The 123,602-nt window shown below is 46.3% G+C and overlaps 2 protein-coding genes and 1 long non-coding RNA gene across 7 annotated transcripts in view; 1 reads left to right on the forward strand and 2 right to left on the reverse strand.

Moving 5' to 3' along the window:
• The window catches only part of bcar3 (BCAR3 adaptor protein, NSP family member), a 50,629-nt gene extending 45,661 nt beyond the window's left edge, over positions 1-4,968 (reverse strand). The window contains exon 1 of the mRNA XM_056277687.1: positions 4,714-4,968. The gene's annotated coding sequence lies outside the window, so the exon portion shown is untranslated. The remainder of the gene's footprint in view (positions 1-4,713) is intronic.
• A 60,384-nt stretch (positions 4,969-65,352) lies between these two features.
• On the forward strand, positions 65,353-90,707 carry hps3 (HPS3 biogenesis of lysosomal organelles complex 2 subunit 1). 5 transcript variants are annotated; one of them, XM_056276175.1, is made up of 25 exons: positions 65,353-65,694; positions 65,832-66,065; positions 66,175-66,246; positions 66,703-66,796; positions 67,637-67,710; positions 68,101-68,313; positions 72,022-72,082; positions 72,667-72,755; positions 73,411-73,528; positions 73,864-74,017; positions 74,398-74,480; positions 74,875-75,049; positions 75,283-75,364; positions 77,599-77,756; positions 78,061-78,162; positions 82,052-82,160; positions 83,040-83,275; positions 83,606-83,783; positions 83,874-84,107; positions 84,369-84,566; positions 84,800-85,003; positions 85,874-85,978; positions 86,315-86,521; positions 86,894-86,981; positions 88,084-90,707. In XM_056276175.1, exons 2-25 carry the CDS (start codon positions 66,015-66,017, stop codon positions 88,209-88,211), a joined length of 3,213 nt encoding a protein of 1,070 aa, XP_056132150.1. In that variant the 5' UTR covers positions 65,353-65,694; positions 65,832-66,014; the 3' UTR covers positions 88,212-90,707. The 5 variants fall into 5 exon arrangements, with proteins under 5 accessions (XP_056132150.1, XP_056132154.1, XP_056132151.1 ...); XM_056276176.1 differs by having other exon boundaries at positions 65,355-65,459; XM_056276178.1 differs by having other exon boundaries at positions 65,360-65,463.
• A 28,130-nt stretch (positions 90,708-118,837) lies between these two features.
• On the reverse strand, positions 118,838-121,238 carry LOC130109515 (uncharacterized). Its single transcript, XR_008810006.1, has 3 exons — positions 121,099-121,238; positions 120,717-120,802; positions 118,838-120,418 (listed from the first exon to the last, which is right to left on the reverse strand). It is a non-coding gene; the product is annotated as an uncharacterized LOC130109515 (long non-coding RNA).
• Positions 121,239-123,602: the final 2,364 nt, after the last annotated feature.

Raw genomic sequence — 123,602 nt, forward strand, 5'->3', positions numbered from 1 at the left:
CTCCTCCCCTTCCACTGCCGCGGTCGGCCCGTATTTTCTCTCCGTCTCTCTTCCGATCGCTCTCTCGCTTTCTTAAAACCCCTGCGCGAGTTCACCCTCTCACCCTGCTGTCTTCCCTCTTACTCCCTAGTGCCCCTTCTCTCCCTCGCTCACCCCCTCCCCACCCTGTTGGTAGCCTGAGAAGTTGCTGTGAAAGAGACAAACTAACCAACCAGGAGCCAGCAACATAAGGTAAAGTGTCAAAGGTCATTACAAAGCCCAATCAGGGAAAGGTGGGATCTTATTGGCAAGGGTTTGTATACTGATATTTACATTTTTATGATGAACTTTTATGTTTTAATTTTTTTTCTTACCAGATTATAAACTAGAGAAGATATGGGTTGGCTTCTCTCCTGAACAAAAAATAAATAGATAGATAGATAGACAGACAGACAGACAGACAGACAGACAGACAGACAGACAGACAGACAGACAGACAGACAGACAGACAGACAGACAGACAGACAGACAGACAGACAGACAGACAGACAGACAGACAGACAGACAGACAGACAGACAGACAGACAGACAGACAGACAGACAGACAGACAGACAGACAGACAGACAGATAGATAGATAGATAGATAGATAGATAGATAGATAGATAGATAGATAGATAGATAGATAGATAGATTCTAGCATTGTTTGGCCACCTCACAGAAGTCCAGGGGTACTAGCTAGAGAGCAAACCATTCTCCTGTGCTTATGTCTGACTAGCACATGGTGTACATCCTGATTTCTGCAATTTAGAGGTGTTTTCATATCAACGTTTAATACGTTGACCGTGGAAGAGAAAAAGATTCCAGCTTCTCTCGCAGTGTCGGGAAGAACAATTTACTGTTTAAAAAAAAAAAAAAGCCAAAGTGTTGAAATCCATTGTGTAAGAGCAGCAGGAATATTTTCCCAGCTCGGTTGATTATCATTTCCGTGCACCTTGCAAGTGGCTGAAGTAGTGCCAGAACAACTAGTATGGTTTCCTCCCGCGCTACAAGTCGCTGTTTCTTTACTCGTCTGGCTGGTCGTCTGGCTTATAGTTCAAGGCGATGAAATGTAATTTTGTTGCACCCCCTGAACAGGATAAGCGGTTTGGATAACGGATGGATGGATTGGAAATACAAATGGGACATTCCAACTACGGCCACTAGAGGGCACTGTTCAATGTTGTGACCCAACTGAAAATACCCAGAATTGAATGAGAGCAGAATGGATATTGAACTGTTCACCGTGGTCATTGTTGTTAGTTGTTCTGGTGCCAACGCACGTCAGTGGGGCCGTGTTCATACTCTCGGGCAGGCAACATCGCTGCAGACCCATCACACCCTGGTCACACCTGTCTAGCTCCTCGCCCTCCGGTAGGCGCTACAGAGCACTGTACGCCGAAACAACCGGATATAAAAACAGTTTCTTTCCACGCGCTGTCAGTCAAATGAACGCTTGACACTGTTAAATAAATCCAGCCGTACGGTACTGTCCACTGTACGTATACTGGTACACGCTGTCATGGCCGTCTACCATTTATTTATGTATTCATTTCAGCATCTCTGATATATTCTCTGCACCACTGCACTTTTATCGCCTCTTATTATTTCACCTGTAGACAGTCGAGCCTTGTGTTTAGCTGAAGATTGTTGTGTTGTCGTGTTGTCCCATGTTAAGTCCACCGCCAGCCACGAAACCAGAGTCAAATTCCATGTATACGCAAACCTACATGGCCAATAAACTTGATTCTGATATTACTTCGCTGCTCGTTTGGTCTTTACTGCAAAACCTCACTTCAGCGGGTCTGCGACTGGAAGAACCAAATTAAAAAATAGAGCCCGCGACTGCCGCAACTGGGTTTATACGGAAGTCAGCCCGCTACAGCAGTCACGGTTCTTTGCAATGGCAGCGGTTCAAATAAAAATGGCTGCCGCTCTGCCCATCCTACTAGTATGTTGATTTGAATGGGAATGTCTGTTCTACTCATTCAGTTTCTGTGGTACCACCATGTAAATGCGACTTATACACCGAGGCGACTTATATGCCCCCAAAACAACACGTTTTTTGCTGAGTGCGACTTATACTCCAGTGCGACTCTCAGCCTGGGAAATACGGTATTCGTGTGTTGACCTTGAGCTAACCCTGACCTTGACCCTACTTCTATTTCAAACGTGAATCATACGGAGAAAACGATATGACCATCCTGGGTCATTACGTCCAATGTTGATCTGAGAACAACTCTCACTTGCAGACACGAGGGGAGCAGGACGCTGCCCGTAGCGCTGCAGGAAAGGTGTAATTGTCGCATACCAGCCACTGCAGCTGCATTACATAGGTTACCCTAGTGCACCGTCTGAATTTGACATGGCACAAATGCCCTTTTTTATGTGAGCCTTATAAAGAATGCATCCGGCGTAGTAAGAGTGAGAAAACGGAGAGGGCGAGAGACAGCGAGAGAGAGAGGGCGAGAGAGACATAGAGAGAGAGGGGGAGAGAGGGCGAGAAAGCGCTAGATGGAGAGCGAGAGAGCGCGAGAGAGAGCGAGAGGGAGACATAGAGAGAGAGAGACAGAGAGAGAGGGAGAGAGAAGAGACAGAGAGAGAGGGAGAGAGGGAGCAAGCGAGAGATAGAGGGAGAGAGACAGAGAAAGAGGGAGAGCGAGAGAGAGGGCGGAAGATAGGGAGAGAGGGAGAGAGAGAGACAGGGAGAGAGAGAGACAGGGAGAGAGAGCGAGAAAGAGCTAGATGGAGAGCGAGAGAGACAGAGAGAGAGCGAGAGAGAGAGACAGCGAGAGAGGGAGAGAGAGAGCAAGCGAGAGAGAGATAGAGGGAGAGAGAGACAGAGAGAGAGAGGGAGAGCGAGAGAGAGGGCGCAAGATAGGGAGAGAGGGAGAGAGAGAGAGACAGAGAGAGAGAGAGACGGAGAGAGGACGAGAAAGCGCTAGATGGAGAGCGAAGAGAGAGAGAGGGAGAGAGAGAGAGCAAGCAAGAAAGAGATAGAGGGAGAGAGACAGGGAGAGAGAGAGACAGGGAGAGAGGGCGAGAAAGAGCTAGATGGAGAGCGAGAGAGACAGAGAGAGAGCAAGAGAGAGAGACAGCGAGAGAGGGAGAGAGACAGAGAGAGAGGGAGAGCAAGAGAGAGGGCGCAAGATAGGGAGAGAGAGACATAGAGAGAGACAGGGAGAGAGAGAGAGGGTGAGAGTAGACAAAGAGCTCACAGTAATCTGTAATCTGTCCTGCCACACCCTGACCTACAAAGGTAACCCGACTGCTGGGGGCTACACACACACACACACACACACAAAGGAGGCTACATCAGATACAGTCTGTTGTAACTCTACACTAGAGTTTGAGAGATGCGGGACATGATGAGGGATAAGGCGTGTGTGTGTGTGTGTGTGTGTGTGTGTGTGTGTGTGTGTGTGTGTGTGTGTGTTCCCTCTGAAGTTGAGCTAACAGAGATGCTGCCCCGGGCCTCCCTCCAGAGCCCCTGCTATCTCCACCAATTTTTTCTATTATGCCTTCGATCTCTCTCGCCCTCTCTCTCTCTCTCTCTCTCGCCCCCTCTCTCTCTCTCTGTCCTTTCGTATCTCTCACTCTCTTGCCCTCCCTCTCTTGCCCTCCCTCTCTCTCTCTCTCGCCCTCTCTCTCTCGCCCTCTCTCTGTTCTTTCGTATCTCTCACTCTCTTGCCCTCCCTCTCTCTCTCTCTCTCTCTCTCTCTCTCTCTCTCTCTCTCTCTCTCTCTCTCTCTCTCTCTCTCGCGCCCTCTCTCTCTCTCTCTCTCTCTCTCTCTCTCTCTCTCTCTCTCGCCCTCTCTCGCCCTCTCTCTGTCCTTTCGTATCTCTCACTCTCTTGCCCTCCCTGTTTGGAAGTTACACCAGTTACTATGTTCTACAGAAGTTGCGTTTTTGTTTTTTTGCTCGAGTGCCAAAACGCCCAGCATAACACAACAGCAGCCTTGCTGTGTGTGAAACCGGGAGCTCCCTGGCCGTGTGAAGCTGACTGCTCAGGGAGACAAACACAGTCGACTGCCTGGACTGTACAACGTGTGACGCTGTCTGCCCGCAGACTCGGATATGATGAGTTATTAAAGCAGAGAAGCGGGATCGCTAAAGGTGTGGCTGAGTCTATTAAGGAGGTCTGGGTACGTCTACTGTTTGGGCCAGCGTCTTCAGTTTAAGTCTAAAATTCAAGCCTAGCGGTCTATTCCGTTGCCTACCAACACAGGGATCGCCGGTTCGAATCCCTGCGTTACCCCCCGCTTGGTCGGGCGTCCCTACAGACACAATTGGCCGTGTCTGCGGGTGGGAGGCCGGATGTGGGTATGTGTCCTGGTCACTGCGCTACCGCCCCCTCTGGTCGGTCGGGGTACCTGTCGCCTGTTAGGGGGGGCGGGGACTGGGGGGAATAGCATGATCCTCCCACGTGCTACATCCCCCTGGCGAAACTCCTCACTGTCAGGGGAAAAAACGCGGCTGGCGACTCCACATGTATGGGAGGAGGCATGTGGTAGTCTGCAGCCCTCCTGGATCGGCAGAGGGGGTGGGAGCAGCGGACGGGACAGCGCGGAAGAGTGGGGTAATTGGCCAAGTACAATTGGGGGGAGTAATTTGTAATTTGGTAAGTCTGCATCAATCTATCGACTCATCGTTTCCTGTCTCATGCATGTTTGTGTGCTTCTGTGTATGAGCTTACCTCGTATAAGTGTGGAAGTCGTCCATGACATTTTGGACCAGTGGGGATGGCATGGGTTGACGGACTTTTCCGGGTCCCTGTAAAACGTGCCCGTGTCCCGTTGGCTGCGAGTGATTGGCTCTTGGGTCCCAGGTGTAATGTCCGGGGGAGGGGTTAGCACTGTTCCCTCCCCTCCTGCGTCTGGGCAGGGTACCGTGAATGGAGACTGGGTGGTAGCAGAAGCAGGAGGCAACTCTGACAGGTTGGCACCCTGCCTTGTGGAGAATACTGGGAGGAAGAAAGGAAAAAGATGGCAAAGGAAAAAAAAATCGATGTGAGCGATGAGGTCAGAGTCCCTCGTCATCATCAGTTTGCACGGTCTGCTTTGCACAGCGATATGCGGAGATACAGCAACATTTTTATAGCCAAAACAAACAAGCAAGCAAAGTAGTCGAACACCACCGCGTTCTCCAAGGATGAAATAATGCTGAACAACCAGGCAGCAAGGAACAGCAGGTCACATTTAGGTTAATTTGTCCTGTATCGGAAGAAAAAGTCTGCACTCTTGAGTGAATGCTCCCAAAACAATTTTTTTTAAATCAACTCTTGGGCTGCAGAGGCCCTGAGTTAAGATCCACAAATTTAGATGAGAATATGTCTATTATTCTAGATGTATTCTATATGTATATCTATAATGTTTGAGGATATCTCACATGAAACCTGGTGTCTATGAATGATTTTTTTCATCATGTTTCTAGAGGCATATACAGGAGCACCCAGACACCCGCTCCTCTCGATTTGAGTATCTTGACAAAGGCCCGCAAGCCATCCGGTCCTTGTTTAGCCAAAGTGAGAGCTGTGTCCGCATTCTCGGCACAAGGTCAAACATGTTTTTGGTGGGTGTCGGACTCCGCCAAGGTTGTCCCTTGTCTCCCATTGTGTTTGTGATATTCATGGACAGGATCTCAAGGCGCAGCCAAGATTGAGGAGTTTGTCTGTTTTGGGAACCTCAGAATCGCATCTCTGCTCTTCGCAGATGATGTGGTTTTGTTGGCTTCATCAGAACGTGACCTCCAGCGTGCACTGAATGGCCGGGATGAGAGTCAGCCCTCCAAGTCTGAGGCCATGGTTCTCTACTGGAAAATGGTTGGATTGCTCCCTCCGGGTTGGAGATGAGTTGTTGCCTCAAGTGAAGGAGTTCAAGTATCTCGGGGTCTTGTTCACGAGTGAGGGTAGGGTGGAGCGGGAGGATTGACAGGTGGATTGGTGCAGCATCAGCAGTAATGCGGCTGTTCTACCGGACCGTTGTGGTGAAGAGGGAGCTGAGCTGGAAGGCAAAGCTCTCAATTTACCAGTCAATCTTCGTTCAAACCCTCACCGATGGTCATGAGCTTTGGATAGTGACTGAAATGGTGAGATCCCGGATACAAGCGGCTGAAATGAGCTTCCTCCATAGGGTGTCTGGGCTCAGCCTTAGAGACAGAGTGAGGAGCTCGGGACATCCGCGGGGAGCTCGGAGTAGAGCCGCTGCTCCTTCATGTTGAAAGGAGCCAGTTGAGGTGGTTTGGGCATCTGATTAGGATGCCTCCTGGGCACCTTCCTTTGGAGGTTTTCTGGGCAGGTCCAACTGGGAGGAGACCCCGGGGTAGACCCAGAACTCGCTAGAGGGACTTCATGTCCAATCTGGCCTGGGAACATCTTGGGATCCCCAGGAGGAGCCAGATGGCGTTGCTGGGGAGAGGGACGTCTGAGGTGCCCTACTTAGCTTGCTGCCACCGCGACCCGACCCCGGAGAAGCAGCTGATGATGAAACGAGATGAGACAAAGGCCCTCTGAGGCCGAAGCATCTGTTCAATAAATGTATACTTTTAGAAGCATGTACACAAGTCTGGGGGCGTCATTTTCTTTTTCTCGTCTCCCTCCTCGGTCCAGCACCTTGTGGCCATCTAAGCGTTGGGATGTGTGCGATGTAGCACTTTTTACTAGTTGTAATGTACTGTAAGTGACACAAAGATTTCAAACTTTGAATTTTTGCTCATGTAGACAAGAGTAATTCGACCTTGGTTTCAGTATTTGTAGAAATGTCCCAGTGGGGTCTTATAGTTTGTCTATTGGTAAAGGGAGGTAAGGTTAATTTGATGCTTCCTGTCAAACACAACAAACAAACAACGGTAATTTGTTGTGTCTCTTGCTCTGAACATTAACCAGATGGAGCAAGCCAGCTGACTATTCCAGCTAGCAATCTGTTGAAGCCCACGAGTAGATGAATATATTCTGCTAAAGCACACCTGAATCAGTTTTTCTCAACTTGACACTTGAAACTCTTGATTTCTCTGTATTAAGGCAACACAACAGAGCCAAGTGTGTGGGGAAAATTGGCTTTACGTGATCTGTATTGATTTTTGTGGGCAATTGTGATGGCTAGACTAATGAAATTAAGCCCATTGTTCAGTTCCTTTTTTTTTATATACAAATTTATTTCTGATTTTTCCCTTTTTTTCTCACAATTTAGTGGCCAATCGATCCCTATTTTAATTCAAACACCCACCCTCGTACTGCATGCGTTCGCCAACTGCATCTCTCCGGCCGCAGTCTCGAAGGAGACGCCTCCCCACTTTCGTGACAAGGCGACTCCAGGCCGAACCACTGTTTTTTCCGACACACACAGAGACGCATTCACGTGACGAACACAAGCCGACTCCGCCCCCCTCCCGAAGACAGCGTTGCCAATGATCGCTGCTCCATCGAGTCCGGCCATAGTCGGATCTGACGAGACCGGGGCGCGAACCCCGGTCCCCAGTGGGCAACTGCATCGACACAAAGCTGATGCTTAGACCGCTACACCACCGCGGACCCCTTCAGTTTCTAAACTCATGTTCAACTCAGCCTGTCTTTTGGTACAGTGTAAGGACTTGGAAAAAAAAGTTTGAGCAGTAACGCAAAGTTGGCCCAGACATTGACACAGAAATAGTCGCCGTGTTTGTTTTTCAATCTTCATCTCTTGTCATTTCTGGACTTGAAAAGCGCTCACCCAGTGTTGGTGCTAAGGAGGTCCATGGAGGAGGTGAGGGAGGGCTGGAGCCTCCGAGGGGAGCACGGGCCGTGGCTGGGGCACTGGGAGAGGTGCTGGGCATACTGGGGTGGGCACCGCCAACACCCAGGGTATGGTGAGCATGAAGAGACCTGGGTAGACTGGCAAAACGCCCCTCGGCCATCATTCTCAACTCTGGAGGGAGAAATGGACAGAAACAGAGACAGAGAGACATCTTATCACATCGATTCTGAGGCTTCGGGTTTTAGATTTCAGCATCCATTAAAGGAGAAAAGAATAAATGTTGAAACAGTTTTAAAAATCAAATTATTTCTCGCCAATCTCTCGCACCGGGTAATAAATTGGCAAAGGTGTTTACTGCAGAATTGGGTTGTGTCTTTGCAACTTGGCTGCACAATCCATTTGGCCGTGGAACAGAGATGACAGAGCAGGTGGTTTTCAGCAGATTAGTCTGTCGATCACTTAGTGAGTCAGTCAGTCAAACTGATCAGTCAGTCACTTATTCAGAGCAGAAATGAGCTCTGTGATACCAGTGCAAGCTTTATATAATTAAAGTCAATATAAATTCTCACATTTTCCAGTTAAAACTCAATTATCTATAATCACAGTCAGGATGTTGTTGTTTGTCCAGACCAACTAAATTTTAATCTTTTTTCAGGTGAGTGTCTGGCTCTATGAGTTATGTACACGTTACAGCACTCCTACTACGACGTCCGGGTAGTGTAGCGGTCTATTCCGTTACCTACCAAACACGGGGATCTTCGGTTCGAATCCCCGTGTTGCCTCCGGCTTGGCCGGGGCGTCTCTACAGACACAATTGGCCGTGTCTGCAGGAGGGAAGCTGGATGTGGGTATGTGTCCTGTCGCTGCACTAGCGCCTCCTCTGGTCGGTCAGGGTGCCTGTCCGGGGGTTGGGAACTGGGGGGAATAGCGTGATCCTCCCACGCGCTACATCCCCCTGGTGAAACTCCTCACTGTCAGGTGAAAAGAAGCGGCTGGCGACTCCACATGTATCGGAGAAGCCATGTGGTAGTCTGCAGCCCTCCCCGGGTCAGCAGAGGGGGTGGAGCAGAGACCGGCATGGCTCGAAAGAGTGGGGTAATTGGCCAAGTACAGCTGGGCAGAAAAGGGGGGGGGACAGCACTCCTACTGTCTCAGCATGCAATTAAACCATTTTTTTTCTTCTAATTTTTTCTCCCCAATTGTATCCAGCCAATTACCCCACTCTTCCGAGCCATCCCGGGTGCTGCCCCGACCGACCAGAGGAGGCACGACCAGGACACGTACCTACATTTGGCTTCCCGCCCGCAGACAGCCAATTCTGTCTGTAGGGATGCCTGACCAAGCCAGAGGTAACACGGGGATTTGAACAGGTGATCCTCGTGTTGGTAGGCGACGGAATAGACCGCCATGCCACCGCATGCCCATTACACCATTTTTTGACATGCCCTACAGCAGATGTTTTCAGATCCATTTGTAAAGAGTTGCAGTGACGGTGGACAAGATTTTTATTTGATCTTCTCCGCTTATCCTTACTCAGGATAAGCGGTTTGGATAATGGATGGATGGATGTGTAGAAACTTCTTTGAAGCTTGCATCTATAATGCCCTATAAGCATCTATAACGCCCTATAAGCATCTATAACGCCCTATAAGCATCTATTGCATCTACGACCATACTTTCCTATAATGTGTATTACAATGCCTAACGGCTATGGCTGAAGACTGTGAAATAGCACTGAAGTCTCATAATGCAACTCTACAAAACTTCGGCAAAACAAGTTGGCTATGATGCATTATGACATTTGACAGATAAACAGGCTAATGGTGACACATTTATAATGCATAAATCCGTTTTAATTGACATAATGTATCATAAAGGTGGTTATGGAGCGATGTGAGGGCTGATACATGGTTATAATGAATCTTACAGTGACTTATAGCTACACTTATAGGGCGTTATAGATGCTTATAGGGCGTTATAGATGCTTATGGGGCATTATGGATTCAAGCTTCATAGAAAGTGTTACTGGAAACTTCATATTCTCACAATGCGGAAAATTATTACTACATGCTCCCTATCAATATCAAGATTGAGAAAAGGCTTAAAATCAGTGAAGGTCAAATTACTTCACATCATTTTTACATTCACATGACACAGCCGACAATACGTAAGCAAAGTAACACAAGACTGGTGCGACGTCCTCATGTCGTGGCAACTGCCTTTAGTGAGACATGTGATCTGAAACGAATACACACACGTATGAACTCAAACCGGGCAGTCACACCCAATACACACACACACACACACACACACAACCTTTCACATCATCAAGCACAAGTACACAGGCACTGCCTAAAGCAGTGTGATTGTTGTAATTACGCAACCTTACATGTAACAGTTAGCTTCAGTTTAACAACTCGGTTTGTCAAAACCTGTTTTGTCATGCTGGTAGTATTTGTGTTCAGCATGTGTTGCAGTCGAAAGGAGCCAGCTGAGGTGGTTCGGGCATCTGATTAGGACGCCCCCTGGGTGCCGTCCTTTGGAGGTTTACCGGGCACGGCCAACTGGGAGGAGACCCCGGGGTAGACCCAGAACTCGCTGGAGGGACTGCATGTCCAGTCTGGCCTGGGAACGCCTTGGATCCCCCCAGGAGGAGCTGGAGGGCGTTGCTGGGGGAGAGGGACGTCTGGAGTGCCCTACTTAGCTTGCTGCCGCCGCCACCCGACCCCCGGAGAAGCGGCTGAATGAATGAATGAATTGCAGCAATATAACTACTTGTATTTATGTGGCGCCTAGCACACATGAAGACACTTTTTCCACGTTTTTTGACTTTTTTTTCTCCCTTTCTACTCCCCCACCTCCCCTCTTTCTCCCAGTTGTATCCCGCCGATTACCCCACTCTTCCGAGCCATCCCGGTTGCTGCTCCACCCCCTCTGCCGATCCGGGGAGGGCTGCAGACTACCGCACGCCTCCTCCCATACATGTGGACAGTGAGGAGTTTCGCCAGGGGGACGTAGCGCGTGGGAGGATCATGCCACCCCCCCCCAAACAAGCACCCCGGCTGACCAAAAGAGGCGCTAGTGCAGCGACCAGGACACACACCCACACCCGGCTTCCCACCCGCAGACACGGCCAGTTGTGTCTGTAGGGATGCGTGACCAAGCCGGCGGTAAGACCGGGATTCAAACCGGCGATCCCTGTGTTTGGTAGGCTGCCCAGACTTCTGACAACTGGTAATCATCACACAAACGTTAAAATAAGTTTGCTTTGTCGCGCTTACCTGGCTATGCTTAACCCGAGGCTGCATCATCATCATCATCATCATCATCATCGTACCGGTAGTCACCGAGACAAACGTTCTACCACGGCACAACGACACCGCTACTGGACGCCACACAAGACCAGCTCACCATCCGAATAAGGGTTAGGCCGGTTACTGGAGGTCCCGCTAGTTAGTTCTGGGAGTCGGGTGAGAGCGGCTGTGAACGATCCCAAAGCCACAAATCCCGGTTTGTTTGAATACGGAAAGGTGACGCTTGTCTTCCAAACAAACTGTCGGCGAGGCTTTGGCGTCACGGTACAGGGCGCAGGAACGCCACGCCGCCACCCTGGGGAGCCAGGGAGCACATTCGCCACCTTATTCATGAGGGCTTGAAAGACATTCCAAGGAAGCAGTATAAGAAACACTTAAATACTTAATGAACTTTTAAGGGAGGTGTGTGTGTGTGTGTGTGTGTGTGTGTTGTGGATCCAGGTGAAACATGCAGGCAGGCAGACAGAGGCCGCGCCTGCAGACGGAGACAGATAGAGGCAGTCAGACAGGCAGATATAAGGTCTTGCAGGCCGAGTAGTCAACACACGACACCATTGGAGAACAGACCGGACCGTCTCGGCAGCAGCACCGCGGGGGGTGGGGGTGCGAGGTGGTGGTCCTGTGACGATGACTGGACGGCTCCGACATGCTTTTATCCACTCTGATTCACTCGCCATGCAAGTGTTAGTCATACTGCACATACTGAAATACCACCACGCCGGCCGGCCGGCCGGCCGGCCGGGGAGGGAGGGAGGGAGCATCCGCGAGCTGCCTTGCCTCTAATCTCACCCAACCCAGGAATCTGCCCCGCTATGCAGGTCCTTGTTATTGTGTCTCTATTTCAGCTGATTGGGATCAGAGAATGCAGGCTGCCGACCGAACTGCCGGGCCCGTCCTAACTTTTCCAGATGCGAGCCGACCCGACGCAGAAAGCGTCGGCGCGCCGGGGGGGGGGGGGGGGCGGCTTTCACCAGCCCTGAAGCGGCTTTGAAAAAACGGGAGAGAGAGAGAGATTTAAATTTAAGGAGGAAAAATAACGTACTTCTGTTTCTCCATGTGACCGATGACGTCATCGTCATCATCATCATCATCATCATCATCTATCAGCCCCTAACGCGTGGTGCCAAATAAGGCAAAGGCACATTCCAGCGGCGATCAGTTCCAGGAGGTGGAGGAGGTGGAAGGTGGCGGTTACCAATATGTGAAGAAAATGCTCTTATCGTCACCGGCAGACACGCACACACACACAGAAACAGACACAGACACACACACACACACACGCACACACTCTAGAAGTGTTTCTAGTCGACGCAAGGTTCTGCTGTGGCATGCTGGGCCAAAGAGGGGATTCCTCTGGTGGGCAGAGAAAATGTGTAAGTAGCTATTATAAGACCCCCACACATGGTCAGCAGAGTGTGTGTGTGTGTGTGTGTGTGTGTGTCTGTGTGTGTGTGTGGCACGACCATCTGCCAGACTCCCCCTGTGGAGAAGAGATTGACTCTCACTGAGTGAAAACACACACTCTCTCTCTCTCTCTCTCTCTCTCTCTCTCTCTCTCTCTCTCTCTCTCTCTCTCTCTCTCTCTCTCTCTCTCTCTCTCTCTCTCTCTCTCTCTCTCTCTCTCTCTCTCTCTCTCTCACACACACACACACACACACACACACACACACACACACACACACACACAGACACACACACTATGCACATGAATACTTTACCCATTAATCTTATGAATATATTCATGCAAAGAGCGAGGAAGCAATTTAGTCCTTCTCGTCTGGGTGGAGGTGCGAAAAACTTTCCTGACTCTCTTATTTATTTATTTATTTATTTATTTTACCTCTCTATCTTTTCTCCCAACTCTGCCCTCCCCGCCTTACTTCTGCCCCCTCCCCCCCCACCACCCTCATTTCACTTTCTTTTGTCTTTTGGTACTCATCAATCTTTTCCTCTCTCGCTTTAACCTCCCCCCCTTTATCTGTCTATCATGATGTCACCACGTCTTTTGTCCCTCCACCTCTCAACAAGAATAGTCCCCCCCACACACACACACACACACTCTTATCCTGTTCTCCCTACAGCTGCCCCAACAATCACCCACTGCATCACTCATGCACAGACGGACACACACACACACACACACACACACACACACACACACACACACACACACACAACACACACACACAGCAGGCCCTGGGTGGGGACTAAGTGCAGATTAACAGGAAGAGGAAGTGAAAGCGTAAACACTGCAATAGTAAGCAGCTCATTATGGATAAATGTCTCCCCCTTTTCTCCCTTTCCCATCCCTTTCCCAGTTTGTTTATGTTGATTAGCTTGTCTGTTTGTCCTGTCTGCTGGCCGGTCTGTCCGTCTTTCTGCCCCTTGTCTAATTCAGCATCGCTGACAAAACAATAGACCCCCGAGAGCCAGGGATACCACTTAGGTGTGTGTGTGTGTGTGTGTGTGTGTGTGTGTGTGTGTGTGTGTGTGTGTGTGTGTGTGTGTGTGTGGTCCTGTGAGGGCTAAACCTCACGCTTTTGTACCACCCGCTCACACCAACCCTCAGTCAGGGGCGGGGAGTTTTACCGTTGGTCTGAGAACTACGACCCGCAGAGCGTCCGACTCGGTTTCCCGTCTCGTGAAGCCGCCACCTGGGCAGAAGGAGCTGCAGCGCCTCTCTGACACCAGCACCTCTCTGATACCAACCAGCGCCTCTCTGATACCAACAGCGCCTCTCTGATACCAGCACCTCTCTGATACCAGCACCTCTCTGATACCAACCAGCACCTCTCTGACACCACCCAGAACCTCTTTGAAACCAGCACCTCTCTGATACCAGCACCTCTCTGATACCAGCACCTCTCTGATACCAACCAGCACCTCTTCTGATACCAACCAGCACCTCTCTGACACCAACCAGCACCTCTCTGATACCAGCACCTCTCTGATACCAACCAGCACCTCTCTGATACCAACCAGCACCTCTCTGACACAACCAGCGCCTCTCTGACACCAACCAGCGCCTCTCTGACACCAACCAGCACCTCTCTGACACCAGCACCTCTCTGATACCAACCAGCACCTCTCTGATACCAACCAGCACCTCTCTGACACCAGCACCTCTCTGATACCAACCAGCACCTCTCCTGATACCAACCAGCACCTCTCTGACACCAACCAGCACCTCTCTGATACCAGCACCTCTCTGATACCAACCAGCACCTCTCTGATACCAACCAGCACCTCTCTGATACCAACCAGCACCTCTCTGATACCAACCAGCACCTCTCTGACACCAACCAGCACACTCTCTGATACCAGCACCTCTCTGATACCACCAGCACCTCTCTGATACCAACCAGCACCTCTCTGACACCAGCACCTCTCTGATACCAACCAGCACCTCTCTGACACCAACCAGCACCTCTCTGACACCAGCACCTCTCTGATACCAACCAGCACCTCTCTGATACCAACCAGCACCTCTCTGATACCAACCAGCACCTCTCTGACACCAACCAGCACCTCTCTGACACCAACCAGCACCTCTCTGACCACCAACCAGCACCTCTCTGATACCAACCAGCACCTCTCTGATACCAACCAGCACCTCTCTGATACCAACCAGCACCTCTCTGACACCAGCACCTCTCTGATACCAACCAGCACCTCTCTGATACCAAACCAGCACCTCTCTGACACCAACCAGCACCTCTCTGACACCAACCAGCACCTCTCTGACACCAACCAGCACCTCTCTGACACCAACCAGCACCTCTCTGAAACCAGCACCTCTCTGACACCAACCAGCGCCTCTCTGAGACCAACCAGCACCTCTCTGAAACCAGCACCTCTCTGACACCAACCCAGCACCTCTCTGATACCAGCACCTCTCTGAAACCAGCGCCTCTCTGACACCAGCACCTCTCTGACACCAACCAGCACCTCTCTGATACCAGCACCTCTCTGATACCAGCACCTGACACCCAGCGCCTCTCTGACACCAGCGCCTCTCTGATACCATCACCTCTCTGATACCATCACCTCTCTGATACCAGCGCCTCTCTGAAACCAGCACCTCTCTGAAACCAGCACCTCTCTGACACCAGCGCCTCTCTGATACCATCACCTCTCTGATACCAGCACCTGACACCAGCGCCCTCTCTGACACCCAGCATCTCTCTGACATCAACCAGCACCTCTCTGAAACCATCACCTCTCTGAAACCATCACCTCTCTGAAACCATCACCTCTCTGAAACCATCACCTCTCTGAAACCAGCACCTCTCTTGAAAACCATCACCTCTCTGAAACCATCACCTCTCTGAAACCAGCACCTCTCTGAAACCAGCACCTCTCTGAAACCATCACCCTCTCTGAAACCAGCGCCTCTCTGACACCAGCGCCTCTCTGACACCATCACCTCTCTGATACCAGCACCTCTCTGATACCAGCACCTGACACCAGCGCCTCTCTGAAACCAACCAGCGCCTCTCTGACACCATCACCTCGCTGATACCAGCACCTGACACCAGCGCCTCTCTGACACCAGCATCTCTCTGACACCAACCAGCACCTCTCTGATACCAGCACCTCTCTGATACCAGCACCTGACACCAGCGCCTCTCTGACACCAGCGCCTCTCTGACACCATCACCTCTCTGATACCAGCACCTCTCTGATACCAGCACCTGACACCAGCGCCTCTCTGAAACCAACCAGAGCCCTCTCTGACACCATCACCTCTCTGATACCAGCACCTGACACCAGCACCTCTCTGAAACCAGCACCTCTCTGACACCAGCGCCCTCTCTGAAACCAGCGCCTCTCTGAAACCAGCGCCTCTCTGACACCAGCACCTCTCTGACACCATCGCCTCTCTGATACCAGCGCCTCTCTGAAACCAGCGCCTCTCTGATACCAGCGCCTTCTGACACCAGCGCCTCTCTGACACCAGTACCTCTCTGACACCATCGCCTCTCTGACACCAGTACCTCTCTGACACCATCGCCTCTCTGATACCAGCGCCTCTCTGACACCAGCGCCTCTCTGAAACCAGCGCCTCTCTGACACCAGCGCCTCTCTGACACCATCGCCTCTCTGATACCAGCGCCTCTCTGACACCAGTACCTCTCTGATACCAGCGCCTCTCTGACACCAGCGCCTCTCTGAAACCAGCGCCTCTCTGATACCAGCGCCTCTCTGACACCATCGCCTCTCTGATACCAGCGCCTCTCTGACACCAGTACCTCTCTGACACCAGTACCTCTCTGACACCAGCATCTCTCTGACACCAGTACCTCTCTGACACCAGCACCTCTCTGACACCAGCGCCTCTCTGACACCAGCACCTCTCTGACACCAGTACCTCTCTGACACCAGCACCTCTCTGACACCAGCATCTCTCTGACACCAGTACCTCTCTGACACCAGCACCTCTCTGACACCAGCGCCTCTCTGACACCAGCACCTCTCTGATACCAGTGCCTCTCTGACACCAGCACCTCTCTGACACCAGCACCTCTCTGATACCAGCGCCTCTCTGACACCAGCACCTCTCGGACACCAGCACCTCTCTGATACCAGCGCCTCTCTGACACCAGCGCCTCTCTGATACCAGCGCCTCTCTGATACCAGCACCTCTCTGACACCAGCGCCTCTCTGACACCAGCGCCTCTCTGATACCAGCACCTCTCTGACACCAGCACCTCTCTGATACCAACCAGCACCTCTCTGACACCAGCGCCTCTCTGATACCAGCGCCTCTCTGATACCAGCACCTCTCTGACACCAGCGCCTCTCTGACACCAGCGCCTCTCTGATACCAGCGCCTCTCTGACACCAGCACCTCTCTGACACCAGCGCCTCTCTGACACCAGCACCTCTCTGACACCAGCACCTCTCTGACACCAGCACCTCTCTGATACCAGTACCTCTCTGACACCAGCGCCTCTCTGACACCAGCGCCTCTCTGACACCAGCGCCTCAATGGAAGAAGGAAACGGCTTGCATACATATACCACTTACACATGAAACGGCATGCAAGGACTGTGAAATGTTACACGTGCTTGAACAACAAACAAGCGTCGGTGCACCGTCACATGTAACTGCACTGGCCTCGTTACACACACACACACACACACACACACACACACACACACGCACACACAATCATGTTAGAGGAGACTTGCACAAACAGCATCATGCCAGGGAATGAGGGGTTTCCTCTTGCTGTCTAAAACTGCCTTTCCTGCTATCATTGCACGCACACACACACACACACACGCACGCACACACACACACACATGCGCGCACGCACAACAGTGCATTAGTAAAACCACCCCTGGCCAGAAGTGAACAATGGGGCCAACTGTCACATGACCACTGTTTAAAACCAGCCTTTGTTAGAGTTGGGGGGGGGGGAAGAGAGGTGGTGGGGGGACTGAGAAAGAGAGGGAGAGACAACAGAGAGGTGCCCTACTGCGTTGCTCTGTGCGTAGGTCATCCAGTGTGTGTGTGTGTGTGTGTGTGTGTGTGTGTGTGTGTGTGTGTGTGTGATGTATTCATGGAACATATTAATGTGGTCGTCATTAAATCCCACAGCAGTAGCTGCCACTCTATTCCTACGTATCTCTCTCTCTCTCTCTCTCTCTCTCTCTCTCTCTCTCTCTCTCTCTCTCTCTCTCTCTCTCTCTCTCTCTCTCTCTCTCTCTCTCTCTCTCTCTCTCTCTCTCTCTCATCTCTCTCACACACACACGTCTGTTAGTTCAGTCTGTCCTTCACTCTGGGAGGAGTGTGTGGTGTCTGGAAAAACCCGTCATCCAGCACGGATTCCCATCTAGTCAACCGGCCTGGCCGTCAGTGAGTCTGGCTGGTCAGTTACCTAACCGGTCGGTCAGTCAGACACAGGAAGCGGCGGCCGGGAAGAAGGCAACCCGTCCCAGACCCCGTAATGCGGTCAGTTGCCCCCGCAGCCGGGGGGCCACCTGTTGCCCCGCCTCCTGGGGGCAACAGGTCATAGCACACAGGGCCCGCCGCGTCTCGGGCGGGCGGGCAAAACCGAACGACCCCGCGAGCCGTAACAACCCTCCACATCCCGCCGAGACCAATAACACAACGCCGTACACCGTCACACCGGGGAGCACGGGGCGGCGGGGGGGAGGAGGGGGGGTAGAAACCAGCCGAGGTCCACTCTACAGTACCTACACAAGAAACGTCTTTGTGCGTTGCGTGCATGATAGTCCAGGTAAGGGGAACCAGTTCATCTGGACACACCGTAAGGTCCGGGGAGGGGGGGGGGGGTCGGGGTTAGGGTTGGGGGGGGGGGGGGTACCTGCAGCAGCCCAGACTGAGGAAGTCACTTGGATGAGCGATGACACATTTCTCCCACTAAACGTTGTGCGCAGATGATTCACCTTTCCCTGATCCACGTGAGAAAGTACAGACTTGAACCGAACGCCGGTTCAAACTCCGCCGCGTGCATGCGGCACATGCATGCGGCACATGCATGCGGCACATGCATGCGGCACATGCATGCGCCGCATGCATGTGCCGCATGCATGTGCTGGGTGCATGTGCTGCATAGACTGCATGACTTCATCCCCGAGGACGACGACGATACACACGATCCCTTCCATAACACTCGCACCAGGGGTGAAGATTGTCGTTTTCATGTCAGTTCGTGACACCCGGCTGTCATGTTGCTGCTCGGCCACCACACGTTCCAGAGACACTGTCGAGATGAGCGCCCCCGCCGCCCAGTGTTGTAGCACTCGAGTCCAGGACTCGGACCCGAGTCCGACTCAAGTCCTGATTTCCAGGACTCGTGACTCGACTTGGGACTCGAGCACCGATGACTCGGACCCAGACTCGAGCATCGACGGCATGCGGACCCAGAAGTGTGAGGCGAGGACTTGGACTTGTTAATATCGGTCTTCATCTGTGCCGTTTCTGCTCGTGTTTTGTTCGGCTGTCGTGTCACAAAGTCAATAAACTCCCTCTGACGTGGGCACGGCTGTGTCGTTTTGTTTCATGTGGACCTTTTGTATTTGTATCCCGGCTTTTTTTGTGGCGCCCGAGTGGAGACCCGGAGCCCATCTTGGAACTCGACTCAGACCTCGGTGACTCGGACTCGGGTGACCGGGACTCTTCTTTGGGGACTCGAGACTCGACCTCCAGGTTCAGTGACTCGACTACAACACCGCCAAACAAAAAATAAAAATGGTCGACCGCACGTTTGTGCTCATCTGTGCAGGTCTTTTAGACGCCTTACTATCAAACGAGCGGCCGCAAAAGCGTTCAAAATCTGGACACTTGCGGGAAGAAAAAAAAAAGACATTTGTTTCCATGTAAATCTTCAGGATTGTCGCTTTAATCGGTCATTTATCAGATACGTCAAGTTGCCGCCAGAACCACAAATACTTCACGTGCATAGAAAGATGAAGACACCGAGTCGTACTGGACGACACGAGGGACAAAAGTATCAGGGAAGTACTGGAAGGAAATGGCTTAACGGTCCATCTTTTTTTCTTTTCTCCCCCCCCCCCCTTAAATTATTTACTTTCTGCGGAGACCTTCGAGATCTGGCTGCGGCTTACAGAACTAAGGAAGCCCTCCTCCCAACCACAGCTACACCCTGCACCATGGGACGGCGACTTGTGGCTCAAACAGCCCTAAGAAAAACCTGACATGATTACAAGCCGTAAACAAGCTAACCGAAGGGAGGCATGCAAGGACACAGCAAGCCTGTGTGTGTGTGTGTGTGTGTGTGTGTGTAACATGGGGGGGGGGGTGTGGTGTGGAGGGGAGTCCTATGATGCTTCCTCTACTAGCTAGCCCACAGAAAGCGACGTGGAGCGACGGGAAAATAAAACAGACAAACAATTACATGAGGAGACGCCTGCGAAGATCTCCGTCTCACCTGTCCCAGCTCTGCATCTAGATACCACTCGCCCACATTCCTGTACACACACATACACACACACACACACACACACACACACACACACACACACACACACTCTCGTGGTTTCATTCCTACCTGTCTTTATGAAGAGATGTTGAGAGTGAGACGGGCCGCTTTCCCCTGTCGCTCTCCGTGTACCCCTCTCTCTCTCTCTCGCTGTCTCTCTCTCGCTGTCTCTCTCTCAAAGTGGATGGACACTCCACTTATTCCTCTCCATGGTCTGTTTGAGTGGCTGATCTGAGTGACTGGCAGACTGACTGACCGGCTGGAAGACTCACTCCGCAACAGGCAGGCAACAACAAGTAGCTCTGCACAGTCACAAGCCCTCCCCTTCCCTCTCTCTTACCCCTTCTCTCACTCCCTCTCTCTCCCCTTCCCTCTCTCTCTCTCTCTCTCTCTCTGGGGAGTGATTTGCAAGTACCCAGCCCCGCCTCCAGTCTACTGTGTTGAGAGGATTTTTTTCTCCTTTCAACTGAGTTGCCTCCTGCCCCCCCCCCCCCCCGCCCGCCCCGCCCGCCCCGCCACCGCCGCCCTCCAGCGCTGAAAACCGTCCCTCTGCCCTCCTTCATCCCCCGCTCCTCTCATCTCTTCTCCTCTGTCTTGTGGGCAGCCTCATATTTCATGATCTGAGTCTTTTTTGTTCGTGACCCCTTCTGTCATCTACCCACCCCCCTCCCCCCCCGCGTTGCCAAACCTCCACGCCGCTCCGTGGTCGGAGGGAAAACAGTTCAGGGTTTGTTGGCGTCGGCGTTCGCGGAGCTTCACCTGGAGAAGTGCACGAATGGGAACAACGGAACAGTTTGAGATTCGCTTCTGAGCTCGGCTGAGATGAGCGCTGGGTGGGTCAGCGAAGAAATCGGGATAACTTAAATCTGTGTTGTGTTGTGTTGCTATGTTGTGTTGTGACTGTTGTCGTATCGTCATGAAAAAAACCAGCCATATCCAACCATATGACGCATAAGCAAGTACACAAAATCTGTGCAGGAACTTGTGCCACTGGATCCAGTATGAGGTCATGTTCAACTTTTCTTGTGTGTGTGTGTGTGTGTGTGTGTGTGTGTGTGTGTGTGTTTTGGCTGGCCTTCGGGACACACACTCTCCCCTGTCTTTGTCCTCCTGTTCCTCTGCATTGTCTAGAGATAACACCCAGACACGTGTGTGTATGTGTGTGTGCGCATGCATGCATTTGTGTGTGAGTGTGTGTGTGTGTGTGTGTGTGTGTGTGTGTGTGTGTGTGTGTGTGTGTGTGTGTGTGTGTGTGTGACACAGAGTTTCCTTCCAGACAATACACTTGGACCATCCTGCCACTATGAAAGCAAATGCTATCAAATAACCCACATGGGCGCACACAGGCCCAATGTATGTCAGTGTATGTCTGTGCGCACACACACACACACACACACACACACACTCCCTACATACATAATTATCCTGTGATCTTGGCCATTTGTGAACACAAAAGCGTCCTCAAAAGCTAAAAACCAAAGAGGGGCCTCTTTTCTTCTCAATGCCTTACAGTTTTTCAAATCACTTTGTAGCATTTAGCGTGTTGGCACTCAGCGTGTTAGCGCTCATAGCATGTTGGCACTCAGCTTGTTAGCGCTCATAGCATGTTGGCACTCAGCGTGTTAGCTCTCATAGCATATTGGCACTCAGCATGTTAGCGCTCATAGCATGTTGGCACTCAGCGTGTTAGCTCTCATAGCATGTTGGCACTCAACATGTTAGCGCTCATAGCATGTTGGCACTCAGCGTGTTAGCGCTCATAGCATGTTGGCACTCAGCGTGTTAGCTCTCATAGCATGTTGGCACTCAGCATGTTAGCGCTCATAGCATGATGGCACTCAGCATGTTAGCTCTCATAGCATGTTGGCACTCAGCATGTTAGCGCTCATAGCATGTTGGCACTCAGCATGTTAGCGCTCATAGCATGTTGGCACTCAGCGTGTTAGCGCTCATAGCATGTTGGCACTCAGCGTGTTAGCGCTCATAGCATGTTGGCACTCAGCGTGTTAACGCTCATAGCGTGTTGGCACTCAGCGTGTTAGCGCTCATAGCGTGTTGGCACTCAGCGTGTTAGCGCTCATAGCGTGTTGGCACTCAGCGTGTTAGCTCTCATAGCATGTTGGCACTCAGCGTGTTAGCGCTCATAGCATGTTGGCACTCAGCGTGTTAGCGCTCATAGCGTGTTGGCACTCAGCATGTTAGCGCTCATAGCGTGTTGGCACTCAGCGTGTTAGCGCTCACAGCTCTGCAGCAGTTCAAGAACTGTCTGCAAAACTGGTCTCACACCAGCCATCGGTGATTTCAAATCACAACTCTGCATCCCGTGTGCAGGGTTGAACACTGGATTAAGTCATGTGGTCTATTTTTAAACAGTTGATACGGCGGGCCGAGGACACCGGCTCCCACGCTCGACTCCTTGCGGGGTTAAACAGACACAGACCCACTGTCAGGCTGAAAACGGACTGATGAAATGCCACCCCCCCCCCCTTCTTGGTAAATCTGAAAAATCTGCCCTGTTTCTTTTCACACAGGCGTGTTGACATTCTCGGCAGGAAAGAGCGCGCCTGAGTGATACAGAGTGTGTATTTGTGTGTGTGTGTGCGCGTGCACGCACAACTCTAAGGGTGGTATTTCCAGGAAGCCGTGCGGTGAGTCAGGAGTACAAATCTATTATCAGCCCCCTGAATCACCTGCGGAGGCAAGGCTAGAGAAGTGGACGGAGAAAGATAGAGAGATCAGCAGACGGAGTTGCAGCGGAGAGACGGAGAGGTGGACTGATAAAGAGTTATAGTCCTCTAAGGGGAGAAAGTGTGTGCTAGTCTGTGCCCAGCCCCATCGCCACTGCACCGCCCTGCACATGTGCAGATCGCAGAGCACCTGCACACGGGTATTTCTGGGTTTGAATTCCCCTTTGTCTAAATTCGCCCGAAAACTCCTGAGTCATCTCGCCTCTTATTCAGCGCTGAGCGATTAGTGATTTTTTTTTTTTTTTTTTTGGAGTTTGGTTGAGTTTTGGAAATAAATGTGGATTTCAATTTCAGGTTTTTTTTTGTTTCTTTTAAGTAGATTTCGGGTTTGACCAGGAAAACAGCTAAAAACAACCAACAACTCACCATGCAACATAAAATGACCTCATAAATTCTGAAAATAGGCGTCCGGGTAGCGTAGCGGTCTATTCCGTTGCCTACCAACACAGGGATCGCTGGTTCGAATCCCCGTGTTACCTCGCCGGCTTGGTCGGGCGCCCCATCCATCCATTATCCGAACCGCTTATCCTGCTCTCAGGGTCGCGGGGATGCTGGCGCCTATCCCAGCAGTCATTGGGTGGCAGGCGGGGAGACACCCTGGACAGGCTGCCAGGCCATCACACAGAGCCGACACACACACACACACACACACACACACACACACACACACACACACACACACACACACACACACACCAAGGGACAATTGAGTACAGCCGATTCACCTGACCTACATGTCTTTGGACAGTGGGAGGAAACCGGAGGCCCCGGAGGAAACCCACGCAGACACGGGGAGAACATGCAAACTCGAGGATGACCTAGGATGACCCCCAAGGTTGGACTACCCCAGGGCTCGAACCCAGGACCGGCTTGGTTGGGCGTCCCTGCAGACACAATTGGCCGTGTCTGCAGGTGGGAAGCTGGATGTGGGTATGTGTCCTGGTCACCGCACTAGCGCCTCCTTTGGTCGGTTGGGGTGCCTGTTCAGGGGGGAGGGGGAACTGGAGGGAATAGCGTGATCCTCCCATGCGCTATGTCCCCCTGGTGAAATTCCTCACTGTCAGGTGAAAAGAAGCAGCTGGCGACTCCACATGTATGGGAGGAGGCGTGTGGTAGTCTTCAGCCCTGCCCGGATCAGCAGAGGGGGTGGAGCAGCGACCGGGATGGCTCGGAAGAGTGGGGTAATTGGCCAAGTACAACTGGGGAGTAAAGGGGGGGGTTCTGAAAATACCATCAAGTTTAGTCAATATGAATACATTACGAATGTGAATCAGACTTTCGGTGATCACCTCTCTGTCACCCTTAGCCACAACACGTCATGTCACACCACTGTTATGCCGACGATACTCAGATCTATTTCTCTGCCAAACCCAACAACCTCAATCAACTGTCCTCCCTCCATGACTGCTTAGCTGCCACCAAAGACTGGATGTTACATTGCATTACATTACAGTCATTTAGCCGACGCTTTTATCCAAAGCGACTTCCAATAAGTGCACCATTTAACGTAAGAAATCAGGAGAACTACTAGTCATCAGAGGTCATATGTGCATCTAAACAAGCATCTAAGAGCAAAACCAGTGCTAAAGTAAAAGCGCAAGAAAGAGATTTTTTTTGTTTTTTTTAAATGAGCGAATACAATAAGTGCTAAGAACAAGTAACAGGGTAGTAGTTCTTGAAGAGGTGAGTTTTCAACCTGCGCTGAAAGATGGGCAGCGACTCCGCTGTCCTGACATCAGTGGGGAGTTCATTCCACCACTGTGGGGCCAGGACAGAAAAGAGCCGTGACCGGGTCGATCGGCAGCAGGGGCCTCTGAGTGACGAGGCAACCAGGCGTCCCAAGTGGTCGGGCGGGGGTGTAGGGCTTGACCACGGCCTGGAGATAGGAAGGAGCTGTTCCTTTCACTGTCCTGTAGGCTAGCACCAGAGTCTTAAACCGGATGCGAGCAGCTACTGGGAGCCAGTGTAGGGACATGAGAAGGGGAGTTGTGTGGGAGAACTTAGGGCGGTTGAACACCAGACGAGCTGCAGCTTTCTGAACAAGCTCAAGAGGTCTGATGGCCGACGCCGGGGCACCAGCAAGGAGGGAGTTGCCGTAGTCCAGCCGGGAGATGACCAGAGCCTGGATGAGCACCTGTCGGTGAGGAATGGGCGAATCCTCCTGATGTTATAGAGGAGAAATCTGCAGGAGCGAGCAACCGATGCAACGTTTGCAGCAAACGACAGTTGGTCGTCCAGGATCACACCCAGATTCCTCGCAGTCCGAGTTGGCGTCACCACGGTGTTATCGTTGGTGATGGCTGGGTCTCGGTGAGGGCAACCTTTCCCCAGGAGGAACATCAGCTCTGTCTTGTCCATATTGAGCTTCAGGTGGTGTGTCGCCATCCACTCCGAGATGTCTGTCAAGCACGCAGCAATGCCTGTCTCTACTTGTGTGTCAGAGGGAGGGAAGGACAAGATCGGCTGGGTGTCATCGGCATAACAATGGTAATGGATGTCCCTTAACTTCCTCCATCTAAACCCCGACGAAAAAACTGAAGTTCTCTTAACTGGTCCTGAGAACTTCGCCACTGCAGTTGAGCAGTTTATTGGTCCCCTCCATTCAAACATCAAACCCACCGCTAAAAATCTTGGTATCATCTCTGACCAGAATATGTCTTTTGATCACCGTGTTACTAAGCTTGTCCAATCCTGTTTTCCTCAGCTAAGAAATATTGCAAAAATCAGAAATATTTTGTCTTTTAAGGATATCAAAATATTAATTCACTTCTATCTTCTCCCATCTAGATTACTGTAAGTCCCTCTACTCTGGCCTCAATCAAGCCGCTTTAAATCGCCTACAGGTGGTTCACAATGCAGCTGCTAGACTACTAACTAGAACTAGCCGTCGGTCCCATATTACCGCTATTCTTGCATCCCTCCATTGGTTACCTGTCAAATTCAGAATAATCTATAAGATCTTATTGATTGCATTTAAAGCACTGCATGATGTTGTCCCCAGTTATATTTCTGATCTTCTCATTCCACTTCCCGACCACCCCGGTCCTCAAACCTCGGTCTTTTATCCATCCCCCGCTCCACCTGCAAAACAAAAGGTGACTGCGCCTTTGCAGTTTCAGCCCCAAGCCTCTGGAATAATCTCCCCCAATCCAGTAGATTCGCTGAATCTTTGCCCTGTTTTAAGCGGCTTCTCAAAACACATCTTCTCAGCCAAGCCTTTTTACAGACCCCCACCCCTGCCTTCTGTTGTGTTTCGTTTTACGCTCGGTCTGTTACTCCCTATGCCACGTCTTATAGTCATTCAATTTATTTTGTGTATTGAGTGTAAAGCACTGTTTTTAAAAGTGGTATATAAATAAAACTTTGCTTGCTTGCTACCTCCTGCAGTAACGCTGGGAAATGGATTATGGTCGTTATTAATGCGACCCTAACTGTATTGAATACCTCCATTTTGAAATGACCAAATTTCCGTCAGGCTACGCGCTCCAAGATGCATCACCCTGCTCCTGATCACCGAGCTCAGAGTGTTTCTAATGATCGAACCGGTCACGACGAGTTAGTTTTACCAAAACTGACCGATCCCTCAGCACCAACCACGTCCCTAAACCCCACATAAAAGACTGCTCGGCAACCGAATGGCTGATCTCACTTTATGTGTCATGCTGCCTAGAGCAGAATACACAAACACACCACGGCACTTCAGAGGTGTCCAAGAGACCCACTCACCGATGACACACGGACAGTGAACGGTTCTCCATCAGTCAGCGTTTCAGTCTGCGCATACAAGATCACCTCCATCCACAGTATCATGCTGCAAATTTTTTTTCCCTCTCTATAGCGGTTTCGTGTAAGTCCATAAAGCAACAGGGATCTCCTGCTGGGTCTCGTGCCAAGTCCCGTCCCAGCATACCGGCACTCCGGAGACCGGCACAACGCCTCGCTGACTGAGTCGCTCCTTGACACTGACCACCCATATACCTCAAGGCACGAGAGTTTCCCCAAAACGTTAAATCAATGCCCCGCCCGTCAGCGGGTCACCGTGAGCGCCACCTAAAGGGCGCTGCCTTCGTGAAGTTCACGAGTACTGATTTTATTCGAAGTACTTGAGGGCCGGCGTGTCTATTGGCCGACCGAAGGATCTGCTGAAAAATCTCAGCAGCCTACCGAAGGCAAGCACACAAACACATCCAAACCTATCTGAGCACATTTGATATCGTCAGTCGCTGTTTATACACCAACTCGAAGCTACGTAGGGTTTTTTATTCTTGCTATTTGGGGTTTTAAATGATGGATTTTGAGGGCAGTTTTACGTTGGGGGCCATCCTTAAACCAAATTTAATGAATGACACAACTGATCCCTTGAAAAAAAACAACAACAACAGAATTTTCCTTTAACCTTAATTCTTCAAATAAGTGAACCGTTTTTACCAGTATACTCCTCCTCCTCCTCCCCCTCCTCTCTATTCTGCCCCTTCTCTCGTCCCCTATCTGTATATCCCTGTCAACACGAAATCCTCTGTAGAAACGAAGGCAAGCACCATGCAGACCCTGTTCTCCTCTCCTCCTCTGTTGCTCCTCATACTGTCTGCGCCTCTTCTCCCTTTCCCCTCCCGTTTTCATCCCCTGCTCCTTCCTTCCCCCCATCTCTCAAACGTCCATCACTCTTCCATGTGTGCATGTATATATGTGTGTGTGTGTGATCACCGAGGAGTGACATGTAAACAGCTCGGGGATTGGGGCCACACCTCATTCCCCCGGCCTAGGCCTCCGGGCCCTCGAGCGAGCGGGGAAGCGGATCGTTGGCACAAATCTGCCCGTTCGGATGGCATGGAAAGTCAACCACCAACCTCTGACTCACTCCCTCCATATCGGGCCTGCGGAGCTTCAGGGTTCAAAATGCCCTATCGGTGATTTCACCAGGAGCTATTTCAAGTATTTTAATTAACATCTCTGCTGAACTTGACAGTCTCTGACTCATGCCAGGGCAGCTTCCTTGGATCACGTCGGAGCCCCAGAACTGTAAACAGTTTTCAGTCAAGTAAACACTTTATCGCTTTTAAACAGCAGATACTGTACGTGTCCAGGACCCCTCGGGACAATAAAAGTCTATCTTTCCTCATCTTATCTTATGTTCAAGTATATAAAGAGTTCGGGGCAGTTTTTGGGGGTTTTTGTTTTTTTTTAGGTGGCCTATCTTGAACCGGTCCGATGCCAGGAACCGGATCCTCCCTGCGGTGAGATAACAGCAGAATGTTGACAGTGTGGTTCGTGTTAGCGTGGATGCGAGACGCAGAGGGCGATGTTTACGGTACATTCAGTATTACCTTCGGGTCACACAGATTAGTACCACACGACTGGAAGGCCGAATATCCTGGACAGCCTGTACTTCTCACTAGATAGCAACACAGACCCACACTCACACGCGAGGTTGGTGGACTTACACTTACACACCCAAAAAACACGTCTGACCTCTGTTAGCCTGCAACCCTCAAGCTTTTGAGATATTCTCAGTAAACCATACTGGACTGGTATTTCACTGTGAATGTGACTAAAGATTTTTGAACCCCCCCTCCCCTTTTCTCCTCAATTGCATCCGGCCAATCACCCCCATCTTCCGAGCCGTCCCGGCCCGCTGCTCCACCCCCCTCTGCAGACTACCACTACCTCTGATACACGTGGAGTCGCCGGCCGCTTCTTTTCACCTGACAGTGAGGAGTTTCACCAGGGGGCACATAGCACGTGGGAGGATCATGCTCCAGTTCCCCCCCGAACAGGCGCCCCCAGCCCGACCAGAAGAGGCGCTAGCGCGGCGACCAGGACGCATACCCGCATCCAGCTTCCCACCCGTTACAAAAGCTCTGGGTGCAGATCTGGGTTTTTTTTTTTTTTTAAGGTTTTCTTTTCTCAAAAGTTATTTATTTATTTATTTATTCATTCATTACTGCAAAAGCCCGTCTCAGAATGCTGCCCATCATCCTGCAGGGAACGCGTCCCAGGTCGGCCTCACAGATCGTTAACACGACAGACGCGCAACGGTTGGCAGGTAACACGGCGTCGGGCGAATATGGGCCCCAAGTAATGCGAGCATGGCGATGAAGAGTCTCAGCCCAGCGACCCAGCAGGACGCCACAGACGGGAACCATTTAGCGACGCGCCTTTAAAACGTAACCTTGGCAACAGTTTACAGCCACTAAGCGAACAGAATAAAACACAGAGTAGAAAACTAAGTGTGGGGTTGGAAGGGAAGTCAATTGAAATTGCATTAAGTGAAAAGAAGCCACTCAGATCACAGCCACACACACACACACTCCCTAATTTTAGTCCACTGTCCCAACTGACCACTTTTCTGTCACCATGGTAACACTGATGTCCAAAAGGGAGACAAACAAGCAAACAAAACAACTTGCGTGAGCCGGCCCGACACCTGCTCAGCTCTTTCAAACACACACACGCTGCCGCACAGGGAACGTGTGTGTAGAGGTGATGTCAGACTGTGTGTGTGGGTGTGCGTCCTTGCACATGACACATTGCAGTAGTGCGTTAACGCACCATTTCAGTCGGCTCATATTTGTCCCTCTGGGCAATAGTCAATGCCAGCAGCTCAGTGTTAGAGGTCTGAGCCGACATCTGATCTGAGGTCTGATTCTCTGCTATGGACAAACACAAGGCAACCTCCGCCCTTCCTCCATCCACGGGCCATTTATTAGAGGATCTGGTAAAGTTTAAACGCCTCCCACAGCTTTAGGATACTGTACCACCACCCCAAAGGCGTGCAGTGACAAAAACCTTGTCCACTCTGCCGTAGTTGGCTATAACTACTGTCATAGGGCAGCGGTGTCCATGATGGACGCCGGCGGTGGGCACACGTAAGTAATTCTGTTTAGACAAGTTGGATCATCATTGAAATTCCGGGTGTGTGCGCTGTACTTTACTATACTGATCATCTGATCCGTCCTGTCTCACCGTCCTATTAGAGAAGCTTGTCTTTTCTGTTGTATCATAATCACAACTGAACACAGAGAGAGAGGGACAGAGACAGAGAGAGACAGCGACAGAGAGACAGCGACAGAGAGACAGCGACAGAGACAGAGTGAAAGACAGAGAAAGATAGAGACAGAGACAGAGAGAGAGACAGAGTGAAAGACAGAGAAAGATAGAGACAGAGACAGAGAGAGAGACAGAGCGCGAGAGAGACAGAGAGAGACAGAGACAGGGCGTTCTGGGGCATGCTGAATAGCTTAGAAACCATAAAGCCACAACAATTAACAATACAAGATGGAGACATTTGGAGAAAACATTTTAATAACCTCTATAGTAGATATATAAGTATCCCACCAGAAGAACTGAACATAAATCAAACTGAAATTATAACCAAGTTAGACAACCTTGAATCAGCCATCAAGAATAATCAAAATCCATTAGACTACCCAATTACACAAAAAGAGTTAACAGACAAACTGAAAACTCTTCATTCAAAAAAAAAAGCTTGTGGCACGGATGGCATCAAAAATGAAATGCTGAAGAACAATACCCCTGAGTTACACACTGCCATCGTTAAGCTGTTCAACATGATACTGACTACCGGCTGCTTTCCCGATGTCTGGAACCAGGGGCTGATCACCCCAATCTATAAAAATGGAAGCAAATTAGACCCTAATAACTATAGAGGGATCTGTGTCAGCAGCAACCTCGGGAAAATATTTTGTAGTATCCTGAATTCCAGGATACTAGCATTTATTCAAGAAAAGAAAACATAGTAAATGTCAAATTGGCTTTCTCCCAAATTACAGAACCTCTGATCACCTTACACACTTTAATTAATAAACTGTTTAATAAATTGTTTCATAGATTTTAAAAAAGCCTTCGATTCCATCTGGCATGAAGGACTTTTCTACAAAATCCTTGAAAGTGGACTAGGGGGTAAGGTTTATGATCTCATAACATGTATGTACAGACACAACCAGTGTGCTGTGAAAATGGGAGAGCAAAGAACAGAATATTTTACCCGACAACGCGGTGTGAAGCAAGGATGCTGTTTAAGTCCAACGTTATTCAACCTGTACATAAATGAACTTGCAGACCAGCTGGACCGTTCAGCAGCTCCAGGCTCCACACTCTATGATACAGAGATTAAACGCCTGCTTTATGCAGATGACCTTATTCTGTTGTCCCCAGCCAGTGATGGTCTTCAACATAACCTGTCCACCCTAGGAAAATACTGCCAAAACTGGGCATGGGATGTAAACTTTAAGAAAACCAAAATCATGATCTTTCAGAAAAAAAAACCCAGATGCCTTGAAAACAAATACCACTTGACTTTGAGTAACATCCTAATTGAACACACAAAAAACTATATGTACCTTGGTCTGTCCATATCTGCATCAGGAAGTTTCAGTATGGCAATACACGCACTCAAAGAAAAAACATGCAGGGCAATGTATGCATTAAAAACCAAATTATTAAACATTAAGATTCCAGTTAGAGTCTGGACAAAAATATTTGATGATGTTATTTTACCCATAGCTTTGTATGGAAGTGAGGCCTGGGGCCGCTGAGTGGATTGGAGCATGGCTCATGGGACAAACACCCAATAGAGGCCCTCCACACTGAATTCTGCAGAAAAATGTTAAATGTTCAAAGGAAGACACCAAATAACGCCTGCCGAGCAGAACTGGGGCGTTTCCCACTACTGTTAAACATCCAAAAACGGGCCATGACATTTTGGATGCATCTAAATTAAAGCCCAAAAGACACCCTTCCATTCAAGGCATTAAAAACCCAAGAGCTGAACCCTGAAAACAGTCCCCTCAGTCAGCTGACGGTGAAGCTAACCAGCCAGGCTCCCGTCAGCACCGCCTCAAAACACAGCAGAATAAAACAAATTGAATCAGTCAAAAGATCTATATTTGGAACATTGGAGAAATGAAACTAAAACCCAGAGTACACCAAACTGTTATTTGACCCTAAACAGAGAATACAGACTGGCCGAGTGTCTCCACTCTGTCAGAGATACGAAGCAGAAACGGTTCCTCACCAAATACAGGCTCAGTGACCACCAGCTGGCTATAGAAACAGGAAGACACAGACCAACATGGCTGCCCAGAGAGGAGCCTATATGTGGTCACTGCTCGACAGGGGAGGTAGAAACAGAGATTCACTTCCTCCTCCACTGTGAGGAGTGCTTTTCAGTAAGAGACTTCCACTTCGGGGAAATAGCCAAGAAAACACCAAACGTCCTACTGTTAAGCCCAGAGGAGAACCTGGCAGTTCTCCTGGTGAAGGAACAGCAGCTCCTCTGGCAGCACAATACGTACCTGCTGCCCCAGCCTGCGGAATTCACAACCACTGTGAGACCCCCAAGATATATGCTGCTGAGTCACTGCATTCAACTGTGTGGCATTTGTTGCACTGTACTGTATGGCAGTGAGGAAAAAAGGGGTTGACTGCTTAGGTGGGCAAAGATATGGAGCATGCTTATGTGATGACACCTATGTATTAATGTGTGATGTAATGTGAACTTGATGTGTGTTTAATATGTGATGTGATGTTTCAGTCTTTTGCAAACTGCTTTGGCAATGGCATATTTTCTGTTCATGCCAATAAAGCTATTTGAGAGAGTGAGAGAGAAAAGAGACAGAGTGAGAGACAGAAAGAGAGACGAGACAAAAAGAGAGAGAGAGAAAGGCAAAAATATGGAACATGCTTATGTGACGACACCTATGTATTAATATGTGATGTAATGTGAATTTGTGTATTTAATATGTGACGCAATGTGAATTTAATGTGTATTTAATATGCGATGTAATGTTTTAATATTCTGCAAACTGCTTTAGCGATAACATATTTTTTGTTCATGCCAATAAAGCTATTTGAATTTGAATTTGAGACAGACGGAAAGACAGATGGACAGACAGAGAGAGACACAGAGACAGAGAGACACACACACACACACACACACATACACACACACACACACAGAGACAGAGAGAGACAGACAGACAGACAGACAGACAGACTGAGTGAGGGAGAGAGAGAGAGGGAGAGAGAGTGAGAGTGAGAGATTTTGCATGCGTGTTACACTAAAAGGTTCTTTGTCATGAAGTTGCTCTTACCTGGGCTAAATGTTGAGTTTGCATTTTTGGAGCATGCACTGTATGTGTGTGTGTGTATATATATGTATGTGTGTGTGTGTGTGTGTGTGTGTGGGGCCATGTGTTGGATGTGTGGGGCCATGTGTTGGATGTGTCAAGGAAACCATTAGCTAACAAATCTGGCCGCTGTAGTAATGACAGGGTTGGCAGGCTGCCAGACAGACAGATAACAATTCAGGTAGGTGGTGACTGAGTGGCTGAGTGACTTCAGACAGACAGATAATGCTGCAGGTAGGTGGTGACTGAGTGACTGAGTGACAGTGATTTCAGACAGACAGGTAACGCTGCAGGTAGGTGGTGACTGAGTGACAGTGATTTCAGACAGACAGGTAACGCTGCAGGTAGGTGGTGACTGAGTGACTGAGGGACTTCAGACAGACAGATAATGCTGCAGGTAGGTGGTGACTGAGTGATTTCAGACAGACAGATAATGCTGCAGGTAGGTGGTGACTGAGTGACTGAGGGACTTCAGACAGACAGATAATGCTGCAGGTAGGTGGTGACTGAGTGATTTCAGACAGACAGATAACGCTGCAGGTAGGTGGTGACTGAGGGATTTCAGACAGACAGGTAACGCTGCAGGTAGGTGGTGACTGATTGATTTCAGACAGACAGATAATGCTGCAGGTAGGTGGTGACTGAGTGATTTCAGACAGACAGATAACGCTGCAGGTAGGTGGTGACTGGGTGATTTCAGACAGACAGAAAACGCTGCAGGTAGGTGGTGACTGAGTGACTGAGTGATTTTAGACAGACAGGTAATGCTGCAGGTAGGTGGTGACTGAGTGACTGAGGGATTTCAGACAGACAGGTAATGCTGCAGGTAGGTGGTGACTGAGTGACTTCAGACAGACAGGTAACACTGCAGGTAGGTGGTGACTGAGTGATTGAGTGATTTTAGACAGGCAGGTAATGCTGCAGGTAGGTGGTGACTGAGTGACTTCAGACAGACAGGTAACGCTGCAGGTAGGTGGTGACTGAATGACTGAGTGATTTTAGACAGACAGGTAACACTGCAGGTAGGTGGTGACTGAGTGACTGAGTGATTTCAGACAGACAGGTAATGCTGCAGGTAGGTGGTGACTGAGTGACTGAGTGACAGTGATTTCAGACAGACAGGTAACGCTGCAGGTAGGTGGTGACTGAGTGACTGAGTGACAGTGATTTCAGACAGACAGGTAACGCTGCAGGTAGGTGGTGACTGAGTGACTGAGTGATTTCAGACAGACAGATAATGCTGCAGGTAGGTGGTGACTGAGTGACTGAGTGACAGTGATTTCAGACAGACAGGTAACGCTGCAGGTAGGTGGTGACTGAATGACTGAGTGATTTTAGACAGACAGGTAACACTGCAGGTAGGTGGTGACTGAGTGAGTTCAACTACAGGGTGTTACGTTTAGAGAGACAGCATTCCTGCAGTCACAGGAACATCGGAGGAATTATCTGGAAAACATGTTTGTTGTCTGGTTTTTTACAACTGCTTAAACCAATGTGCTGTGGTGACACTGATCCTCCCCGCAAGTCTGAACACAACACACATGTACCCACATCTCTTCAGCACAACCTTCAACTTCTGAGACAAACTCAAACACCTGACTTAAACGGTGTTTGCGTTGTACATACCTTCTCTCTTCACAGATTCTATTCTGTTTTCGACCAACACGGGGATCGCCTGTTCGAATCCCCATGTTACCTCCGGCTCGGTCAGGTATCCCTACAGACACAACTGGCCGTGTCTGCAGGCGGGAAGCCGGATGTGGGCCCTGGTCACTGTACTAGCACCTCCTCTGGTCGGTCGGGGCACCTGTTCGGGGCGGGGGGACTTGGGGGAATAGCATGATCCTCCCACGCGCTACGTCCCCCTGGCGAAACTCCTCACCATCAGGTGAAAAGAAGTGGCCGGCGACTCCACATGTATCGGAGGAGGCATGCGGTAGTCTGCAGCCCTCCCCAGATCAGCAGAGGGGGTGGAGCAGCGACCGGGACGGCTCAGAAGAGTGGGGGTAATTGGCCAAGTACAACTGGGGAGAAAAAAAGGGGGGGAAATCCCCCAGAAAACGGTATTCTGAAAAATTTGCATCTGAAGTGGCTTGTGTGAAGGAAAAATATTGAAACAAAAGACATTTGATTTGCTTGAGAACAAGTAAATTAAGCTCGTCGGTTCGTGGCGATGGTTTGGGTTCTTGTCTTTTTGGTCGCAACTCTTGAAATCCGTTTCTCACATTGAAGGTCAGTAACACTGATGAATCTCGACAACCGGTCAAAGATGTATTTCTGTCAGCGATCACGAACATTTGCGGCTTAAGGGGTGACCACACTGAATGGGCGAGGGAAATACGGACCCATCACAGGGCCTGCTTCTGGTACGCTCTCCTGGTACTGCTTCTGGTACACTCTCCTAGTACTGCTTCTGGTACGCTCTCCTGGTACTGCTTCTGGTACGCTCTCCTAGTACTGCTTCTGGTACGCTCTCCTGGTACTGCTTCTGGTACTCTCTCCTAGTACTGCTTCTGGTACACTCTCCTAGTACTGCTTCTGGTACGCTCTCCTGGTACTGCTTCTGGTACACTCTCCTAGTACTGCTTCTGGTACGCTCTCCTAGTACGGCTTCTGGTACACTCTCCTAGTATTGCTTCTGGTACGCTCTCCTGGTACTGCTTCTGGTACACTCTCCTAGTACTGCTTCTGGTACGGTCTCCTGGTACTGCTTCTGGTACGCTCTCCTAGTACTGCTTCTGGTATACTCTCCTAGTACTGCTTCTGGTACGCTCTCCTGATACTGCTTCTGGTACGCTCTCCTACTACTGCTTCTGGTACACTCTCCTGATACTGCTTCTGGTACACTCTCCTAGTACTGCTTCTGGTACACTCTCCTAGTACTGCTTCTGGTACACTCTCCTAGTACTGCTTCTGGTACACTCTCCTAGTACTGCTTCTGGTACGCTCTCCTAGTACTGCTTCTGGTACGCTCTCCTAGTACTGCTTCTGGTACGCTCTCCTGATACTGCTTCTGGTACGCTCTCCTAGTACTGCTTCTGGTACACTCTCCTGATACTGCTTCTGGTACACTCTCCTAGTACTGCTTCTGGTACACTCTCCTAGTACTGCTTCTGGTACACTCTCCTAGTACTGCTTCTGGTACGCTCTCGTAGTACTGCATCTGGTACGCTCTCTGAGTTTCTCATCCAGGAACGCCAACACGACTTTTACTTGAAAGAAAGGCCGAAGGCGTGTCCTCTAGTTCATGATATCATTTTGCACAAAGAAATTGCGTATTGCTCCAAACCATGCAGCTGAAGCGAAGCCTGAGCCAGATGACGAAGAATTAGATGAAAGGGATCTGGTAGCATTTGTCGGTTGACTTTACAGAGGGCCCGGGGGGGGGGATGTATTTCCTGTCTGAATACTCCAAGGAAAGCACAATAATAAACACCACGAAACTAAAAACCGACACTGTAAACACAAGGAAGACAAACAGTTCTGAGGTTGAAAAGCAGTTCAGAGCTAAAAATAGACAAAAACAAGGTCAGTATAAAGCTCGTAGGGTTACTGCATATAAAACAGCAACAAAATATGTGCAATGTGACACGGCAGTCCGACCCCCCCTGAGCCATCCTAACCATCGCTGGTGCACTGAACATGCGGACGAGACGAGTTAAGTATGATAATGATTATACCAATTAGAACAATGACATCATACATGTCGGTTGAGGACAGCTGCAACATCACCAAACTGACGCAGAGGAGGGCGACGACAGTAAAGAGCACAAAATGTCTAAAATATGGACGCACAGCAGGGCACAGAGTAATACAGTATAATCAAGGCTCAGCGTTTTCGGTTTTTATTTTTCAAAGCCACCCAGCATGCCGAATTTCGCCACAAGGGGGCACTGTTAAATAACCTCACACGAACAGGAACAACTTTTTGATCCGTGGAAACATAAAATCTGGGTGAAAATGAGTTTAAACCGATCAGCTCCTTTTAAAAAATCTGTGTATTTTTCGGTGAAAATCGGTAAAAATCAAAAACGCTGAGCCTTGAGTATAATGTAGCTATAAAAGGGAATTTAGTGTAGAATAATATAATAAGTCATTTATTACATGATACTTAGTGGAACAAATTATATATAAATATATTCCATTCCATTATCCAAACCACTTATCCTGCTCTCAGGGTCACGGGGATGCTGGAGTCTATCCCAGCAGTCATTGGGAGGCAGTTGGGGAGACACCCTGGACAGGCCACCAGGCCATCACAGGGCTGACCCCCCCCCTACCCCGGGGCTCGAACCCAGGACCTTCTTGCTGCGAGGCGACCGCACTAACCACTGCGCCCCCGTGCTGCCCCGTGTGTAATGTATTTAAGTTCATTAACAATGGGCTTAAATGCTGGCGCTCCTTTAAAACACCGTGTTGTTCCACGGTGTTTTTCATTTCGCGCCTTTAATCCACACATAAAAGTAGGTCTACAGTCCAGCATGCGGCAAAACAACACACCTGTAAAGCGTTTCAGGTGAGCAAACGACGCCGAGGATCAGACTGACGTGCAAAGCGATCACTCGTGTATCTCGAGAACAACCGTTTTGAGACACTGCAAGAAGAGATAAAAACGAGCGCTGCGGAGCAAGTCAGAAGGTTTTCTCCCACAATGACTACAAGCTACAACCAGTAGAGGATGAATGCAAGCAAAAGAGCAGTTTGTGATTTAGCGGAGAAATGGCGGCGGCGGTGGGGGGGGGGGGGGCAGTATTTTCACACCGGTCTGAACTGTCTACCAGGAACACGTCACGGTTGCCATAGTTTCTGATCCGATTACTGAAACCTCTTCACAAGCAATCTCTCATGAAACACACACGAATAGGACAAGAGTGGTACCACGAAGCCCGTTGTGTTGCCCGACGTCAAGTTCAAATCTGTAATCCATCAACAAACACGGGTCAATTAAACATCGCCGTTAACGCGACGGAACTCATTTGTGGAGCCGTAACCTAGGCAACAGGTGGAATCACAACACAATGCATGGGAGACTGACTCAATCCGTCACTCACGGACACACATAGAGACACACAGAGAGACACACGAGCACAAATGCACTGCTAGGGGTGATTAAACCCAGCAGGATCATGGGGCTGAGGCCTTTACTACCCCCTTAATGACAGCCGTGTGTGTGTGTGTGTGTGTGTGTGTATTTTTGTGTATGTGCAATTTGTTTTGGACACAGTATTGTCCTGCAACCTAATATTCACACAGATAAACACACACACACACACATAACAGCAACAGCGAGACGCTGAGACAATGCTGGACGCGTAGCAACAGAGAACATGGACGGCGTTGTGTCTCCCGCGAGCCTCGCGGCGCTGGGTCTCCCGCGAGCCTCGCAGGGTGGTGAACGTAAGGGGATCGCCGCTGAATGCTGTGCATGTATTACTAGCAACCACGCTGAAATATCTGAATTGAAACGTGACGCTGAAGAAAGGGTAAAAAGATTTACACACTGTACACGGGTGCGATCCCTTGTCAGAAGCGTCCGGCCCCTTGGCGTCCATGGCCGCGTCATTCATTTGTACACTGACTATGGGTAGTCTCCCGTTTTTCCTCATCGTTCTCGTCAATGTGAAGGGATTTGGGTGTCGAGAAAAGCGCTATATAAATGTAAGGATTATTATCATTAATATCATGATTACTCGTGCTACATAACCACTGTGAATACCACAGTCACAGCTACTACTACAACTACCACTAGTACTACTAATAATCTACTCATATATTTCGTAATGTGTGTGTGTGTGTGTGGTGTTAGTGTGTGTGTGTGTGTGTGTTAGTGTAGATAGCGGGACCGAAAACTAAAGCACTTATGACCCTAATTCTTTTTGGAGGTGGTAGGTATTGTCTCAGAGAGTAAGGGGAAAATCCCAGAAAATTAAAATGATGCATAATTATGCATAAATATGCAAAATATGCATTTTTCTAAAAATGGCTAAAAACCACTTTTCTCGGCATTTCAGATGATTCTGAGCATTTGGGGGGAGGGAGTTGGAGTGGGGGGGGGGTTTAGGGGCAGGGGGAAGGCGGTTAGCTGGCAGGATGAAGAGGAGGGAGATTTAGACGGGTGGAGAACCAAACCGCTACATTGTAGCGGGGTTCTTCTAGTAGTAATATAAAGCTAAGTACATTAAGAATTTGAATGTACAATTATTGGACACAAAAGCCCACATCCATACCATTTGATTGGGAAAGGAAGGAGAGAGAGGGAGAGAGAGAGAGAGAGAGAGAGAGAGAGAGAGAGAGAGAGAGAGAGAGAGAGAGAGAGAGAGAGAGAGAGAGAGAGAGAGAGAGAGAGTGCAACACAGAGGGGAGGGCAACCCAAACTAACCGACTGAGACCAAAATCACAAGCTGAGGCCACGGACAACCAAGACAATGTTTGGTCAACTGTGTGTGTGTACCTCTCCTCCTCTCACGCTCCTGCAGGAGGTGTAAGGAGGTGAGCAGGTGAAGCCGATGAAGGTGGTTGCGAATTCCAAGCTCCAACAGGTCAACCTCTGACAGATGGATCAGATCCTGAAGGGAGAGAGAGAGAGAGAGAGAGAGAGAGAGAGAGAGAGAGAGAGAGAGAGAGAGGTGGAGTAGCAGAGAATTTAGGCATGTTTTTTAACAATACACTGACCATCATATTATCCATCCATCCATCCATCCATCCATCCATCCATCCATCCATCCATTATCCGAACCGCTTATCCTACTCTCAGGGTCACGGGGGATACTAGAGCCTATCCCAGCAGTCACTGGGCGGCAGGCGGGGAGACACCCTGGACAGGCCGACAGACTATCACACAGGACCGACACACACACACACATACACACACACACACACACACACCTAGGGACAATGTAGTACTGCCGATTCACCTGACCTACATGTCTTTGGACTGTGGGAGGAAACCGGAGCCCCCGGAGGAACCCACGCAGACACGGGGAGAACATGCAAACTCCACACAGAGGACGACCCGGGACGACCCCCAAGGTTGGACTACCCCGGGGCTCGAACCCAGGACCTTCTTGCTGTGAGGTGACTGCACTAACCACTGCGCCACTGTGCCTCCCCATCATATTATATTATGTTATGTTATATTGTATTGTATTGCATTTTAATCTATTGTACTCTGGTCTTGTTGATTCTATCCCATTCAGTTGTCATCAGAACCAGGCTTACAGCAACACAGCGTTGGAGTGACAAAGGCTCCGTTGACACTTTGCCACCAGAGGGGGCTGCCTCTATTACGCTGTCCTTGCATCAGCTAAAGAAACAGTTTAAACGTGAGGGTCACATGCATCACTGACAGAGACAGACAGTCGAGAGACAGACCAAAACAGTAGACCATCCATCTCCATCATGTTGACCCCACCGGCCTCCTCCTTCAAGTGTGCCGTCTCCTCCCTTAATTTTCTTTGCCTGTCATTACAGCAATGTCACACACACACACACACACACACACACACACACACACCATCCTACAATCTCCCCTTACTCTAACTTTAACCTGGACCTTGGCTAGCACAATTTCAAAGTAAGGCAGAGGAAGAAAGTCTTCCAACAAAAACTAAGTGGTACAACAATAAAACTACGCAAAGGCATGCACACTCACACACACACACACAAAATACAGAAACACACATGCACACACGTGAAAAGATATACCAAACACCCATACACACACGCATACACACATCAATGAGGTGCATGGTGTCATCACAGGACTCCTTTTGAAAGGGCATCTGAACCAAAGGGCTGTTGTTTTGGTTTCTTGACAATGCAGCCATTCTCTCAGTCACTCACAAACACTGCTCTATTTAGCCTACATACATGAGCACACACACACACACACACACACACACACACACACACACACACACGCATACCAAAATACCCACTAGCATACAATACATGCACTTGCACACACCGTCACAACACCAAAGTCATGCACACGCACACACACCCACACACCCACACACACACACACACACACACGCACACAGACACACAGACACACACCATATAGCCAGTCATTGTTGTCAGCGTGCCCAGACAGCTCAGTAATAACATGTTGGTTGGTTAGAGAGGAGACAACACATCAGTTCTGCTGATGTTAACATATCATTTGTGTGTGTGTGTGTGTGTGTGTGTGTGCGCGTGGGTGCGTGTGTGTATATACATATGTGCATGCATGAATGTCAGTGAGGGTGTGTGTGTGTGTGTGTGTGTGTGTGTGTGTGTGCGAGCGGGGTGAGTGTGTGAAGGATCGGTGCATGCATATATGTGTGCGTGTGAATTTGACGTTACAACATGAGCTTTATCTCTTCTCAGTGTGTGAAATGAGAATTGACATGTTGTTTCTACCCTGACCATCCAGATGTGAACAACAGCATGTTTTCTCGTTCGAGCCCCGAGGTCAGTTGTTACAGCCCTTGTGAATGTTTTTTTTAGCGCGCGGCCTCATAAGCCAAAAGAGTTGGTTTTAGCCAACGTGAATGTTGCGAGCATGGAAGAGTGGAAAAGGCTGTAGCGAGCGGAGTTTTACAGAAGAGCTGCACCACAACGTTTTGGGAGCTCTGACTCCTACATGTAAAGTCAGAGAGTTGCCTTCCCATCCTTTCACGAAGCACCTTACAGCTTGTCACCATATATATATATATATATATATATATATATATATATATATCATGATAGGCTTTGAGTAAAAATATGCTTTTTAATCTCAGGTATCATAAGCAATATACTTTTCAATCTCATTGCTTATGATATTTACTGTGCGACTGCTTCATAATTGTTGAGATAAGGGGATTATCGTAAGGCTGCACTGGCCTTATCATCACTCTTCTCACTACTACTTCTTTGTTGGGTGAAGTTCATTCTCTAGATCCCCTTTGAAAGTGGAAGAGAAACTGTTGGTAACATCAGCGAAACGCCATAAATGTTAATTTAATTGGTGCACTGATTCTTTACTTGGCCCACATAGCCATTTTGCTATGTATCCTGGCATGTTACCAAAGTGGGTTTTTTCAGTGAGAGTGTTTTGTTAGCAAGCAGCCTGGATAGCTAGCGAGGCGATAGCTAGCGAGGCGATAGCTAGCGAGGTGATAGCTAGCGAGGCGTTGAGCTGGATAATAAAAGTTGTAATAAGAAAACACAGTAGTGTACAGTAAATGTGTTGAGGATATGCTCCTTCGTTCTTTTGCTCACTTCCCATTTGCCCAGCAGACCTTCCCGGCGTAATTCCGTGCAGAAGGTTTTCTCTTTTATTTTTATCGGCACTTGAAATGTCCCCAAAATCTACACATCACTGATGAAATAAACCTGCTGTGTGTATTTTTTTTGTTTGTGTTGAGTTTTATAGTTCCACAGTTCTGGTCATCAGTTGCTGATCTGGTTGATCTGGATCTGGTTGTCTCCCTCTCTATCTTCTCCCATCATTCCTCTTCACTCTCTGAAGTCCTATTCCCTCATTCCCATTGTCTCCGTTTCTCTCTGTCATCCAAGGAAGACACCTACATAAGGCTCTTGTTTCACGCTGACTGACCTCAGTGTATCATCCAAACTGTCGGTGCTGGCTTCATAGTTCATAGTACAGTATACTGTTTACTAGGCTGGGCGGTTTTAATCTAGGAAACATCACAACATACTGTCATCACACCAACAGCTCACATACTTTAATGTTAGGGTCACATTTCTTTAAGACCACTTGTCAGCCATATATATCATACAAAATATGATTTGTACTGAGGGAGTATGGGGTACCAGGGCAGTTGCTACAAGCCATCCGGTCCTTGTTTAACCAAAGTGAGAGCTGTGTCCGTATTCTCGGCACAAAGTCAAACACGTTATCAGTGGGTGTTGGACTCCGGCAAGGTTGTCCCTTGTCTCCAATTCTGTTTGTGATATTCATGGACAGGATCTCAAGGCGCAGCCAAGGTGAGGAGTGTGTCCATTTTGGCAACCTCAGAATCGCATCTCTGCTCTTCGCAGATGATGTGGTTTTGTTGGCTTCATCAGAACGTGACTTCCAGCGCGCGCTGGGGCAGTTTGCAGCTGAGTGTTAAATGGCCGGGATGAGAGTCAGCACCTCCAAGTCTGAGGGCATGGTTCTCTACCGGAAAATGGTGGCTTGCTCCCTCTGGGTTGGGGATGAGTTGCTGCCTGAAGGAGTTCAAGTATCATGGGGTGTTGTTCATGAGTGAGGGTGGGATGGAGCTGAGCTGAAAGGTAAAGCTCTCAATTTACCAGTCAATCTTCGTTCCAACCCTCACCTATGGTCATGAGCTTTGGGTAGTGACCAAAAGAATGAGTTTGCAGATACAAGTGGCTGAAATGAGTTTCCACCATAGGCTGTCTGGGCTCAGCCTTAAGAGATAGGGTGAGGAGCTCGGACATCTGGAGGGAGCTCGGAGTAGGGCCGCTGCTCCTTCGCATCGAAAAGAGCCAGTTGAGGTGGCTCGGGCATCTGATTAGCATGCCTCCTGGGCGCCTTCCTTTGGAGGTTTTCCAGACACGTCCAACTGGAAGGAGACCCCGGGGTAGACCCAGAACTCGCTGGAAGGACTACATGTCCAATCTGGCCTGGGAAGATCTTGGGATCTCCCATGAGCTGGAGGGCGTTGCTGGGGAATGCCCTACTTAGCCTGCTGCCACCGCGACCCGAACCCGGAGAAGCAGCTGATGATGAGAGGAGATGAAAATATGATTTATCTACTTTAATACATTCCCAAAATCTGTCTGCAAAGTGAGAGACTGAGAAAGACAGGCAGGCAAATGAGGTAGGCAGATGGACGGTTGGAAAGCAGAGAGACAAGCTAATAAACAGGTATGTTAGATGTCCTCATTACTCACGCTGTCGAGAGGTGAATCTGATAACATAAAACTAGTGACCATCAAAAGCCAGGACAAATCATCTTTTTGTGCCTTTTCGAAAACTGGAGAGATTTTTATTGCAAAGCAGCTGGGTGATATTTATGGAAAATCCTTAATTATGCACAATTAATGCATAACTGAACTCGCTTTCAATGTTATTTATGGAGCTCTCTCTCTCTCTCTCAAACTCCCTCTCTAGCTATCTTGCTATCTATCATTCCACTGTATGTATGCATACATCTTGCTCTCTTACTCACTTCAACCCCCCCACTCCTTTCCTCAAACCTATTTTTCCACGAGCTCTGTCCATTAGGAATTTCCTAATAACAATACATTCTGGCTAAACATTAGCAGGCGGTAATGGCTAGCACAACCATCTTAATCAATCTTTTCTCCTGCCCAGGGCCGTGTTAAGATCGTAATGACTTCGGTTAATGTTAGGATGTATAAAAAATGCCCTCTTTTGCCAAATGGGACCATAATGAAGTTTTATTAGCCTGCTGTAGGAAACATAAAGTAACAATTATTCGTCACGACTGTGTGTACTGCTAATGCGTTTGCTCATTTAGGGCTATACAAAAAAAGGTGAGTTGACCTAAGTTGACTTGACTCGACTTGATTTGACTTGACTTGTTGGGTCAGGCAGTGTAAAAACAGTCTAGAAAGAGTTGTTTCTACAACTTCTTTTATATCCGTATCGCGCCAGTCAAGGTGATGATGAAAATACTTATCTGAAAGAGTTATTGCAGAGAGACGGAGGGGTGCACACTTGACACCAATAGCTTTCCAGTACAGCTATTGAAATATATTACTAGCCTCTGGGTGGGGGTGGAACCATGTTTAGGGTAATACCCAATATAAAGTAGGGGATGATTGAAAAGGTTTATAGCTTAATTTGCCAATTCTGACAATCACAGAGGAAATTCTGTGGACCGACAGTTCTGGTAGTTTGAGGGATTTGTGGGCTCCCATGAGTATTTTCACAATTGTTACCACTTTTATCTACAATTAATTTAAATCTATTTAACACCACATTTGAAAAATTCACAAAAAAATATGTAAACATATTTTTGAGTTTACAAGGATAATTTTCTTTACCTGAAAAGTTGAAAAAAACATTTTTTTTTAAATTACACCCTCTTGCACTTGTAACCATACTCTAACAAAAACTAATGAATAGGCGCAGGATTGTGAGAAGACGAGTGATCTTCTAACACCAAATTGAAAGTAGCTGATAGCATATCGAAGTCCACATTAATCTAAAAAAGTCTGGCCATTATTGGCTGTCAAATCAAACTCCCGCCCCTGACAAAATCCCACCTGACAGTTCTGTTAAATTCAGATTAATGTCAAATTGCAGAAGTTTGTGGTGCTCTAAATTCCGTTTCATGGGACTTTTAACCACCCTGTTTGACTCACTGACTGATCTGGGCTTAATCCTGTTTGGGGACCATTTCTGGTTGGGGCAAGGGGTGAGAGCATCTGTGTGTGTGTGTGTGTGTGTGTGTGTGTGTGTGTGTGTGTGTGTGTGTATAGCTGTTACCTCTACACCATCATATTCCTGCTCAAACGCCGTGCAGTACTGTGGCAATCCCAGCTGGCTCAGCCAGCGAGAAATGGACTGGTGTTTCATCTTCAGGAACACATACACACACTAGGATGCACACACTAACACACACACATGCACGCACACACACTGTCTCTGATTCACTCACTCACACACCTCCTCTTCTTCCTCTCCTCCTGGAACCTGAAACATTGATAGAATTGCAGATCCCATTAATTCTGATGATGAAATGTTTGACAAAACTTGAAAAGACAAGCAACAACAGCCAAAAAATAAATCTAAATCTGACACAAAACTGGAAATTGGTAACAAATAGGGTTTGTCATCTTTGGAAGTTGTGTTACGCTGAAAGACTTTGAGCACATGTGACTGTCTCTGTATTTTTTTTCTGTGTGCATAGTTAATTTTCCCAGCATGTGTGTGCTTGAGCCTGTTTGAGAGCTACCACTACTGCCTGTGTGTGTGTGTGTGTGTGTGTGTGTGTGTGTGTGTGTGTGTGTGTGTGTGTGTGTGTGTAGGCTGTGTCTGCGTATGTGCTCCGTAGCTGATTTATTGTTTGAAGTGAAGCAGTGCTTGTAGCCAAGTCATATTTAATTAGACTTTTGCTCATTCATCATATTCTATGATTCAGCAGAGGTCTAATGGGCAGTTAGTAGCACCTGTACAGGCATTACATCCTGGATGTGTTCTCTGACAGTAGAAACTGTACAGGCATTACATCCTGGACACGTTCTCTGACAGTAGAAACTGTACAGGCATTACATCCTGGATGTGTGCTCTGACAGTGGAAACTGTACAGGCATTACATCCTGGACACGTTCTCTGACAGTAGAAACTGTTCAGGCATTACATCCTGGAGACGTTCTCTGACAGTAGAAACTGTTCAGGCATTATATCCTGGACACGTTCTCTGACAGTAGAAACTGCACAGGCATTATATCCTGGACACGTTCTCTGACAGTAGAAGCTGTATAGGCATTACATCCTGGATGTGTGCTCTGACAGTAGAAACTGTTCAGGCATTACATCCTGGACACATTCTCTGACAGTAGAAACTGTATAGGCATTACATCCTGGACACATTCTCTGACAGTAGAAACTGTACAGGCATTACATCCTGGACACGTTCTCTGACAGTAGAAACTATAGGCATTACATCCTGGACACATTCTCTGACAGTAGAAACTGTATAGGCATTACATCCTGGACACGTTCTCTGACAGTAGAAACTGTATAGGCATTACATCCTGGATGTGTTCTCTGACTGTAGAAACTGTACAGGCATTACATCCTGGACATGTTCTCTGACAGTAGAAACTGTACAGGCATTACATCCTGGACACGTTCTCTGACAGTAGAAACTGTACAGCATTACATCCTGGACACGTTCTCTGACAGTAGAAACTGTATAGGCATTACATCCTGGACACGTTCTCTGACAGTAGAAACTGTACAGCATTACATCCTGGACACGTTCTCTGACAGTAGAAACTGTATAGGCATTACATCCTGGATGTGTTCTCTGACAGTAGAAACTGTATAGGCATTACATCCTGGATGTGTTCTCTGACAGTAGAAACTGTATAGGCATTACATCCTGGATGTGTTCTCTGACAGTAGAAACTGTACAGGCATTACATCCTGGATGTGTTCTCTGACAGTAGAAACTGTTCAGGCATTACATCCTGGACGTGTTCTCTGACAGTAGAAACTGTTCAGGCATTACATCCTGGACATGTTCTCTGACAGTAGAAACTGTACAGGCATTACATCCTGGACACGTTCTCTGACAGTAGAAACTGTATAGGCATTACATCCTGGAGACATTCTCTGACAGTAGAAACTGTATAGGCATTACATCCTGGACACGTTCTCTGACAGTAGAAACTGTACAGCATTACATCATGGACACATTCTCTGACAGTAGAAACTGTACAGCATTACATCCTGGACACGTTCTCTGACAGTAGAAACTGTATAGGCATTACATCCTGGATGTGTTCTCTGACTGTAGAAACTGTACAGGCATTACATCCTGGACACGTTCTCTGACAGTAGAAACTGTACAGGCATTACATCCTGGACACGTTCTCTGACAGTAGAAACTGTACAGCATTACATCCTGGACACGTTCTCTGACAGTAGAAACTGTATAGGCATTACATCCTGGACACGTTCTCTGACAGTAGAAACTGTACAGCATTACATCCTGGACACGTTCTCTGACAGTAGAAACTGTACAGGCATTACATCCTGGAGGTGTTCTCTGACAGTAGAAACTGTATAGGCATTACATCCTGGATGTGTTCTCTGACAGTAGAAACTGTACAGGCATTACATCCTGAATGTGTTCTCTGACAGTAGAAACTGTACAGGCATTACATCCTGGACACATTCTCTGACAGTAGAAACTGTACAGGCATTACATCCTGGATGTGTTCTCTGACAGTAGAAACTGTATAGGCATTACATCCTGGAGACGTTCTCTGACAGTAGAAACTGTATAGGCATTACATCCTGGATGTGTTCTCTGACAGTAGAAACTGTACAGGCATTACATCCTGGACACATTCTCTGACAGTAGAAACTGTACAGGCATTACATCCTGGATGTGTTCTCTGACAGTAGAAACTGTATAGGCATTACATCCTGGACACGTTCTCTGACAGTAGAAACTGTACAGGCATTACATCCTGGGTGTGTTCTGTGACAGTAGAAACTGTACAGGCATTACATCCTGGATGTTTTCTGTGACAGTAGAAACTGTACAGGCATTACATCCTGGATGTGTTCTCTGACAGTAGAAACTGTATAGGCATTACATCCTGGATGTGTTCTCTGACAGTAGAAACTGTACAGGCATTGCATCCTGGATGTGTTCTCTGACAGTAGAAACTGTACAGGCATTGCATCCTGGATGTGTTCTCTGACAGTAGAAACTGTATAGGCATTACATCCTGGATGTGTTCTCTGACAGTAGAAACTGTATAGGCATTACATCCTGGATGTGTTCTTTGACAGTAGAAACTGTACAGGCATTACATCCTGGATGTGTTCTCTGACAGTAGAAACTGTACAGGCATTGCATCCTGGATGTGTTCTGTGACAGTAGAAACTGTATAGGCATTACATCCTGGATGTGTTCTCTGAAAGTAGAAACTGTACAGGCATTACACCCTGGACACATTCTCTGACAATTTCTCAAAATCATAAAGTGACTGCGAGTCGGATTGGGCATCATTAAATACATGCACAGAAAGTGGAATCGGGTTCATCACACCTGTTTATTGTTTATTTGTGTGACTTTGTCTTTAATAGTTCCCTTTGTCTGTTTGGAAAAATCTGGAAAAATATCCTAGTCGCCATTAAAGCTATTAGAAATGTTCATTGGGTCGTTGTTTATTACCTTGACACACTGAGCAATGGAACTGAATACTGAATATAAGTGGATGGGGGGGGTTTGGTCATACTTCTCCCACCTCCATCCATCACCATGAGGCATTTTAATGAGAGACATTCACACACAGTGATGTGATATAAGGTGTGTGAAAAAACCTGATTAATCAATGTGGAGGCTTGGTAAGGACACAGGTGGGTAAAAACTGCTGAGTCAAAATCTGGCATCTCGTTGAAAAATCCTGTTTCTTTAGTTGGCAAAGATAATGTCTAAGAGAGGAGAGGAGAGGAGAGGAAAGGAAAGGAAAGGAGATGAAAGGAGAGGAAAGGATGGGAGAGGAAGAGATGAAAGGCTATTAGAGATATTAATGCAGAGTAAGCCTGGGGCAGCGCCAGATACAGCCAGCTTTACAAGACCGGCAGTATGAGGAACGTGGAAGAGAGCTTCCTGGTGTAGGACCAGGCTTTAAAATCAACATGGCAGAGTCAGACGTTAAAGCAACGGTTTAGAATTTTTGAAGTCCGTTCATATTTTATACTCACTGCTCATGGAGTACAAATGTAGGTTTCATTTTCGCAGTCGGTCATCCTTTTGTTCATACTGGACATGCAGCTCCAGTTTGCCAGCTGCAGCTTGATGCAATTAATCAGGGACAAATCCACAATCTTTGTTCAATATATATAAAAAAAAAATTTTTTTAATTCCATTGTTCAGCCAAAGCTAACTTAATGCTACAGCAGTCTAGCAAGTTTCGGCAGTCATTTACAAAATTTATATATATATATATATTTTTTTTATGGTTGGTTACAGCTGTCTTCCAATCATATTATTTTCCGCATTATAGCCTACAAATGATTGTCAGCAGGAGCAATAAAAATAACTAGCAATTAGTAATTGGCATTAAAAGTTATTGTTAATTTTTAAAATAACGGGCATCCGGATTGCATGGTGGTCTTTTCCGTTGCCTACCCACACAGGGCTCCCGGGTCCAAATCCCCGTGTTACCGCCGGCTTGGTCGGGTGCCTCTACAGACACAATTGTACTGGCTGTGTCTGCGAGTGGGAAGCCGAATGTGAGTATGTGTCCTGATCGCTGCGCTAGCGCCTCCTCTGGTCAGTCGGGACACCTGTTCAGGGAGAGGGGGAACTGGGGAGAATAGCGTGAGCCTCCCACGTGCTACGTCCCGCTGGTGAAATTCCTCACTGCCAGGTGAGAAGAAGTGGCTGGTGACTCCACATGTCTCGGAGGAGGCACGTGGTAGTCTGCAGCCCTTTCCGGATCGGCAGACGGAGTGGAGCAGCAACTGGGACAGCTTGGAAGAGGGGGATAATTGGCCGGATACAATTTGGGAGAAAATGGAGGAATTTTTTTTTTTTTAAAAAACAACAACTCAAATTCGCTATAACAGACTCCTGCAGTATCATGTTAGCTTTGGCTAACCATGGATAATCATGACCTGGATGAATGAGAACATTCACAGACATGCCTTTGGCTAAACCATGGACTCCTTTTTTGCACTGAATGAGGGAAGTGGATTAATCCCCTATATATTACATTGCGATACACACTAGAGCTGCATGTCAAGTATGGAAAAAGGATGGATGGCTATAAAAACGAAACCTACCTATGTACCATGAGCGTTGAGTGTAAAATGTGGACAGACTTTAAAAGTTCTGAAATATTTCTTTAAAAAATAAAAATAAAAAATAAATTCACATGCTGTCAAGGTATCTCTGCTCTACTGCACTACTTGGTCCAACATGACTTTCTCTCTCAGTTGTAGTCCAGCAAGCTTCAAACAAACCAATGAGCTGGTCTCAAACTGAGCCATGTGAGAGGTTGAGCCTTCACGCTGGTCGCAAATCAGCACTGCTGATCTGACACCACCCCCCAACCCCCAACCCCCAGGAAGTGCGTTTCCACCTCATTCATCAGGGACATGAAAGTCGGTGTCACCTCTGCAAAGGGGGAGCAGGCTATAACACTTCACAGAAGAGATATGAATGTCAATGTGACCTTTAGACTGTAGTCTCCTCTATCTCCCATCCCTGCACCAGGCAAAGGTTTCTGTGGCATTAAGCCACTGTGGTGATGGTGATGGTGATGTCGGATATGTGTCTGGGGAAAAAAAGCAATATTTTTGTCTTGTAATGCTGCCCTTACTTTTCTGCACCACATCGTGCTTTTGTTCCATGCTGAACTATTTTAATAGCATGCAAATTCAGGTTGTTAGCTGAATCAATCTGCACTCGGTGTTTGCTTATGGGAGGGTTGTCTGAGATATTAATCACACGACGCTATCAAACTAAAGCTATGCAATTCTGGGCAAGAATACAGAATAGGTTTTTTTTACTGCCCTCCAAAACACTGCCTGTCTCAAAACGGACCGGTTGAAAAAACAGCAAATAAACTGATTTGGAAAAATGTAAAAAAAAATGCACTGGCATATATTATAGACTATTGGTGTTCTCTGGAGCACTACCTGAGTGAGAATCGACAACACACAGAGATGGTAAGTAGATTTATATGGAAATAATGCTGTTCTTTTAAAAAAAAAAGATCAATAAAAAAAAATCTATTAATCTAATGACTATTGACCCTTGTCACTGTACATGATCAAGTATTTGTGTGTTGTTCCATTGTAATACTGTGTGTTTGTTAGAGCCATTGTGTGAGTGTGTGTATATGTTGTGTGAGCAGGGATACATGTGTATTGTTATTTACGGTCATACATGTAAATGTGTCTGTCACGTTGTGTCATGTTTCCGTGCATGAGCATGGACATGAATATGTATCTGGTCTGTTCCGTGTGTATGTGTGTGTGTGTGTGTGTATGCTGCATCACTTACAGCATGCCATTGGACAGGACAGTGACCACCTCATCGGACCGAGGGGGTGCTGACTGTGCAAAAGCAATTTCTCCCCTTCCTCTACACAATCATGTTAAGCGATGTCACACCGAAGTACGTGATGTCATTGACTTTGACCGGCAGACATTTCACTCCTCTACTGCGGACTACTCGCTTCAGGGTCAATCTATCAGGTCTGACACACACACACACACACACACACACACACACACACACACACACACCCCAGCCCCCCTTTTCAACGTCCTCTATCACTCTTTTCTCAGGGAGCATGTCATCATGACAGATCAGAGGAGAGCGAGGGGTCTCCCATACTGTATATGAACTCATGAAGGTTCATCACTGTGACCCGCTACAGCAGAACAGCAGTCATCCTAACCTCTGAGCAATAATAGGACTATAGCTATTTAATAAGCGCCCCAGAGTCGCCATCTTTGTACTTTCACTGTCAGTGGTGACAATTTTAGTCTGTTCATGATGAGTGTCTAATTTCTATTGTTTTTACAACTCTTTTTGGCCAGCCGTACAAATGCAAATGTCTCTGACTGACTGACTGACTGAGTGGTCACTTTGACACGACTGGGCTGCTGGATCAGGTGACCAACAGCGTCACTGAAGTTACACGATTGGTCGGCCGAGCACCGAGAGGTATGAGGGAGAGCGCACGGTTAAAGCACCATTTATGCTTTGCCACATGGATAATTGCAGATGCAAAAAAAAGGGAAGGGAACAACAACAAAACAAAACAAAACAAGGGAAAATTGCACTTGGCCACAAAACTTTATGGGTGCGTTTGCGCCGTAATAGCATTCACACAATATCTTTTCTGAATCGGACCTTGAGGTGGGGCAAGATAGTGTCTGCAAGTGATGCGCAATTCATGACGCTATCAGCGGCTGCAATCCATTCTTTGTGAATTCACTCGTCAATAGAGTGAGTCTTAGAAAAACAATAGGCATCCGCATATAGACAAAGATGAAAGAGGAGGGGGAGTTAAAAGATAATTGGAACAGGTATACTTGCAATTAAATTAACTATATTAAAATGAAATCAAGTTCAAGTTCAACTTTATTGTCATGTGTATTTAGAATACAATGAAATTCTTGTGCTCTAGCTTTCTCTGCGTTAACACAAGTACACACCAACCCCCCCCCCAAAAAAAACAAACAAACTATGTGCACAGTGAATTTATACATTATATACACAATATACAGTACACGATAGCACAACAATGTAAGGTGCATATGGGTAAGTCAACTGTTCAGCAACCTGACTCTCTCTGGACAGAAACTATTACTGGGACGGGTGGTGTGCGATTTGATGCTCCGGTAGCGTTTTTTAGACGGAAAGAGCAAGAACAGAACATGAGCGGGGTGGCTGGTGTTGTTAATGCTTTGGGCTTTCCTTTTGCAGCGAGTGGTGTAAATATTATTACGTTGTGGTAATTCCATGCCAATGATTTTCGCTGCCGTCTTTACAGTTCTTTGAAGCAGTCTGCAGTCCTGAGCTGTCAGGCTGCCAAACCACACTGTGATAAAGCCTGTCAAGACACTCTCGATGGTACTGCGATAAAAGTTAATAAGAGTTTTGCTACTCATACCAAAACTCCTGAGACGCCTCAGAAAATACAGTCTCTGCTGTGCCTTCTTGAGGATGCAACTGGTCTTCAGAGACCATGCGAGGGCGTCTGTGATGTGTAAACCGAGAAATCTAAAACTGTCTATGATGTCAGTATCAAAATCAGAATCAAGTTTATTGGCCACATAGGTTTGCAAACACATGGAATTGGACTCCGGTTTCGTGGCTCTCACAGTGACTCAACAGACGAACCATTGATGTAAATAGGAATATGAGTTCCTCTGATCTTTCTAAAGTCAACAATGATTTCTTTTGTCTTACTGACATTTAGAGAGAGGTTGTTATCATGGAACCATATGGTTAAATCTTCCACTTACCACCTATAGGTCCTCTCATCACTGTCACTTATTAGTCCAATCACTGTGATGTTATCTACAAATTTAATGATGCTGTTGTTGTCATATTTGGCAACACAGTCATGTGTAAAAAGACTGTACAATAGGGGCCCGAGACAGCAGCCCTGAGGCATGCCGGTCCTAAGAACTAATGTGGATGAGTAGGGTTTATCTATTCTAAGTCTGGGGCTTGCCTGTCAGGAAATTAAATAGCTAACTAACTATAGATAGAGTTGCCCAGTCAAGACCTCTGAGTTTCAACACCAGTTTGGATGGTACAATTGTAGTAAAAGCAGAGTTGTAATCAATAAACAACATCCTTACATAAGTATTTTTCTTTTCATGGTGTACTAAAGCAGTATGTAGCGCGACTGAGATAGTGTCATCTACCGATCTATTGGAACAGTAAGCAAACTAATGGGTCAAGGGTAGCAGGAATGTTACATTTTATATATGATATAACCAATCTGTACCAGGAAATTCATGATAACAGTGGTCAAAGCAACAGATCGGTAGTCATAAAGGCAAGAGACAGGAGTTTTCTTAGGTACAGGCACAATGGTGGTTTTCTTAAAACACAGTGGAACCACGCCAGTAACAGGGACAGGCTAAAAATGTCAGTAAAAACCTGAGATAGCTGAATCTAACATGCCTTGAGGACATGGGAAGGGATGTTGTCTGGGCCAGCAGCTTTACGAGCCTTAACCCTTTTAAAAGTTTCACTCATATCAGCCTCTGTCACCTATAAATCGACTTCATCGGGTGGACACTGTGCTGCTTTCACTGGGTCCAAGTTGTCAGCGTCAAAGCAGGCATAGAAGTTGTTAAGCTCATCCAGGAGAGAGTCAGAGGTGTTGATAGCCACACTGGGTTTAGATTTACCTGCAACCCCTTTAAATAGGCTGCAAGTCAGCCATTGTAGTCATTTTCCAGTTTGTCCCTATATTGTCGTTTAGCGGCTTTGATAGCACTCCTTAAGTCATACCTGGATTTTTTTGTAGCATTCCTTGTCCCCAATTTAAAAGCAATGGTGTGCTCCTTCAACCTTCGGCAAAGGTCGCTGTTAATACCAGGGCTTCTGGATGGGGTAGGAGCAAATAGACCGCACTGGCATACAGTTATCCACACAGAATCTAACATAGCCAGTGACCAATTCAGCATACTCATCCAAACTCACAGCTAAATCCTTAAAGATTGACCAATCTGTCGATTTATAACATTCCTGAAGTTTGGATTCATGTTCTGTAGTCCAGCGCTGTACTCGCCTCACAGTGGGCTGCATGCGCTTCACTTTCTGCTTGTGGGCAGGAAACAAGAGCACTGACAGGTGGGTCTGATTTCCCAAAATTAGGTCATGGGATAGACCCGTAAGCTGCATTGACCATGGAGTAACAGTGGTCAAGAGTCTTGCTGCCTCTGGTTGGGCAGGTGACATGTTGGTAAAAATTTGGTAACACAGATTTCCGGTTACAGTGGTTAAAGTCCCCCGCCATAATTGAAATTGCCTCAGGATGCAAGTTCTCCTGCCTGCTAATGGCTCCGTACAATTCGTCCCGCGCCGCTGCGGCAGTAGCTTGCAGTGGTATGTAGACAGCAGTTAACAACACGGAGGGGAATTCCCTTGGTCGACAGAATGGTCTGCTCCTTATTGTTAGTTGTTCTAACACTTGCAAACAGGACATAGACTATTTCCACATAAGTGTACCATGAACTGTTAGCAAAGAAGCATACACCACCTCCCTTTACCTTGCCAGTATTCATCATGGAACGGTCTATGTGGTGCACAGAAAAACCCTCTGGTTACAAAGCCCTATCAGGTGTATTAGGGCCCAGCCAAATCTCCATAAAGCACCACACACAACAGTCCTTCACTGCCCTTTGAAAGCTTATTCGGCGACGAAGTTCGTCCAGCTTGTTGTCGAGGGACTGGACAGCAGAGTGCTGGTAACTGGGGCCCGAGTAGGACGCTGTCCTAGCCTCACCAGGGCGCTGCCTCATTTATCTCGCCTCCGGCAGCACTGTCTGTGCCCATTACTCCATGGCGGTACCTGTTTGTTGTAGGTAATCTCGCTCAGCAAGTCCTGCGGCTTCCAGCTGTTGGGAATGTCTAATCTTATGTCCAGGAAAGTCTGGCAATCATAAGTAATTGTGCAAGATGCATTGTGTACAACAGAAGCTGCACAGAACAAGAAACAAATCGCATCCCAAGAGATGAGTGGGAAAGTATTGTTCTTGCAGCTGCATTTATAACCTTTTTTTCTTCTCAAACATGGCTTAACCATGTCATATGATGGTATTTAAGTACACTTTAACAACAAATATTACTGGGACCACTACAAAAAAATTGGCCACAACTTCGAACACTGACCATACACGGTCCAGCCACGTACTAGGTTTTGACCTAGATTCGTTTTGGTAAACACCATCAGACAGAATGCAGGATGTTCGTTTGACTCGACTTGAGAGGCAAATTAATTCCATAACTGATTTTCCATGAATTATGAAAGCATTTCCATGAATTATGTTATATGTGCAAAATGTGAATTAAAATAAATGCCCCCTATAGTCAAATTTGCAGTTGGGCCGTTTTAAAATGCATGGGTGTGTCTGAGGAAATTCCATCACACGGCGTCCCCTTTACATTTAAGAGCAGGAATTCAGTGCTCGCTACCTCTTTATACCGTGTCGAGTGTGTGTGTTTGTGCGTCTGTGTGTGTTCCGCAGCTGTTCCTCATGTGTGTCACACTGCAATAAAAGCAGGGTGCTTCTCATCGTTGGCGGTCCAAGCGCAATACAGAGGCACACGTAATCGCACGCGTTTATACAGATGCGCTCACGGAGGGTCCGTCGTTGGTAAAACCGGCTGAATCATCGGGGCATGCTGGAGACATGACGCTGATATGGCACAGTTGAAGAACACGCCGACATGGGATGTGGCAAGAACTCCCCCCGAAGCCGACCCCACGTCTCTCACTTTTCCTACTGCTCAGTACACGGAAGGTTTTCCTGAGCTCTTCTTGGAAAAACGTATAGCGTAACTTAAAAACGTAAAACACTGTCACTACTCCTTTTCTGAGGGCCAAATGTGTCGGCCATGAGGGCGTTAACGCCTGACGAGATATGTCATGTCTCTGAAAATTAGCAAACCTGAATACTTGATAAAACAGATATAAGCGGCATATTAAACATCCACCAACGAAAGGAATGAAAAATGCGTCTGGTTTATTTGGGGCGAGGCCATCCTGCATTTCACCGGCGCCTCCTTGTTTATCCTCTCTCGGTTTTCCCCTTATCTCAATGAACTTGGAGATTTCCAGTTTGGCAATACTGACAGAAAAGTCCTGCCACCAGCTTTGGGAAACAGTCCGATGGTTACTGGATATGAATTACACAATACATACCTCGACAATTACGTTATTCCTCGGTAGAGTTCATTAGCGTGCACGCACAAATGACCAACAGTTCCTTATGGTCATCGAGAACCAGATTATCAATACGATTTATTTATTCTGAGAGCTGGGGAGGAGCTTTCCTCACCTCACCGCATCTCCCTGGCACGCTTCAGCGTTTACAGCGTACCAGCACAGAACACCGAACAGCTGCATGAAGTTTTAACCGTCTGATATTTTGAGGGGTTAGTCTAGTAAAAGTTGCCAATGGGGTCCATATGGCTGGCTCGGGACTGACAGCGTACAGCAGCAGCCTTTCCCTCGACAAACAATAATATCAGCAGCCACTCGGCATACTGAAGCTGCCACATAAGGACACCAATGGTAACCACACAGACAGAGAAACTACATCAAGTAGTCTGCATGTCATTTAAGGGCTCAGGCTTTTTTATGGCTACCGGAAAATACTCATATAAACCCCAAAAGAGACTAAAAGGCAGGGAGACTCGGTGGGGCTGCCGCCAAGCAGTTGACAGTCACTTTTTAGGCTGAATATCCACTCTGGGGAACTTTGAGAGCACTTTTTTCCCCCCTCCGTTTACAATCGAGCGGACATGCTTGCACACATTCCCAACAGAGCTGAGAAAGAGGAGGGAAGAGTGGTGGAAAAGGTCAGCGCCGAAGACGAGTGTTCCCACTAGACCCCCACCCCCCGCCCCGAAAAAGGACCCAGAAAAGTGAGCGCTAACCCCCCCTCGTCTTCCTCGCCCAGTATGGGCCTACCATATTGGGCCTCCTCTCCGTAGTTTCTCCTTACCTCTCCTCTGTTCTCCTTTCCTTTCTATGCCCTAACATCTCTTTTTTTTCTTATCTCCTTTGCCCTCTTCAATTTCCCCCCACTCCTCTTTTTCTCCTCTTCCTCCCCTATTTCCCTTGTGGGCCTGACCTTCACTTTTTCCCACGACCAAAACTTTGGCAGAACCCTGTCACGGCGTTCATCTTCTTATGTAATATGTAAACAGACCCATCAGTGCACCCCTCTTACTGAAGAGCTAGACAGGCCGGGACACTTTTCAGACGAATGTAAAATCACACATTAACAACAGTGACAAGCAAACAGCTAAAATGCCAACGCTTTCAAAGTGACATCAAAAGGCAATTTTGGTATTGTTCCTGTAATGTCTCCAATGGCTGCCTCCTATAGTCCAAGGGCGTCCTTTTGGTCAATCAAATTAGGCTGTCACTATCTGACCAACTACATGATGCTGCAACAATAACATCAGCAGACACCCGCCTAAGCAAAAAATGTTGTTACCGGGCCAGGATGCAAAAGCTTAAACGAATTTTCAATCAGTTGCTTGGACTGCTTTGAAGGGCACTTTGAAGAAAAGGTAAGACACTTCCATTGAGCTGCAATATTGCGCAACGAAACACAGGTAACAAATAAGGTTGGTATCTTAACTGAAAAAAGACGCGAACATGCAAAAGTTATGCCGAGTTATAGCCAACATAAAGAAATCAGTTGGTTGAAATTAATTTATTTGGCACTAATTTATTGATTTGACTCGGCTTGGGATTCAGAAATGCTTGTAAACACGGTGAATAGGTGATATCGGGTGCAGGTTGTTGTTAGGTAGGATTTTCTGCTGAATGCTTGAGGGGATGGCAGCAGATGAATGGCCTGATAGTGTTCATCATGATCTTGGCATGGTGTCTGTGTGCATTTAAACCGCTGTGAATAAAACACACTTATGTTCCCAGCACACAGCCTGACATCCATCCCCTTACACTGTGCCAAAGCTGAAACTGCACACAGGATTAATCCGTAAAGAGGACCCTTTCCCACATGCTTGCTAACCTTGAGAGTCCAGAAATAAAGATAATTTCAGATCTGAAAGTAGGCATATGAGTCAAAGATCTTTCCCCCCCTGTATTCTAATGACCTTTTTAAATGTATTTCATGTTTGGTCATTGAAGGTGAATGTTTGCCCTCTCGGGATGGATGTGAGGTCAAACTGCAGTCAAATCAAGACTTGAGTGAGCTTGATGAACATTAAGGTGAGCGTCTCCAAGCATGTTTTCCATGCGAAATTTTTTTGGTTGAGCAAACCAACGATTTCATCACTGAGCTATTTGGTCACATTCACTTCTGCAACGGGTCAGAATTAAGGTGGGGTCTCGGGTTCGTGAGGTTACAAGTGGTCTGTGATTTTGAGTCTGGTTGGACGCAATGTTGCAAAGAATTTGCAACGTTGATGAGGGCAGTTTCTGGTTGAGAGGTGAACATTTATTCCTCTGGCAAGAGCTCTGTTAGACATTCCTGTATTCGGCGTGCAAGCTGCATGCTCTTTCAAGACCTGAAATGTCTGTGGCAAAACTACATATCCTGGAATGGACCTTAAATGCCCCAAGCTCAATTTGCACCTCTGGATTAATCACGTTGTACAATCAACATTTTGACACACCACACTTGGGTGCATGGTTTACGTTGGCAAAGAATAAAAAAGGAATGTGCAGAAAATGTTATTAAAGATTTAAGCATTTTGTGTGCACGAGCAAAATCTGGGATTTTTGCTATGAGCCTAGGAAACATGGGACTAAGGCCTTCTCTGCCTGTGGTCCTCAGACGTTTGCTGAAGGTGCGAGGTTTAAAACAATTTGTGATCTGCACGAGCCAAGAGGAAAATACAGCCACGGGGTGGACACTTCTACCAGTGGCGCCCCCAAGGGGTGGCCAGGGGTGGCCACGGCCACCCTGATACTATCCCCGCTCGCCCCCCCCAGCCAGGAGTCGCATATGCAGAATATGCTTCTGATTATGCATAATATGCTTCTATCTGATATTTTGCATTAGGTGCTGTTCATTTAAATCAATAATGTATATTTTTCTTAACTCTCATATTGACAGTTTTCCACAAGCCTATACATTATACTGCAACAGCGTCATAGAATTCCCGAAATTCAGTCATGGCTTTTGGTTTTGGTGTGCCACCCCAAGATTTTCAGTGGCCCCATTTGCCCCCCCCCCCCTATGAAAAATTTCTGGGAGCGCCACTGGCCTCTACCCGCGGGCGGATTACCGTCACCATAATTGGCAGACGGGCCCTTTAAGAAAGCGTTTCCGGGTTGAGAGGGCGGAGCGGGCACTCGGTCGGTTGGGGGCGGCGCCATGTTGCCGAGAGGCGGCGAGTTTGTACGGGGGCAATAAACGCGTCCGTGTCGTCGGCGATAGAAATAATCTACTTTCCCGCGGTTTCCACGACACGTTAAATGGCTGCCGTTTGAGGTCGGTTTCCTTCTATGCGCGCCATGTCCGGCGCAGTATAAATTAGTAGGGGGCAAACTGAAAAATGTCCTACCGAAACCAACCAACGGCTTTCTTCTGGCCTTCCACGAAGAGAGGTCGTTGATGGAGGAGATCGTCAAGAGTCCAACTCCCGGACGAGCTCCGGTTCGGTGGCCAGGAGTGACGGTATGTTCAGCGTCTCTGTGTCATAGAGACTATTAGTTGCGCCGAACCGGCATCTTCACCTTCTTCCTCGAGTTTGACGCGCGCCATGTTGATCGCCAATCTGACCTTTGACCTGTTGCTTACGTCATTTCGACGTTACGTCATCTATTCGGGTAATTTACAAAACATTCAAACGATTTCGTAACGGTACTGCAATTTCAAAAGCACATTTACTCCAATATTTTGAAAAACAAAAAATACGTCGCGCGTTAAAATAAATAAATAAATAAATCTCAAGGTCAAGAGCCCCCGTTGGCTCCAGGGCCCCGGGCACGCGCCCCCCTTGCCCATGCGGTGGATCCGTCTAAGCCAGTGTTTCTCAACCCGGTCCTCAAGGACCCCCCCCCCCCCTATCCTGCAGATTTTCATTGTAACCCTGCGTAGGTAGCCCTGCTTGTACTTAGTCGACCAATCATCTCGCAGCACTTCATTATGCAAGGTGTGCAACGTCTGACAAAATTCATTGCTGATTGGTTGAATAACTACAAACAGGTACCTATTCAGGGTTGCAAAGAAAATATGCAGGATAGGGGGGGTCCTTGAGGACTGGGTTGAGAAACACTGGTCCGAGCGATCCGGCTGATCTACACCGACAGCAAGGAGACAAAGCTGAAGCATCCAACACCTCTGCAGAGGGACGGCGGAGGTGGTGCTCCGAGTTGTTGGTTGTTTTGTTCCTTCCGCTGGCTTGAATGATTACCACTGACACTAATGTCACAAGGTCGTACGTTCAGTCAATCAAGACCTGCAAGACAGCCGAGCGCCTGCACAAATACGGGCAAACCAAGTCCCCAAATAAGACAACCGAAGCGGTGCCGACAGCCCTGGCTGGCTGGCTGTGTGGTCCAGGCAGTGAAATACAGACACCGTTCTGAGAAGACAGATGTAAAATGTTTCAAACAACGTCACAACACTCCAGTATCTTATAAAGAACAATGTTGTTCAACCGCTTCAGGTGTCCGGATAAAGCGCTGTATAAAAGTAATCCATTATGTAAAAGTAATCCGTTATATAAATGTAATCCATTATTAACTGGTACCATGACCTAGTTGACGGTCCAACGAAAGAAGTCGTCATTATTTTCACATCACAGATCACAAACGGTTACTACCGCTGGGTGCCTGTACCGAGGCTCCCGATTTATTTCTGTGTGGGGAAACACGGCTCGAAAGTCTGTGTAAAACTCTGCGACACAAACAAAGTGCACTATTATTCCCTCACAGGTTTTCTGAAGTGTACCTGATGGACGCCATCCGTTGGAAGGGCCGGGAAATCACGCTCCGACATCGTCCACGACTACAGATGATGACTTGAGTACTTGGGGGTTCACTTTTTATGAGGGGTTACCAAATCAGACATGTTTAAAATCCTATGGATGAGGTTGAAGTATTAGTTTTACCTTGTGGGTAGTGTGTCTGCCATGAGAACGTGTCTGAAGCTGTCAGAATGTGTTTACCTGTAGGTTACAGTCACTGGAGAGGCCCTTGCATTATGACAGAGCTTACTCTGTACGGATCAGATTGCAGATTGAATACTTAGCGGTTTTTCACCTGAAGGAGCCAGAAAATTTCCTGCCCCGGGATAGGTGAAAGAAAAAAAATAAATCTCTATTTTCCATTTCTTCCCTCTCAAATCTCCTCCATTCTCCTCTCTCCTCCTTTTCTCTGCTCTCCCAATTCCTCCTCCCTAGTCCTCTGACGCCCACCTCCATTCATTCTCTCCTCCGCCTCCTCTTATTGTCTGTGCCCTCATCAGTTCACCTTTCCCCTTATCGGTCCTCCAAAGCCCATGAGCAATACCCCCCCGCTCTATAGCCCTCATCTCCCCTCTGCCCGCTCCTGTTTGGCGTCCTTACATCTTCCCCTCCCTCCGTCTCCCCTCTCCATTCAGCCTCAAAACTCCCGCCCGGTGTTTCATCCCAAGCAGGAGCCACATGAAAGCTCCTGAACGCTGCAGCATTTGGCAAGCGTGTGTGTCTGTGTGGTTGTGCGTCTGTCGGGGGACCGTGGAGGTGGAGGGGTGGTAAAATGTAGGGCTGCATCTTAAGTTACATCTCTCTCTCTCTCTCTCTCTCTCTCTCTCTCTCTCTCTCTCTCTCTCTCTCTCTCTCTCTCTCTCTCTCTCTCTCTCTCTCATACACACACACACACACTTTCTCTCCTTCTCACTTATGCAAAGTTAATATGCAGGTGTATATGAAGCATGGCTGGGCTTGTAGCTCGCTAGCCACAGAGCAGCAGGCATCTTATTTGTGTGAAACAGTAGATGACTTTCACTGTGTTTCTGCCCCGGGCAAGGCCGTTATCACATCATGCCATGGTATCACAGTGGCTTTCTTTTCTTTCCTTCTTCCCCCCCCCCCCTTCGGGGAACACATGCTCGGAAGAAAGCTTTTTTTCCCAGGTCCCAAACTGATTCTGAAGCTCTTTTAGGGGCATACTTTATATCGGTTTATCTACCTTACATGCAGGATTTTCCGCAGTGTTTCTTGGCCCCCAGATTTATTCATAACTGCGATCAGTCAAAAGCCGTTACCTACAGGGCAGTTTGGGGACCGTTTCTTTATTTCCCGCCATCCGAATTTGGACGTTGAGTAATCCCGATGGAAAAAGAATTGCCCTTATAGGCCCCCTCTCTTGTCAGCCGACAGACGTGGGTCGGTTCCGGCCTTTCTGCTTCATAAAGCCTGCAGGTGAGTCCGGGATGCTTCAGCAGAAAACACACACTTCTATCCACGCTTGTGTTGGAGGACGGATGAGTTTACACAACACGGTTATAACAGTACAGAAAGGGAGGGGGGGACGAGGGGGAGGGAGGAGGAGGGGGGGGATGTAATTTGCATGACTCAGGACTGAGGTATGAACATTCCTGGGGGAGTCGGGGTGCCCGCGCACACGGACGCGCACACCAGCCTGTAATAAATCAACTAAGCAGCATCTCTGTCGTAGAAAGCGCGAGGGATGCCTTTTGCGCGCGCGCGTGCACGCGCGCGCGTGCACACACATGCTTCAAGACCTGCCCGAGATGTCACCTCCACACTCTCGCAACAGTTTTGAAATAAAGCCTTTTCAAATGCAGACTTTCCCCTCCGCTTTTAAAGAATTCCAGGTGGTGCATCATCAGGTGGGGGGGAGGGGGGGCATAACGAGGAGGCTTAAAATGGCTATTTGTCTGATTTGCATGCAGTCCTCGTGCAGGGGGGGGGGGGAGAGTTCACCTGAGCCAATCGCCCGCCGCGTAACGCAGATATGAGCGGGTTTATTAAGTATTACGGAACCGGGCTGCGGTATAGGTGCTGTCCGAACAACCTCGAGAGGCTTACCTGGAGAGGAGGAGACCAGTCCGTTAAGAGCGGCGGCGGAGCTGAAGGTGCTGCCGAGTCGCTGAAAGCCCGGCCGGAGGTGAGCGGATCCGGTTGCCTGCGCGTTTCAGCGGTTACGACTGTTTAAATCTCTGCTCAGGCGCGCGAGGAGGAGGAAGAGGAGGGGGGGTGGTGGGGGTAATAACCGCGCGCAGACGCCCAAACCGCGGCTGGTAAAGTGGAGCTCTCCACCTTCGCTGGTGGAGTGGGAATACCTTGAAACCCAAATGAACGGGTTCTGACAGCGCTCGGGGGGGGGGTGAGGGGGAGGGAGAGAGGGGGGGCTACCGCGCACTGCTGTGTATACTTGACAGTCTGACTTGTGTAGGACAGACCTAGTCCACTCTGACAGACCTAGTCCACTCTGACAGACCTGGTCCACTCTGACGGACCTGGTCCACTCTGATAGACCTGGTCCACTCTGACAGACCTGGTCCACTCTGACGGTTGGTTCTAAGGTGCCTCAAAACACGCGTTTAAGTCCCGCTGTTTGCTTTGATACCTTTGACTGGAGCGTTGCGTCAGCGTGTATTTACCATATGTGTACCGCTTAATGTCTGCATTGGGTCTCTGTTAGTCCATGCTTGCTGTAGTACTGTGTATTGTCTGACTTGTTTGGTTATGGGTCTGGCGATTTGCATATGTACCGTCCGTGAGGAAACATCTCTGACGCATCTATCTATCTATCTATCTATCTATCTATCTATCTATCTATCTATCTATCTGTCTACCTGTCTGTCTATCTATCTATCTATCTATCTATCTATCTATCTATCTATCTATCTGTCTATCTGTCTGTCTGTCTGTCTATCCTGCCTTTATAGGCTCGAAGCGCCCCAGCAAGGTGGGTTAACTCAGTTTTACAGGTGCGGTCATCAGCGCTAGATAGAGCCGTAATGGAAAAGTCATAGAATTAAGAGTGGAACTAATTGCTGCCGCCAGTTATTCAGCATTGTCGACTCGGCGTTACTGTTCAAATGCGCAAGGGGCTCTAAAACAAACCATTATTATAAGAAACGAGCCCATACGAAGTGCGGGGAAGTCCAGTCTGTCCAACACACATCGCTCATATCCTCCATAGCCGAGATCCCTCTCTCTCCTTTACCCACATCTGCCCCCGTGTGGCGTCGCGTTGTAACGACAAGATTTCCGACGTAAATAGTTCGGCCGTTTCAGGGATAACGAATCTCACACGAGTGATTCGCTTTTATTTCAGTTTAGTTTTAATTTAATTTAAATCTTTCTGTTGCGATCGTTACAAATGCCCGTGTCGTTTTTTTTCTTCGACCCTTCACGTTTACGCTGTAGTCTTGACAGTTCGTTGACCAATAGAAAGGTCGAAAGCAATTACAGGCAGAACATTTGGCCAATGAGCGGTGTGAGAAGGCGGGCCGTTCTTTGTTGTGACGGAAGTCTCACTTCCTACTCCGCAGCGTGAGACGACGCCGACCCGAATGGAAACGTCACAGGTGTTTTCCAGCAGTTTAAAAAAAAACCCAAAACAACTTTTCCGTCGTTTCACTCTCACTCGAGACCTCGCCGTCTCAAAGTGCGTGAGTACGGTTTTCGATTCAATTTGCGTCGAAATGGGCCAACCGACATCCGTTCGTCACTGATGCCGCTCACAAGACTGCGGCATGTGATATCGATTTGAGCGGAACACACGCACGCACGCACGCACTCACGCACACGCACACGCAGGTCTTCCTGGGCGGCCGGCTATAACGTTAGATTCCGGGTGGCCTTCCACAGTACTGATCGCTCGTCCTTGCTTGATAAAGAGGGTGAGGTCTTGTGTGGAGGGCAGATCGCAGTGCCTAATAAACTCGTGTAGTTTTTTGGAGGCTCATTCTAAACGGACGGGCTATTCTTGTAATGGTGGGTCTGGGTTTTGTTGTGAAGTCTTTGTTTTCTCTTGAAGGTCTCCAGCTGCTGTGGACCGGCTCTGCTGGATGAAGGACGCTTCTGGGATACACAGACGGGGTTTTGAACACATGGATTATTGGTACTTCACTCCGTAGCACCAGCAAAACGGGAGGAGATAGGAGCCCAGGCTATTTCCGTTTCTGTCCTTGACCAAGGCCCTCCAGGAGGTGGACTGAACATGGTGCATGTCTATAACTGTCATCCGTTTGCCTCACAGCAGATAGTGCAGGTTAGTCATGCATCTGGGCGTCACGGACGGACCAAAGCACATAATACTACAGACATATTCAGAATTAACTGAGCTCTCTCTCTCTCTCTCTCTCCCTCCCCCCCTTTAGGTGGAGCAGGAGCCTGGACTGGTGTGTTGTGGTGGGGGAGCCCTGTTTGTCGTGGCTACCGGAGGATGCAAGGTTGCATTAATGTCTTGTCTGTCCACCTGTCTGTCTTTCAGTTTGGTAGCATGATCTCTTTCTTATATTTCCATTTTAGAGCTTTTTTGGAGTGTATATCCTTGATTAAAATCATGCAAATGTACAATATGCGACACTCCACCAGTGCTTGAGACAAAAGAGGAAGAATAAACAGCACAATAACCGTTTCTCAGGGTGAATGTCATCCATTATTTTCTGTCCCAAAGCTTCACTGTGCTTTCTTTTTTTTGTGTGTGTGTGATGGTCATTCTTTAAGCTGTCTTGTAGAACAGAAACACAACCAGTGATACACAGCAAATACAAAATAGCTCAGTGTATGAAGGATGTAGAAATACAGGAACATCAACCAGTTAATTTCAAGTTTTAATCCTCTGACATTTTGGCTGTGTGAGGCTCTCGAAGGACACTGACCTTGTTCTGTTGATCCAAACCAAGGTGGAGGTGTACTCACTGGACCAGGAAACCTGCCCCTTTCTGTGTCGCTTTGCCACTATGGGCACCGTGAGGGCCATCCAGTACAGTAACATAGGTACGGTGTTCTCTCTCATGCACACACTTGTCTTTCAGTTACAGATTTTCTTTTGCTCTCTCTCTCTCTCGCTCTCGCTCTCTCTCTCTCTCTCTCTTTGAATCGATCTTGGTTCTATGATGGAAGTTGAACTCTTTTTGTGTATGTTAATGTAAAGGAATGACTATGTTTGATGATGTCATTGTTCGTTGTTAGTTTTCTCATTAAATAAAGAGCTGTTGCAAATTCAATTCTCTCTCTCTCTCGCTCTCTCTCTCTCTGTCATACACTCACTAACACACTCACACACTTGTGACTTTTATGTATTTATCTGTATTTTCTGCACTGAGTGTAAAGCACTTTGTAACTGTGTGTTTTTAAAAGTACTATATAAATGCAATTTTACTTACTTACTTTGGCTTTGGAGGTGTCTGCGAGTCCACCACCAAACTCTCTTGATTTTAAAGGGCTGTGTGCCACTTCTGCCTGAGCACTGACCGCCATTGTTAAGTGATGAGAATAACATCAACAAATGAAAATAGACAAGACAAGCATCTTAAAACAGGAAGGTAGCAGATACCCATCAGTTTGCTTCGGTCACTGCTTTGTCCACTGAGGAACGCTAGTATGAGCAACAACAGATTTGCTCAGTCAGCCCACCTCCGGTTTTTTTGACTGCAGAAATCTGGGGATTGGGGCAGCATGAGTCATCTACTTTATTTCAGTCAGTGCCACTCCAGCAACCCCTGCTAATTTTTACAAATCACATTATGCTTCAGGAAATCGGAATTAACGCACATAGAAGCTTTAACACCCTGGCTTTTCTGTCCTATTCACTCCCCCTCACCCCCGTTTCTGCAGGAGACTACTTGGTAACTATTGAGGAGAAGAACAATGCCACCTACCTGAGAGCTTACACCAACTGGCGCTACCAGGTAAACATGAAGACTGGCCGAGGAGACTGAGGGTGGAAGGACTTATCGCATATTTTGAATTATTTAAGCACTAAAATGACCCTCCAAGCCAACACCGTGCTTGGCTCTGAGATGGACATCAAACCAAGTCAAAAGAACTGTAGCCAGACTTTTTTGTGGAGGTAAATTTAAAGCTAATTCTTGTAAAAGCAGAATTCTGATTCATAGTGCCATGAGCGCCGTTTACGAATTTTGTCAGTAGATTCCTGACTAGTAGTATTTGCACATTAGAGGTAAAGCCTGATTATTTCAAGAATTGTGCATTGTTTCTGTCATGTTAGTATAGTCTGTTCCTAGTGTCTCTTTCTGTGTACCGTCATCGCATTTATCCAGCTTTTTCTCTCCGTGCAGGCTGAGGAAAAGGCCCGTGTCGGGGTGCGTTTGTTAGGACACCTGCTGCGAGGGGCGTCTGTGCGGGGCGGGGCTCAGATGGAGATAATTGAGATTCCACTGTCAGAGCGACCTGTAGCTGTGGCTTGTTGCCCGTTAACTGGGGACCTTCTGGTGGCCTGCGACAAAACTCTGGTTCTGTTCACCTTGAGGAGACAGAACCAGCAGAATATAGTAAGTATCGCTTTTCTTTTTTTTTAATGTGGAGATTTGTTTCAATATTAGTTTCTGTTAGTCTTCAGTTTAAGTCCACGATTATTAAGGGAGCTGCAATGCATATACTCCGAGGAGACAGAAACAACATTAGTCAGTGTTTAAATACAACCTGCAACTAATTTTGCAAAAATACCGAACTCATAGAACAGATTTAAGTTCTTTACCTGGTTGCTGTAGAGAAATTAAAAAGACTTCATATGACATATTAATTCGATTTTTTTTTTCAAATTGGTATGATTTTGATGCTTCTTTTTTAATGTGTTATACCCATATTAATTTGAACTTCTCTTACTGTGTGTCTACCCTCGCATGTCTAGGCCTAACTCCGTGGTTCATTTTGGCTCTGTGAGTTTAGCCTGTCTTGGCTAATCTCACAAACATCTGGCTTAAACACCTGGATCTTTCTTGCAGATCGGGTCTGGCCTCCCTCTCACTGAGAGTGGTTTTAAAAAGCCTGGCCTGTCAAAAAAGTAGAGACGCATCACATCACAGCTGTAAAAATGATGGCGGCTTAGCTTGTCATGGTGGTACCACTGAGGTATTGCTACCCTTTAGTGCAATTGATGAACAGTATTACTGCCTTTCACCACTAGATAGGGTTGTTGGCCTTTCTTGCTGTACATTGCAAATCCTCTGCATTAATTTTGGATGTCTCTCAAAGTTTGGGAATACCTTTGCTTATGTCAGAATGTAATTAAGCAGAATCAGAATCCTGTTTATTGGCCGTGTAGGTTTGCACATACATGGAATTTGACTCTGGTTTCGTGGCCCTCTTGGTGTACTTAACATAGAACAACAACCCTACAACACAACAATCTTCAGATATATACACACACACACACACACACACACACACAAGGATTGAGCATTGACTTATACAGGCGAAATCTGAGGTGATAAAGTGCAGTGGTGCAGAGAATATCTAGAATGTAATGAACCAGAAGTTATGTTATAATTTTATACCAACAAGCACTATTATGTGACTATGTGACACAAACTCTTTCACATTGTCATTGATCAGCAGGTTAAGCACATTGTTGCACACGATTTCATTTACTCTACTTGCCAAGCTTAATCACTTCAGCAATAATACACTGATGAGTCAAAACATTATGACCACTCTCAGGTGAACTGTAACGTTGATCACCTCCAAACAAGGGCACATGTCAAGTTCTGGGTAGATTAGATGGGAAGCGAACAATCAGTTCTTATAGTCAACGTGTTGGATGCAGGAGAAATGGGCAGGAGTAAAGAGCTGAACAACTTTGACAAGGGCCAAATTGTTATGGCCAGACGACTGGGTCAGAGCATATCTGAAACGGCAAGGCTTGTGGGGTGCTCTCGGTCAGCAGTGGTGAGTACCTACCAACAGGGGTCCGAGGAGGTGACAAACCACAAACTGGCAACTGGGTGTTGGGCGCTCAAGGCTCATTGATGCGTGAGGGCAGTGAAGGCTATCCCGTCTGGTCCGAACCGACAGAAGGTCTACTCGCAGAAAATTTTAATGATGGTTACAGGAGGAATGTGTCACAACACACAGTGCATCGCACCCTGCTGCATATGGGGCTGCGTGACCTTAGGCCAGTCAGAGTGCCCATGATGACCCCTGTTCACCGTTGAAAGTGCCTACAATGGGCACATGAGCATCGGAACTAGACCTTGGAGCAGTGGAAGAAGGTCTCCTAGTCCGATGAGTCCCATTTTCTTTTAGATCACTTGGATGGCTGTGTGCATGTGCGCTATTTACCTGAGGTGATGGCACCAGGATGCACTGTGGGACGATGACAAGCCGGTGGAGGGAGTGTGATGCTCTGGGCAGTGTTCTGCTGGGAAACCCTGAGTCCGGCCATTGATGTGGACATCAATCTGACATGTGCCACCTACCTAAACATCGTTGCAGACCAGGTACACCCCTTCATGGCAATGGTATTCCCTGATGGCAGTGGCCTGTTTCAGCAGGATAAGTCACCCTGCCACACTGTACACGTTGTTTGGGACTGGTTTGAGGGACATGATGAGGTGTTCAAGGTGTTGCTCTGGCCTCCAAATTCTCCAGATTTCAGTCCAATTGAGTGTCTGTGGGATGTGCTGGATCAAAAAGTCCAGTCCACGCCGGCTCCACCTCGCAACTTACAGGACTCGAAGGATCTGCTGCTAATGTTTTGGTGCCAGACACCACAGGACACCTTCAGGGGTCTTGTAGAGTCCATGCACTCAACCTGCTGCCCCCTCCTCTTGGAACTCCCTCGCCAAGCACATCAGGCACTGCTGCGATCTGCCCACATTCAAGCATTAATCAGGTCTCACCTCTTCAGACCTGCTTTCATCGGTGATTTATGTGATTTATGATGTAGGTTGTGTTGCATGTTTTTGGTGTGTTGCTTTTAAGTTTATTCCAATTTATGTAAAGCGTATTTGGGTACGATGAAAAGCGCTATATAAAATCAGAATCAGAATACTTTATTCATCTCCGAGGGGAAATTGGGTAATAAATGCATTATTATTATTATTATTATGCCTTGGCGGGTGGGTGCTGTTTGGTGGGACACAGAACACCAACAGCATATTAGGCAGGTGGTCATAATGTTTTGGCTCATCGGTGTATATGCTTTTATTTTGTAATTGCAAAGTGATGGTGTCCCCTTTTTGTTGCTTTGAGGTTGCACTACTGCCATATGGCACCAAGCATACTGCCTCGCTGCAACAAGCCTAGTGGTGGCAGAGAGAAATTAAGTAATTTTGTGATGCTGTTAGGATACTCTTCCAAGTTATTCCCATGATTAAATTAGACAGACGCTTCCACATGGCACCCTATGTCATGTGATACGTTATCCCATGATAAGGCCTCCTTGGCACAACAGCTTCTACCATTCACCACTGCTGCTGTTGTTTTGTTTTTCTTCTTCTCCCGCAGTTCCAAAATTTCATGTGAGGGAGAATATGATGAAATTATCCTATAACGTTTTTGACAATGCTGTCTTATTGTTTCTATAAATATCCAAAGCAACCATATGGTGGCGCTCTAAACAAATGTCCCACCACTCGGGATAAATAGTCATCAAGACAAGCGGTCAGTTGTCACCTAGTTTGGCACATTTATTGTACTCGGTAAAGGAAGTCAAAGAAGGTGGAATCAGCTCATCTGGATACAATGTTTACTGACAGATACATTTCATCACTCAACTAAGTGACCTCTTCAGTCTCAACTGGCTGCAGGTATCCCCACCCTTATAAACAATACAGTACAATACAGTGGCATAATGACCGAAACCAACGAGCCCCCCCGGTCGGTTCAGGGCAGGCATCAAGACACTCAGTAAAGGAGGGTTTTCATGAAGGTGTGTGTAAAGACAGCCCATTAGGGGTGCAGCAAAAACCAAACTTTACACAGTTCCACCTAATTTAGCCATTTAATTTCCACAATATTTGGTCTACAGTCTGCAATGTTATTCAAAATTTTGGTGGTTTCTGTTGACAGCCAGACTGTTACACATCTTAAGGAGACAGGCCAGTATATAAAAATGTACAAATGGGTCAAAACAACAAAAAAAAACCTTGCAACATGTAGCTGAATTCAGTCATTTATGTTATGCTGGTTGAGAATGAAATAACATGTTTTTTACTTAGTTGTTGTTTGATGTTGTAATAAATATCTTTTAAAAACAGAGCCAAAAGAATCCTCAGCCTCCTGGGCAAAACACTCAGCAGAACTCCAGTCACAACCAAGGTAACTCAGTCAAAGAGCATCGATACACTCAAGATCTGAATGCCCTGAACGTCATTTATTCCAAAGGTTTAGGATTATTTAGTAATAGGACTAGAGCATCCCAGTTGGAAAAAACAAACTAAATATAATTCTAAATGAATTATATAAATTCAGTTATAATTCTACTGAAAATACGTAACTATCTAGTTGGATACACTGTGACTACTATGAGGATATTTGATTTTGTACTCTCAATGTACTCTTGTGTACTCTATTAACTAATTTCGGCCTCAGAATGAGAAGCGGAGGGTTTGAAGTCGGCAAGATGAAGACCAACTGCAATGGGCAAAATTAGTTCCATATTGTATTTCATGTCGTTCATTTCATTGTCTTTAATACAATAACTACAGCAAATGTAATTACATTGCTTTCGCTCTCTTCTGCTGATCTAAATCTTAAGTGCTTTGACGTAATGCAATAACCGTTTGACCCAATCCAAAGTGAGCGGGTTGGGAATGAGGCTAAGCTAAAGGGTGCTATAGTTAGTAATAGAGTGGTACTAATTATCCATGTAGTTTTACCCACTGCTTTCTTTCTGTTCCCAGGTCAGAACGCTGGTTCAAACCCAAACATTTCCATCCTGGACTTTGAGCGCTCCATCATCCTGCATCTTCCTGGGTTCTCACCTCAGCAGGTTCTCCTCTCTTCAGTGCTTATACAAAACAGTAGTAACTACTGTCCACGTTAACCGGACTTAATGCTAGCGCTTACTGGCCTGTACATGCACAAGCATAATCGTATGCCATACCAGTGGTTCTTGCCTCTGGTCCTCGGGGATCCCCCTGTTCTGCTGGTTTTCTATTCTGCCAGGTAGTTTATTACGTTCACCAGCTGTGCCAGATCTAAAAACGCCCTGCGTAGACTACTGGAATATCTGACTGAATAGAAAACCAGCAGTACTGCGTACCCTGAGGACTGGAGTTGAAAATCGCTGCTCTGTGCTGTTAATAGCTATTGTGTAGTTCATATATAACCCTAGTAATACAGTTGTATAAAGGGAAACTATTCCCTCTTTCAATTCTTTAAATTTACATAATAGAACATAACCAGCCCTCAGCTAACCTCATCCAATTCTCACCAAGTCTTAACAGTCGTTAAATCTAGCCTCATGGGACAAATATAGCTGCGGCTAACAGTAATCTTAAATGCCCATTGATGATTTTGTGTATCTGTGACTGCAGCAGTTCATGCAGAAGTCCAAACCACACTTTTCGTAATGACTTACAAGGGCTTGAAACTCTGCTCTCTCTGGTGTTGGTTATTCTATAATGCTTCATTGTCCCCCATAGGTGGCATTGTGTGGGGGATATGTGGCAGTACGGGCAGAGCTGGAGGTGCTTGTACTTAAACTGGATCCAACCTCCGACTCTAAGAAACAGGAAGAACCCCCAGATGCAGAAAAGACCGGTAATAACACACCTGGCAGAACGTACACATCTGTAAAACCCCTACATAACACGATGCCCTGTTTGGGTACGGTATTGATAGCTGGCATGTAGTTAGCGGATTCCAGGTTCTGTCACCACTATGTCTGGCTGAGGGTTAATTTGAGCTGGCCAGGGACTCTGAAAGGGATCGCCGACAAATTCGGCAAAGTTTTAAAAGAACAATTCTTCTCTCATGACTTTAGGGCATAAACTTGAAACCTCTGGGAAAACCGTAAATAAATGCATGAATACATTGACTTGCCGAGTAAGTTTGTTTTGCGCGTGTGTGTGTGTGTTTTATGTGCACTTTCCCAGATGATCATCTAGAGGACCTAGTTGACTTCCTGCTCCTACCCCAACACCAGGAGTTGTTAGGCAACCAAGCCAGAGACTGTGGCCTGTCTGTTACTATAGAAAAGACTGGGCTTGAGGACAAGGGTCAATACATGGTGACTTACGTTTTGTACAGGTGTGTATCTTTCTTTTCTTTTTGTTTGTTTTTTTGGGGGGGGGATTTTTTCTTATTAATATTCAAGACAGTGAAGAGAAACAGGAAATATGGTAAGAAAAGCTATTGAATGTAAGTCTATTGAAAGCCTTGTATGGGCTTATTTTACTCGTCTTTAAGCACACTCTCTGAATAATGATACTCGTAGGTTTGTACAAAATTGGGAAAATCAACCAGAGTCTAAGACTTTGGAAAAGCAAATGACATTGATAAATGCATATCCACAAAAACCTTACTCTTGACGTCGGTTTGACATGAGCGTGATTGTTTAAATGTTTGCAGTGTTACACGTGGCTTTTGTGTGATTCAAGTATGTATGTGTCTCTCTTTCTCCCCCGTAGGCGTTTTGCTCCGGACTTTTTCCAGGGCTGCGGTGTCGAGGAGACGAAACTCCACTCCTTACAGCTCCACCCGGTGTTCACTAGTGAGTACAGCATCAGAGGAGCGAAAGAAAACGAGAGAGCAAAAAAGAGACGTTTCAGAATACATCTAACTCTGCATCCGTTCACTGTAGTATCCCTCTTCACAGCTGTAGTATCCCTCTTCACAACTGTAGTGTCCCTCTTCACAACTGTAGTATCCCTCTTCACAACTGTAGTATCCCTCTTCACAGCTGTAGTATCCCTCTTCACAGCTGTAGTATCCCTCTTCACAGCTGTAGTATCCCTCTTCACAGCTGTAGTATCCCTCTTCACAGCTGTAGTATCCCTCTTCACAGCTGTAGTATCCCTCTTCACAACTGTTTTCCTCTCTCTTTCTGGTCCTCTGTCTCTCTTTGTGCCTCTCCATCTGTCCTCTCATTCTGTCTCCCCCCGTAGGTAACTCGTCAGTGCTGGTTGATGAGCCGGCTTGTGTGTTCTGCTTCTTTTCCCTCCCCAACACTGGCTACCTCTACAGTCTTACGGGCGGCGTTGAGCTGCTGTCGGCCTATCAGTACCCAGAAAAAGCTTTGGAGGCAGTGCTTACCAATCACTTACTGCATGTCATCACCAAGTACGTGAAATTAATGTTATAATTTTTAAAAAAAAACAATATTTATTGTATCACTGCTTTACTGAGTTTGGAGAATTTGATGTAAAAGTACACAGTAAATGGCTACACCCACATTATCCAGTTCTCAGTATCAAAATTAGCTGAACTATTATCATCTTTAACTTCTGGTTGTTAAATTGTGTGCGTGTGCGTGTGTGTGTGTGTGTGTGTGTGTGTGTGTGTGCGTGTGTCAGGAGTGCGCTGCAGTGCTTCTCGGTGCGCTGTGCGGCGGTAGTGGCCAGGGTGGAGGACCCCTACATTGATACCACCATGAGGGTAGGAGCCTGACCTCCAGCTACAAAGTGCTAACTTTAACACCGATCCCAAGCCGTTAAATCCCAGAGTTAGAACTGGAAGAAAGGACACTGGCTATATCACTGGGGAATCACATTTCACAAACAAGATCATTCTACTGAAGTTTTATTGGTTATTTTATTGAAAGCAGGCAACAAACAGGCCAGCAAGTCTAACTGTGGGCACACACATATTAGTCTCCAGCTCTTTATGCAGGGAGGGCAGACAGTGTTATCTGGTAACAAAATAGCTGCTGGAGACCCACTAGATAACACAAACTAATGTCAGATATCTTTGTCGATACTGCAATGGCGTTTTTGGAAGGAAAAAAACTTGATACTGTATTACTGTTTCCTTGGAAATGCAACCAGTCAAAGGTGAATTATATGTGCCTTAAATGGAATGGTTAAATACAAGGATAAGATAAATTTCAGCTAGCATCACTTGGTATAATTGATATTTTACCTAGAATTTTCTTCTTTCTTCTTTTTTTTTTTGATTCCCCCCCCCCTCCCTTTTTTTTCTCCCCAACTGTATCCGGCCAATTACCCCACTCTTCCGAGGCGTCCCGGTCGCTGCTCCGCCCCCTCTGCTGATCCGGGGAGGGCTGCAGACTACCACATGCCTCCTCCCATACATGTGGAGTCGCCAGCCGCTTCTTTTCACCTGACAGTGAGGCGTTTCACCAGGGGGACGTAGCCAGTGGCGCCCCCAGAATTTTTTCATAGAGGTGGCCAAATGGGGCCACTGAAAATCTTGGGGTGGCACACCAAAACCAAAAGCCATGACTGAATTCCAGGAATTCTATTATGCTGTTGTAGTATACTGTACAGGGCTAGTTGAAAACTGTCAATATGAGAGTTAAGAAAAATATACATTATTGATTTAAATGAACAGCACCTAATGTAAAATATCAGATAGAAGCATATTCTGCATAATCAGAAGCACATTGTGCATATGCGACTCATGGCTGGGGGGGTCAGCGGGGGGGCCAGGGATAGTATCAGGGTGGCGCCACTGGACGTAGCGCATGGGAGGATCATGCTATTCCAACCAGTTCTGCCTCCCCCCCCGAACGGGTGCCCCGGCTGACCAGCAGAGGCGCTAGTGCAGCGATCAGGACACATACCCACATCTGGCTTCCCGCCCACAGACACAGCCAGTTGTGTCTGTAGGGACACCTGACTGAGCCGGAGGTAACACGGGGATTCGAACTGGCGATCTCCGTGTTGGTAGGCAACGCAATAGACAGCCACGCTACCCGGACGCCCCTAGAATATTCATTTTGGTGATTGATAGATACCGTAGGTTAGAGTTTTAATGTTTAATTATTATAGATATCTGGCATAACCATTTTTAATAGCTACAATTTGTTGTGATATTTTTGGATCATTACAGTTAGGTAAGACTTACAGATTTGTTATTTAGATTTTGGCTGGTATAAAATGCTGTCAGTTATGAGTGAATAAGGGGGATCTACGATTAGAACCGGGTGGAGTGTTTGAATGTTGACACGGCTGTCCATAGACATCTGCTTTATGATTGTCACGACTGCTCCCGCAAATGGCGTGCTTACTGATGTCTGCTTTAGTTTTTCTGACTACACAGTCCTCATTCTCCCGAAAGTGATGGTTTCCCCGGTGGATGAACTGATTGCTAGTGTCAGCCACTGAAGTAGTCATACTTCACTGCAGTAATCATTGATCGCAAATCGCGGTTTAGTACCATCTTTTGCAACACAAAACTATGACAGGATCTCTCTCTGTCTCTCTGTCTGTCTCTCTCTCTCTTGTCAATTCAATTCAATATTTGCTTTATTGGCATGACATATGTTTTTGTACATATTGCCAAAACAGGTAAAACAACAAAGCAGGTAAAACAACAGCACAACAGCAACAATGATTGCAATAACAGCAATCTCTGTCTGTCTCTCTCTCGCGCCTTCTCTCACTCTCTCTCTGTCTCTCTCGCTCTCTCTCTCTCTCCTCAGTGAAAAAAGAAATACATTTGTTCACTGAGTGAAAATGTCCCAAGGACTTTGGCTATGACCTAGCTCTGATACCAGTATTACATCTGATATAAACGGCATGAATATGCGCTGTACTTAAGGGAACAACAGCTTTCACTGATACTCAATTTTACTGTTGTGTAAAATCCTACAGGCATTGGATATTCACAGTTTATTGGTGGTGTGTTATTTGTATATTTGTTTTAAGGCCTGCCCTCCCTGCAACCTGGAGGTGTGCGCTCTCAGGATGCAGCTGTTTATTGGCCTGCGTTCGGTGTGCATCCATGACCGTCACGTTGTCTTGCTCTCCGCGGCTGATACGGAGACACCAGAGGACGCCGAACATGGTGCAAAGCACAGGAACATGTATGCCATGCACGGTACACACACTACAACACATACTGTATGTGGACACACTTGCAGCTAAAGTAATGGGTGAAGAAATGGTTGTAGTTCTACATCCTTCTGCAGATAGATCAGCAGAGATTTCCTTGTCCGTTTCTGAATGCAACGATGAGGTATTTACCAGGTACCGAGGTCTGTCTGAGCAACAAAGACTGTTTGTGTGTGTGTGTGTGTGTGTGTGTGTGTGTGTGTGTGTGTGTGTGTGTGCGCGTGCATGCGTGTGTGCATGTGTGCATGTGTGCGTGTTTGTGTGTTATAATTGTAGTGAGTTAAAAGAGCACACCATGCTGACTGGTATTTTCCTGGCGGTGGGAATCAATCCCTCAACCACTCCGGCTCTGGAGAGCCTTCTGTCCCGCCCCTTCCTGTAAGAGCCCCCTACTGGTTATCACTTTTTGGGCCAAGCTGCAATGCCGTCACCACTCACCTGAGCTATTGATTACTAACCCAATTCTCTGATGAGCGATCATCTGTAAGAGATACTTTGACAGGATTGAATGTGATGCGAGCATTCCTGCCTTCCATTACCGAGACTCTCTATGAGACGCTTAACAGTGGAAACAAGTTGGAGCGGAAATATTAAAGCTTCAACTGTTCCCAGCATCAAGAGAAACAGGGAAGATTAACAAGACATTTTAACCGTCAAGGTATCTCTTTGGCCTGACTCCAGTCTTACACTAACATTTAAGGCGCGGGAGGTACTATTTTAAGACCTTTGAGTGTGTTAAGAACATCAAATAGTCTCGAAGGGCAGGGCACCTACACATACGCAGGTGAACAGTCAGCAGTTCTGTCTACGCCTGCCGTACTCCATATTCCTCACGTGTGGACGTCTGCTGAGATTTGATCCGTGTGCGTCAAAGTTGACGTCCGTCTGCCTGTGTTGTATGTGGACCGAAATAGCCCTTACAATCGAACCGCCGAGCCCCTCCCTGCCCGTCAGCATACATCTATTATTTCTCTGTTGGCCGTGGCATACAGCGAGTCATTTACTGGCCTGTTTAAAAGGAAATCGAAACCTGTTGTCCTGAACCTGCAACCTCTTGCACTTACAAAGTCAACCGAGGATATCTCGTGATGCTTCTGCTGCACTCACAGTGCCGCGTTGTAACTGACATTGCAGCAAAATATCGAGGAAACCACATTTTACTGGACTTCACTGCTCTCAAAGCCATTCTTCTGCCGATAAAGATTTTGAATAGATTCCAGTATGGCCGGTTTCTTGTGAAGAGTCATTTCATGGGTGTCCGGGTGGCGTGGCGGTCTATTCCGTTGCCTACCAACACGGGGCTTGCTGGATGGCATCCCCATGTCGCCCCCGGCTTGGTCAGGCATCCCTACAGACACAATTGGCCGTGTCTTGGGGTGGGAAGCCGGATGTGGGTATGTGTCCTGGTCGCTGCACTGGCGCCTCCTCTGGTCGGTCGGGGGGGAGAGGGAACTGGGGGGGGAATAGCGTGATCCTCTCCCGTGCTATGTCCCCCTGGCAAAACTCCTCACTGTCAGGTGAAAAGAAGCGGCTGGCGACTCCACGTGTATCGGAGGAGGCACGTGGTAGTCTGCAGCCCTCCCCGGGTCAGCAGAGGGGGTGGAGCAGCCACCAGGACGGCTCAGAAGAGTGGGGTAATTGGCCGGATACAACTGGGGAGAAAAAGGGAGAGAAAAAATCCCAAAAGTCGTTTCATGTGTTCCAGTGAACCTGTGTTTGTCATCGAGGGTTTGTGGCATCAACTCCCAGACGGTGCACAGACTCCCTGCCAGACTGCTTTTCTGTAAGAGCCGAGGCAAAACAGTATATTCAGAAGTTCACACATACAGGAGCTGAAACTGCTGACCGCAGAAACATGGTGATTTGTGTGTCCAAAAGATTCTGTTTGACTTTGCAGCTTGGTCCAAAAGTGAAACCCCTGTTTGAGTCCTGTTTGAGTCCCCAAGCTTGGCTGATCATAACCTGCCTAACTGTCCTCAGGGTGTGCATCTCAGTGTGTTCTCCAACTAATAACATTTGGCAGATTAAACAACATGCATGCATGCACACACACACACACACACACACACACACACACACACACACACACACACACACACACACACACTAGGGCTTCACGATATTAGGAAAACATGCGATATGCGATAATGTTGTTGAATATTGCGATGACGATATGACCCGCGACAAATAAACAAATATTGAAGTGTACAGTTTTAATGTCTTTCTGCTTTGGGTTTGCAGCGAACACAGACCCCAGACAATGAACAGCCTGTGCAGACTGAATAAAAAAATGAAATATATTATTTCCATTCCAGCAACATGATTTTATTCTAAAAAAAAAAAAAGTGCACCTGGCTACAGCCGCTATACTGACAATGAACAAATACCACCAACTTGGTTGCATGGCAACACAGTTTCTTCATCACTTTAACGCTACATCTGGGGCCTGTTTAAATATAGCAGCTACTAGCAGTTTATGTTATAAATGATTACGTAACAGTCTCCATTTAAAACTGACGTCTAACCGGTTTTGCAGAGTGAGCGACTAAAGTTAGAATTTATTTTTTTACATTGTGTTTTGTTGTTATAGCTCGTTTGCAGTCACGTGGTTCTGGTGACGCGCGAGGTTCGGATGGAGGGCAGGAAGTGGAAAGCGGAATGGACGAGGTGGAGCTGGTTTAGCCCGAACCTTGCTAGTTTAGACCAGTGGTTCTCAACCTTTTTGGGGTCCTGGACCCCCTGCGTATTTTTGATCTACCCTAAGGACCCCTCCACCTGATCTTAGGGGAGGGGGGTTGCAATTTGATAGAAACAGTAGAAACTGCATTTTAAATTGCATTATAGCATTTATTCACTCTTTGGGGCAAAAATAAGAGCTTTCAGTTGTAACTTGGATATAGTTAACAAAACAGAATTCTTATGCAGTAACTTTCAGATATATGTAACAAAACAGAATATGTATTCAGTAACTTTCAGATATATGTAACAACACAGAATATGTATTCAGTAACTTTCAGATATATGTAACAACACAGAATATGTATTCAGTAACTTTCAGATATATGTAACAAAACAGAATATGTATTCAGTAACTTTCAGATATATGTAACAACAGAATTCTTATGCAGTAACTTTTAACAATGCAAACGGGAGCGAGATCTCTTATTAAAATACAATAAATCACACTTGTGAAACAGATGTAATTAGAGAAAAAAGTCCTGTTACCCTTTATAGTTTAGGTAGATAAAGGTCTCAGTCACATTTGAGTAAAATAATCCTATTTCTATAAATGTCATAGGATCTTTTTTTTAAAGATATTTTATTTTCACGGACCCCTTGCAATTACACCACGGACCACTAGGGGTCCGCGGACCCCCGGTTGAGAAACACTGGTTTTAGACGCCAAACATAGGCATTGCGACAGTTTGTGGTAGTGCTTCCTATGTAGACAATCACTTCCTGCCCTCCAGCTGTAGTTCGTGACGTCATATGCAAGCGGAATCAGCCAGGTGACACTACCGCCGTTTTACCAGGAGGGGGCACCAAAGTCAACACAAACTGCGTACACCGTTTATCCCAGTTCAAGCGGTCTTGCGATACGTATATCGCGCATGTTGATATCGATATATAGTCCTTGATATCGATATATTGTGCAGCCCTAAGACACACACACACACACACACACACACACACACACACGGATATCTCTGTCCGAAGACCATTGCACTGAATGTGTTTAAGTCGAGCTGTTTTTATGCAAATTTTGAAGCTGTGTCTGGTAAAGGTTGAACGGGAACCCCAAAATACCCCGTTTGTCTCCTCATTGTGTTTGTTTTACTGTCAAACCGATGTGTCATACAGCCACCACACCTGGAAGGAGGGTTTTCTCTTTTTGTTCTGGTGTGGGCCAGCTCTCACAGTTATAGCAAAGAAACCTCTGTTTTCAACTATGGCTTCCAGCACAGTTGTATTGTGAAAATACTCCTAGTCAGAGTACTGTATGTACCCACAGTGTGTAAACAGTGTAAAGCAAGAAAGATGGCTAAATAATTATAATAATAATCACCATCATCATCACTGCTTGGTCATCACCAACAGCCACAACAAAATGCAAGTAAAATTGTACTGATGAAAACTAATACAGCTTCTTTTTTTTTTTTCTTTTTTTACAAGTTACTACTAAGGTCTGAGGTGGAGGCATTCTCAGTCCAACCCCTCTGTTTGACTTCACCTTTTGGTTTTCTTTCTGCGTGACCTCTGACCTTAGAAACAGGAAGTGGACAGTTTCTCGTCCCAAAGAGTCCGTCGAGGTGGGGCATGGATGGAACCTTTATGTGGTCGACACCGTCTCTCCCCTCACACTCTACCGTGAGATGGTAACGCGCACGCACACACACACACACACAACCTACAGGAATGATCCATGCATACATACAGGTACACAACTTCAAGAGATATCATCAGACACACACGCACGATAGATAAATCGGACCATAGAAAGCCGAATCTTCGGCCTTTGTAGACCACTGTTTTTCTTACTTGTGTCTCCAAGCAGCTTTCAGCTTTTCTCACTCGGTGTTGAAGAACACTGGTGTAGACCTGACTCTGTTTAATCATGTGTGTACTTAAAGGTCCGAGTGTGTTTGTGTATCTGAGACTGTGCTGGTGTACGTCCCTTTGCGTATGTGTTCTGGTGTGAGACCTTGAGTACAGTGTGTGTGTGTGTGTGTGTGTACGTGTGTGCGTGTGTGTGCGTGCAAGGGAATGAATTTCTGGGGCGTCCGGGTGGCGTAGCGGTCTATTCTGTTGCCTACCAACGCGGGGATCGCCGGTTCAAATCCCCGTGTTACCTTCAGTCAGGCGTCCCTACAGACACAATCGGCCGTGTCTGCAGGTGGGAAACCGTATGAGGGTACATGTCCTGGTCGCTACACTAGCGCCTCCTCTGGTCAGTCGAGGCGCCTGTTTGGAGGGGAGGGGGATAACGTGATCCTCTCATGTGCTACGTCCCCCTGGTGAAACTTCTCACCGTCGGGTGAAAAGAAACGACTGGCGACTCCACATGTATCGGAGGAGGCACGCGGTAGTCTCCAGCCCTCCCCGGCTCAGCAGAGGGGGTGGAGCAAGCGACCGGGACGGCTCGGAAGAGTGGGATAATTGGCCAGGTGTAATTGGGGAGAGAAAAAAAAAAAGGATGAATTTCTCTGTATATGCTCATCGCTTTGTCGACCCGTGTATGTGTGTGCGTGAGTCAGGTTGAATACAGCCATCGTTATGCAGAAACCAACCTCCAGGCCCAGAGTTGCCGCCACCTCCTCAGTGAAGCCCACCTCCTCCTGCGTGCCTCCTTACTCCAGACCCTGCCGGTCGGCAACAAGAACTCCGCAAACTCACCGCAGGCAAGTACCGAGGTCAGGAGACAGACAGACCGACAAGAATTGGAGGAGGCCTTCAGAGAGAACTGTGCCCAGCTGGGAGACTGTTTCAGCAGGTAAAATGTGCAAACACTTACTTTCTCCCCCACACACAAAGACCGATAGTTGACACATGGACAAGAACTCTTCGTCCTTCTGTTGCCACATCACACGCCAGGCTCTTTACCAGACAGATTTATAAATGGGTGGACTGATGAGGCAGTTGAGTGTCTTATGCGAGGACATTTCGCCAGGATGTGTCGCTTAAGAAGCCTTCGAGCCTGACTGTTTTAGTCATTAGATGGTCTTAAATCCGTAGGCTTACCTTTGGTCTGCTTTCCTCTCATCTGTTTATCTGTTCTATTCGTTTCCATTCTATTAAATTCTATTCTATTCATTTGTTGTAGGGGCAACCAGAATGATTGCCACCTGGCTTTGCCGTACTATAGGATGTCTAGGCTGTCAGTCACAGAGGTCATCTCAAGGAACCGCCCACTTCCCAGTAGCCCATGCTCTTATGGCCCTGGCTTCCTTTTTTACCTCAAACACTTCCTGTTAGAGGAAACGGATCAGGTCCTCAGTCAGGTATACACACTACAAAACAAACGCACACTAACCATGCAGCCTGGCGTTGAAGTCAAGTGGACATATCTTCAACCGGCGTTGTGTTCGCAGGAGACAGCCGGCGAGGTAGCGGAGGTTTTCAGCTGGTCTGAGCCCTACCAGCTCACGAATGTGTGCGCCAGCCCTTGTATGGCGAACGTCGACCCCGCCCAGGCGTTGTTACGGTTACAACATCTGGAAGACAGCAGCGGCATGACGGTTCCCCTGACAATCACCATGGCGACCATGGCCTTGCGTCTGGACGACCTTCCACGATACCAACAGCTTATGAGCAGACACAGCGAGGTTAGGGGCGGGGGGAGGTATCGGGTTTGTGTGTGTGTGTGTGAGTGTGTGTGAGTGAGAGCGTGTGAGAGAAAGTTATTGGAAGAGAATTCAAACAGTTTTTGTAACTTTTTAATATATTTTTATGTTTCTGTTTATATGAATACGTTCTGCTATTCCTGCTGTCAGTCCAAATCGCTGCTTTTTAAATGACCATTGGAATTTGTGACGTCAAATACGGTGTATGCACGGGTGTGTGTGTGTGTGTGTGTGTGTGTGTAGATGCTGTTGGTGTATGGGTTCATTGAGGAGCCCAGGCTTCTGCTTCACGATGGAGGCGGGCACCGGGACACACACACGCAGCCCACGGCGCTGGCACGCCACCTCATACGCAACCAGCCGGGGCTTCTGGTGGCAGCCATGGTGGCCCTGCACGAGAACAGCAAGGTTCAGCTGGAACAGGCGGACCGTGTCTTCAAGGTACGAAGAAACCCCCCCCCCCATCTCTGTCAGGTTGAGTCTTGCTCCGGAAAGCGTAGGTACGGAGTACGGCGTAGCGAGGTGCAGTATGTCAGGTCAGAACAGCGAGGAAGTGTGTGAGTTTAAAACACTGAAGGAAAAAAGGTTTTGTGGCAATGAAATATTTTGTACAGATTGGAAAAGTACCAAAAACAGAGCCAAGCACAATGTTTCCTGTGTGTGTGTGTGCCTAGGAGCTGGGCTGTGAGGATGACTTACTCGTGGATTTCTGGGAGGCGGTGCTAATGGCCTCATCGCAGGAAGTTGTTATGCAGGAACTCCTCTTCCAACTGGCCTCGGTCTACATCGACCGACTCACACACAAGCCCTCTGATGCACACACTGACCCCACACATACGGCTGCCGCTGACAGGTCTCTCAAGACTGCTGATGATCTGGTACAGGACTCTATTAAAGTTATTGACACATTTAATTGGTTATGAGCTGTGTATGAATCTATTTTTTTTAATTAATAGCTTGTCTCTTGTAGAACATATTTAATCACTGCCAAGTTATATATTTGTCTAAAATGCACGATCGTCCAAAGATGGGAAGTTTTCCAATCATGGAATAGTTTTCAGACAACTCTTGACAATTGATAACACCCAAGGCTGGATTACGGACCGGGCATGCTGGGCGAGTGCCCCGGGGCCCCAGACCACGAGGGGCCCCAAAAGGTCAGGGGTATTGTGTTCGCGTATAGTAGGGCTCCCCAGTCATACCCTACAAGGGACTGTTTGTTCCAACCCTGCGTCGCGATGCAGGGCCCAGGCTAGTCTCTATTGATGCAGGGCCCCAAGCTACAAAGTCTCTATTGATGCGGGGGCCCCAAGCTACAGTCTCTGCTGATGCAGGGCCCCAAGCTACAAAGTCTATTGATGCAGGGCCCCAAGCTACAGTCTCTACTGATGCAGGGCCCCAAGCTACGGTCTCTACTGATGCAGGGCCCCAAGCTACAGTCTCTACTGATGCAGGGCCCCAAGCTACAAAGTCTACTGATTGTGATTCAAAATTGTGTTGTACTTTGTAGTCGCCATCCAAATCCCATGCAGATTGGTAAAGCGTCGACTACCATGTTGGGTATTTGCATTAGTTTTACATTTAACAATGTTTAGTGTTGTTTGTGTAGCGGGCGGGGAGGGGGGGGCAATGGATGCGCGTGCCCCGAGGCCCCCTGGTGGGTTAATCCGGCCATGATAACACCAAAGTTTTAAACATTTTGTGTGTGTGTGTGTGTGTGTGTGTGTGTATGTGTATGTGTGTTTCAGATCGCTTCATGTTCTCACTACGGTGCATTGTACCCCTGGATCAGCGTACTAACACCAGCTACTACCATCGGCTCACAACACCAGGAGGCACTATACAAACTACAAGTAACTCACATTCTTACATAAATCTGTGCCAACATCTTTATCTTGTTGTCATCTGATGCCTTAATAAACAAGGTAAAAAATTTTTTTACAGGAGAATATGTATTTGAAAGTACACAGTATGTAAAGGCAGGCAGACAAGTCCACAGCTCCCTTCATTGTTATTTGGCTGAAGTAGAACTTCAATCAAACATTTCTCAGAAAACCACTTCCTCCACACCAGCTTCCAGCACAGATTAGACCTGTACTCATTTTGAGTAGAATTAAACTACTCTACACGTACATTTTGTCCCCAACACAGCAGCTGTAACTGTCAGAGTCCACTGTCTGTCTCCCCAGTCCCTCCTGTGTGGTCCGTCGCTCTCTGCGTGCTCCATCGCGCCACTTCTGGAGCGGGTGTCTGAGGAGACCTTGTGGGGCCTCAGCCTGCACATCCTGTGTGCCACAAGGATGGGGCAGTATGAACGCAGCATGGAAAAGCTGCTGGACCGATGTCCCCAAGCCATCATACCCTACGCCAATCACCAGCTTCAAGATGCACATATGGTCTGTGATAACAGGGGACACCAAGCGTTTAATCAGACCGGGTTTTTGTTCATCAGGATTACAGCTGCATTTTTGGTTTGGTTGACTTTGTAAATTACAGTTGTCATAAATACCTCCCGAGTGTTCGAGTTTCATGGGAGGTGTTAAAATATTTCTTTCACTTTTCATCGATTATGAATTTGAATTCACCAGCTATTTTAAAAGGTGTGCAAGGCGCGCAACCGCCCGACCCGTTTACATCCTAACAGTTATTATATATTGTTAGAATATGAGGCGTCATTTCTTATCCAGAAAATTAATTTAATCAGTCTAATATGGGGAATTTTGATGTACATGTAAATGCAGTAATTTATCACGGCCTAATCCCTCTAGGCGTTATGGTGGAAGAAGCTCCTCCCAGAGCTTTGTGATAGGACAAGAGCTGCAGCAGACAACACCATCCTATTGGCTGCTCTGAAAGGTAACAAGAACACCTAGTGTCATGGATATGACGCACAACTCTTTTTACAAAATTGTGCTCTGTTATTCATATTCATATAAATCATGTATTCATATAAAATCCTGATTGGATGCTCATCATTGATACTGCAAAATAGGTGCTTGTGCACTAGTTCTGCAGAGCTTAATCTTGCTCTAGTGAATGTTCTTTTTTTAAATATAGCCAACAACCCAGGAAAGTAAGTTGGCACATCATAAATACTTTTTTATCAAAACACTTATTTGAGCAAGTTAAAAGTGATGGAGCACATCTTACCTGCATCACCTGCATGTTGATGGGGTTTCTGAAATTCTACTTTGAATGAAATCAAATGGGCGATACCAAACAGTAGAATATGAGGGAGAGGCTACGAGAGAATGGCATTGGGGTGTAGGTACAATATATTTTGACAATTTTCATGCCAGTGAGGATTATAAAGTTGTTTCAAATAAAACACAAACTTCTTCATCTTTTACAATAGCATATATATTTTAGCTGCACTCATGCACAACTGGTTTTGAAGGGGTCGCAACCCCCCCTTCAAGTCTGCACAGTTGGGCCAGCGACACTTGAAGCTAATGCCCCTTTCCCACTACATGGTACCGGCTCAACCCGACTCGACTTTTTCGTTTTCCATTACTGGAAAGTACCGGCATTTTGGTAACTGTTATTTTCTGGTACCACCTTTGTCGAGGTTCCAAAAAAACTGGAGCGGGTACCAAAATCAATGCAGACCAGCTCCACTGAGGGGGTACTGCTACGGTAATGGAAAACGACACTCTGCAAGTCGAGTCGAGTCGAGCCGGTACCGTGTAGTGGAAAAGGGGCATAAATGTCAGTTTGTGAACGGCAGAGGTAGAAGCCAGGTCCATGTGGTGTTTTGCATCTTAAGTACTGCTCACAGTGCAAGTAATTTTTCTCATGAAAGCCAAGTTTCGTCTTAGTCTGCTGTCTAGTTTGTGCAAATTGTTCGGCTCAAAAATAAGGTCGAAATTGCAGGGCAGTCTCGATTAGCAAGAGGAAAACACATTTGTCTACTCTTTTGAGAATCTTTGTTTGACTTGATGTGTTTCCGTGCCAACAGAGACGCTGGTGGTTGTTGCCATGGAAATGAGCCCCGTGGAGTTCCTGGAGCTGTTGCCTGATGATGGCACGGCATTGTACTTCCTGCCTCACCTGTTAGCCTGCAGCCAGAAACAGCTGCTGACCTGACTCACAAACACTCACATTCTTTCTCTCTCTCTCTCTCTCTCTCTCTCTCTCTCTCTCTCTCTCTCTCTCTCTCTCGCACACATACTGGAGCACTTACACTTGGCTTTGGACAATGGTGTGTAGTGCACACTGTGCAAGTATGTCAGCACAGGCACAATATCAGTTCACCCAGGTGATTATTTAGAAGTGAAACGTTCTTTCCCTTTCACACGATGCCACAGCGCTGATCCACAGCACTCTCATCGCAGTCCCTGAAGTGACTGAAGATTTGTGAAAGCAATTTGGGGGAACAAAATAATGTGCATTAAAATATAAGTTTGCTTAAACAGAAATCTTAGCCCTGTTTATACGCTGAGCCATAGATGCTTTAGAAGAGCTCGGTAAGGTGGTGCTACAGACCTCAACTTGCCGCCCCGTGTCTTAATCCACTCGCTGCTTATAGATCACACCAGTGTTGTCTGTCGTAATGCTGGCGTGCTCCTTTTCTGACACTGCAAAGACAAGCAGGAGTGGACAAAGCAGTCAGTCGCATTCGGGTCGGACCTTTCGCTGAGTGATTTTCACAAGATTCACCAAATATTAGATCTCGAGCACTGCACATCACTGGCATGAGAATTATGGGCCCTGTTGAAAATGCGGGCCAGACGCATGAGGTGGGAGGCAGTACCGCGTACACGAAAATGAGCAAGCAGGCAGATACTGCACCCCAACAGCACATTTAAGAAAGAGCAAGGTACTCTGAACTTTCTTAATCTGTTTTAGCTTTTACATCTTCGGGGGTTTTAAGCTATAAGTATGCTGGTTAAATGTCGTAAAGCACACAGCTGCTCACATAAGAAAACATCCGTTCGTTTAGCTTGCCATTTACAGGGGCTTAGTCAACGTGAGCTTATGACCCGTGCTTACTGGGACTTCCTCATTCACGGGAAGTAATTGCGATTCCCCCGTCACGAACGGGGTTCAGCGGGTCGCCCGCGCCTCTCGGCAGAAGGTAGACACACTGATTACGATGATTAAAGAACGGAACAAACATTCATTTTTGTGTGTCGGTCAAATAGTATAATGCCAAAGTTATTAAAATACGAGGGTCTTGTTGAAAAAGTCATCTGTTGCACTTTTGTATTATCTGATGTGCGTCAGTGTGCTGTTGACAGAACAGCTGGACACGACAACACCGTCGTATGGAGGATTTTTGTCATACGTTTTATGTGTTATGTGTAAAAATGTTAAATTAAATCTCGGTAGAGCTTAATGACCTGCGTGTGTGTGAGTTGTGTGTAAGTTCCACATATAAACTCCTTGGACAGCAGGCAGATGTGTGCATATGATGGCTGTGTATGTAGCCACGTTGACATTAGTAAGGCAGAGGAAGATGAAGGGCCTGTCCAAATCTAGAAAAGGGGCGTCAGAAGATGAGCTCTCAATGAACTTGCTGTATAACAAATGTCACAGTTACGCTCTCCGTGTTCTCCCACTAGAAGGTTTATGATCATTTGGAAGGCAAATGTGGAAAAGGGGGACGGGCCTCTGCGAGGGAAGCTTGTTTATATAACAGACATTTTGTGTCACGCGTCCTGTTTTCATGTCAACAGCACAGGGAACCTGTTGCCCTTCAGGAACCCTTTTTGCTGTCGATAACGTAGTGACGGGTTGGGCCACAATAAGACCTGTGAATGTTTACAGGGACATCATTTGAAAATCCGTCGAACGGGATACGATGTGATCCGTAAATGTTCCAAATATTGTGTGATAAGAAAGTTGAATCGGCTCGTCTGGATACAATGTTTGTTTCCAGGCTGAAGATGTCACTTAGTTGCGTGATGAAACGTCTCTGTCAAGGTCAACCTTCTTTGAGTTCCTCACCTGGATTATTGAGCGTGCATGAAGATGCTGGTGTGTTTCGTTTATCCGCCCCCCTGGGAGAGCCCCGCTCGCCTTGTCCTGAATAACCGAGCTCATTTCATTGATTACAAAGGTTTCCGTCCTAATTGGAATAAACCGACTTATCGATTGCAGGTTGTTTGAACTGGTTTTGCGTTGTGATGTGGTAACGATTTAGTGGATTTTTTTTTGTTGGCCCAGTCTGTTGCCTCAAGTAACCCAGGGTAACCCTGAACAGATGAACGTATAGAATCTCGAGTGGCCCTTTTATCTGAAATCCAAGTCATCCGTCAGTTGTGACGCGTAGCCTCAATTTTGAGTTGTGTGCACCCCATACTCCCAAGAAATGCACCCATTCAATGGCAAGTGTGTTCTTGTCGCTTCAGCTATGAGAGTTTGCCGGTTTCACACGAAGCGCTGCTTATGTCAGCTCATAAGGAACACCCTCCCTTGACACGCCGGGGGGGAATCAAAATTAGAGCGATGATTTTGTTGTGATTTTTTTTTTCCGGCTATGGTTTTAAATCGCACATAATTATTGTTGTATTGTTTTACTCTGATGTATGACGAAGATGGCCTTCAACCAGACAGCTGATGCACCAGTTACAGTACTGAGACTGGCATTGGCATTATCCTGGACTCCTATGAAATGGCCGTGGAATATGGAAAATTAAAAATGTTTTATTTCTGGTAAGAGTGTTATGGAGGTCAAACAGCAAAATGACTCAATCATCAGTTTGGTAATGAAACAACAAACAGATAATGTGTGGGGGAGGGGTTGAAGGGTTGATTATTGGCATTAAAATGTGTGTTTATCTGTTGTCTGTCCATCCAGTCATGTGGATTGTTTGTTTGTAGGCGACTGCCCCCCCCCAACTGCACCAATCACATGATGGGGAAAAAGACCTCTGACCCTCCCCAAATCTTTTCTTGGTGGAACTCAGCTGCTCAGTTGTTTGTGGACAACAGGAAAACAGTGGCCAACGTAATCACTCCCGCTGGACGTTGTTCCTGGTCCGTTTCCTTGGAGTCTCTACCGTGATTATGCCACCAGCTAGAGATCATTTTTGCTCTTTTGTTTTTGTTTTTTGAACTATCTCTGAACACAGGAACTTGACTGGCAAACCAATGTGAACAGGAGAGCACAGCTGAACAAACCAGAGCTTGAAGACAACCTCTTAAACCAGTGGTTCTCAACCTTTTCGGGGTCCTGGACCCCCTGCGTATTTTTGATCTACCCTGAGGACCCCTCCACCTGATCTTGGGGGAGGGGGGTTGCAATTTGATAGAAACAGTAGAAACTGCATTTTAAATTGCATTATAGCATTTATTCACTCTTTGGGGCAAAAATAAGCTTTCATTTGTAACTTGGATATAGTTAACAAAACAGAATTCTTATGCAGTAACTTTCAGATATATGTAAGAAAACAGAATATGTATTCAGTAACTTTCAGATATATGTAACAACACAGAATTCTTATGCAGTAACTTTCAGATATATGTAACAAAACAGAATATGTAATCAGTAACTTTCAGATATATGTAACAACACAGAATTCTTATGCAGTAACTTTCAGATATATGTAACAAAACAGAATATGTATTCAGTAACTTTCAGATATATGTAACAACACAGAATTCTTATGCAGTAACTTTCAGATATATGTAACAAAACAGAATATGTAATCAGTAACTTTCAGATATATGTAACAACACAGAATTATTATGCAGTAACTTTCAGATATATGTAACGAAACAGAATATGTATTCAGTAACTTTTAGATATATGTAACAACAGAATTTTTATGCAGTAACTTTTAACAATGCAAACGGGAGCGAGATCTCTTATTAAAATACAATAAATTACACTTGTGAAACATGTTATTAGAGAAAAAAGTCCTGTTACCCTTTATAGTTTAGGTAGATAAAGGTCTCTGTCACATCTGAGTAAAATAATCCTATTTCTATAAATGTCATAGGATCTTCTTTTTAAAGATATTTTATTTTCACGCAATTACACCACGGACCACTAGGGGTCCGCGGACCCCCGGTTGAGCTTCTGAAAAACCTTTGAACCAATGACCATTTTTCGGAGCCTGCGTCTGAGCCAACCAGAGCTTCAGGACACACCTCAACCCTAATGAGGGCTGCGGACAGCCCAGCTTGAGTCAATGAGAGCCCAGCTGTTTGAAATTGCATCTTTAAAACACTGCCTGCAGGTTGGACACGCATAGGTCTTCTTTGGGGACGGAGTTAAACCAGAGGGCAGGTGCTCAAAAGGTACTGGAGGCAGAAAGGGTGACATAAATTAGGAAAATGGATGCTTGACTGCTACAGGGGAAAGCAAAGACAAATAAAAGTAAGAAAACGCAGGGAGAGGCTTACACAAAAAAATCCCCTAAATCGGATTATTGAACTGAAAAGTCATACAAAAACCACACAGAGCGGGGGAAAAAGGTGTTGAAGATGACGTCAGCGGAGAGGAAGCCAGCAGTGCTGGTCATCACAGAGAACATTGAAATGGAGTTGTTCACCTCATTGGAGTCCTGCTCTGTGATATCAGGGCAGGAAACGGAGAGGGAATACAATTCCCCCGAGGTGAGTGTGCGTGTGTGCGTGTGCGTCGGTGCGCGTGCGTGCGTGTGCATTGAAGGATTCATGAGATAGCGCTGTCTGCCAATGATGCATCTGGTCTCACCCACCCAGTTGAAACGACCCATGACTTATTGACACCCTTTACTGCCAAATTGCAGTTTCTTGCAGAAACGACGCGGTAAATAAATGGCTGGCGTTCAGCACACGGAGGACAAATGTAACAGAGTTGAAAACGACCCCACTGAGATGAAGTGAATTCTCCCAAAATTTGTATTTTAACATGTTATTGTAATCCAACGCTTTTTGATGGTTTGTGTAAACCCCGGATGTTGCACCGCATTCACCAAGGTTAAATATGAGGCTGCGCGACCGTTTGTCTATTTACTTCCGCATTGACACATTTTGGGCATTTGCGCTACCCGTACCTGAGAGCTGGCCCATCTCCGCTGGAGACTTGTGCGCAGTCGCGTTGCAGCAGAAATCTCAGGGATCGTTGTTTTATTTGTGAATGCAGGCAATAAAAGCCACTGTTGGGAACCCCCGGTTTGAATCTCTATCGCGAACACCTGCACAAGTGAGGGTCGTTACGCAAATTTGGTCGGGTTCTGCACAACCAGAGAGGATAGAAAGTAACCGTTTCGGAGCGACTAGTTTGCCTGTACACACAATATGGCTGCCACCCCCCCCCCAACCTCACCACATCCGTAAAACGCGTTAGCATGACAAAGACAGCCTGTGATTAAATATTCCTCTTACAGTTGTGATTGGTGTGTTTGATTTCTCAAATACCACCAAGACTCGACATCTTTTCGGCATTTCGGTGTTTTTGTTTTTCTCTTTTTTGGTTGGTTGACGCTAGATCCAACGGGGCGTGGGCACGGAAGTAGCCGTGATTGGCTGTCGCGTCGGCCAATAGACAGCGCGGAACCGCGACGCGCGCTGAAACGTTTAGCCGGCTAGCTAGCTAGCTTACAACCGACCTTAACGTTGCCAGATCGTACTGCAACGGCAGCTAACGTTAAAAGCTTGCCGGCGATGGAAATTCAAAAAGAGTTTAAACCCTAACCAACAACCAATCGCGTCTACTTCCGTGCCCGCACCCCGTTGGATCTAGCGTCAACGCTTTTTTTTCCCCGACCGCACGGCCGCCATCTTGGGTGCGCCGAGCCCATCGGATGTGACGCGTCCTCCCAGGAAGTTAGCGTTTCACACTGACTTATACGCCCATTTCACGCCGCGGCCATCTTGGATTTAAAAAAAACCAAGCGGTGGGAACTTAGCCACGCCCCCTTCTTACTTCATTGAAAACACTGCGGGGAAGCAACATGTCGTACTGCTGTGTACCATCCTGCAACTCCTATCAAAGAAGGGAAAGAGATAAATCTGTATATATATGTATATATATTCACTAATCTTTCAATAGTGGATAGCTCTGTTCTGACACATCATCTTGATAACAGGAAAATGTGTGGATTTATATTGCTTCCCACATGTATGACATATCCTCATGTGTCCAGTGAGGTTTGGGCGACTCCACCTGATCATGAGTACGACGTGAAGCCCCTTTCTGTGGAAGACCAGCTTGACGCAGTAAAGAAACGCATCGCTTTCTTGGAGGACGAAAATAAAAAGCTGAAAAGTGAGCGTTTTGGTCTAGAACGCTTCCAGTGTGCGCCCAATCTGATCAGGTTTTACACTGGTTTTAAGGATTACCACACCCTCAAAGCACTCTTCCTACCTTTACAGCCTACTGCAGAGTCCATGGTGCGATGGACTCAAATGCAAAGGAACAGCCATAACCTAGAACACATTTCTGTGTCTGGCTTCCATGCAGAGCATTTATCGCTGATTGATCAGTTTTTCCTGTTCTTGTGCCGTGTGAGGCAGGGCTTTTTTGCTCTGGATTTATCTGTACGATTCAATGTGTCGCCGGCCACAGTCAGCAGGAACTGTACGACGTGGGCCAACTATTTGCTCTTTATGTTAGGGACCCTCCCAATATGGCCTAGTAGAGCAGCAGTAGACGAGCTAATGCCACCAGTATTCAGGGAATTCTACCTAAACACAAGAGTGATACTAGACTGCACAGAGATCCGCATCGAGACAGCTAGTTGGAAGGTTTTGAACACCATGACATACTCCCATTATAAAAGTAACACTACACTGACATCCCTAATTGGGATCACTCCCTCAGGGTCAGTTAGCCTGGTAAGTAATCTATACACAGGATGTATTTCTGATAAGGAGATAACTAAGAGGTCAGGTGTTCTGGACCTCTTAGAGTCAGGTGATGAGGTCATGACCGATAAGGGCTTCCTTATCAAAGACCTGCTCGATGAAATAGATGTAACACTTGTCATCCCTGCATTTTTAGGCACAAGTGGACAGTTTAGCTGTGATGAGCTCACAGACACACAGAGTATTGCTGGCTTGAGAATAAACGTCGAACGGTCAATAAGACGCATAAAGGAGTACCACATTTTTGATGGAGTCATACCCCTTTCACTAAGTGGAACAGTCAACCAACTGTGGACTGTGTGTGCTCTCCTAACAAATTTTCAGGGACCAGTGTTTTAAACCTTTGTTAAATTCATCTGACAAGAAAATAGTGCACACAAAGCTTAGATAGATTGAAACATATTTAACTTCATTTCAGTACAGTCCCATTTTTTAGCCCACACCTTGAGATGAGCAATCACTGTCTTAGTTTAGTAAACAATTGATGATTTGAGTTGGTAGTGAGTTCCAATTTATTGCTACAACAGAATGACAGTTGACCGAACATATTTTAGTTTAAAATGAACCAACAGTTTTGTTAAAGTTAAAGGACAAAGAATGAAAATATTGTCGATGGGACAATCTAATGTATAAATATTGAATGTACAGTATAAAAATGAAATGCATCTTATTTTTTATTTTATTGTGATTAAACAGCTTCTTTGAATACAGCCCTCTGTGTGCGTCTCTCCTCACTGGCACAGGAGAGGCAGAAAGTACTCGAAAAAGAAAAGATCCAGCTTGGTTTTCATATTGTGGTAAATGACGGTAGGTGCTCGAGGTTGGTAGTCCAAACCATGTTTGCTGCTGGCCCCGGCTGCATTGATTTCCGACTGAGTAAGAATGGGGCGTGGCTAAACTCCCACCACTTGGTTTTTTTAAATCCAAGATGGCCGCGGCGTGAAATGGGCGTATGGGAGCGTTTTCCTGTTAAAGCTTCACCAGCGCCCCGCTCCTGCTTTGAGAATATGTCTTCGTAAATGGTAAACTCTGCCTCCCCCTCCCCGTCCACTCAGAGACAACGGGAGCATCCTCTGGTCTCTAACAGTGATGAAGAACCAGAACTTCCGGCCCAGTGTAGCGAGGAGTCCAAACAGCAAGCCTATCTCAAGAGGGTTCCCTCTCTCGCAGTGGAGGGCAAGGAAGACTACCCCTATGTCCCAGACCCGAAGGAGGACATCGAGATAGAGATGGAGGTCAGTGGGGACCAAGACGGGCGGGAATTCGAGGGCTTTTGTTAAGGACAATATTCAGTGGGAGATAACATGGTGTAACCGGTTATTTTCTCGCCCGCTGCGGGATTCGATACGGGGTGTACTGCACCACAAGGCGACGTCGCTAACCGCTCGGCTAAAGAGTCAGACCCGTTAGTGGTTCTCAACCTTTTCGGGGTCCTGGACCCCCTGCGTATTTTTGATCTACTCTGAGGACCCCTCCACTTGATCTTGGGGGAGGGGGGTTGCAATTTGATAGAAACAGTAGAAACTGCATTTGAAATTGCATTATAGCATTTATTCACTCTTTGGGGCAAAAATAAGAGCTTTCAGTTGTAACTTAGATATAGTTAACAAAACAGAATTCTTATGCAGTAACTTTCAGATATATGTAACAAAACAGAATATGTATTCAGTAACTTTCAGATATATGTAACAAAACAGAATATGTATTCAGTAACTTTCAGATATATGTAACAAAACAGAATATGTATTTAGTAACTTTCAGATATATGTAACAAAACAGAATATGTATTCAGTAACTTTCAGATATATGTAACAAAACAGAATATGTATTCAGTAACTTTCAGATATATGTAACAAAACAGAATATGTATTCAGTAACTTTCAGATATATGTAACAAAACAGAATTCGTATGCAGTAACTTTCAGATATATGTAACAAAACAGAATATGTCTTCAGTAACATTCAGATATATGTAACAAAACAGAATATATATTCAGTAACTTTCAGATATATGTAACAAAACAGAATATGTATTCAGTAACTTTCAGATATATGTAACAAAACAGAATTTTTATGAAGTAACTTTTAACAATGCAAACGGGAGCGAGATCTCTTATTAAAATACAATAAATTACACTTGTGAAACAGATGTAATTAGAGAAAAAAGTCCTGTTACCCTTTATAGTTTAGGTAGATAAAGGTCTCAGTCACATTTGAGTAAAATAATCCTAGTTCTATAAATGTCATAGTGTGGAGTTAGAAAACAACGAGACAGGAGACGTGAGAGTAGACGTAGTCGAGGTAGTTAACTAGCTCCAACTTAGCATGTCATACATCTGACAACGACACTGAACGGACTGTGAACCGGAAGCGGAAGTGCATTATCTGACCCCTCGCCTCTTCCCTTAAAGGTACACCGCCCTCTTAGGTGAATGTCTCTCGATATATAGATGTGGGTCACCACAATAGGATCTTTTTTTTTTTAAAGATATTTTATTTTCACGGACCCCTTGCAATTACACCACGGACCACTAGGGGTCCGCGGACCCCCGGTTGAGAAACACTGAGCTAGGGGCTAACGTGTCTTATTAGTAGTTTACAGTCGTCACCCTCTCCCGGAAGCGCGCCCTCGCGCTTGTTCTTCCCGCGCTCCGAAGAGACTAATGAGGATCTGCTCACTTCCGGATCCCACCGCTGCCGCCAGTGTAACCGGTTATTTTGTTGCCCGGTGCGGGATTCGATACGAGGTGTACTGCGCCACAAGGCGACATCACTAACCGCTCGACTAAAGGGTCAGACCCGCCAGCCAGCGGCCAGCGTGTCCACTTATCCATGCACGTTACAGTAGTTTTAAGACGGTGGTTCTCAATCAGGTCCTCGGGTACCTGGTCTTCTTTTCCTTCGCTGTTGAGCACAGGTAGTGGAGAATGACTTGCACTCTAACCCCCAAAACGCGCTCGTTTTTCGTTTGTATCTGCATTATTGTGAATTGGTAATATACTGTAACGTGCATGGATTAGTAGACACGCTGGCCGCTGGTTGGCGGATCTGACCCTCTAGTCGAGCGGTTAGCGATGCCTCCTGCGGTGCGGGCGACACGGGTTCGCGTCCCGGCCGCGGCAGTCCCCGAATTCGCTGCAATTAATTCTTGGAAATTGCCGCACTGTTCAGAGTTAGGCACCCCCACCCCCCCTTAATTTGCATCAAACCACTGCCAATCTGATGCGTTGGCTAATATTAAAACTGAGGGCATCGTCATGTTGTGTTGCATGGCTGCCTGAAAAGTGCTTTATGGTGACTTGTGCCTTCGCTAAATAGTCATTTTATTAATTTAACCGCACAAAGTAGTTGTACATGTTGAAGTTACTTGCAGTAACTGGAAAAGTCCATTGCTTCGAATCTGTCATAATGCATTGCCATGCTGAGACTGACTGCGTATTTCAATAATCATGAGTATCGCAACCAGTCAGCATCAGTTAGCTGTAATATAGTGCTTGACACCATGTGCTCATGAGTAGGGCCGGATCAAATGGATAGATTACACTAGGCTTTTTTCTTGGGGCTCCCCCACCCCACCCCCAAACAAGCACATTTTGATACTTTGTAAACAAACAATATTACTGTTAACTGCCACGTGGTTATTATGGTTAATTAGTTAGGTATATATTTTTTGTTAATTATTATCTATTTATAGTTTAAAATATTTTTAATTTAGACCAAAAGTTGATGTTTTTATCCGTCTGTCTGGGCCCCCCCTGTGGCAGTTAGACCCTAGGCAGCTGCCTAGTTTGCCTACGCCTAGATCCGGCCCTGCTCATGAGGAGTTATGGGTCAAGCTGTCAGATACTGGTATTGGATACCAGTTAATATGGGTTCTAATGATTACAGAACTGACATTAATGCATGTGTATTTAAGTTCAACTGTAGTTGACAATTTGAATATTTCAGCCCGTTAGACTAGCGGTCAATCTGCGCTCCCTGACTCACTGATGCCTAGCGGCAAAGGCAGGTTCAAAATTCCGTGGTAGGTAACTAGCTCGATCCCAAAGATGCCATGGCTGGAATAGCCCAACCGGCACAACAGGTGAAATTAACTACCTGACAGTTGGTCAGCTGACTGTTGGTACCCGTGGACTGGATTGAGAACCACTGGGTTTTAATCAATTCAGGTGGAGGGCCATATCGGTGTGCGACACACAATGGCCAGAAGTATGGCCTCTTTTGTTCCTGTCTTTCTTTTTGTCTTTGTCTCCCTCCCCTCAGGTGTTTCCTCCCATCACGGTGTCAGAACGAGAGCTAGTCGAGATTAAGTCGGACCATTCCTCCATCCTGACCTTGGTAAGTGTGCCCCAGTTTCTTTGGGTTTTTTGTGTGCTCCAATTTCTTTTTCTTCGTTTTTTTTTTTTTTTTTTAGTTTTGTGAGTTTCAGTCTATGTCAAAAGGGCAGCCTAGTCCATCGCTCACTCAATCAGTTTCTGTTTTTCAGTTCCAGATTTGTTTTTCTGTAAATCATTCATTGTCAGTCTCACTGATTATATTGATGTGCTCATATCAATTTGCATGGTGTTGTATTGTGTGTTGCAGCTGTCACCAGACGCTTCCTCGAACAAAGTTAGTCATGTGAAGTGGAGGAGGTTAGCCCCACAAAGTAAAGGACTGGTAGTCAAAGACATTGTCTGTCTACCCAAAAGACATTACCTGACACAGCAAGATAGGTGTGTGTGCGCATGGGGGGGGGGGCAAGCCAGCCTGTGTTGGTATATTACAGGAAGAAAAAAAAAAAAAAAACAGTACAATATTAAAGTTTTATTCTTTTAAGGTATGCATTAAGTAAACCAACCAAAACAATACGTTAAATTAAACTTTGACTTAATATATTGGGTACTTGCAAGTACAAAATATCAGCCATATTATTGTCACTACCTTTTGTGAAATAATAAAGTATTGAAGTCTAAAAGTTCAAGTACGCTATTCTCAAGTTTACCTTTTGCAAGTACAACAAGAGTGAAACAAATACAGATTATTAAAGTTTGGATCTCTGCTCTGGTTTCAAAATGGCTTTGCATGCTTTGACTTGTGTATCTCTCTGTGAAATCTGAGCCAAGAATTTACATTCACCCGTAATTAGCTTTAGAAGTATGAATAACAAAGTTGTGGTATAATTTTTTTTGAGTGATTTATTGTTCGCACAATTGAATGCCACAAATTCTCATTGGTGATTTAGGGCTGTGCGCCATGTGTTAGAATTGTGTTTGACCCATTGTAGACTGGTGTTGTTTATTATAAAAATGTCCTTTTTTTCCTGCTATGAATAATCCCTTTCTCCAGACACAGTGTTCCACGAAGTAAAGAGAGGACAGCCTTAGCTGCCATGGGACTGTCCAGCCGTGTTACCGTCGATTACAACTGGTCAGCCAATCAGATGGCGAGTAGGCTGGCGACGCACTTCAAGGGGCGGTTCACAACCCAGCCAGGACAAGGGTTCTCCTTCACCTACCTACAGGTGAGTGTTGGTTGAAATTTGTTGACTTGGCTATTTTGCCTCATGGAAGTCAGTGGAGTATCTCAACGGGGATGGCCAAATTCACAAAGCATACAGCTTTGAATTGAACAGAAATAAGTAAACGAATCCCAGCTTTCGATATTTTCTTTTCTCCAAAAACTCTGAATCTTGTGAAGGAAATTCATAAGATTCAAAGCATTCTTTACTTCAGTGAGACGGCTCACACCTCAAATGTCAAATTTACATTGCTGAAACAATGTTACAAGTTTGACGTGTATGTGGGCAAGCTCTTTTATGACCAAAACGAAGATGACTTGCTGTACAAATATGAAAAATACAGTTGCCAAACTTTTTACCCCATGCAAATTGACTTTTTGAAGATGAATGTTACAGAATGATTTTGCAATTCAGAAAACATTTAGTTTTTCAACTTCAGAATTTATCCATTCCGTGAAACCAAATGACTGCCTATGGCATTTTGTTCTTCAGTAGTGGTAGAGGTGACTATAGGTAGCAGGCTGGGGGGTGAAAAATTGCTTGATGCCAAAAATCACTGTCTCAAATTTTGTCGTTGGCGCATTATTGGCATGTAAAGCCCTTTAAGACTCAAGGATATCCATGACTGAAGCACACTTCAGACCTAGCCAGTGCTGCTGATAGATGGATTTATTGCCATTAAGGCTGGGTGATACTCGATGACAAAGCTTTCAAAAGAGTGTGCGTGTGTGTGTGCTTGTGTGTTCTGTGGTGGTCCAGTGTATACAGGGCTCCGGGGTACTATTTGTCCCTGACCCTCCAGCTGAGGGCTGGACTGGAGAGCAGGTCCTCAAGCTCTGTGGACACGGATCACTATATATTGTCAGTCATCATGACTACGCACAGGTAAGAACATTTCAATTAAATTTTTATCCCTAAATTGCTCTCGAGAACTTTGGGAGTGGGTTTCAGAGCACATATCATTGAAGGTGATTAGTTCGCATCTCCTCCAGACTTTTGCAGTCAGCTATGACCATAACACCACCAAAAGGTTTAACTTCCCTCAAGATCCCTTGTCAAGCTATCGGATATACACTGATGAGCCAAAACATTTTAACCACTCACAGGTGAACCGAGTAACGTTGATAATTTCCAAACTAGGGCACATGTGAAGGTTTGGGTAGATTAGATGGTAAGCAAACAATCAGTCCTCGTAGTCAACTTGTTGGATGCAGGAGAAATGGGCAGGAGACCTGAGCAACTTTGACGAGAGCCAAATTGTTATGGCCAGACAACTGGGTAAGAGCATTTCTGAAACAGCAATGGCTTGTGAGGTGCTCCCGGTCAGCAGTGGTGAGTACCTACCAACGGTGGTCCGAGGAGGGACAAACCAGGGTAAGTGTGTTGGTCGCCCAAGGCTCATCAATGCACGAGGGTAACGTAGGCTATCCCATCTGGTCCAAACTCACAGTAGGTCTACTGTGGCACGAGTCACAGAAAATTTCAGTGCTGGTTGGAGGAGGAATGTGTCACAACACACAGTGCATTGCATCCTGCTGTATATGGAGGTGCGTAGCCATACACTGGTCAGAGTGCCCATAATGACCACTGTCCACCATTGAAAGTGCCTACCTGGGGAAGTGATGGCACCAGGATGCACAATGGGAAGATGACAAGCTGGTGCAAGGAGTGTAATAATCTGGGAAATCCTGGGTCTGGCCATTCATGCAGACGTCAAATTGACATGTGCAACCTACCTAACATTGACGCAGACCAGGTACTCCCCTTCATGGCAACGGTATTCCCTGATGGCAGTGGCCTCTTTCAGCAGGATAATGCGCCCTGCCACACTGCACACATTGGGCCTCATTCATCAATCATCCATATGTACAAACTTGTTCTGAAGCACCCATGGAATTTTTTAGCCCTGAAGTTGTCTCAGAGACCAGTGTAGAACCTGGGTAACCCCTGAATTTAGACACCAGTTGGCTAACACTGATGTCTTTGCAAGCCTGGGTGATTTCTCATTTCAAGAGGTAGACAATAGATGTTAGGGGTAAGGAATTACAAATAACCATCAGGCTTTGCTTCTAATGATCAGACAATCTTGAGAGCTAAAAAAAATTCCATGGGTGTATAAGAACAAATTTGTGCGTATGAGTGAGGCCCGTTGTTTGGGAACGGTTTGAGGAACATGAAATGTAAAAGTTGTTGCGCTGACCTCCAGATTCTCCAGATCGCAATCTGATTCAGCATGGGATGTGCTGGACCGACAAATCCGATCCACGGTGGCTCCACCTAGCAACTTGCATGACTTGAAGGATCTGCCGCTAATGTTTTTGTGGTAGATACCACAGGACACCTTCAGGGGTCTTGTAGAGTCCATGTCTCGGCAGGTCGGTGCTGTTTTGGCGGCACACGGAGGACCAGCCAGGTCAGTGTTTCTCAACCCAGTCCTCAAGGAACCCCTATCCTGCAGATTTTCATTGTAACCCTGCATAGGTAGCCCTGCTTGTACTTACTCGACCAATCATCTCGCAGCACTTCATTATGCAAGGTGTGCAACATCTGACAAAATTCATTGCTGATTGGTTGAATAACTACAAACAGGTACCTATTCAGGGTTGCAAAGAAAATATGCAGGATAGGGGGGGTCCTTGAGGACTGGGTTGAGAAACACTGAGCCAGGTGGTCATAATGTTGTGGCTCATCAGTGTATGTCCTACTCACTTGCCATCACACCTACACTTAACTTGTATCTCTTCATCAGTCTTTACCAATGGGGTGACTGACAGTCCTGATTTGGAAAAAGTCCACTTAGAGTTCAGAAACCATCTTTTAGAAGGAAACGTGTTGAAAAACAATTTTTTTTCTTCACCTAGGCTTGCTGAATTGCTGATAAATGTTGAATGTGAGTTCAGTATATTGCGATTAGTAGGAAACATTCTACCCTCCCCCCTTTTTTTCCTCCCCCAATTGTACTTGGCCAATCACCTGCTCTCCGAGCCGTCCCAGTCGCTGCTCCACCCCCTCTGCCGATCCGGGGAGGGCTGCAGACCACCACATGCCTCCTCCGGTACATGTGGAGTCGCCAGCCGCTTCTTTTCACCTGACAGTGAGGAGTTTCACCAGGGGGACGTAGCACGTGGGAGGATCATGCAATTCCCCCCAGTTCCCCCACCCCCCCCGAACAGGCACCCTGACCGACCGGCTGACACGGCCAGTTGTGTCTGTAGGGACACCCAACCAAGCCGGAGGTGACAGGGGGATTCGGCAAATCCTCGTGTTGGTAGGCGACGGAGCAGACCGCTACGCTACCCGGACGTCCCTGTATTCAGTACTAACTGGCATAATGAAGTTAATCATGCTTAAGATCTTTGAAACTGTTTAATGTATGACACCTAAATTCTCTCCCAGCAGGCAGAATCTGATGGGCCAGCAGGTGATACAGCAGGGGGGACCCGGTAAGAAAGAGGAATGGCCCTTGCTGCTGCATAGGCCTTACTTTATTCAGGCTCAGCCTATTTTATCAGAAGGATATAAACCAGTACATTTTTTTTTTCTTCTGTCCATTGCCGATTGCCACTGTGTCTTGCTATGAAGTGAAAATATTCTACAGATGTTTCATTTTTTTCTTCATCTCGTCTGCCTAGAGGTTTCAAAAACCAATTAACCTTAAAGATGTAGTGTGTTGTAAATTCTGCCAATTTTAAAATATTCCCATCAGGTGTGGGTGTGTGTGTGTGTGTGTGTGTGTGTGTGGCATGAGTTTCTCTAATTGTGCGCTGACCGTCTCCTCTTCAGGAAGGAGTTGGGCCTGGAGGCCAGCACAGAGGGCTGCCGGGAGGAGGACCCGCTGGAGAGACAGAATCGGCCTTTTACTCCCAGGGCTGCAGAGGAGGTCAGTTTGAGGAGATGTCCGGAAAGAACGACTTCGACCCCAAAGAAGTTTCATATTTGAGATGTCCAGAAGGGGGGGGGGGGGAGAGAGTACCGCCCAAATTTCCTTTCAATTGCAAACGGCTTTTAAATGGCTTGGTAATTCTTCCCATGTGTCCTGGAATTTATAGTCTAGATTTCCAGTCATGAAAAACACCTGGAAAATGATAAAATTGATCCAATGTCCTGGAAATATTATTGAAGCCATGGAAAATAGTAGCGTTCGGCAGTTAGGTTTTAACCACTGAGATGGCACATTGGTACTTGTAGTGTTGGTATATTAAGTGACCAGCTAAAACAGGGGTCCCCAATAGGCGGCCCGCGGGCCACGTCCGGCCCGTGACGGGTTGATTTATGGTCCGCGAGAATTTTTGGAGAAATGCCAGAAGGAAGTTTTTTTTTATTTCCCTACCAAAAAAAACAACCTTTTAATTTGTTTTGGAAATAAAAAATTGTTTCTTCCTTCTGGTATTTCTGCACATTTTGTTTGGGAACACTCTCCCAAACATAATTTCAGCAATCAATCCGACAAGAAATGCTACGTTGTAACTATCAATTCCACCCCGCATTTCCCCTTGTGGGCTAGTCCAGCCCCCCCTCAATTGCGCGTCACATGACCTTATCAGCATTACTGAAAATACTTCAGTTATGGTGGGCTAGAATGCGGCTGGAGGTTGAGTGGCCCGTGGTTTTAAAAGTGGCCCGCTATGAAGAGTAATTGGGGACCCCTGAGCTAAAAGTTGGCAGTCCATTTAAGAGATCTAGATGGTTAATAATATGACCTTCCATTGTGGCTGTTGGGCATATACCATTAGAAGTTATAGAAAACCTTTTTTTGAGGGGGGGGGGTTCCCCTTTTCCCCCAATTGTACTTGACCTTATTTTTCCGAGGAGTTTTTGAAAAACTCACTGTCAGAAAAGAAAGATAAGGAAAAATTGAAGTGTAACTCATATATGTACTGTCCAGAGAGCCTGTCCCAGTTACTTCATGTACCAGCAAAGCACTGGGGCGAGGACACATCCGTCTTGACAAACTTCTACTAAAACTTCTAATTCTCTTGCGCTTGTGTTTAGTTTTTTCTACTTTCCAAGTATGTGAAGTCATTTGAAGTGCTGCCCTTCGGCGGTGCTACCGTAGCGGTTTTGTCTATGCACATGGAGTCGGGTCGGTCGAGCGGGTCGCCATCGTCTCCGTGATAATTTGGCACTCTACTTTTCCAGCCTCTTGTGTTTTGCGTGCAGTCTTCCTCTAAGTACTTCACTATCAAAAGGAACTGGTCATACTGGATCCTTCATGCTTTCAAGATAAACGACGCCGTGGTTTCCTACTTCCATTTTCTCTCGTCTTTAGTTCCCCCGAGATCTAGAAACGATTCTGAGGCGGTTCAGACAAGAGAGGGCGGCTGGTGATGTCGAGAGCCACGTCGCCGTGAGGAGGAGAGCTGTGCTCCACAGCGCTCTGAAGATGGTGAGGAAGCCAGGCTTTTGTTTCAGAACCACCCCCATCGTCTCCTTCTCCGGAGAGGAGGCGGACGGCCATGAGGGACCCCTCAGAGAGTTCTTCAGGTTTGGATGAGTCTCCTTATCTGGTAGTTTTAAAATAACACATCGCTGAGTTTTGTTTTTTTTCTGTGATTTCGGTTGCGAGCTTCAGCCCGATCGAGCAATCGTGAAGAGCTGCCAAGCAAGCGTCGCTCAAGAGGACTCGGATTAGGCTATTTTATCTAACCGATGCTGTTGTCGGTGAACATTTCCGAATCGTCATTTCGTTATGTTTAATTTAGTGCCGTATACGGCAGTAAGAGAGACTGGCGCGTCTTTCCTTTGGTGTCAGAATAGGAGGGATAGCTGAGATTGTGTACCCAGTGCTGAGCAAGCATTGCCCCCCCCCCGGCTCTTCACAAGCTGTGGGGAAAAAAAATTTTTTCAGCCTACGATAATCAATAAACAAGTGGGATTATTTAGAGAATATATCCATCCATTATCTGAACTGCTTATCCTGCTCTCAGGGTCACAGGGATGCTGGAGCCTATCCCAGCAGTCATTGGGCGGCAGGCGGGGAGACACCCTGGACAGGCCGCCAGTCCATCACAGGGCCCACACACACAAATTCATACCTAGGGACAATTTAGTACGGCCTATTCATCTGACCTACATGTCTTTGGACTGTGGGGGGAAACCGAAACCCCCGGAGGAAACCCACGCAGACACGGGGAGAACATGCAAACTCCACACAGAGGACGACCCGGGATGACCCACCAAGGTTGGACTTGAACCCAGGACCTTCTTGCTGTGAGAAGACCGCTCTAACCACTGTGCCGCTGTGCCGCCAAACAACAGTATATGAGAAAATATACTGTTGATTTAAAAAAAAAAGTTTTATTACAAAATAAATAATGGCCGTTTTTAAAAAAGGACACCACGTAAGTGAGATCTTGGTAACCAAAATAAGGGGCCCGATCCTCCATTTTAGAAATCTCAATATAACATTTTACAAGTGTTTGTGCATAGTAAGCTTATTTGATATGCAACGCCCTATCGGTGGGGACAGTAGCATTTACTTGCATGTGATGTGTCGGTGAACACATCATATCCGCCAATGTAAGAATCTAACCAGAAAGGGGGCACTGCTGGCAAATTCACTCCAGGAAACGTGGTTATTGCCATGTTGGATAGAACTGATGTTCAGTTTTTTACTCAAAACTTAATTGTGCAATTACCCCTTAAAGAATACAGGTGCTTTGTATTTCTTTGGGTCCAAACATGGAACATTTGTTTTGACTGGCAACTCGTTATTCATACAAGAAGCTGAGGATAATAATTGTTTTCACTTCTCCTTATATCCCCACCAGACTAGCTCTGTTGGAGCTGCAGCAAAGTTGTGTCTTTGAAGGTCATCAGGGGCGTCTGTTCCTGACCTATGACCTCACTGCCCTGGAGCAGCAGAGGTACTATGAAGCAGGCGTTCTGATTGGCTGGTCACTGGCTCAGGGCGGGCCTGGCCCTCGTTGTCTACACCCCACACTCTACCAGGTAGCCTACTTTTAATACTTTTTTCTTTTTTTTTACCAGATCACAGCACCTGTGATCACTTGGGGGATGGCTATTTAGGTGCTGTTTTATTGAATTATTGAAACCATGAGCACGTCAAGTGGTCCAGTGTGTCCCCCTTTTCAAGGGCATTTTCGTCTATACTTGTTTATTGATGATAGTTTACTTAATTGAAGAGGCCCCGTTTGCCTTTTCTAACTCTTTTCTGTCATAGCCCTAACTCTGCTTCCTGTTCATGGGTGTTTTTTGTCAATTTTTTTTTGTTCCTGCAGCTGATGTGTGGTCAGAATCTGTCTTTGGAGGACTTCAGCTGGAAAGACATTGCTGATGCTGATGCACAGATCAGACTAAAACAGGTAACACACATTTTTGTATTTGTACTCCACTCTTGTGCCAGCAGTCAAAGGGCATACACATAAAAACTACTCTTTCGTTAGATTGCGTAAATAATTTGATAATATAACAATTTGAGACTGGGAGTGGCTCCAGAAGGCGAGGGGGGACTTTTATATGTCCTCCTCTCACCGGTCTCACCTGCTGAAGCCACTCTCCCAGTTTAGTTCTCCTATTAGAACAGGGACCACTTTCGACTTCACCTTCTACATCCGTTCCAGTTCTTCCTTCGTCCCTTGGTATTTCTCGATCTTTTCATGCTTCTTCTTTCTGATGTTGCCGTCAGCAAGGATTGCCACATCTGTCACTTCTGCTCCTTGTCAACTGCCATTATGTCTGGTTGGTTGGCCAGCACCTGCTTGTCCATCTGGAACTTGAAGTCCCACAGGACCTTAGCTCTGCTGTTCTCAACCACCTTTGGTGTTTCCCATCTGGAGTTGGGGACTTCCAGTCCATATTGGGCACAAATGTTCCTGTACACTATCCTGGCCACTTGGTTATCCCTCTGTGTATGCTGTCCCAGCCTGCATCTTACACCCTGCGACTATGTGATAGACTGTCTTAGGGGCATCTTTGCACAGCCTGCACCTTAGATCCTGTCTGCTGTGGTAGATGCCTGCCTCTGTGGATCTGGTGTTGAGTGCCTGCTCTTGAGCTGCAATGATCAGAGCCTCTGTGCTGTCCTTCAAACCAGCCTTTTCTAGCCACTGGTAAGATTTCTTGATGTGAGCCACCCCCTCTATCTGCTGAAGATGCATCCCATGGAGGGGCTTGGTCTTCCATGATGTTGTCTCTTCTTCCTCATCACCCTCTGTCCTCTGCTGACTGCGGTGCTCACTGAGCAGTTTGTCCAGGGGGACCATCTTCCTGATGTACACTTGGATGCTCCTTGTTTCCTCCTGGGCAGCGGCTCTGACACTCACCAACCTTCAGCTGTCCTCTTTGCTGCTTGTACAGTCTCAGGGTGCTAGACTTTGGGTGGAATCCTCTGTGCATTGTGAGAATTTTTCATATCTTAACATAAAAAAAAATAATATACACTACCGTTCAAAAGTTTGGGATCACCCAAACAATTTCGTGTTTTCCATGAAAAGTCACACTTATTCACCACCATATGTTGTGAAATGAATAGAAAATAGAGTCAAGACATTGACAAGGTTAGAAATAATGATTTGTATTTGAAATAAGATTTTTTTTACATCAAACTTTGCTTTCGTCAAAGAATCCTCCATTTGCAGCAATTACAGCATTGCAGACCTTTGGCATTCTAGCTGTTAATTTGTTGAGGTAATCTGGAGAAATTGCACCCCACGCTTCCAGAAGCAGCTCCCACAAGTTGGATTGGTTGGATGGGCACTTCTTTGAGCAGATTGAGTTTCTGGAGCATCACATTTGTGGGGTCAATTAAACGCTCAAAATGGCCAGAAAAAGAGAACTTTCATCTGAAACTCGACAGTCTATTCTTGTTCTTAGAAATGAAGGCTATTCCATGCGAGAAATTGCTAAGAAATTGAAGATTTCCTACACCGGTGTGTACTACTCCCTTCAGAGGACAGCACAAACAGGCTCTAACAGGTACTATTTAATGAAGATGCCAGTTGGGGACCTGTGAGGCGTCTGTTTCTCAAACTAGAGACTCTAATGTACTTATCTTCTTGCTCAGTTGTGCAACGCGGCCTCCCACTTCTTTTTCTACTCTGGTTAGAGCCTGTTTGTGCTGTCCTCTGAAGGGAGTAGTACACACCGGTGTAGGAAATCTTCAATTTCTTAGCAATTTCTCGCATGGAATAGCCTTCATTTCTAAGAACAAGAATAGACTGTCGAGTTTCAGATGAAAGTTCTCTTTTTCTGGCCATTTTGAGCGTTTAATTGACCCCACAAATGTGATGCTCCAGAAACTCAATCTGCTCAAAGAAGTGCCCATCCAACCAATCCAACTTGTGGGAGCTGCTTCTGGAAGCGTGGGGTGCAATTTCTCCAGATTACCTCAACAAATTAACAGCTAGAATGCCAAAGGTCTGCAATGCTGTAATTGCTGCAAATGGAGGATTCTTTGACGAAAGCAAAGTTTGATGTAAAAAAAATCTTATTTCAAATACAAATCATTATTTCTAACCTTGTCAATGTCTTGACTCTATTTTCTATTCATTTCACAACATATGGTGGTGAATAAGTGTGACTTTTCATGGAAAACACAAAATTGTTTGGGTGATCCCAAACTTTTGAACGGTAGTGTATATATATATATATATATATATATCCATCCATTTTCCAAGCCGCTTATCCTAACTAGGGTCACGGGATGCTGGAGCCTATCCCAGCAGTCATTGGGCGGAAGGTTGAATGTATATATATATATTCCAACCCTCACCTATGGTCATGAGCTTTGGGTAGTGACCGAAAGGGTGAGATCGCGGATACAAGCGGCTGAAATGAGTTTCCTCCGTAGGGTGTCTGGGCTCAGCCTTAGAGATAGGGTGAGGAGCTCGGACATCTGGAGGGAGCTCGGAGTAGAGCCGCTGCTCCTTCACATTAAAAGGAGCCAGTTGAGGTGGTTTCTGGGATCTGATCAGGAGGCCTCCTGGGCGCCTTCCTTTGGAAGTTTTCCGGGCACGTCCAACTGGGAGGAGACCCCGGGGTAGACCCAGAACTCGCTGGAGGGTCTACATGTCCAATCTGGCCTGGGAACGAACGTCTTGGGATCCCCCAGGAGGAGCTGGGAGGGCGTTGCTGGGGAGAGGGACGTCTGGAGTGCCCTACTTGGCTTGCTGCCACCACGACCCGACCCCGGAGAAGCGGCTGATGAGGACGAGATAAGTTCCTCCTGTTAGTCATTCTCAAGCATGCACATTCCACTATTTCCCCTTGTAATGCACTAATATTTACATTTGGATGCTTTGTCACTGACACGTTCACTCTCCCACACAAACATGACCTTTTGCGACCTGCTGTGCAGTACAACTGTAGGATGCTTTCAAAAAAGTTTTGCACCTTTGTCCACGACAGTATGAAGAGAGGAACCTGGCGAATAGATGCAACATATCAAAACCTCTCCCATTAATCCCTGCTTTCATGTGTACCCAAACCATACTGGCCTGCAATGCCATATTGTTTACTTGTATACACACACACACACACACACACACAGAAAAAGGTTTTTCCGGAAGCTTTTTCACTGCTCCTCTTACTCTTTTCCCTTCCCTCACCACAATTCCTTCCCCATCCAGAAATAAATGGAAGGCAGCAAGAGGAGTGATAGTGTGGGAGAGGAGGAAGCAAAAGTGTGTGTGTGTGTGTGCGTTAAATATCAAAACTTGAAGTTGGATGTTGAGTGTTTTTCTTAACCTGCTTCACATTTCATCTGCGAGTGAGACGGCTGTGAGCACGGCAGGACAGTTTCCTGGTCATGAAGCCGAGGACTGCATTTTGGACTTATGCGACACTCCCTAATCCTGTTCTGTCCTCCCCCCCCCCCCCCCCTTCTCCCATAGCTGCAAAGTTGTACCAATGTTAAGCTGCTGTCTGCTGGTCTATGCGACTGGGTGACGAGCTGTGGACTCCCTGGTATCTACTCAGCCTGCACTGCTGACCTACCAGCCTTTTATACTCGCTTGGTCAAATATTACATCTACCACAGGTACGACACAAACACAAAGACATACATGCACAGCCATGTGTTTTATTAAACACAATCTTCTTAAGATCTTGGTGATCTCAGTCTTTTTGCTGTGTATCCCCATATTTCTTCAATCTGACAGTGAAAGTCTTTACTGCCTTAATTGTTTAGCCTTCGGTTGTGTGTTTATGAGCTGTGCAGTCAGCCACTCCAATACAGTTCAATGCAAAACACTTAAAATGGAGCCTGTCCTTTATTTATTTATTTATTTATTTATTTATTTATTTTTACCTCTTCTCCAGGGTGGCGAGTATGGTCACCCAATTTACAGAAGGCCTGGACAGCTGTGGTGGATTGTGGGACATGATGCGCTCCCACTGGGAGGTATTCGTGCCGGTGATGACAGCAACACAGTGGCGACCTCTGACCTTGGAGGAGTTCGCCCAGCTCTTCGCTATCTGCTACAGCCTCCCGGACACCCAGATCAGAATAGCTGAGGAGACGACGGCTGCGACCTGGACAAAAGTCCTTGCCATGGTGAACGGTAAAGAAGGGTTTGGGACTGAGAGGACAGCTGGAGGAGAGGGGCTTTTGGTATATTTTGCAACCCCTGGTCTACAATGGCCGTGGTTTTCAGCCATGCTTCTTGCAGCAGAAACGGTCTTGTTTTAATCACTGCTGCTCTTCTACATAGTTTACAGTGTATGTAGGTAAGCCTCTCAGCTGCATCAAATATGGTCCCCGTTACCTGTTGAATTGTTGTTTTTTTATTTTTTTTAATCTTTTTCTCCCCAATTGTATCTGGCCAATGACCCCACTCTTCCAAGCCTTCCCGCTCGCTGTTCCACCCCCTCTGCCGATCCGGGGAGAGCTGCAGGCTACCACATGCCTCCTCCGATACATGTGGAGTCGCCAGCAGCATCTTTTCACCTGACAGCGAGGATAAATATCTGAGTCTCATCACCAGCCAGTCAGACTAGCTTGGTCTAGTCAGAAAGGCACGAACTGAGGAAGCCTCTTGGATGAGAGGCGAACCGTCTTCACGGATATATACCAAGTCCAGTTGCACTTGATTCAACTCCTTTGGATAACCACGACCTGGATGAATGAGAACATTCACAGGCCTGACGGTGAGGAGTTTTGTCAGGGGGACGTAGCGCGTGGGAGGATCATACTGTTCCCCCTCCTCCCCGGACAGGCACCCCAACCGACCAGAGGAGGCGCTAGTGCAGAGACCAGGACATACCCACATTCGGTTTCCCACCTGCAGACACGGCCAATTGTGTCTGTAGGGACGCCTGACCAAGCCAGAGATAACACGGGGACTCGAACCGGCGATTCCCATGTTTGTAGGCAACGGAATAGACTGCCACGCTACCCAGGCGCCCCTATTGCATTGTGCTATACTGCAAGTCCAGTTTCTTGTACGTGAGCAGAAACTTGGTGTTCTTTCCAAAATATAAGATTTGAAAGATTGATATTTTATTTTTTCTATTATTATTATAGCAAATAAAAGCAAGTGCCCATCTGTTTGCCACTGGCATTGTATCAACAACATGTATAGGTGAACTAAACAAAATGATTATTCTAACAAATCTGGATGCTTGTGTTTTCATAAGGCCTGCTGCATTTTGTAAATAAGTCTGTAGACCTATATGGTAGCCCAACCCCATCATTTCCCTGGCTTGATACTTTTGAATTTGTGGCGAAACTTGGAATCGCTTTGGACACAGAGGCGTCTCATTTGGCCCACATGCTGTCAAAAGTGTAGACCTACAGTAATAAGTGATCTCTAACATGGCATAGTGATAACCAGGAAAAATAAAATTAAAAAAAAATACAGTTTCCTATGTGTCAGTAACGTTTCCTCCACAATTTCAATTAGATGGCAAGACGGATTTTTCCTTTGAAGACCTCCTGGCCTTCATCACAGGAGCTGACCATATTCCACCTCTTGGCTTCCCCAGTCCCATTTCTCTGCGTTTCTACAGCCAGGTTGGTTTTGATTTTAAATCCCCACCATAGTCCTGTGAAAATGATTCCAAACCCACATTTAGGTCATGTGACATGGGTGTTTGCATTTACCAAAGTAAAGTACTGAAACCAGGAGAGAGAGAGAAATGGTAGAAGATTTAGCTGAGGAAGTTTGCCTGAACACGTAACACGTTTTTAAGGTCTGGTTGTGTTTCAAGGTGAAGTTCCTCCTGGGCAGGTGTCCCTGTAAACTTCTATAGGAAGGTGACAGGAGCAAGGCTGGATTACGGACCGGGCATGCCGGGCGAGTGCCCCCAGACCATGAGGGGCGCCAAAATGTCAGGGGTATTGTGTTCACGTATAGTAGGGATCCCCACTAATACCCTACGAGGGGTGTTTGTTCCAACCCTGCGTTGCGATGCAGGTCCCAAGCTAGTCTCTATTGATGCGGGGGCCCCGAGCTACAGTCTCTACTGATGCGGGGGCCCCAAGCCACAAAGTCTCTATTGATGCTGTGAGCTGCTATTCTCGTCTCTGTTTGTTTTGTGAGTCAAAATTGTGTTGTACTTTGTAGTCGCCATCCAAATCCCATGCAGATTGGCATAGCGTCGTCTACCATGTTAGGTATTTGCATTAGTTTTACATTTAACAGTGTTTAGTATTGTTTGCGTAGCCTATCTGACGGGGAGGGCAATGGACGTGCGTGCCCCGGGGCCCCGTGGTGGGTTAATCCAGCCGCGGACAGGATATGTTTGCACCAGGTGTCAAAACCAGCTTAACTGACTCCTGAGGTTCACCCTGATCTGCTGAACTCCTCACCCTGTCAGAACTCCATCCTTCTGCAGAAAAGTCATATTCCCATTGCTTGTCGTTGCCCAAAGCTTGTTGCCCATTAATGAGGGTCGGCACAAAGACTGACCACTAATCCATATTTTAAGTTTTTGGCTCGGCTTCCCTTTGACTCATGTAGTAAGTAGGTGCTTGTATCGGACCATTGTGGCAATCTCGCAATCCCTGTTAGGTTTACTTGTGAGTTAAAAACCCAAGATACCTGAAATGCTTCATTTGGTGTCCGTTCCATTCCTTACCAAAGGAGCAGCCCATCTTTTTCTAGAAAAGAACTTGACTTTATACCAGGAAAAAGCTCAAACATTTATAATGGTGGCTGCATTATCCCAGCAGTGTGTGTGTGTGTGTGTGTGATAAATAAATCTCCATGCATGCTGTTATTTCATATTCTCAGTCTATTTTTCTTAGCGTGCCTCCATGTTGGTCTTGTCTTCATCATTTCTGTTTGCGTCTTTATTTATATCTTGTTTTTTTTCATCCTTTATATTCTATTATCTACTATTATGACTTTTGGATTGTTTCGGCTGCTCCCGTTAACAATCCGTTAGGGGTCGCCACAGCGGATCATCTGTTTCCATCTTGTCCTGTCCTCTGCATCTTCCTCTGTCACACCTTCCTCTTTTCCTCTTCCCTGGTAGCTCCAAGTTCAACATCCTTCCCCCCAATTTTTTGTATTCAATTATATGCCGTCACAATTGTTCAATTTCCCAAGATCATTAAACTTTGAATTAATCAAACTATGCATGCACAAGTAGTTTTGTTTTGATTATTTAATGACAAGTCATATTGAATATATATATATATAATTTATATTTCACAGGCATCTGTGCCCTAAATAAAATCTAACAGTTACATATTTAGTCTAATTTAATTTTTTATCAGTCTTTAATATTCTTGTCTGTTTTTTTTTATTTCTGAAATTTCCAGATTTCCCTACCGAGGTGATTAAATCCGTGACTTACTTTTTCAGGATGTGGACATGTGGAGTGTGCGTCTGCCGTACGCTTTCACTTGTGCTCTGGAGTTGTTCCTGCCGAGGGGAGTGGTCCACACGAAAGAGCTGCAGGCGCTGCTGAGCCGAGCCGTGCACGAGGCCTTGGGCTTTGCACGCATCCGGCCTGGGGCGGACGCTAAGAGGTGGTGATATGAAATGGAGGTGTAGGAAGCAACTGCCTTTCTTGACTGTGCACTACATTTACTTTTTGGAGAGGTCTGTTAACATGGCGGTGCTACAAGGTTGCTAGAGGATGCAGTACAACTTTTGGCTTTTGTTCCCCGGGTAACACTGAGAAATGGAGGTATGTCAGTGGGGTTCATTGTGTGGACAGTCACTAAGATGATAACATTGCCAGTGACATACAGTGTGGCCTAGCTACCTTTGTGTTGGAAAAATGAGTGCTGGCCTGTATGTTTTAAAGTCATTGTGTTGCTCATATGGTCAAATAAAGCTTCTTTTGAAGCTTATTCACAAGATTTGAACAAATATGAGCTGGGTAATGAACTGACACAGGCTGCTGTAGTTCACCGATCATAAACTGTGTTGTCTCTGTGATGGACTTGAATATGTAAACTTACCAACCAATAGTTTGATGCAGTTACTGACTACACTCGGTGAGCTTCAATACGTTATAGGTGCTGCAAATTAATAGGTATTGTAAATTATGTTCAGTAATTTAGGAGTCATACTTGTGTTGATGAAACTGAAGAGATGATTGTGATAAGGTAAATTCGGTGTAAACTTGAGTTTTTAGAATTAATCATTCACAATGGAAATTTATTTAGCCCCATGTACCGTTTCCAAATGTATTTTGCAATACCACGGTAGTTCTTTTCCTACATTTTACAGCTGTGATATTATCGACAACCTCCATTTTACAGCTTTCTGTTGGCTGAACATGCTGGCAACTTAGTTTTTCTCACATTTCTCAAAAGTAATGTATATTTCTTCTATTTGCTGATCTCTGTGTACAAATATAAGACAATATGACACGGATTAATGGTAACAAGTTCACTTCTGTATATTTCATACATTTTTCAGATAGCCACATTCAGGGAAATGATCTCATCTTGCTGTTTTACTTTTCATTGTCTGTCAAATATTTAATAATAATAATAAACTTTATTTATATAGCACTTTTCTAAACAAGGTTACAAAGTGCTTCACAGAACAGGATAGAATTGTTAGAAATGACACACATACCAAAAAAAAAAAAAACTAAGAATAAAATAAAAAGCACTAACAAATAAAATCAAAATAGAGCGAAAGGGGGGAAATCAATTATTTAATCAAAAGCTACAAAAAAGATTATAAATAAAAACCGTATAAATAAATAAAAACAAATGATGAAATATTTGTAAAAGCTTTCATAAAAGATTTAAGATGAGATTTAAAAGAAGCTAGAGACCTGGTTTGTTTCAGTTGAATAGGAAGGGCGTTCCATAGTGTGGGGGCTCTAACAGCAAAAGCCCAATCATCCTCTGTGACAAACCGAGACCTGGGAATAACCAGCAGCTCTCCATCTGTGGATTGTAATGGTCGAGAGGGCGTATGCCAGGTCAGTAAATTGGATATGTAAGTAGGAGCAAGCCCATTTAAGGCCTTAAAACTGAGCAATAATATTTTAAAGTCAATCAGAAATATAACGGAGCCAGTGTAGGGAGGCAAGCACACAAGTAATATGGTCATGCCTTTTTGTCCCGGTAATGAGCTGAGCAGCGGTGTTTTGTTCCTGCTGGAGACAGTGGAGGGAGCCCTTGCTGATAGCAGAATAAAGTGCAGTGCAATAATCAAGCCAAGAATAGATAAAAGCATGTACAACTTTTTGCAGATCGGCAATTGATAGAAATGACCTAATTTTAGAGGTTACCTTGAGCTGGAGAAAGCATAACTGAACAACAGGTTTGATTATCAAAACTGAGGTAAGCATCAATTATTAGCCCAAGATTCCTAGCAGCCTACTTAAGACTACCTGACAGACCACCACGATTAGTATTGAAAGGGCTGATGGAATTTGGGGGACTGAACAGAGTGACCTCAGACTTACTAAATTTAAGAACATTTTCAGACATCCAGGATTTAATGTCAGAGGCATGTTGTGAGCTTTGCGAGGCTGCTAGGATCTGTGGGGTTTAGTGGCATGTATAACTGAGTGTCATCAGCATTAAAAATGATAAAACACATCATGATTTTGAATGACCTGCCAAGGGGCAGCATTTATATAGAAAACAGAAGGGGGCCAAGAACTGAGCCTTGAGAGACACAACTCAACTGAGCCATCGAGGAAGTAGTCACCCAGATCAACAGAAAAAGTTCTGTTGGAGAGGTAAGAGCGTAATAAACTAAGAGCCGAGCCCTAGTCTCTAAGCGATGTAAGAGGATACTGTGATCAACTGTGTCAAAGGCAGCACTTGAGTCTAAAAGAACTGAAATGAGCAGTTACCTCTGTCTGCAGTCAGCAGTAGGTCATTAGTGACCTTAACTAGAGCTCTGTCAGTACTATGAAGTGCTCTAAAACCAGACTAGAAACTGTTAAAAACACTTAGTATTCATTGAAAGATATCAGTTGAGAGGAAGTTACTCTCTCCAGTACCTTGGATAAAAAAGAAAATTTGGAGATTGGTCTGTAGACACTTAAGGACAGGGGCTCTAAATTAAGTTTCTTCAGCAATGGGTGAACAATGGCCTGCTTAAAACTGTCTGGAAAAGAACCAGCGGCCAGAGAATTTTTAAGAATTTACAGAATAACAGGAATAACGGTTGAATATACCTCCTTGAGCAGGTTGATGGGAATGTCTAAGGTGCAGGAGGAATTCATGTTGGAGACTTTATGCTCTTAACACTGAAATTGCAATTGGCTGAAACTGAGTAGAAGAGGCAGAATTAACACGGGGGATGGAACAAATGCAAGAGCCTGGCTCGATTTGGGACCTGATATTCTCCACCTTGTCTACAAAATGAGAGAAATGTTCCTAACAACTCAGCATCGGGTTCAAAAGAAAAAAAGTGGAGGGCTCAATAACAGAATCAATTAAGAGAACCTCAGGATCCTGGTTATTTCTAGATATAATTTCAGAGAAGTACACTGATCTCATCCTTAACTGCCTTTTGGTAAATTAACAATTGGCTTTTAAGGGTGTTGTGTGCTAATTCAGATTTGTTGACCTTTCATTGTCATTCAGACAATGGAAGGTCAACACTTCTATGGGTATGAGTGTGATCATTCAGCCAGGGGAGGTTATTTGATTTTTGTTTCCTAGTTTTAAATGGTGCAGTTTGGTCGAGGATGGATAGGCACTGATCACTGCATGAATTTAACAGTGCATCTGGATTGAGAGGGGATATCGAGGGATTGAACGATGATGAATTAAAAGCATCAAGGAATTTAACTGCAGAACCAGCATTGAGGATGCGACGGCGTGTTTTCGGGTAGCGACTAGGAATAGAGAGCTGTAGTGGAACTTTGAAAACAACATCTTTATGGTCAGTTACAAGCACATCCACCAGATTAAGACACTTGAAAGAGAAACCAGACGAGAGTAAAAGGTCTAAAATGGGACCTTTGGAATGTGTGGTCCCTTTAACAGATTGAGTGAGGTTAAAAGAGTCTAAGGTCCAAAAAAATGTGAATTTTATTATTCAATGTAAGTAATATTAGTATTCAATGTAAAACAAAAAAACTAAAAGTAGAAATGTACAGTTATGCACTGCATTATCTAACAAGATCACAAAGCCATCAGAATTTGGAGATGGGAGGAGACATAGCAGGGCAGCAAAATGCATTACAAAACATTAAAAAAAAAATTAAACGGGCCACATTCACTCTTTTTTTTCTCCTTTTGAGCGGCCTGGAAAGTGCTGAAATGTCCCCGGCTGCAAGTGAAAGTGCTTGACATTGAGGCTGAAGAAAATCTGACTGTGGAAATCCATTTGAAAATAATCTTGCATGCATGAGGAAAATAATTTATATATAAAAATGAATCGATTAAATGAGGCAAGAGTCAAGGTAGAAATGAGAAATGCAAGCTCTTTTGCTTCAGAGTTCTCGGACTCGGACTCGGATCAAGATTTAATTTCATGCAATCCAACAGTTAGTTTGATTAATGAGCCACCCTAGTTATATCTTGATTTAACTTTTGTATACATACATGATAACACAGATTTCACATTTGACATTGACTCTTACCCATAATCATTGTGTAGTTGCAAATAATTTACAAAGATTACTTTTGCATCAGCACCGTCTAAGAAAAGCTTTTCTTAAGGTGGTAGCCATACATAAAAAAAAAAGAAAGGTGGCTGAATGGCAACCTGGGTCACCAGATTGGACAACGTTTAAGTCATTTTCGGTTTTTTTTTGTTTTTAAACCATGGGAATAAACCCCATCACTTGGATGCTTCTTGGTCCAGGAGAGTACTTGGCTAAAGCTGCATTTTGCATCATACAGTCGCCAGCAATCGGGACACAATCAAAGTCACTATTACTGTTGATTCCTATAATCAATCCCCCAATAATGGAATAACTAGTTTAAAAATGAGAGCTGGACGGTGGCACAGTGGTTAGCGCAATTGCCTCACAGCAAGAAGGTCCTGGGTTCGAGCCCCGGGGTAGTCCAATCTTGGGGGGTCGTCCTCTGTGTGGAGTTTACATGTTCTCCCTGAGTCTGCGTGGCTTTTCTCCGGGTGCTTCGGTTTCCTCCCACAGTCCAAAGATGTAGGTCAGGTGAATCAGCCATACTACATTGTCCCTATGTGTGTGTGAGTGTGGGGTGTGGGGCTGTGATGGACTGGTGGCATGTACAGGGGGTCTCCCCGCCTGCTGCCCAGTGACTGCTGGGATAGGCTCCAGCATCCCCACGACCCTGAGTGCAGGATAAGCGGCTTGGATAATGGATGGATGGTTGGTTTAAAAATTGGAATAGTGAACATATGGCTTTTGGGATGGAGTGTTGTGCATTTAACGTGACGCAAGAAGGTAAATGAGCACAGATTTAAGGCTTTGATTCTGGACCTTTGTTGACCTGTGTTTCAAAACTTAGAATTATAGAGCTACAACATCAAAAAGAACAAATCCTGGTTCTCTGTGCTAACACCCTTGTATCTTATAGACGCCTTTAATTGCCTCTCAGAACTTCCTGAACACTTTTCACTGTGATCGTGTGGGCAGTTCCGTTAAGAAGGTTATCTTCGAAGAACTAAAAGACGACACAGAAAGAAAAGAAAAAATCAGTCATGAATTCAGTTCGGCCTATCAGTGGGCCTATCGACACCAGAAACCACATCAGTGCGAGTATGTGAATTTGGATCTTGCATGTAGAAAAAAAGGAATTATCCCCATTTCATTTCAAAGACCCGCTGCTGTTACCCACTGAACGTATGTGTTTTAGGATTTTCCATCTTATCTGGTATGTACTTGAGGATTATCTCTGACAGGGTATAGCACACGTAAACCGGTCTCTTATCATTCTCTCTCACCGTCTCCCTCTTGGTTACCTTTTCAAGCTGCTGAGAGACGCTTTCATTGGTAAATGTACCAATGGTAGTCACCTTGACCTGTAGATGTGCCAGAACTAGCAAGGCTGTGAGGGGTTACACAAAAATTGATGTAAGCAAAGCAGTAAAAGCAAAAGAATAAGACTGAATTGTGTTGTTCAGATTTATAGCTTTTATTTTGGCCACGTGTGTGTTTATAAAAGGGCTGTTATTGGAGAATCCTTGGTACGTATTGATTCCTTAAACACATAGCTGTCTGTAGACTACACTACTGTGTAGTGTAATTGACGTTAGACATTGACGTAGACATTATTGAATCAAAAGAACCATAGTGGTGGTGCACAGTTTTGTATTGAAACAAAAATACTCAAGTGCCACTTACGTTCAGAAGTAGTCGTGATTGTAGATGTGGTCGGATCCGAGGTTATAAAAATGGTTGGTGACGTGTGGGTAGTTGTGGTTGATTGGGTTGTAGCTGTAGTTGTTGGAGGGTCAGTTATGGTTGTGAAGAATGCAGTTGTGGTTGTTGGGGATTCGGTCGTTGTTGGTGTTGCAGTTGTAACAATTCTAGTTGTTGAGGAGTCAGTTGTAGTAGTTGGGAGGGTAATTGTAGTTGTTTGGGATGTAGTTGTAGTAGTTGGGGGTACAGTTGTAGTTAGGGGGTCAGTAGTAGTTGGGGGTGTAGTTGTAGTTGTTTGGGATGTAGTTGTAGTAGTTGGGGGTGCAGTTGTAGTTAGGGGGCCAGTAGTAATTAGGGGTGTAGCTGTAGTTGTTGGGAATGTAGTTGGGGGTCCAGGTGTAGTAGTTGGGGGTGTAGTTGTAGTTGTTTGGGATGTAGTTGTAGTCGTTGCGGGTGTAGTTGTAGTTAGGGGGTCAGTAGTAGTTGGGGGTGTAGTTGTAGTTGTTTGGGATGTAGTTGTAGTAGTTGGGGGTGCAGTTGTAGTTAGGGGGCCAGTAGTAATTAGGGGTGTAGCTGTAGTTGTTGGGAATGTAGTTGGGGGTCCAGGTGTAGTAGTTGGGGGTGTAGTTGTAGTTGTTTGGGATGTAGTTGTAGTCGTTGCGGGTGCAGTTGTAGTTAGGAGGTCAGTAGTAGTTGGGGGTGTAGTTGTTGGGGATGTAGTTGTAGTTTGGGGTGCTGTTATGGTAGTTAGGGGTGCAGTTGTAGTAGTTAGGGGTGCCGTTGTGGTAGTTAGGGGTGCAGTTGTAGTAGTTGGGGGAGTAGTTGTAGTCTGTATTCCAGTTGTAGTTAGGGATGCAGTTGTTGGGGATGTAGTTGTAGTTTGGGGTGCTGTTATGGTAGTTAGGGGTGCAGTTGTAGTAGTTTGGGGTGCCGTTGTGGTAGTTAGGGGTGCAGTTGTAGTAGTTGGGGGAGTAGTTGTAGTCGGTATTCCAGTTGTAGTTAGGGGTGCAGTTGTTGGGGATGTAGTTGTAGTTTGGGGTGCTGTTATGGTAGTTAGGGGTGCCGTTGTGGTAGTTAGGGGTGCAGTTGTAGTAGTTGAGGAAGTAGTTGTAGTCGGTATTCCAGTTGTAGTTAGGGGTGCAGTTGACAGTGGAAAGGCAGTTGTTGTTTGTGGTATAATGGTCACTGATGTAGTTGTGGTCATGTGGGGTGTTGTGGTTGTTTGTGGTGTTGGTGTGGTAACTTGAGGTGGAGGTGTGGTTGTGATAGCAGTTGTAGCAGGCTGAGGTGTAGTTGAGGTAGTCTGTGGTGTAGTGTTTGTGTGGCTAGTGGTTACAGTAGTTTGTGATGTAGTTGTGGTCATTGGTGTAGTTGTAGTAGTTTGGGTTGTGGTTGTCTGGGGTGAAGTTATGGTCATTTGGATAGTTGTAGTAGGCTGAGGTGTAGTTGTTGTGGTCGGTGTTGTTGTGGTGATTGGTGCAGTAGTGGTTGTTTGGGGTGCAGTAGTGGTTGTTTGGGGTGCAGTAGTGGTAGTTTGGGGTGTAATAGTGGTAGTTTGGGGTGCAGTAGTGGTAGTTTGGGTTGTAATAGTGGTAGTTTGTGGTGCAGTAGTGGTAGTTTGGGGTGCAGTAGTGGTAGTTTGGGGTGCAGTAGTGGTAGTTTGGGTTGTAATAGTGGTAGTTTGTGGTGCAGTAGTGGTAGTTTGGGGTGCAGTAGTGGTAGTTTGGGGTGCAGTAGTGGTAGTTTGGGTTGTAATAGTGGTAGTTTGTGGTGCATTAGTGGTAGTTTGGGGCGTAGTAGTGGTAGTTTGGGGTGTGATAGTAGTAGTTTGGGGTGCAGTAGTGGTAGTTTGGGGTGTAGTAGTGGTAGTTTGGGGTGTGATAGTGGTAGTTTGGGGTGCAGTTGTGGTGGATGGGACTGTAGTTGCTCCTGCGGTAGTTGAGAATCCAGCTGTGGCTGCAGTTAATGATGGCAGACAAAGTTTTACCATGATTTCTTTCACACCATCACAAAACCATTTGGCCTACTTCAGAACTGTCTTGTGTCATTTCTCTTTATCTAAATCAACCAACACAACAAATTCATTTCATGCTCAAATTCGGCTGACTGACAAATCCTGATTTGATTTAATCTGTCAAAGATAAAACACGAGCATCCAGAGTTGAACCACCGTAATCGGTTCTGAGGTCCAAATGTGCACAGAAAAACACAAAAGGATCCGAATAAGTGGAACTGACATGTCAGCATTTCAGCGTGTATCCAAATGTCAAAGAGAACATGGGGAATGTTGACATTTGGATATGCAGGAGGAGGAGGAGGAGGAGGAGGAGGAGAGGGCCACGTGAAAAAAAAAACATTTGCCTTCTGAGTGTCATCTCAGGAATCTGGATCATCTCAGTCTCACAACTCTATATCGGATTTCATTGTTTGCTCGATCAAGAGAACTCAAATACACTTTTACGTACACGTGGCCCGAATTCCCTTCC

This window comes from Lampris incognitus, chromosome 3 (genome assembly GCF_029633865.1).
Source record: "Lampris incognitus isolate fLamInc1 chromosome 3, fLamInc1.hap2, whole genome shotgun sequence".
NCBI lineage: Eukaryota > Metazoa > Chordata > Actinopteri > Lampriformes > Lampridae > Lampris > Lampris incognitus.

Coding starts and splice junctions, on each gene's coding strand:
- hps3 (XM_056276175.1), top strand. CDS start 66,015: ATGGTGCATGTCTATAACTGTCATCCGTTTGCCTCACAGCAGATAGTG. Junction 72,756..73,410: donor CTGGGTTCTCACCTCAGCAG/GTTCTCCTCTCT, acceptor TGTCCCCCATAG/GTGGCATTGTGTGGGGGATA. Junction 86,982..88,083: donor CCTATTGGCTGCTCTGAAAG/GTAACAAGAACA, acceptor CCGTGCCAACAG/AGACGCTGGTGGTTGTTGCC.